This window comes from Nelumbo nucifera, chromosome 3, assembly GCF_055504915.1.
Source record: "Nelumbo nucifera cultivar China Antique chromosome 3, China Antique-T2T, whole genome shotgun sequence".
Taxonomy (NCBI): domain Eukaryota; kingdom Viridiplantae; phylum Streptophyta; class Magnoliopsida; order Proteales; family Nelumbonaceae; genus Nelumbo; species Nelumbo nucifera.
In genome coordinates, this window is record NC_142651.1 from 40634553 (window position 1) to 40778731 (window position 144179).

The 144179-nt window shown below is 39.3% G+C and overlaps 2 protein-coding genes across 2 annotated transcripts; one reads left to right on the forward strand and one right to left on the reverse strand.

Moving 5' to 3' along the window:
• Nucleotides 1–15769: 15769 nt before the first annotated feature.
• On the forward strand, nucleotides 15770–19811 carry LOC104603985 (abscisic acid receptor PYL8). Its single transcript, XM_010268178.3, has 3 exons — nucleotides 15770–16326; nucleotides 17044–17259; nucleotides 18980–19811. The coding sequence occupies exons 1-3, from the start codon at nucleotides 16204–16206 to the stop codon at nucleotides 19196–19198; spliced, it is 558 nt and encodes a 185-aa protein (XP_010266480.1). The 5' UTR covers nucleotides 15770–16203; the 3' UTR covers nucleotides 19199–19811.
• Nucleotides 19812–27526: 7715 nt separating this feature from the next.
• On the reverse strand, nucleotides 27527–116579 carry LOC104603984 (ATP-dependent zinc metalloprotease FTSH 11, chloroplastic/mitochondrial-like). The gene is given in 18 exon segments (XM_010268177.3): nucleotides 27527–28015; nucleotides 35313–35366; nucleotides 48937–49026; nucleotides 49402–49683; nucleotides 50954–51102; nucleotides 51492–51621; nucleotides 67456–67536; nucleotides 67610–67735; nucleotides 72314–72371; nucleotides 76846–76907; nucleotides 82522–82572; nucleotides 83113–83232; nucleotides 84836–84959; nucleotides 85762–85850; nucleotides 102997–103089; nucleotides 114938–115091; nucleotides 115652–116076; nucleotides 116078–116579. Coding segments are annotated over 18 exon segments (2436 nt in total). The 5' UTR covers nucleotides 116282–116579; the 3' UTR covers nucleotides 27527–27871.
• Nucleotides 116580–144179: the final 27600 nt, after the last annotated feature.

Here is a 144179-nt window from a genome sequence, read left to right on the forward strand (position 1 = left end):
TTCTAATATAGCAAATAACAATATTATAATTCCATTCCAACCCCTACAAATTGTCCGCTAATTTTTTTACAATTCCCTTCCAACCCCTGCAAATTGTCCGCTAATTTTTTATTGATCAAGGTAGAAGTCGAATAACCAATCAAGCTTATCCCAAAGTTTGAACTCAAATAAAACCTAATCAAATTTAAACCTAAATTATTGTTATTATTATTCTCTCGCTGACGGTGCCTTAGTGGAAGGTAAGGGTTTGGGGGGCCCTCCCGGGAGTGAGGACCTAATAGTGAGACGGTATCTATCTGGTGTGATGGCTTGCAGAATTACTGGAATTATCAAATGGGCGTTAATCAACATAAATCAGTGGGCGTCTGGGCGATGGAGGGGCCGAGTGAAAGAGAATTTAATTTGTGCGACAAATAAAATCTAAAAAGTCGGTAAGGTAAGGGTTTGGGGGGCCCTCCCGGGAGTGAGCACCTAGTGAGACGGTATCTATCTGGTGTGGTGGCTCGCAGAATTACTGGAATTATCAAATGTCGCGTTAATCAACATAAATCAGTGGGCGTCTGGGCGATGGAGGGGCCGAGTGAAAGAGAATTTAATTTGTGCAACAAATAAAATCTAAAAAGTGGGGGTTTTTTGAATAAAATAAAGAGATAGTACTACGTCTGTCTTTCTGATCGTGGAATCAACGACATATGATCTCGTCAAGTCAAATAACATTATGTACATGCGACGAGACCGGATATGCTCCTTACACCTGGCGTCTCACAAGCCCATCCTATCACGTATTGGGAACATCTTCCGTGTTTATTAATTATTATTCGCGTGAGATATTCTTAATGCACGGTGGATATGCATGTGAGGCGCCCATTTGTGAGGATCAGATCCGTGAATATATATTTTTATTATCTATATAAATATATTAAGCTGAAATGTGGACAAAGGAAAGTTTGAGATGTAAGAAATGTAGGAAGGGCAATGGGGCGGGGAACCCCTTCTGGTCCCCGCTCCATCCTTGGTGGTAGGGCGGGGCATTCATTCCCCATCGAGGACGGGTAATCTCCAAATTTTCTCTGTTCTAAGGCAACTTCTTAAAAATTATTTATTTTATGGATAATTTACACATATAATATAGGAATTTGGGGGTATTTTAGGAACTGAATTATATTACTCTGGGGTACTTCAAAAATGGAATTATGGGATTCTAGGATTTTAAAAATTTAGGAAAAAAATAGAGATATTTTAAATATCAATATTAAACTTAGAGATATTTTACCAATTTTACCTTCGGGTTCGGTGAATTAACCCATCCCTGCCTCGTCCCCGGTTTGGGGAAAATACTTTTTCCCCGTCCCTGCCCCATCCCTATTTAGGGTCGGGGGAAATTTCTATCCCTAAAGAAATGGAATCTAACAGTAATTTTTGCCTTTTTATCCTTAAAAATTACAATAATGCCACATAAAGACAAACCCCCTTATGTGATTGACTTGTAATTGCCCCATTATTCAAAAATTACATGAATATCACATATAAGACAAACCTTTCAACTTGTAATTACCTTTATGGTATTTGAAAATTAAAAGACTATCCTACAAAATTTACTCTCTTTATAGCAATGCCACATATAAGACAAATTTACTCTCTTTATAGCAATGCCTCTATATATTAAAAAATTACAACAATGCTATATATAATTATTTACAATTATGACATCCTACAAAATAAAATGTCATCCCTCTTCTCTCTAGCTCAATTCTCTCTTTCTCTCCTCCTATTCTTTATCTCAAATTTTATTTATTCATTTTATTATTATTATTATCTAAGCATTTATTTATTTAATAAAATTAAATAAATTATTTTAAATCAATAAAATAAAAGAGATTTGTCATTGAAAGAAAGAATTTAATAGAAAATTATTTATTTATTTTATTATTATCTAAGCATTTATTTACTTAATAAAAAGTAAATAAATTATTTATAAATTAGTAAAATAAAGGAGATTTGACATGAAGAAATATTTTAATAGACATTTGTTTATTTATTTGACTAAAGTATTTATTTTTTTATTATTATCTAAGCATTTTTATTTAATAAAATTAAATAAATTATTTATAAATCAATAAAACAAAAATAGATTTGACATTGAGAGAAAGATTTTAATAGAAATTTATTTATTTATTTCTATTATTATTATTATCTAAGCATTTATTTAGTTAATAAAACCAAATAAATTATTTATAAATCAGTAAAAGGAGATTTGACATTGAGAGAAAGATTTTAATAGACATTTATGTATTTATTTTACTAAATTATTTATTTATTTAGAAATAATTTACTAACAATTTATTCTCTCCCCTTGACCGAAATATTTAAGTAGGGTTGTCAATGGGTCGAGTTCGACCCAACGAACCCGAACCGATTGGGCCGATTCTAGTTTCGGGAATTGGAACCAATGAGTCGATTATGGGTCCTGATATAGGGTCCCAAATATTATCAGTTTAGAATATATATAATGTATAATATATTGAATAAATAAATTATATATATAATACATAATATATATAGAATATTTATAACAATTGAGTTTGTTGGGTTAAACCCGATTGTCTCGAGAACCGGCCAGTTTAGTTATGGTCCAAAAATTACAAACCTTATCAGGTCCAAGTCCAAATCCAAGTCCTCAAAATTTCATGTTGGGTTGGTTTCGGTTCCAACTAGTTCCGACCCAGACCCGACCTGTTGACAATCCTATATTTAGGGCTATTAATAGGTAGGTTTAAGTCCAATATTTATGTGGGGGGCCAAAATGTAAGTGGAATGGGGGGCCATGGCTTCCTTGGGTCCCCTTGGCTCCACCCTTGGGGTTGGGATTAAACATATTCATAGGTCATGTCAGGATGTGACCTTTTCCTTTATAGCAATCGAACATATTCAAGTCCAAGTTTGAGCTTGACTAGACCATCGGGCCTAGATCTTGAGCCCAAGCCTGACCCCCATATAAAGCCCGAAGCTCGACGAAGAAATTGAGAAAAAAGATTTGTATTATTTATTTAACAACAAAATTGATATATTTATATTAAATTGACTTAAAAGTGAAAATTTTAATTATTTAATTATTGTTTTATTTTATTAAATTATATTATTATCCATAATTTTTATTTATTTAATTCAACATGCACCCAATATTTAGGGTTGTCAATGGGTTGGGTTTGGTTCTAGATAAATTGGACCAGTCATGTCCCAACAATAAATGAATAGTTATTTATTTATTTTATTAAAATAAATAATTGATTTATTTATTTTACAAAATTAAGTAAATTATTATCCATAGATTTCTATTTATTTAATTTACTAAATTATTCAATTAGTTTATAATCTGTTTTACTAACAAATTATTTCTTTCTCCCCGAGCCTAATAATTTAGGGCTATCAATAGGTTAGGTCTGGGTTGGGCAGGGGCGGAGCTAAGAATTTTTTTATAAGGAGGGGCTAAAGTCTAAGTGGATTGGGGGTGGGGGTAATTTAGGGCTATCAATAGGTTAGGCTTGGATTGGGTAGGAGCAGAGCTATAAGTTTTTTATGAGGGGTGCCAAAATCTAAGTGTATTGGGGGTAGGAGGAATAAGTATGAATGGTCATTGGGGGAGGTGGGGAACCATTGGGGTGGGGAGTGGAGGAGTGGGAAAATAACCATGAAGAGTGGAGATTTGTTGGGCCATGGCTCCTTGGGGCCCCCTATATCTGCCCCAAGGTTGGGATTAAACCTATATATCAACAAAACATATTCGGACCCAAGCTTGAGCATGACCGAACCATTGGGCCTAGATCTTGAGCCCAAGCTCGACCCCCATATAAAGTCCAAAGCCCATCCAAGAAATTGAAAAAAAAATTGTATTCTTTATTTAACAATAAAATTTATTTATTTATATTAAATTGACTTCAAAATTGAAAATTTTATTTATTTATTTATTGTTTTATTTTATTAAATTAAATATATTATTATACATAAATTTCTAGTTATTTTAAGTAAATATTTTTTTTCCTAAAAACTATTAATTAAAAAATTTACCTTTTGCAAATTCATTTTTCCTATACAATAATTTAGCTTTTACAAGCCCCTGCAATGTAGGGGCCCTCCGCTAGTTTTATATTAAATAAAAAAAAGTAGGACAGGAGGAATCTATGATGTCCAATCTTACAACGGTGACTATTCACAAGACATTCAAATGGGTTTGAGCAAAAAAAAAAAAAATTGGGGCCTAAATTAAACTCATATTGGGCTTAGGTTAAGGCCTTAAGTACTGATACAATGCAATTTAAGTTTACCCAACATTTTATGATATATATATTATCAACCTATTCTATTTGGAAATGGAACTATAAAGCTCAATATGCCCAAGCCTAGCCCGAGCAGGGATGGCAACAAAGTGGGTTTGGGGAGGGTTTTGTAAATTATACTCTACCCACATAGTGGGTTGGATTTTGAGAATCCAAACCCTCCTCGCACATGAAAATGCAAAACCCTCCCCGTATTCAAGGGTAGTGGTGTGTTGGGATAAAACCCACATCTAATTTCCTATTATTTCTTGTTATATGAAAGCATTAGATAAGTAAAATAACATAAATAAACAACAAAATTTTCAATTATTTGATTAAGACGTAAATGAACACATAAACTATCAATTATTCTTTACATCTAATTCAAAATATTATTAAATTCAACATGTAGTACATAAAGTTTATATGCTTTCCAACAATATGTAAGTTGAGAGAGTCGGGTTTAGCCTAATACCGTACCCTACCCGTAACATAGGGGTTGTAGAATCCCAAAACCTAACTTGTCCCAAAACTCATCACTCAAACAGAAAAACCTGCTCCGTTGAGGAGGGTAGGGGTACATACCCACCAGGTAGGGTAGTAACTGCCATCTCTAAGTCCAAGATGTTTAGTTAAGGTTGAGTTGAGCCTAAGTTGGTAAACTCTAGATTAACCTTGAGTTGGACCAAGCTTGAGCTTGAGGTTTGAGACTTAGGATTGGATTGACCCTCAACCTGATTCAACCTACTCAAGTTGCACCTAGCAAGGACCTATGTAATTCATGGGCTTTGTTAAGCGAAAGCTAAACAAAAAAAAGCACATAAGTGGGAAAATTCCCATATTCCTTACTCTAAAAATATTTTATATTGTAAATTTAAACATTTTAATTTATTTTTCATTAATACCATTGTAATTTTTTAAGTTTAAATATTTTGAACCAACCGACCAAATTGAAAATTGACTCAAACCAATATAACCCAAGTTGGTTGGTGTAAACTCTGGGAATCTCATGGCTGGCCCAAAGAAATAGAGTCACACCCATTTTTTAGAGGAAATGGACCATCACTCCTCTTTCCAAGCTGTTGTAGCAGCCCATTACGGGAGTTGTCTAGATTCTATTTTATGCGAAAAACAATAGAAATGGTTATTGGAATTTTTGAAATATGAAAAAACATGCCCTCAACTTCTCCTAAGACCGATTTTGAGGTGATGCTATTGGGTCTTAGGTACTGACTCCCCTAGGACCCTCGCCTCTTTGCCTCTATTCTTAGTCTAGAAGAAGTTGAGAACAATGGTTCTCCAATGTCTTTGAACTTCATGCAACACAGGAAGGCACAAACTCGAGCTACGGATAGGGTGAGAGGCTTACCTCTCGTATGTAACCTTGACAGCTATATTCCAGTAATCAAACTAATCGAAAGAGTAGTTGAATGGGCTCAATAGAGGTTTGATATGGATGAATGCTTGGGGATTTTAGGAAAATTTCAGATCTGAAATGTAGATGGTGGTTTTGAAGTTTAAGGTTCAGATATCTGGGGGTTTTTCACAAATTGAAGTTTTAACGAGGTTTGGAGTGCTTCTAAGATCTCTCATCTTCAAATCCACATCCAAAATTCTCTTGAACGCCCCCCTCAGGATTTTTTTTTTCTCTCCAAAGCTTGAGTTAGGCCAGTATTTATAGAGGAAGGGAGAGGAAGAGGTATGGAACTCATTCAGCTATAGTTCTTGGGATTCAATAAAGATTTTTTACATAAATAAAAATAGGCATAGGTTTTTCAAAGAAAATGGTGCCCAGTTAAGCCTTCCTCTTTGGTGAAAGATTTTATTCGATTTGGGGGTGGATTTTGTGTGTCCAATGGGAGCTTGGGGCATGCCTGTCGTAATAGTCTTGTATTTGGGGCTGTCAGTGGCAAAAAATATAAATTTGATGAACTTTTAAAAGTGGTTGTCTTTTCTTAGTTTTAAGTGGGGGTATCTTTAGGTTTTTGGGCTTTCTGGTTCTATTAGGCAGACTCAATTTCATTGATCCAAGTGTTTGAACAGATCAAGAATGAGTTTTACATCAGCCATCAAACTTTTGAGGTTTCAGACTGGGACATATGAGGTGGTGATTCAATCTAGTGCGTCGAAATGGCATTTTCCTACTTTAACGGTGAAACGGGCAAATCGGGTCATGAAATTTGACATGCTGGTGTTTTTTGGGTCTCTTAACATAGTGGTGAGGTCTGATTGGCCAAATAGGGTCGGGATTATGGAGATCTATGACTGTCAAGTTTGGATCAATAGGATTTGCTAAAATAGAATCTTTGCTTGATGAAAGGTCAAACAGGGGAATTTTGGGATGAAATTTGGTGGGTAGTCATTTTTGAACGTCCTAAATCTGATGAGGGTGATGGATCTTTGATCATAAGTGTAGATTGACAGATTTGGTTTGGGTCTAGGTTTTAGCCAATGGTTTATCAATTAACGAGGAGGCTTGAAATGGAACCTCACTTTCTTAATGGTAAAATGGAAGAGTTTGGTCGTCAAATTTGACATGCTGGTTTTTTTTTTTGGATTTCTAAACACAGTAATGAGGTCTGATTGGTCAAACAAATTTGAGATGATGGATGATATTCTCTAATTGATGAGATTCACAAAAATAGGATCTAGGCTTGATGGTGGGTTAAATAGAGGAATTTTGGGATGAAATTTGGTGTGTATGCACAGATTACGGTGAGGAGTCAAGTGGATGGTTTTGATATGAGAAAGAAATGGTCAATCTTGGTAATTGTTCGGGGCCATCAAAATGGGATCTTGGTGTTTTTACAATTGATTGTTATGGATCTACAATAGGATTCACTAGTTGATTGTATCCTAGTAATCTTAAGGTGATGGATGTGTTGGATCAGGGCCATTAGAAAGGAAGTTGGCATGATGATGGTGGATGTGTGACTAACTTATAGTTTCCTAAGTCTATAGGCCATATTTGATTGGACGTTGATGTCGATCTTGAGGTTTTCATTTGTTTCTTGGATTGTGTCAAAATAGGAATTTTTGGCTTTGTGAAGTCTCAATTTGATCTAATTGTAATTCCAAGTTTTGGGGTTTAAAAGGAGGGTACGAAGAAGTAGGGTGAAGGGTTTGAGCAAAAATTGGGTGTTGACACCTGATTTTCACTAATGGTTGGTTGGTTTTGGGTGACCAACTCCCCAACCCGGATAGGTTAATTTGGTTGGCCAAACAACATACAATTGAATCGAACCAACTCGTGAACACTCCTAATTTAGCTAAACTAATAGTTTAATCTCTAATAAATAACAATAGTTTAATCTCTAATAATTATTGAAAATTTTCTATTAAATAACAAAACAAAAATATATTTATACATAATTATTGAAAATATATTTATCACAAAAATACAATAAATAATTACTAAAAATATAAATTTTAGTATATATAAATATATAATAAATATAGATTAAGATTTTAAAATTATTATTAATAAATATAAATTTTCTAAAAGTTACTTTCTAGAATTATTAATTGATATATGTTAAATAATGAGGGAGTAAGGAAGGCTAAAATGAAGAGGGGCTGAGAGTTATCGGTTGGGGTAAGGGAGAAAGCTCAGGCCATGACGTGGAATGTTTCTACTTTTGTGTGTGTGCGTGCGTGTATGTGTATGTGTATGTGTGTGTGTGCGTGTGTGTGTGTGTGTGTGTGTGTGTGTATGTTTCTACTTTAAAGTTTTAGGGTTTAAGGATTTAGAATTTAGGGTGCTGCTTAGTTTCATTGTTTATTAAATAAACGTTTTGCATTACATCTTATTTGAAAAATGAGAAGACTGGTTAAAAATGTTTTTTAGAGTTTTTTTGACAGCTAGGAACCATTAGGTGCCACATAAGCTTAAAAGTGAAAATTGTTGGGGGAAACATCAAACAAACATTTCCCCTGATAGATAACTTTCACATAACTTAAGAAAAACATTTATTTGATAAATGGTTTTAACTAAGGTGATGTTTGGCATTGATGCTGATTTCTTGAAAATCAATGCCATTTCGAAACCACCTCAACATTAGAGGAATTAGATCGATTTGATTAGCCAATTTTGGTGATTGATGAAGGGTGATTTGGCCATCCAATGACATCATGACAAGTGGCATGATAGGACCGCCGCATGACACCTCAACGCTACACGAACAATTGCGGATCCCACTAAGTCAAGGAGGCGCACCCTGAAACCAGTCCGAACACCTCATATACAGCTTGGGAACCTCGGGAAAGTGGCTAGCAGCACCTCATCTAGGGTCGACCTATGGTACCTCGTCAGTATTGGTCTGAGGGACCTCGGCAGGAAGAACGACCTCCCCCGAAGGACTTATCGACCTGACTGAGATCTAGGTGGTGACCTACGAGATGTGTTCGCCGACCTCCTATACATGTGTCTTATCACTCCCGAGTCCTCTGGAAGTCAACTCCCACACTGATTATTCCGAAGGCAACTGGATAAGGCACAAAAGCCTAGCCCGCGTGTGAAACTACCTCTGAGGACTTCAAACCGGTAAGTTACATCCTCCCAGGGATCTCAGACGCGACGCGTGAAGCTCATGCCAACAAAAGCCTATATAAAGCCACCCCCATTTTCTAAGAAAGGTATGCACGATTCAACACTAATAGCTCTCTTTCTCTCAAGCTTTCCAATTCTCACAACTCATCGCTAACTTAAGCATCAAAGTGCCCACCCTAGGAAAAGCAACCTGGACACTTTGATCTCTTTCTTTGCAGCTTAGCTAGGCAACCTACTTTGTTTGGCGTCCGAGCTATCTGCTAGCAAGGAGCTGTCAGGTCATGCACCATCAATTGGAGCCATCAATGGGAACACGCTACACAAAAGCTAAGTCCCACCCGTTCTCTAAGCCTCAAGTAATGGCATCCTCAAGTAACAACACCAACTGTATCAAATGAACCCCCACAGGGGGCAGAATCAGAATGACCAGCCTGGATGAGCCTCATCAGCCCTGATTGTGAGGTCGCCTCTACAAGTCGAGCCCTCAATGGCTCCCATGGGAGTCGATAGCCAATGGACTATGGAGTCACCATAGGTTGAGCCCTTTGTGGCTCTCGTAGGAATAGATGACTAGTGTCTCCGAGAGATGATGCGGTGTAGTCGTGGCACCAACTTGCAAACGCAACCATATAATAACACACCAACGCACAAGCTAGACTGTTAGGGGGAGAACCCACCAAAATGATGAAAAATAGAAGAGATGATCTACTTCAATTAAGATGATACGCGGGTGATCGATTACCCTCATAATGATGCCCTTGTAGTCAAGCTCTTGATCCATGATTACAAGGTAAAAAGGCTACTCGTTGATTCTAGCAGCTCGACAAACATCTTGTTCCTTAGAGCTTTTGAGCAAATGGGACTGCGGAGGGAAGACCTAACTCGAGCCGATGTCCCCTGGTTAGTTTTGGTGGTGGAGTAACCCGAGCTCTTGGACAAATCAACTTGTCCATGACAGCAGGAACCGCTTTGTACATGACAAGGTTCTAGCATGACTTTCTGGTGTTGGCAACAATGTCACCATACAATGCCATTCTAGGCCGACCAATACTGCATGCCCTTAGAGCAGTATCGACATACCACCTTGCCATGAAGTTCCCCAGCGACCACGGGATAGGAGTAATGTGCGGCGACCAGCTTGAATCGTGGAAGTGCTACATTGCAACATTGAAGCATAAAAGGAAGTGGGTCGATGTTGACCTAGAACTACCCCTGGAGAACAACGAGAAAGGAGCTCGCCCAATGGAAGACACTGTCTTGGTGCTGGTCTTAGGTACCAACTCCTCTGAGACGGTGCAGATCGATGCACGTTTCAAGGAATCACTACACTCCAAACTGATAAGCTTTTTAATTAATAATCTAGATGTTTTTGACTAGTCAGCCACCAACATGTCTGGCATAGACCCCTCTGTGATAACCCATAGACTGAATGTAAACCCTTTAGTCAAATCGGTAAAATAGAGGAAAATGAACTTTGCCTAGGAGAGGGGGAGAATAATAGATGAGAAGGTCGAGAAGCTCATCGTGGTAGACTTCGTGAGGGAGGTCGAATATCTGAGCTGGATTGCCAAAGCAGTTATCATAAAGAAGGCCAATGGGAAGTGACACATGTGCATCAACTATACTGACCACAATAAAGCTTGCCCAATGGATAGATTCCAACTCTCTAGGATATACCACCTAGTAGATGCGACCTCTGGGCTTGAGTTACTGAGCTTCATGGATGCATACTTTGGTTAAAAAGCAGATCCAGATGGATCCTACTAACCAAGAGAAAATGAACTTCGTGACTGAGACCAGCCTTTATTATTACAAGGTCATGCCCTTTGACTTAAAGAACACTGGGGCGACCTATCAATACCTTGTGAATAAAATTTTTGCCCCTTTGATTGGCGATAAAGTAGAGGTGGACGTAGAAGACATGGTCGCAAAGAAAAAATCTCATGGAACTCTGATTGTCGACCTGAATCGGTTTATGTCTAAGTTGGCTAGGCGGTGCCTTCCATTCTTTAAAGCCATTAAGAAGAACCAAGAGTTTGAATGGACTAAAGACTGTCAGCTCATGTTTGACAAGCTGAAAAGGTACCTAAGTTTGTCGCCCTTGTTAACCAGACCGGAACCTAGAGACGAGCTAAAACTCTACCTTTTCGCGAGTGACGAGGTAGTCAGTTTAGTCCTAATTTGCGAGGTGGACAGAGTGCAGTGACCTGTCTACTATGTAAGTAACGTCCTACACACTGCCGAGACCAGATATCCCAACATAGAAAAGTTGGCCTTCACCTTGGTATTGGCATACTAGAAGTTGTGCCCCTACTTTCAGGCCCATACCATGGTAGTCTTAACTGATCGACCTTTGAGGCAAGTTCTTTAGAAGCCCAAGGTCCCAGGAAAGATGACGAAATGGGCAATGGAGCTTTGTGAGTATGGCATCCAATTTGAACTGCGCCTAGCAATTAAGGCACAGTCTTGGCTGACTTCGTCACCAAGTGCACGTTAAGCTCGCTGACCCTTGAACTTGTCGAGCCTATGATCACCACAAAGGCATCAACCTGTGCGGCACTCGACCTAGGTTGGGATGAGGAGCCCTGGATCCTCCATGTGGACAACTCATCCAACCAGCGTGGAAGCAAAGCTGGACTAATCCTTTACGAACCTGGCAAAGTGAAACTAGAGTACACTCTCCGATTCACGTTTCGAGGCTCAAACAATGAAGAAGAGTATGCGATGCTTATAATCGGGTTGCCCCTAGCAAAGGAGGTCAACGCAAAACACCCTATCATTTGTAGCAACTCGAAGTTGGTTGTCAACCAAGTGAATAGACAACATGGGGCCCAAGAGCTCGCCATGTTGGCCTACCTGGCCAAGGTTGGAGAACTCCTTCCCAACTTCCACTCTTCGTACATCCAACAAATCCCGAAGTCCGAGAGCACCGAGGTCAATGCACTCTCGAAGTTGGCCGATGAAATGGATATCATGAAGAGAACTATCTACATTGAAGACCTGACACGACCAATCATTGAAAGAGTGGTAGAAGAGGTTGCTCCTACTTTGGCTCGTTGACTATCTACGCCACGAGACCCTATCTACAGAGTGCAATGCATCCTAGAGGGTAGAGTGATAGCCAGCTTGCTATGTAATTATTGATGAGCAACTGTGTCGTAGGTCGTTCAATCTCCACTACCTGCGCTGCTTGCACCAAATTGAAGTGAGCTAGGTGCTACGCAAGATCCACGGAGGTCTTTGCGGAGGATACCTTGGAGGTAGAGCGCTAGCCCAAAAAGCACTATGACAAGGATATTACTAGTCAATGATAAAGGCAGACACCACCTAGCTCTTGTAGAAATGTGATAGATGTCAGCGACATGCCAACATACCCCGGTAGCCCGCTGTCGACCTGAGGTACCTGACCAGCCTATGGTTGTTTATGTAGTGGGGGATTGACATACTCGTTCCCTTTCCTTCAACAACCGGGTAGAGAAGGTTCTTGATCATTGTGGTAGACTATTTCACCAAGTGGGTAGAGCCCGAATCGCTAGTCTTTATCACAGCTCAAAATGTGCAAAACTTCTTCTGGAGAAACGTTGTCTACCATTTTGGACTACCACATGTGTTGATTTCAGACAACAAAAAGAAGTTCTAAGACATCAAGTTCCATAATTGGTGTGTCGAGATGGGTATTCAACAAAATTTCACCTCAATAGCTCACCCTCAAGCCAACAGATAGGCCGAAGTGACCAATATAGCTATCTTGTAAGGCCTCAAAGCGCGACTTTCTCAAGCTAAGGGTCTATGAGATTCAACAAAATTTCACCTCAGTAGCTCACCCTCAAGCCAATAGATAGACTGAAGTTACCAATAGATCTATGCTATAAGCACCTTGGCTAGAAAAATTAAAATGGGGAAGCTAAACCGTTTTCAGCTTTATGGCCTCCTCAAGCCGACCTCGAGACACAGAGACCAATCTATGCAGGTCGGCCCCCATCTAACTAACTCGACAATGTTTTGACTTTTTTGCTACCCTAATTGGCCAGTCTGCTTTTTAGCACCACAACCTAAGTGTACTTCAGTTCGAAGGAAAAGCAGTTCACTTTCAACACCTTAACATACTTGTAAACTTGGCCGACTTCTTCACAGTTGTCCTCCACCTCGGTTTTAGGCTCCACATCCACCTTGTCGGCTACTCCTTTGAGGATTGGCTTGAGGGACATTACGTTGAAGTCTATGTAAGTGGAGCGACTTGAGGAGGCAATTGCACAATTTGAAGCCCCTCTTGAGGATGGCACGACAAACTCCACTCCTAGGGTGTGTTCATCCCAATTACATAAATCCTTGGCAGTTGCATCCCTGGCACGATAAATGTTCTCAGAGTGCTTACTCTATCTCTCATCGAGTAAATGAGTTTGCTCCTATGCCCCGATAATCAGGATTGCAAAGTCCTACGTAATGCAACATTCAACCCTTATACTCTTCTAACTTGGGGAGCAAATTGGATTGACATTTACGAGCTTATTGAACTAGTCATTCCGGGCTAGGGACCCACAACGAGCTACTCCATTTGCCGAAACAACCTCATCTCGGGAGTGGGGAGCAATTGGTGAAGGGTAACTTGGCCCTCCAATGATATCGTGATGTGTGGCACGATAGGACTGCCGCATGACAACTCAATGCCACACGAATAGTTGTGGATTCCACTAGGTCAAGGAGGTGCACCTTGGAACTAGTTTGAGCACCTCGTATATAGCTCAGGCACCTTAGGAGAGCGGCTAGCAACACATTGTCCAGGGCCGACCTGTGGTACCACGTTAGTATCGGTTTGAAGGACCTCAGTAGGAGGAGTGACCTTCCCTAAATGACTTACTGACCTGACTGAGGTCTAGGTGGCGACCTACGAGATATGCTCGCCGATCTCCTCTATGTGCATCTTATCGCTCCCGGGTCCTCTGGAAGTTAGCCCTGCATCGATCGTTCTGGAGGCAACTAGATAAGGCATAGAGGCCTAGTTCACGTGCGAAACTACCTTCGAGGATTTCAGACCGATAAGTCACGTCCTCCCGGGGATCTCGGACACGGTGCATGAAGCTTACTCCAACTGATGCCTATACAAAGGCACCCTCATTTTCTAAGAAAGGTACACGCGATTCAGCACTAATAGCTCTCTTGCTCTTAAGCTTTCCAATTCTCACAACTCATCGCTAATTTAAGCATTAGATTGCCTACCCCGAGAAAAGCAACTTGGACACTCTGATCTCTTTCTTTACAGCTTAGCTAGGTGACCTACTCAATTCGGCGTCCGAACTGTCTGCCAGTAAAGAGTTTTCAAATCGCACACCATCAGTGATTTTCAAGAAATTGATCAAAGATCAATTCTTGAAATTTTCCTTTTCAGGGATCACCTTTTTTTGGTGTTTTCTTGATTTCTGGCTGATTCTAGTTTTTTGAAGATGACATGGCATCCAACATGGCATTGAATAATAACTTTAATGCAAAAATAATTGGTCATTGAGAATCAGCACCAAATAGATTCAAAGCTGATATCTCAAAAATCGGCTTACATGGAAGAAATGATATCAAATAGCAAAATTCACCAATTTTTGAAAAAAAAAACACTGATTTTAAAAAGCACCAATTTTTGAAGAATCAGTAAGGATGAATAAGCATCGATGCCAAACATCACCTAAATAACATTTCAGATTCCATTGGAAAAATGTCTATATGATGCAATATTGGTGTTGTTTTCTCATATAAACAACAATGAAACCAATTATCATCTAGATTTTAGGATTTAGGGTTTAAGAATTTAAGGTTTAGATCTAAAAACCAAAAGGTGGTAGGATGTAGGTTCTCCAACTTAGGTAGGAGCAAGTAATGTCCGGAGTATTTGGATCGGGCCTAAAAGCCATAGTAGTATGCCCATTGTTGTCCCAACTGTAGTCTTCAGATGCATTTCCAAAGCTATATATACTAATATACAGTGGCTCCATCATGTTGAACTTGAAGAGACTTTGTCTTTCTTCTAGTCTTCCATTGACTAGAGTTCAGATATGCTCCTCACAAAGCATGCCTCACACTAATAATCTCTTTATGAGGAGTAGATCCGATCTCCATAGACCACGATTTCTTTTTCCTATTTTCTTTTCCTTTTCCTTTTGAAAAGAAATACATGGCATTTGTTTGATAGCACTAAAAAAAGGTTAAATTGCCTAAACCTCTCTTGAAGTTTCCGATAGTTGACGAAACCTCCCCTAAAATTTAGTAATTGTAATTAGTTCTCCTAAACTTCAAGTAGACCCTCTTTATAGAATCTTATAAAAAAGAACATGAAAATGTCCAAAATATACATACATTTCTATTGAGACTAGTTTCTGCAGGAAAAAGAACAATATAAATTTTATGAATAATAAAAGTAAATAGAATTTAAATTGCATGTTTACTTTTGAATGATTGATATAAAGGGCAAATATGAAAATAAATGAACTTTAGAAAAGGGATTGGAAGGGTTTGAGATAAGTGATGCATGCTAAGAAAATTTGGAAAATAACATTTTTGTTAAAAATAATTATATAGGTATTTTGAATATATTAATAATTTTTTTTAAAAAAATTCTATTAGAGGGTCTAATTACAACTATATAGAAGTCCAACGAATTATCAAAATTTAGGGGAGATTTCAGCAACAACCAAAAACTTCACGGAGGTAGTAATTTACCAAGAAAGACGTTTTTTTGGGTAATGAAGAAAAGTAGAGATACGCTGTCTACTATACTGCCTTTTACGGGACCGTCTTGATCATTTTGGCGGGAACGTTAACAAACAGACAACAACGGTGGTGCATGTGTAAATTATTGGAAAAACGAGGGTTTTTTCGTTGATCGGCCGGGATAATGTACCATAATATGTGCTGGGAGGGAAATGGATCATCCGTGTGAGAGAGAGAGAGAGAGAGGACTGGGAATTGGGGAAAGCGGTTTTCATTTTTTTCATTAAATAAAATAAAATATTTCAGACGATGAGAATCATGAGATGAAAGAGAGCGGTTTCGTTACTTGAAGGTCGCAATGGCGGTGGGGGTTTGGAGGTTTCCATGAGAGAGAGAGACTGGGCGAAGCGAAGCCAGGAGCCAAATCGATGAATTGTGAGGTGTGCAGTTTTTGTTTTCCATCTCATTGACTGCTTTGAGAGAGGAGAGAAGAGAAGAAAACCGGAGTGGTTTCAGGTAACTTCATTTTATGCGGTTTATCACCGAGAAGTTCCTGATTTTCCGGCGTTGGAACAGCAGTTCGGGGAGGAGTTGGTTGGTTCTTATTTCGGCTGAGTTGATGATTGCAGAGACAAGATTTTCACCATGAACGGTAATGGATATACCAGGATGGAGGGAGACTATATTATTAGACACCACCGACATGAGACAAGAGACAATCAGTGCAGCTCCGCTCTTGTTAAACACATCAAGGCTCCTGTTCATCTCGTAAGATTCCTCGATCGATCGATGCCTTCTCATCTCTGGTGTGCCTGTGTGTGTATTTTGTTTTACTTTTTTCTTTTAAAGTTATTTTCCTGTTTCAACTGTGTTTTCGAACCTTCAGGGAGGTCGATGTCCAGATCCTGAGATTTTCCATGATTTTTATCGGTTTTGCTTCAGATTTTTTTCTTTTTCATGGTGAGGAACCACGCGGCTATATCGATTCATCTCTGACGTTTTGTTTGCTCAATCCTATCTGTTTTCTCCGGCGGTATTTAGTGATCCTGTTGCGCTTTAGTCGCTATCGAACTAAAAAACTTTAAACCCGATGCAATCAGTGACGATAGTTGGTCAGATGAGTTGTAGGTTGCCTTAATTTCGATTTAAAGGTATTGATGCATATTTTCGTTCTGGATAGATCTTTCGAAGCATATTTGATTCTAGGAAATTGCTTGCGGTTTAGTGGATGTTTTTTTTCTGGTTTTGAGAAAAAGATCTTGTAATAAATATGAGTGAGTTAATCTGGCATGAATTAAATGCATGACTTGAATTCTAAAGACTAAAGAGTATGGGTGGGAGTTAAGATGAATTACTTCAAGTCTGTCCATTGCTGATAGTAATCAACTAGAATTATAGCTATATTTGTTGTCATCACGTTACATTGGATTATTTGTTTCAGAGAGTTGCTGAATCTTTTTTGGTTCGTTTTCTTTTTTTAACAAGGTCTGGTCGTTGGTGAGGAGGTTCGATCAACCTCAGAAGTACAAGCCCTTCATCAGTAGGTGTGTTGTGCAGGGGGACCTTGAGATTGGGAGTGTCAGAGAAGTGGATGTTAAATCAGGCCTTCCGGCCACTACCAGCACTGAAAGGTTGGAGCTTCTCGATGACGAGGAACATATCCTCGGCATCCGGATTGTTGGTGGTGATCACAGGCTAAGGGTCTGAACTCTTATCTTCCTCTTCTTTTGCCTATTCTTCAGTGTACCATATTGGTTTCTTTTGTTTAAGATTAATGGATTTGTCTAGGAATTGATTGAGAATCTACAGATCACATGGTTATTCCTTGGACCAATCCGGATGACATGATTTTATTTGTCTACTGCATGAGGGTCCTTTTTGTTTTCAATCAAAGTTCAGTTCTATTTGAACTTAAGTTGATACATGCTGCAGTTTGGGTAGTGCTTACTTTTGCGTGTTTTGGGCTCTTATTCCAGTGTGTTTGGTTTTGGTGATATAAATCTATAATTGTGCCTCCTACATAGTAAATGACACTTTTTGTTTTTAGTTTGGCCATATGAAGCCAAATCATCGAGCTTTGACACTTGACAGGGCAACTAGTCCATCGAATCATTCTCTCTTTTACATGTGTTCCTTAGTCTTCAGTGGAGCTGGCTATTTTTACCTTAATTAGGGCAGCCCCGTCCAGTTAGCATAGCTCTGAAGTCTGAATGTAAGAAAATGATCAGATCCATGATAACAACTTGTTCTTTTTACTTTCTTAAAGTTCGTAGAGGAGGCTAATGACATGTTCCAGAAACATTGAATTGGATGCTCCTAGAATGCCGTTTGGAACTTTATGTTTAAATCCACCTAATTTTCTTTCACAAACTGCTTTAAGTTTGTTCGGTTCTGATATTGTTGCTTATCTAAATCATGTTAGTTTGTCCCCTTCCCTTTCTTGGTCTACTAAACTTGTAGCTAGTGGTCTGTCTGCCTTAAGACTATGTTTGGTTTGAAGGAAAAAGTAGGGAAAGGAAAGTAAAGGTAAGGAAACCTTTACAAACCTTGTATAGGTTTTGATACCTTTCCCTTCCTTACCCTTACCCTACCTTTTCCTTCAAACCAAATATAGCCTAAATGTTTGAACCCAGGGAAAATTGCCAATCGTGTACCACACCCTATCTCCTCTCTCTGTTCTTTTTGGGCAAGGTGGAGGTGGAGTGGCAGGGCCGGGTAGTGTAGTTTTCACCATGACATGTATTTCCAGTAAGGAGGTATGCAAAGTCTAGCACGGAGACCTCTAGGCTATGGCCGTCAGGTGAGGTGATTATATACACCCTCCCACATGCCTGCTGAGATGATTTGGCATCATCTATAGCATGCTTTTTCTTGAAAATTCTACTGCCTGCTTGCCATTTGTGTATGTGAGTGGTACGTGCATTTCAAGAAAGACAAATGTATGGAGAAAATTCTGACATTTCAATAATACATCTCCTAACTTTCTTTGTATGTTGTGTGAATCCTTGATATAGTTTCTCCAAGGTTCTAAGTTCTATGAACAATTAAGGTTTGATTGAGGATGTGTGGCATTGTTTTGAATTATATGATACAAGATGAAATTAGATTCATTTTCCCTTTTGACAATCCCTACAACTTCCATAGTCTTGTAGACTAGGAGGTGGCTATAATTTCAGATTTCTGAGGGGGAGTACAATCTACTTATTAAGCAATTGGGGTTTTAACTGTTCACTTCACCCCTAGAAATCTTAGTTCCACCCTAGGGGTGGAATGAATTCTGACCGTGGATTGATGCCAAATCCATGGGCAGGATGCGGTTTATAGGGGGGCTACTAGTCGAGGTGGCTGTAATTTTAGATTTCTGAGGGGGAGTACATTCTATTTATTAAGCAATTTACATTTTTCCACCTTATTTGTGCAGAATTACTCTTCAGTCATTACGCTACATCCAGAAATTATTGATGGCAGACCAGGAACCCTAGTGATTGAGTCGTTCGTGGTGGACGTGCCTGATGGGAACACCAAGGATGAGACGTGCTATTTTGTCGAGGCCCTGATTAACTGCAATCTGAAGTCATTGGCAGACGTCTCCGAGCGGCTGGCTGTGCAAGACCGGACTGAACCCATTGGCCGAATCTGAGTAGGTAGCGGTCGGGGGAGATTGGTTGGAGGCTCTGATTGCCATGGATGAAGCTTCCGAGGCTTTCGGATCTCAGAAGCTTTGGAGACAGACTGGCACTAGATCTTCCATCTTCTAGAGACCATCTCATTTGCTATTTTTCTTTGCTTTTGTTATTTTCTCCCTTTTGGTTTTTGGAATCATGATGGAATTCCTATCTCTCCAGTACATCAAGAACCATGCTTTTTATATGGATTATCCTTTTCTAAACCTAACCAAGAATGAAAAAAAGGACCAGAGGGAATAAAAAGAAAAAAGCGGAAACACTGCCCTTTGTGATATTTCTGGGTTTTCGCTGTAGTACCCTGTCTTCATCCATGATTTATATTTATTTTCTGCAAGGAGTAGGTGCCTGTTTTTGGTGGGTTTTTCTTGTAGCTTCTGAACCTTCAATTTGCAAAAAGAGGAAAGGAGAAGTGATTTGTAGGCAGGTCTGCAGCTGAGAGAGAGAGAGAGAGAGAGAGAGAGGCAGGCTTGTATATACCATATGTATTCTTATTGTTGTAATTACTGTTATCATATGTTTTAGTACGTAAATTTTAGAAGACTTTGAGATGCGGAATCGATCTGAAAATGTCCTTATGGTTTTCTGGAAATGCTAAATACTATTTATTGTACGGTTTGTTTGAAAATCGCATTATTTAAAATTTTAGATTCAGATTTACACTTAATAAAAGACAATATTTTTATTGTAAGGGCAATTTTTTGTCCTGAATATCAATAAAAGATAATATTTTTATAAAATAGTTAAAACAAGGTAACTTTTTTTTTTAAAATATATATTGTTCATCGTCTTCCTCTGCCCTGTATTCTTTTGCTAGAAACCCTATATATAACTCATGTTAGCTCGAGTCTCAAAGAAGAAAAAAAGATATTAAAATAATCAATTTGCTTTTCCTCGTTCCTCCCTCCTCCGTCCGTCTCCCTCTACTGCCGAAATAGAGATCGACCCAGTGCCGATGGTGACATCAGAGAGAGACCCTACTTCCCATTTAGCATTGCCGCTGGGTTTCCGGTTTATTTTTATAGAGAAAAAACCATTTTCATGTTCCTATTTCGTGCTATTATGGAATTGCGGTATTGCGCGTCCATTGTATTTATTCATTGGAAATCAGGAAAAAAATGTTGAAGGCATGAAAGGCAATGAAACAATCATCTCTTCACTCGGCCAGTTTGGTTTGGCTCTTGCTTGGCTATTAGAATGGATAACTCCATTTATCAAAACCTTGATGGATGACTTTCTTTTTGGTGGGATCCTTTCTTGATATTTTTTATAAAAAAATATTTTATAAGAACGACAAAAAGTTGCCCTTACCTGTTGGAAACCCGTATTATTTTCCTTTAGGACCGGTACTTTTTTCTTGGGGTGGAGTCGATGGTCCCGAAGTTGGCATTTTCTAATTTCTAATTCATTAGATGGCTTCGTTTACTGTAGTAGGTTACCGCATCTAGAAAATTACCTTATCGCCTTATATCCATAATCCATTACGACTGCCCTATTACATATTATTACGTGCCGATGGACTATTCTGGTCAACGAGTTCATACTACTCCGAGATTTCGTTGTCCTACAACAAGATTTTGTGTGTGTTTAACTGTCCTACAACAATAAGGAAACCAGGAAAAGACAGCTTACTTTGTCCCGTTGGGAAGGTGTTTCGTGGTCGTTGTTTGCCACTTAGCCTAGAAAGAGGAAACCCTATAAGTAATATTGGGTAAAATAGAGTTCAGATCTCCTGCCCATCGTCTACTCACAGCACACTACCCATAGTGAATTGGGAACGTTTCCCCCTGCATAATACTGTAATAAATGTGGGCAGAATTTGTTTGGGTAGGAGATCCAGACTTATAAAATAATATGGAGAAGTAAAGTTTGTTAGCCGTTTAGACATGTCTCCATACAAGCCTCTTAACTCCTTGCTTATTATAATTCCTCCTCGTCCATTCATGGTCATTCTCGTTTTTTCCACTTATTTTCTGAAGGAGAGTATGTCGTCGTTAAATTTTGAAATGTATTAAAAGCTTGGTATGTCTTTCAGCAGGCACTCACATGTGATAAAACATTATTTACTTAGTTGGCATTCGGTAGTGTGTATATATCTTGGACGGGATAAAAAACAATATTGTCTATGGTAATATATGGTGTTTTGTTATGTGTGGATGGTCCCCGTCCACAAAATAGTGTGGACAGGAACGAACTACACTCTAATTTATCGTCCATAGTATTTTCTCATGAATGGTCTATACTATGGTCCTCCTCGTCCATACTATGGTCCATACCATAGTATTTACTCTAATTTTATTTAATTTTTTAATAAATTTTAAAATTTAATTTTTTAATATTTTATCAATAAAATAATAATTTTTAATGTTAATTCTAGCACAAGTCCGATGGTTCTCCTTCTCAACTCTTTTTATTATTTAAATATTAATTTTTTAATATTTTTATCAATAAAATAACATTTAAAATATTAATTTTTTATTTTTTAATATTTAAAATAATATTTTTAAGTATTTAAAAAATGCAATTGTTATCTACAAATTAATGCATTTTTTTTTTCAATTCATTTACCATATAAAATGCAAAAATTAGACACTTATGATGGACTGTGTAGATCTCCCATAAAATGTATGTGAGATACATGGAATCAAAAAATATGATCCACACCACACCTATGCCACTATAAGTGTGCACTGGTCTGATCCAAACAATCTATCTATAGTTTAGAACAACTATGGACTGTGGTGTTGTATAAATTAGTCCCTACCATAGGGTGTGGTGTGGACCAGTCCACACCTACCATTTTCTCATCCACACTACAAAACACTCTCTTAATTATGACTGTTGTATGTTCTTCCTAATTATAAAATAACATTTGAATAAACCAGCTTTTGTTAAAAAGATGCCTATGCGTTTAATAAGAGAGTTATCAGATACAATTCGTAATAAATAATCCCATGTTTGATGCTTTTTAATTTTTGTTTAAATTCAGAAAAAGGTTGAGAATCCAAGCAAAGTGGAGAAAGAATAAATTGACGTGGCCTAAGTCCTGACATTGTCTTTATATATAATGGTTGAATTCCAGGGAGGGGTCCCTAGCTCCCTGCTCCTCCCTTTGGGGAGGATGAGATGCTATGGGTGGTTTGTATTATCGGAGTCACTTGGTTTTGTAGTTTCACCCAGAGGTAAGTAAACTGTAAAAGTTGGGTGTGATTGAGCCGAGACGATTTGATACATTGCCTACTTAAGTTCGAGTCAACTCAAAATTCGCTACTTGAAGCTCGATTCAAATTTGATCCAGTTTTGTCTTTCTTACTCGAACCGAATAACATAATATTGAGAGTTATAAATTAAATATATTAAGAAATAATATTTTATTAAATAATTGATTAGGCTCGTGAACCATTCAAGTTGAGTGTTATGAAACTTGAAGCTCAACTTGATTAACTTGAACTTGATTATGTATCAAGCTTTTTTTTTTTATTTTTTTTTGAAAATCTAAAGTTAATTTCTTTAATTTTAGCATTTTCATATATATTTTTTTGAAAACTTCAGTTATTATTAGGTAACCCAAATTATCTACGGATCAACCCTCCTAACACTTACTGACTCAACCCAAATCAATCCAAACTGTCTTGATCCAACTTAATTAGCTACCTAGTAAAGTCTAAAACTTAAAATATAAATACCCCCTCCCTAAAGAAGTAAAAAAAAAAAAAAAACTTAAAAGTATTAACCACTTTTCAGTCCACCGTTGATCCGACAGGTTAGATCGGTGACAGATAAGTTCTACATGCATTGGAGAAGGTTCCCACTTCCCACGTCTACTCTAAAAGAAAGAAAAGCTCTCAATTTCCCCATCATATTTAATTTAAGCATTAATCTTTACAAGAAGTAATTTGAAGATTGTCCAGCTCTAAAAAAGAATTGTAGATTGTCCAGGAACCAGGATACAAACAAGATGTATGTTGACCACGACCGGTCTACTCGATTGGACGCTTTTTGTTTTTGGAATGATTTTATAAATTCCCAACTTTTTTATTCACTCTTAACTCTTAAGGAAACTCTATATTGGGACGGGGGAGAAATGGACAAAACAGGCAGGCCCAGGGGACACTAGAGTTTCAAGGACACGGAGACTGGAGAGTGGACAGTGCCTTAAATTTTCATGGATATAGTGCGCAGTATGAATAATGTTTTATGCGACTTTCGTTTTCATCACTTATCACTTCATCAGTACTCTCCCCCCAAAATTGCACCGACCAATGGCACAACTTCTATTATGGACCATGTGAATGGAAGAGATATGCATGCACCTGCCCACAAACCATGATGGTTCCATGCACGGAAGCGACAGTCCCCTCTTATTCTTTTGGTTCCACCAAAGACCTATTGCCAGGAAAGGGAAAAGAAGGGAAGAAAAGATGGAAAATAAAAAGTCAGTCCCCTGTTATTCTGATGATAGAGTACTTCTATAGGTCGGTGGGAAGGAATTCATATTTGTTCCTCACGGAGCGTGCTTCACACCAACCTCACGGTATGTTGCAGTCATGCATTGGGAATATCTCTCTATGAATGATAATATATAAACAAAGGAGATACTGTATAGCTACAAGTGCTGTGAAATTGGTGTGAGACACTCCCTGTGGAACAAAGCTAGACTCGGTGGGGAGTAAGCAACTAAGCATTCACTAAGATTCATAGTGTTTGGTCATTTCACTTTAGGTTAGTTTCAGCATATCGGCCAGTACCCTCATGGGCCTCAAAGCAACAAATTCCCATATTTTGAAAAATTCACATTAATTTCAAATATTTTCTTTTTGCAAAGCTCATGGTATCGACATGTTTGATACTGATTTTTATTTTTTCGGCCTTTTTTATTTTTCTTATAGTCCACTCCCCCTCAGAAATTTTTATTGATTCCCCAAATGTATTTATCCCCACTCTCCCTATAAACACCATCCCCCGTGAATTAGGAATCTTCCCCCTTGACACTGACCCAAACTGTGCGAACGCATTAGGATTTCTGAGGGGACTGAACCATGAAAACCCCTTTTTATTTGAGTGTCAAAACATCAATACTCCATGCAGTAAAACTGTAAAAGGTTTCATGTCAAGTAATTCATAAACCCCTTTTCATTTGGCGTATTTGCCAGATTATAGATGACTGCAGGGCTATGCTACCTCAATTCCCTCAATGTTCAGTGGCTTATGCTCTTAGATCAGATAACAAAGTGGCCCATTGCCTAGCACGTACTGCTTTATCTATTTCTCATTGCCATACTTGGTCTAGGCAGCCAGAATTTCTTACTGTTTGTATCCAGAATGATATATTACTGAGCATTTAATCGATTTGGCCTTGTTAGATTAGCCTTTGAAAATCTACATTAACCCCAATCATGGTTCAAACTTCAAACTACCAATAGTTCAATAGGTTCATATCATATCATACAATACATATTTAGTCACTGAAACGCTAAATATAAACAGTTAGGGGGTTCTACGAGTTTAAACGTTGCAAACCCTTCAAAAAATTGCATTCCTGAAATATGAAATATCAGGTTGAGCAAAGCACAAAAAGGAATATGGTACATCTTACACGCTCGATACGGTAGTATACTTTGAAGTTTGAATCTTTATTTTTTTGTATCTTCAAGTATACATATGATACCATTTTACTCAAAAATTAATAAGCATATAATACATATCATGCCTATACATAATTACATACATAGCCACGTGATGAATGATGTGGAACCCAATCTTCTAGATAAAGTGAGTTGTTGTTTATAAATAGAACCTGGCTTGATCTCATAAATCGAATAAAAAACATGATTTAAGCTCTTAATTCAAATAAAAAAGTTTATATATCAAAAAAATCAAATAAACTTGTATCTCTTAGATCAATTTTTTTAGATGGTGGATGGCTAAACAACTCGCAATAGTGGCCCCATACTTGGGTACGTGGTGATTCATTATCTAATTTATAAATTACGGTCGAAACTGAATAAAAAATAAAAAAACAGAGAGAGAGAGAAAAAGATGGTGCTAAATTGTCCTGAGCGCCAGCATTTGTAGCCAGTGCCTGGTATCTAAACCCAACTAAAGCAGAAGCAACACAATCCCATGGTACGCCCCCAACTGGACAACTAACTTAACTATCAAATACTATGTTCCAGTTTTTGAAACTCACAAAATGCCAAACCCCTTAGGCTTAGTTTGGAAAGAGTACAAATATAAATATGTCCAGTACAAATACATACAAAATACAAGGTTTTGCACTCTATATATTTTATATTTGCATTTATATCCTTCTAAACTAAGCCTTAGTAGATATGGATATTTTCATCACCATAGTTGGTAGGCTGTTTCTAAGATTTGAACCCTGGCAACCTAGGTGACCAGGGTTCAATTCTTGGTAACAGGTTCTCTGTATGTGCAGGGGTAAGGCTGCCTACATCTGTTACTCCCCGGACCCCACATTGGCAGGAGGGCTGGGCTGCCCTTTAATTGGTTGGCTGTCAGGAGACAGAGTGCCAAAAAAATGTTGGACGGCTGTCACTGAGGAGTCTGGATCTCCTGCCCACAAGAACTCTACCCACATAACATCACAATCATACATGGGGAACATCTCATCCTCCTACATATATTATGCATGGGAAGATGTTCCCAATGCACAGAGGTAGTGTGTTGTGGGTAGACGTGAGCAGGAGATCCGGAGTCACCACTGAGTGCCATTTTTAACGACATATGTGAAAGCATTACTCCATGAGGCATGGGCACTTTGGTTAATAAAATCCCTTCTGCTGTAGATGCCATTTTGGGCCCGTAATACTCATCGTTACCAGATGGTTGAAGGACGGGTTAGTAAAATCGAGCAAATCCATGTAAATGAAGAAATTATTGATAGGTAAGTTCATTACAACATGCAACCATAGGTGCCAACCTAATTGGAATGTAGGCCAAAAGATCTAGATGCAGTAATTTCCAATGAAGGGAAATTCCCTCTTTTTTAAGTATTGGAAGAGACATCTGATAAGTATTCCAACCTAATTGGAATGTAGACTTCACTAATGTTCAGCACACAGCCCTTGTGTGTTCGCCCTGGTTGTGGATGAATTGACTAAACATATTTATGAAGCCCCATGGTATCAGTTGTTTGTTGATGATAGTATCAATTGATGAAACTAGAGAGGGATTAAATATAAAATTAGATTTGTGGACAAATGCCCTAAAAACAAGATATTTTAAATGGGGCTAAAACAGAATATATGTAATGCAGATTTAATACTAATAGGAATGGAAATTAGGACACTGCAGATTGGAGACTGGGAGACATCTCAATGTGGCATCTTTCTTTGTCGTGGTTTGATAACCCATAGCAAGGGAAAGAATGAAAATTGTACCCAAGAATTAGAGCAAAATGAGCAAAATAAAGAGGTGCATTCAGAACCCAATGTGATGTGATGGGACAAGACAACTTAAGCTAAAAGGGAATTTACAAAATAGTTACAAGGCCAGTAATGTTGGAAGGTGCCAAGCGTTGGACAATAAACATATTATAAAAATGTGCAGCAAGAAATATTAATGTTGAGATGGATGAATTGGAAAACTAGAAAGAATAGGATAAAAAATAAACTTATTTTAAGAAACCTAGAAATAGATCGGTAGGTAATAAATATAGGGAAAGTAGATTAAAATAGTTGTGACATGAAGAGAAGACCATCTACAACAACACTAAGTGATCCATTACAGGTTGAAGAGTCTAAAAGAGTTAGGGGCAGACCAAAGAGTTATGGATTGACGTAGTGAGATGGGATTAAAGGCCCATAATTCAATAACGAGTATAGCACGGAAGAGAGGAATGGCAGAACAGGATTCATGTAGCCGATCCCATATAATTGGGGCAAGGCTTCATTGACTTGGGTATGCAAGAAACCTTTAAATGTCAAGACCTTGCACTCCTTGTCCTCAAAAAGAATGTCCCCAAATCTCAAACCCAACTATGAAGAACATTCAAAGAGAATCATGCATGCCGCTTTACTTACCTGCGTTTTCAATCCCTAATTGATCTTGATATTTCTAATTTGTAGTTGAGCACTTGATTGCCAGTCAACCCAAGATTAGGTGATCTCAGCCGTTCTCCATGGTGTGCAAACCCTCATGATCATTCAATTTAAAGTTCAGTGAGGCAATAGGTCATATAGACTGATTAGAATGCAGAGCTAACCATCGCTAAAAGGAGCATGGCAATAGCTCCTAAACATGATCAGTGGCAGTTAAAAAAATAGTGGATGAATATTACCAACTGACAATTTCCTATGAAACAGCACCTGAGTTAAAGTTGATCATTCTCGACTGCTCAGATAACATTAACAGTTTTTCATAGTTCACCAACAATTAATAGTCAGATTCACATTGTCTGTGTTGTGATCTCATTTGTGTTTTTTCCTTTCTCCTTATTTTGCTTCATGGGTGAAGGGGGGAGGCAGGGTGTTGCTTAAAGTTTAATATATAATAAAAAAGAAAGGACTTGCAGAGGAGAAAATCAAATTATGTAAATTACCTGTCATACTTTGAATACATTGAACATTGCTTCCCTTACAGTTGGTGGAGGCCTAGATTGTTGGATTCTAAGTCAATGCAAACTCTTCTGCCTGTTGTTGTTCAGAGAATCTCCCTTCCCGATAAGGTAGAAGTATATGTCTTATGTCTTCTGCACTGAGTGTCTCATACTCAAGAAGGGCATTTGCCAGTGCATGTAATGCCTTCTCATGCTGAAAATGCAGAATCATAATTTATTACTCCACAATCCTTCCTATCCTATCCAGGGAGAAAAAAAGACAACCATAATTTATTAGTGCCCCCTTCTCAGCAGCATGGGTAACCCCTAGGGGTGGTCATTTCAGCTTGTCTCGGGCCTGCATATATTTAAATATATGTATTTTATACATAAAGTATATATGTACATATGTACATATGTTATATTATATATTTTATATATAAATATTATAATATAACACATAATATATATTAGATGTAATATTCTATATTATATAATGTATAAAATAAATTTATATACATATTATATGCTATTCAATATAAAATATTATACCCGGAATCAAGCTCGGCCCAGCCTAGGCCCGGACTTATGGTTCAGGCCCAGGCCTAGGATATAGCCCTTATCATAGGTGCAAAGCTTGGCCCAACACAGCCCATGATCACCCCTAGTAACCCCTACTTGTTAGACAAAAGAACCTGTTTAAGAAAGAGAAAAGTATACCTATGTCTTAACTTCTACCATTATTAAATGGGTGCAAATCAGTAGCCCTAGTATTACCATGGTATGGTAGTACCTATGTCTTTTTAAACTAATACAAGAAATATTTAGACCTAATGTAGGAAGAGGTTTTGTCAAGAGTAATCGGTATGTTACTGTTCACACCAAGAAACCTTTCATTTAACATATTGAGCAAAATTACAAAGGGGCCCTTGAATAGGCGACCAAATACAAAAAACATAAAAGGACATAAATGCCCTTACACTCAACACTTCCCCTCAAGCTGAGCATAGATATTTGTCATGCCCAACTTGTTTAAATTGTTGTCAAGCTTTGATTTGGGGACATCTTTAGTAAGACAATCAGCCAACTGATCTTCAGACCCCACAAAAGGTAAACAAATCTCTCCACTGGTAACTCTTTCTCTAATGAAATATCAATCAACCTCTATATACTTTGTACGATCATGTTGAATAGGATTGTGGGCTATGTTTATGGCAACTTGATTGTCACAATATAATATCATTGGAATATCAATATGCACTCCCATTTCTGTCAATAAATCCTTCAGCCACAACAATTTAGAAACTCCATGAGCCATAGCTTTGTACTCTGCCTCTACACTAAATCGAGCCACGATTGATTGTTTCTTACTTCTCCAAGATACGTTACCACCCACCAAGGTACAATAACCAGAAGTAGACCGCCTATCATCAATAGAACCTGCCCAGTCAACATCAGAATAGGCCTCTCTACCTTCAGATGCCCATGATTAGAATACAACACCCCTTCAAATAGGCAAATATTCTATTCACTGCTTGCATATGAGATGATTAGGGATGGCAATTTTCCCCATTTCCTCGATCCCCGTGGGGATTCGCCCCGAATGGGGCAAGGACAGGGATGGGGAAATTTTCATCCCCATTAGCGGGAATGGGGAGAGCACTCCCCGCCCCGCGGGGACCCCGATCCCCGCTTCGTGGGATCCCCACTAATATATATATGTATGCATACGTTATGTATTTAAATATGTAAACATACATCTATATATTAATATTTTTAAAAATATAGTTGAATATGATTGAATATTTTCTAATACGATTGTAAATGTTAATTATTTTATTTTTATTTTTTAAATAAAATAAAAAACAAAAACAAAATGGTTAGCATTATAAAGAATCACGGGGAATGGGGATCCCCGCGGGGATAGGGATCCCCGTGGGGATGGGGATGGGGATGGGGACGGGGATGGGGATTTTCGTGGGGACAAGGATGGGGAGAGGCTCCCCATCCCCGCCCCGCCCCGTTGCCATTCCTAGAGATGATCTAGGCTTGTGCATATATTGGCTGGCCACATTCACAACATATGATCTGGTCTAGTCAGACACAAGTAAAGAAGGCGACCGACAAGTCTTTAATACACACCTTTGTCAGGAAGGAAATCTCCATCATCAACTTCCAACTAATGATTGGGATCAATTGAAGTTTCAGTTGGTTTACAATCCAATTTTCCTATCTCTTGAAGCATATCAAGGACATATTTCCTCTAAGAAATATAAATGCCCCTCTTTGACCTTGCGACCTCAATCCCTAGGAAATACTGGAGATTTCCAAGGTCCTTAATTTCAAATTTAGTAGCAAGAAAAGTCTTCAGTTCAGCAATTCTAGAGATATTATCCTCTTATTATAACAATATCATTGACATATACTATCTATGTAGTCACTTTTCCATTTGCTCTCTTGATAAACAAGGTATGGCTAGCTTGAGATTGTGAGAAGCCAACTTTCAAGGAAACTTTTCTGAGTCTATCAAACCAAGTTCTATGGGACTGTTTAAGGCCATAAAGGAATTTCTTCAAACGACAAATCTTTCCTTCATTCTCAGGGATGTTCACTCCTGGAGGAAGTTCTAAGTAAACTTCTTCTTGAAGGTTGCCATTAAGGAAGGCATTCTCAACATCCATTTGATACAGGGGCTAAGAATAGTGGGCAGCAAGAGACATGATAACTTATATTGAATTCATCTTAGCTATTGGAGCAAAGGTTTCCTGGTAATCAATGCCATAAAACTAAGTGTACCCTTTTGCCACAAGTCGATCTTTATACCTTTCAATTGAGCCATCAGCTTTATACTTCACTGTGTAAACCCACTTGCATCCAACAAGAACTTTTCCTTCTGGAATAGAAACAATTTCCCATGTCTGGTTTTTTTCAAGTGCCTCTATTTCTTGGTTCATAGCATTCTTCCAATGAGGGAACTGCACTGCCTCAGCAACATTGTGAGGGATAAAAACAAAAGCAACGAAAGAGATATAGGCATAATAAGCATAATAAGAGGGAGATAAGGTATTATAAGGGACATAAATCGAGATAGGATATTTAGCACATGTCCTTTTTGCTTTACGAACTGCAATAGGAAGGTTAAGGTCAAAATCCACACTAGGAGGCTTAGTAACAGATTCAACATAAGCATCAGAAATAGGGAGAGGTTTAGAATCCAAATTACCCGAATCCAGGAAGTTAGATTGTAATGGACATTCAATCTTTGGAGTCATCCTCTTTTTCCGTCTGACAAACCACTGATGCCAAGACCGAGGAATAGGAGGTATAGGAGGAGTACTATTGTCACCAAGGGAGGAAGAGGAGGAGAAGAAGGATTGACAACATCAATTGCAGTCGGAATAGGAATCGACATACAAAAAGGAGTCCAATCTTCACAAACATTTTCCCTATGAAGAGAAGGACGAGAGGAGGAGAAAAAGGGAGTATACTCAGAGAATGCGACATCTTTGGACACATACCTTTTTCCAAAACAAGGGTCATAACAACAGTACCCTTTTTGGACTAAAGATTATCCCAAGAAAACACACTTGATAGACTTTGGATCATATTTCAACCTAGAAGGACTCGTGTCATGGATGAAGTAGACACACCCAAAGACCTTAGGAGGAAGACAGAAGGTATCCTCATTAGTGAAAAGAAGCTGATGAGGAGACTAGAGATGAAGGGTCTGCAAGGGAAGTTTGTTAATAAGATATACAACTGTTTGTGCAACATCCCCCCAAAATCGAGTTGGGACATGCATCTAGAATAACAATACTCTAGCAACTTCAACCACATGTTTGTTTTTCCTCTCTGATACCCCATTTTGTTGGGGAGTATGAGGATAGGAACTCTGGTGAATTACTCATTTCTCTTCAAGGAAAGTTTGTAAGTGCTTCTCAAAGTATTCATTGGCATTGTCAAATTTGATAATCTTAATCTTCTTTTCAAACCGTGTTTTCCACCATACTGAAGAAGCTTTTACAATTGAAAGAACTTCATCTCGACTCTTCGTCAAATACAACCAGGTATACCGCGAGTGGTCATCGAGAAAGAGAATGAAATATTTATAGCCACCCCCATACATGGAATAGAATAAGGTCCCCAAGCATCAGTATGTATTACATGAAAAGCAACATTACTTCTCTTGTTACTTGCAAAATATATGGTTCTACATTGCTTTGATAGTTGACAAACTTTACACTGTAGACCAAAACTAGACAAAGACTCAAACAAACTAGGAAACAAAAACTTCAATGAACCAAAAGACACATGCCCAAGACAGTGATGCCACAATTCCAATTGACTTAGTTTCTCATCATGCTAGGAGTTAGACTGAACATTAACCCCAACTTTGGAGACTGATCAGGAAGATAAACTCCATTGGCTTTATGTCCATTGCCAATCGTCTTCTCCGTACTCAGATCATGAAAGACAAAATGGGATGGAAAGAAGGTTATAGAACAATTATGAGACTTTGTAAGTGAGCTAACATATAAGATATTTCTATGCAGTTGTGAGACATGGATAACAAATTTTAGAGAAAGGTTGTTGGTAAATTTAACTTCACTCAAACCCGACTTTGGGGTCTGAGACCCATTAGCAATAGTAATCTTACCTTTCCCTGAAAAAAGTTTGTAAGTGGTAAAGTAAGAAGGCATACTAATCATATGATCACTAGCTCCTATGTCAATTATCCAAGAGCTAGAGGATCAGGCATGACACATAAGTGTAGTACTTGATTTTGCCAAGGCACTAGAAGGTGTATGTGAACCAACAAATGTAGGCAACCCGCTCTTTTCAGCATGAAGTAAGATGCCTCTCAATTTTTACATCACATCAGAGGTGTCATTAGTAGATGCCTGAGCAGAAGAATTTCCCTTAAGCATGTGAGTCTAAGAATCATGACTAGCTGTAGCAACATGAATATTTACCTTCTTTCTAATTTTAAAATTCTTAGGCTTTAGGTGGGGATTTAGTTTTCGGCACCCATCCTTGGTGTGCTTTGGCTTCTCGCAATATTCACAAACTACCTCTTCAGGTTTACCAAAACTCTGTTTGGGTTTTATGGACACAAGAGCTGTGTACTCACCTACAGGTACTTGCATCATAGCATTCCTCCTCTCTTCATTCTGCACCAGAAAATATGTTGTGGAGAGTGACAAAATATCAACACCAAGGATATGTTGCCTGGTGAAGTCATAATCATCATTCAATCCAACAAGAAAATAAAAAATTCAGTTTTTCTCAATGTACTTCCTGTATTGTTCAGCATCAATAGGATCCTTCCACTCCAAAGCCTCTAAATGATCCATTTCTTCCCAAACTGATTGTAAGGAAGAGAAATACATGGCCACTGATTTCTCCCCCTGTCACATATTACATGTTTCTCTTCGCAACTAATAGATTCTAGTAGTGTTCTTCACTTGAGAATAAGTTCCAGTTAACCTGTCCCAAATGTCCTTTGTTGTTGGAAGGAACATATAGTTGCAAGCAATATGAGACTGCATAGAGCATACAAGCCATGACATAACCAACATATTATCCTGTTCCCATTTGGAATAATTTGGATCTTTAGGTTTCGGCTAAGCTTCCTTACCGATAATAAACCCAAGCTTACCTCTTCCTCCGATTGTAAGCTTAGCTGATTGAGACCATTCAAGAAAATTTGTTCCATCAAGTTTTACATTAGTAATCTGCCCTCTCGCTGTAAGTGGTGTGGTAAGGCTAAGTGTGGTGGTCTCCTTGAAGGATGAAGGAAGGCTAGGAGCAAGGGTAGACTACAAACTTCTATCGATAGAGTCGTGTGTTTGTTGTGATTCACACCCCCTTTTATAAGGAGAGATCCTGAGGTCCTAAAGCGAAGGAGCCAAAAGGGATTCCTATTTGAAAAGGTGATCTTTGATTTGGTGTTGGTCATTAGGGGGACACTGCTAGGGGTTCGCCGTGTGTCTCATGAGATCTCTCCAAGACGAAATTTCCTTTCATCTAAGGATTCTCATAGTACATGTGTGCTACTTCCTTTCACGGGTCTCCTATATTGACGTGACGTGGGTAGCGTTAGAACTAGTTTGGCGTGTCCTACTTAATCCTACTGGATGTCCTGTTACAAGTAGCTTTGGTTGATGGTATTTTCGTTTATCGCCAGCCTGTGGTGGCTTTGAGCTCATCGCAGGTTCATGACGAGTTGTGAACTCGCCGCAGGTCCTCGTTGGCTTGTGTGTCGCCGTGAGTGTTTCTTCGGTTTTAGTTTGGTGCCTTCATTGCCATCGCAGTCATGGTGAACAACATGTACTTACACCCACATTGTCATTACTTCTTGGGAGGAGATAGGTAGGTATGAGAACATCTTTGTGTGAGTCCATCGATCACTATCCTTCTAAAAACACCTTCCTCACCAGCACCACAGTATTCCAACACTAGCTGAACACCCAAACACCTTTCCCTCAAGGTTAAATGTGGGCTACAACAATAAAACAAGGAAAAATAGGGGAAGAAAAAAATTTCCCAAAAATGTTTTAGGGCTCCAAAAAATCTGGGACTACTTCCTGCAGTCTCAGAAATTTACCACGATTCAAACACAAGGTTTTAGTAGCAACCGACCCACCATATGAGCATGCAAGCCCTAAACTCTAGATCTGGATTTTTCGCCAATTTCCATCCAAAAAATCCAAGAAAAATATAAAACAACTTCAAACCTCCATGGAAGCTATATCAAAATTCCTCTAAAACAAGGCACATCAACGGGCATCACAAACACATACGAACGCCACTGACTGTATGGACTGCTGACGTCAGTAGGTTGGTTTGTGAGTCATGACCAACAGATGATGCTTTCCTTGATCTTACGATGCTTTGATACCAAGTTTAAGTATTCAAAGATGAAAGAAGAAGAAGAGGTTTTGTCAAGAATAATCGGTGTGTTACTGTTCACACCAAGAAACCTTTCATTTAACATATTGAGCAAAACTACAAAGGGGCCCTTGAATAGGCACCCAAATACGAAAAACATTAAAGGAAATAAATGCCCCTACACTCTCAACAACCCAATTGGAATGATTTTTAGTATTAAAAAACTGAACATTTTGGATTAGTGAAACAGTGGTATCTATATTATACTAGTCCAAGGATTATCCAATACATACACTCATTAAATAGGATACCTTTTGCCCTTTTACCAGGGCTGTCTTTATGTTCCACGACAAAGACAGTTGACAACCTAAGACTAATGACTTGACAGCTGTCAAGGCTGATTCACTATCACATAGAAATAGTCTAGGACTTTGTTTCCTCTGCCTATAATTTTACCATGTTCCAAGTTCAAACCCCCTCTAAAATGAAAAAAAATGATTGGGGCAGGTATGTTTCCATTTAAAATTTCAAATCCTGTTATGCCTTAACACATCCTTTTGAGTAGGACAGGACCTCAATTTTCTTTATGTAAAATAATGAAGAAAACTAATCTTACATACCTTCTTTAGGAGGGCTTTAACACGATAATATGCTTCTCTCAGGATTTTGATCACCTGCAATGTTTAAAATATATTATTTTAACTGCATTGTTTGTAGCTTTGGAAATGTAGTTCCAGATTCGTAGGATGTTTACCATAATCACATCAAGCATGGGATCAATGAAACTATCGAGTTGTAGAGCAATAATATGTTATTTATGTTGCTGTTAGCATGTTAGTTGTGTTGCTGTTAGCATGTTAGTAGTGTCAATAAGTTAGTTATTTCAGTTAGCTTTCAGCTGCTGTTTATTTATGTTAACAGTAGACAGTAGGGGCAATATTGTAAGTTTACTGTGTTTTAAACTATTAAGATAAATAGCTGAGTGGAGCGGCAATGTGTAATTGGCCCACACTCTTTTTCTGAATTCTCTTTCTCTTCGATTTCTCTTCTTCTTCTTCTTCTTCTCTCTCTCTCTCTCTCTCTCTCTCCTTTCTCTTCTATTCTCTGAATTTTTTTCTTACTGAATTTACATTACAGTCTCTACAAGACAAGTTGGTATCAGAACCAACTTAGAGTTTCTCATTTGAGTCTAATCAGGCCCATTGCATGAGAACTTCCTAGGGTTGGAAGTTTTAGCAACAATGGTCCATCAGCTGGTTCTTGGAGATTACTGGTAGAGTGCAGCAGTTTTCAAGGGATTGTAGAGCCCTGGAAAGTGTCCGGTGATCAGGAAGAATCAAAGGGAAGGAAAGAATTCAAGATTAGGGTTCAGACTGAGGATTGGAAGTGGCGGCCAGCCTGTTCTGGGTAAGTTTCAATTTTTCTTTGAGATCGACACCAATCAGAAACTGATTAGAGTGATCTGGAAGGAGCGGCTGGGTTCTTTCTGATTTCTCTGGATTTTTTTAGGGTTTTCCCAAACCCACGATCAGTTTTCTGACTGTTATTAGTTTCTGGGTAACAGTTAGATCTGTTTTAGCATTCCAGATTGATTGAAAATAATCTTTGGGAGATTATTAGGTCTGTTTCAACATTTCTGGGTGTTTGCTAAAGCTTTTTTTTTTAGAAAATGTTAAGTATAATTATATTAATCAACGGTCCTTTGTACAAAGAGAAACTGTACAAAACATAAGCAGGACCTCAAAAAAAGGCCACCTTAAAAAAATTACAGTCAAATGTATCTTCTTTAAAACCTGTATGTATAGACAACCAGATCCTAAGCAGCTCAATAGTCTTGTTAATGACCTCAGCTTCAGTAGAAGCTGTGTGATCAAAAGTCCTACTGTTCCTTTCAGTCCATGCTGCCCACAAAACAGCCAGAGGTAAAAAGGACCAGCACAACTTCCCCTTCTTTGTCATCCCCGGTATGTGCCAAGCCTCCAAGCATTCTTTAACTGAGGCAGGCATACTCCAGCTGACCTCTAAGCACTTTAGGAAATAGTTCCATATCTCTCCTATGAACTCGCAATGTAAAAACAGATGATTAACTGATTCCATCTCCCCACTGCACAGGTTGCAGTTCAAGTCATTGCATGGAAAACCTTTCTTCAACAACATTTCTTTTGTTAGGCATTTGTCTAAAACTGTCACCCAAGCAAAAAATTTAACTTTCATGGGTGCCACTGTCCCCCAAATGACCTGGCTAGGAAAACATGTACCATTTACACCTACTAAAAATCTGTAGAAGGATTTAACTGAGAATACTCCCAATTTCTCCCATTTCCACACTCTTGAATTCAGTGTTTTAAAAGCGCAAGGGCCAATTTGTGCCTGAGGTGCAAGGCGCAAGGTGAGGTGCATGCCTTTTTAAGAAAGGCACAAAATTACAAAAAAAAGCTAAAAAATAAAAAAAGTCAGAAAATTCAAAAAAGCCAAAAATTTTATAAAAATGCAAAAGAATTCAAAAAATATTAAACATAATGTTAATAAAAAATATAAACTTAAATTTTAAAATAAATGTTTTAAAAACCTATTATCTAAAATTAAAATACATAAACATAAAATTAAAAAATAAAAGCAAACATATAAAGCATTTTCAAGCATCTAAAACCCACAATCTCTTTTCTTCCTTAATTGCATTGCTTCAAGTAGCTAATGTGATATAAAACATATTGCATTCTTGATTCTATGAGTCGCCTTTGTAGCACGCCCCTCGAGGCAAGCCCGAACGAGTCTATGTTAGGGTCTGAAATTCTTATTTCTCACATAAAAAATAATGATTTTATAACTTCCATTGCCTTTTAAGAAGATATTTTATTGCAATGAATGAATGAACAACATCAGGCGCATGCCTAGGCGCATCAGGTGTGCGCCTTTTGAAAGGGGTGTGCCTAGGACCTAGGCGAGGTACATATCTTAAAATGCACCTTCCCTGTACACCTAGGTGCACCTTTTAAATCACTGCTTGAATCCTGGCTTTGCAAGTTCAGAGTCTGATCTTGAAGCAAAGCTAGAAGATCCCCTGTCTGTTGAATCTCCTAATCATTGAAGTCCCTTCTGAAGGAGGGTTCCAGCAAATGTTTTCTCCCCTCTGAACAAAAGAATCGGCTACCAGCACCTCTTTGTTAGCCGCCAAGTTGAACAAAGTAGGAAACAACTCTTTAAGGGACCTCTCCCCAGTCCAAGGGTCTAGCCAAGTTGGCTAAACCTTTTTTCAACTTTCCAAGTTGGCTGTTAGCAATTTCTGGGTGATAATTTCTTCATTTTCAGCATTAAAAAAGAGTTATTTTTCATAAATTACTTAATAGAGATGGCAGGACCTGAGTTAAAGGCTCAAGGGGAAGGTGTTTGGGGGATGGAAACATGACTGGAAATACTTTTCAGATTACCACTGTCAAATTTGATGGATCAAATTACTTGGAATGGGCTTAGTCAACTATGATGGTTATTAGGCTGTGATTGGGGATGTAAAGAAACCATCCAAGGAAGACCCATTATATGCCAAATGGGTTTAGGAGAACTATTTGGTCATGACTTGGTTGTGTAATTCCATGCTGCCTCATATTAGCCGAAATTACTCGTGGGCCAAAACTACTAAGGAAATTTGGGACATCATGAGAGAAACCTACTCCCAGCCACTTAATGTTGCTAGGGCCAATGAGCTGAAATGTGAAGTCAATAATCTTAAGCAAGGAGAGAAACTAGCCTCAATTTACTTTTCTACTTTGAAATCTTTGTGGCATGAAATTGATCACCTAGAGACAATTGAATGGGAAAGTCAGAAGGATGCACAAACATACAGAAAACAAGTTGAAACCAATAAGATTTTTGAATTCCTAGCTGGTTTGAATTCAAAATATGATATTGTGAGGCAACAACTGCTCATCAGAGAGAGTGAGACCTTGTCTCAGGCCTATTCCTTAGTGCACATTGAAGAAAGTAGGAGAAAGGTTATGTTACAATATCAACCTACGGAATCAGCCCTAACAGTAGTGAAACCGAAGTATGCAGGTGACAAGGAAAGGGATATGAAGAAAGAAGACAAGAGGGAGTTAGTTTGTGATCATTGCAAGAAACCGAAGCATACCAGGGACACTTGTTGGAAGCTGTATCCACATCTAATTCTAGAAAAGCTCAGAATAAAAAAGGGGAATGCCAATGTGGCAATTACTACTGATGGTGTATCACCCTTTAGCACAAGAGCCACATCCTTAGACACTTTAGCTTCTGTCTGAGCTGCTCTGACTCAGTTGGAAAGTGAAGTCGGCACTTCAACCTCCTCATCTCAGTTACTAGCTACAACATCTGCGACTCCCACTTTAGGATTTGCTCATTCAGGTACAAGGGCTTCAATATATCATGCTTCAGCCCCAAGTAACAATGAACCTTGTTGGGTTATAGATTTAGGTGCATTTGACCATATGACTAGTTTATCCTCATTGTTTACTACTTATTGCTTATCCTCTGGCAGAGACAAAGTGTTTATTGCTGATGTCTCCCTTGTTCCCATTTCTGGCAAGGGAGGCATTAGATTGTTTGATCCCATTTCCTTGTTTTTAGTTTTGCATGTTCCTAAACTTAGTACTAATATGCTTTTGGTTAGTAGCATCACTAAAAAATCAAAATTGTTTAGTGACTTCTTTCCTGATCGATGTGTTTTTCAGGATTTGGAGACCAGGAAGGTGATTAGGATTGGTCGTGAGATGAATGAAATCTACCTACTTAGAGGACATTCACATGGGGAAGATAAAGAAGTGAGGAGGTCATTAGTTTCTCACTCTATGAGCCAGGTTATGCTTTGGCATAATTGGTTAGGTCATTTGTCATTTAGGTCTTTGAAGAGTTTGTTTGAGTCAGTTCAAATGTCTAGTTTAAAATGTAGAAGTTGTGAACTTGCAAAGCATTGTAGAACAACCTATTATTTAAGCAATAAAAGTAGTATTCCTTTTGAAATTGTGCATACTGATGTTTGGGGACCATATCACATTACTACTATGGGGGGATACAGATACTTTTTGTTGTTTGTTGATGACTATACTCGTTTTTCATGGGTTTGTCTTATGAGCTCTCGAGATGAGGTCCTTACTCCTTACCCTGACTCAGATTTTCCATCAAATGGTTTTGACCCAAGTTGGAGTCAAAATCAAAATTTTCAGATCCGAAAATGCTAAAGAGTATTTTCCAAAACCATTGGCTTCATATTTCCTTGATCATGGGGTTATTCATCAGAGCACCTGTCCCCATACACCTTAGCAAAATGGGGTTGCTAAAAGGAAAAATAGGCATATATTGGAGGTGGCTAGAAGCATTATGCTGAACTCTAATGTTCCCACATGTTTTTGGGGGGATGCTATCCATACCGCTGTGTACCTCATCAACTGAGTTCCTCCACAGGTCCTAGACATGAAAATTCCATTTAGCCTATTATATCCCGATAAGGACTTGTTTACTATTCCTCTTAAGACCTTTGGATGTACTTGCTTTGTTCAAATTCTTGGGCCTCATCGCTCAAAATTTGATCCTAAAGCCTCAAAATGTATTTTTCTTGGGTATGCACAAAATCAAAAAAGATATTGTTGCTATGGACCTATTTCTGGGAAACGGTTTGTTTCTATAGATGTTATTGTTAGATTGAAGTGTTTTATTTCTGTTGTTAGATTGCTGTCAACATGTTCTTTTCTTTTATTTAAGTTTTATTTTTAGGGTGGGCCGCCAGGGACCTACTTGTAATTTCTTTTTTTTATTTGTTACATCATATTATTATAAAAGAGAAGCTGGGCACTACCAGCCTAACTTTTTGACTCTCACACATCTTCCTTCCCCTTCTCTTCTCTTCTCTCTCTCTATTCTTGTGAGAAAACATGGTATCAAAGCACAAATCTGGGCAATAGGAGTCATTTTTTCTTCTGAATCATATCCATTCAACCCAGATTTCTGATTTCCTGAACAGTAAGGACAAGAAACCCTAATTGTTTGATCAGAACTACTTCTTGTCGTTTTTTATCTGGGTTCTTCCTTGATTGTAGCACCAAGGTAACCCTAGTAGGAGGCTGATGCTGTGAAACTTCTTTTCTCCTTTTCGGTTGATGCTGTGAAGGCTTAGTCGTGGTTTTACATCTTCGTACAGGTGCTGTACAGGGTGTGTGATCCCCTTTATCATAGGTATGTGCTATGATTGATTGGTGTGTGAAGTGTGTAGTCCAATGGTGACTATTTTTCAATTTTTCTGAACTGGTAGTAGATTGGTTCTGGACTGTTTACTTTCTGCCAGTAGACCTCAGCAGTGTGCACTTTATTTCAGAAGTAATTTGTGGGGTTTTATGCCCTAAGTGTGACTGTGAGAAGTAGTACTTGTGTAAGGACTGGTCTGTACACCTGCAGCCTTTGATTTTGACTTGTAGACCTGCTTTTGCCAATGGCGAATGATGATTCTGCCTCATCTGGGGTTACAACAACACATAGTATAGCTGGTATGGGGGCTAAAAGTATGGTATTTCCAATGCCAATTACTCCTTTAAACGGCCTGAAGGCCCTGAACTACCTGGAGTGAGCTAAAGGTGTAAAACTTTATGTAACAACAAGGGGAAAAACTGGTTACATAAATGGAAGAGTGAAGAACCCAAGAGTGGGACTGCTGAACATGATCAGTGGGACCAAGAAAACAATATGGTGACGTCTTGGCTTCTTGCAGCCATGGAATCTGTCTGATGTGAAGAAGAACTTTATGTGGGCAGACACTGCGAGTGAGATATGGGAACAAGCCAAAACCACCTATTGAACAAAGGCACTATGCCAAAATCTACTAGTTACAAGTTGAATCCTCAACCTGTAAACAGGGGAACCGTAGCTTGTCAACCTATTATTCAGCCCTTACCTCAATATGGAAGGAATTGGACCATTAACAGGCTATAGAATGGAAATGTGATGATGATGCTAGAGCCAATAAGAAGTTGGTTTCTCAGCAACGGGTTTTTGCCTTTTTGTTGGGACTAAACCCCGTATATGAACCACTTAGAGTTCAGATCTTAGGAAGTAAAGAGTTGCCTTCAGTCCAAGAGGTGTATGCCCTTGTTCAGCCCGAGGAAAGTAGGCGGAGTGTGATGGTTACAACTGAGGGGGAGCAACAGGTAGTATTAGCTGCAATGGGTGGTAATAATATGGGAAAGAAAAATGACTCAAAGAAAGTTGATGATAAGGACCAGGTATTGTGTACCCACTGCCGGCGTTCAAGACATTCACGTGACACATGCTGGGAGATCCATGGGAGGCCAAAGTGGGTTCTAAGAACCAAGACCAGGGTAAGGCACAGGGTCAGAAGAAGCCTAATATATCACACAATACAACAAATGTGGCAACCCAAGAAACTCAGTCTACTGGGGTGTCAACAGATACTACTCGAGAGCACTTCATTGGTTCTGACCCCAAGGAAGATATCATTAACTCCTTCCGTAGTCATTTGGAATCATATGGTAGGGCCTTGTGCCAAATGGACAGTTTAGCTACTGGGTAACCCTTCTACTTCATTTGCGTCTACATTAGGTAATGCAGCCTCTGCCTTTCATGTCTCCACTGCCACTGACTCCCCCTAGATCATTGACTTAGGGGCATCTAATCACATGACCGGTAAGCCAAACCTATTCCAGTCTTATAACCTTTTGTCAAGAAGGGATAAGGTGAGACTTGCAGATGGATCATTCTCCTCCATTGCAAGCCAAGGATCAATATCCCTCCCTCATGGACTTAACCTAAATAACGTTTTGCATGTTCCTCAACTTCCCATAAATCTTCTTTCTGTTAGTAGCATCACAAACTCATTAAACTGCAATGTAACCTTTTTTCCTGATTCATGTGTTTTCCAGGATCTAACTTCTAGGAGGACAATTGGTAGAGGAAGTTTAGTGGATGGTCTCTACACTCTCAACAACAAGGCTGGTTTCTCAATGTCATCCTCAGAGTCGCATAGCCAGTCAAATAAGAGTCAATTTTTTTTGTGGCATAATCGGTTAGGTCATGTGTCTTTTGAAATAGTGAAGTCTTTGTTTCCATTTTTATTTAAGTCCTGTTCAGTGTAAGATTTCCATTGTCAAACATGTCAGTTGAGTAAGCAATGTAGAGCAGTATTTCATTCAAGTAAATAAAAGATTTGGTTTTCCTTTCCATATTGTGTATTCTGATGTGTGGGGGCCTACTATAATAATTTCAGAGGGCGGTTATAAATACTTTATCAGATTGATTGATGATTTCTCCCGTTATACATGGGTATTTCCCATGCATAGCAGAGACAGTTTCAAAGATTGTGAGAGATTTCTAGAGGATGGTGCTTAAACAGTTTTATGTTGAAATTCAAATCTTTCAATCAGACAATGCGAAGGAATATTTCCATGGGGAGCTCAATGAGTTCTTTGCTTCTCACGGATCCATTCATAGGAGCTCATGTGCCAAAACACCGCAATAAAACGGTGTTGCAAAAAGAAAGAATAGACACCTCCTTGAGGTAGCTTGAGGGGTGATGCTGCATATGAATGTTCCCAAACGTTTTTGGGTTGAGACTGTACTTGATGCTGCTTATGTCATAAACTGCATGCCCTCTAGAGTATTAAACCATAAGACCCCTCATCAGTTATTGTTCCCTCAGTCTCCTTTATTTTCCATTCCCATGAGGGTGTTTGGTTGTCATGCTTTTGTCCATGATTTATCTTCGTCCCATGGTAAGTTGGATCCTCGGTCTATTCCTTGTATCTTTCTGGGGTATCCCTCCTTACAAAAGGGTTACTAGTGCTTTGATCCTATGGGTCATAAGTTCTTTGTCTCCATGGATGTCTCGTTCTTTGAGTCTGAACTGTTCTTCCCTGCTTCTCCTCAAGGGGAGAGTAATGTGGAAGAGAAGCAGGTCTATGTCCAGGTCCGTCAAGTCTCTTGGCCTTCTATTTCTTAGGAGTGAGCAAAAAAACCGAAAAGTCGAATCGACCGAAACCGAACCGGTCAGTTCGGTGTTTTTGAAAAACCTAAGGTACCGATATACACATATTTCTATATATTTTATATATATTTATGTATATTAAATATATTTTTTATATTATAAATTAAAAAATATGCATTATATATAAATATATATATATTTATAATATATTATACATTATTTATTATATATTTATATATATTTTTATAATATATCTTGTAAAAACTAAAAAACCAAAAAACCGATGAACCGAACCGGCCAACCATTAATCGACTGGCTTTGGTTATCGGTTTTCCAAAAACCGGTAATACTGGTTCGGTTCCAAAAAATGCCCACTGAATCGTGAGCACCCCCTACTATTTCTGGATCCTACTCCTTTTCGTGTCTTCCAACGTAAACACCATAGAGATCAGCAATGTGACAAAGATGTGAAGCCACCAAACACTGAGCAACCAACACCATCAAATTCCCAGGAGGTAAGTCCAACACCTTTTATTTCACCTGTTGATACCCTAGCTCCTATTTCGGTTGTGGATGACCTTGACATTCCTATTGCTCACAGAAAGGGAGTCAGGTCATGCACTACCAAGCACCCCATTACCCAGTATGTTTCCTATGACCACATTTCCCCCTCTCACTGTGCCTTCCTATCTACAGTTGATAGCACCCCCATACCCAGAAATGTGGAAAAAGCTTTAAAATATCCTAAATGGATAGATGCTATGAAGGAGGAGATTAATGCCCTCCATAAGAATCAAACATGGGAGTTGGTGGATCTTCCAAAAGGAAAAGACCTAGTGGGGTGTAAGTGGGTGTTTACAATGAAACACAAGGCAGATGGGACAGTTGAAAGGTACAAAGCAACGCTGGTAGCTAAAGGATACACTCAAGTCTATGGTGTTGACTATGATGAGACGTTTGCTCCAGTAGCTAAGATGAATTCAATTCGAGTTCTTTTATCATAAGCTACAAACCTTGACTGGGAATTGCATCAACTAGATATAAAGAATGCCTTTTTAAATGGTGATTTGGAGGAGGAGGTGTACATGGTTCAACTCCCAGGTTTCTGTGCCAAAGGAAGTGAAAATAAAGTGTGCAAGCTAAGAAAGTCCCTCTATCGCTTAAAACAATCTCCTAGAGCATGGTTCAGTAAATTTCATATGGTGGTTCAGAAAGTAGGGTTCAAACAATGTCAGTTTGATCACACTCTCTTTGTAAAGAGATGTCAGGAACAAGTGGTTGTATTGATAGTGTATGTGGATGATATCATCATTACAGGAAACTGGAGCACAAAAATACAAAAGTTGAAGGAATTCCTTGCTTCTCAATTTGAAGTGAAAGATCTGGGACCCCTAAAGTACTTTCTAGGAATTGAAGTTGCCCGCTCAAAAAGGGGCATCTTCATTTCTCAGAGGAATTATATCCTAAACCTGTTACAAGACACAAGCAAGTTAGGTGTAAAACCAGCAGATACCCCTATGGATGTTGGTCATAAATAGGGAGATTGTGATGGTGTTATGGACGCATTCGTGGGGGAGAAGTACCGCCGCCGGCAGCAGCAGTAACGTGGTACCCTCATCAGATTATCTAGCTAGCCACAGTTCATCTTACCTTATCCTTATCTTATCTGCTTTCTTACTCTTATCTTATCTGTTCCAATAAGGATTAGTATAGAGTCAATCTTAGGGAGTTTTTATCCTTCTTGAGTAGGGAGTCTTATCTAGGAGTCTTATCTATCTTATCTGTAAGCAGTTTAGTTAGTCTTATCTAGGAGTCTTATCTATCTTATCTGTAAGCAGTTTAGTTATCAAGGAGTCTTCCTACAAGGAGGACTCTTACCTCTTGTAATCTCCTATTTAAGGAGCTGAAATTATTGAATAAAGATATCAGATTTCCAGTCAAGAAAGAGAGTAAAAGGAGAGTTCGGTGATCTCTTGGACAAATCACCCTCTAGGACGCCAAGATAGGTTCAGCTAGGAAGGGGAGGAACAAGGGAAAACAGGAGCTTTTCCCCGTGGACCGACCCGTGACGAGATCCTACGCCCGGGCCCATAACAGATGGTGAACCACCGAAAGATGTGAAACAATTTCAAAGGTTAGTGGGAAGGTTGCTTTATTTGTCCATGACACGTCCAGACATTGCTTATTTAGTTGGGGTCCTGAGCTAATTCACGCATTCCCCTAAGAGACCACACATGGAGGCAACAAAAAGGATTCTTAGGTATTTGAAGAAGTATCAGGGAATAGGTTGCTATTTAGCAAACATAATCATCTGAGAGTGGAAGTCTATACAGATGTTGACTAGGCAGGTGCTGTGGATGATAGAAAGTCCACAAGTGGGAACTGTACTTTTGTAGGAGGAAATCTAATGACATGGAGAAGTAAGAAACAAAGTGTAGTTGCAAGCACATTGAAGTGGACAAGCACTTCATAAGAGAAAAATTGGAAAAGGGAGAAATTTGTACTCCTTATGTTAAATCTAAGGAGCAACTTGCTGATGTTCTCACAAAAGGGCTCCCATACTTGCAACACAATGAACTGCATGACAAATTGGGCATGATAGATATATTCAACCCAACTTGAGGGGGAGTGTTGTTGGATTGAAGTGTTTTATTTTTGTTGTTAGATTGCTATCAGCCTAGATTGTTGCCAACATGTTCTTTTCTTTTATTTAAGTTTTGTTTTTAGGGTGGGCCGCCAGGGACCTACTTGTAATTTCTTTTTTATTTGTTACATCATATTATTATAAAAGAGAAGCTGGGCGCCGTCGGCCTAACTTTTTGACTCTCATACATCTTTCTTCCCCTTCTCTTCTCCTCTCTTCTCTCTCTCTATTCTTGTGAGAAAACAGATGTCACATTCTTTGAGGATGTACCCTATTATCATAGAGTTTCTTCTCAGGGGGAGAATAGTGAGATTGGGTCTCATTCATCAGAAATTCCATTACCCGTCCTAATCACCAAAGGGGAGTGTAGTGAGGAGGGTTATAAAAAATGTCAGGATTTGAGGGTGTATCACAGGTGGTGAAGGCAAGGTTGATTTCGGTCATCAACAGTCCATGCCAACTCCAATTTCCTTTGCGGCTCCAGATCCAAGTACCACTGTTCCTTTATCTCCCACTACAGATGAAATACCTCCTATACTTCCCATTGTTGAGCCTTCTCCTCCTCCTTTGGATGATCTTGATCTCCCAATTGTAGTCTGTAAAGGGAAGCACCACTGTGCCTCATCTAAAGCTCATTGCATCTCCTAGTTTCTGTCTTACGATCATTTGTTTCCATCCTATAAGTCTTTTTGGCATCTATTGTTGCTATTTCCATTCCTAGAACAGTGCAAGAAGCCTTGTCAATACTTGAGTGGAAGGATGCAATGAAGGTAGAGATGGATGCTCTTCTAAAGAATAATACATGGGAGTTAGTTGATTAACCTAAAGGGAAGAAACCGGTTGGGTGTAGATGGGTGTTTAGAGTGAAACATAACACTGATGGCTCCGCTAAAAGATATAAGGCTAGATTAGTTGCAAAGGGGTTTATACAGACATATGGCATAGACTATTTGGAGACTTTTGCATCAGTAGCCAAGATGAATACTATCAAAGTTTCACTATCCATTGCAGCAAATTTCTCATGGCCATTGTTTCAGATGGATGTAAAGAATTCCTTCCTCGATGGTGATTTGCAAGAGGAGGTGTATATGGAGTTACCTCCTGGATTCTATAGTACAGAAGTGGGGAAGAAGGTTTGCTAGCTAAATAAAACCTTATATGGACTGGAACAGTCTCTAAGAGCATGGTTTGATAGATTTAGATAGGCCCTTGAAAAATTCGGCTATGTACAAGCCCAATCATATCACACTCTTTTCATTAAGAGAATGGATTCCTCCTTAACTTTACTTGCTTTATATGTGGATGATATTGTGGTGACGGGAAGTGATGCCCATGAGATTGACTCTCTTAAGCAATTTTTTCACCAAAAATTTGAGGTCAAAGATTTGGGAGAACTACGGTATCTCTTGGGAATTGAGGTAGCACGGTCTAAACATGAGATTTTTGTCTCCTAAAGGAAGTATGTTCTCGATCTTTTGGAAGAAACTAGGAAGCTAGGTGTTAAACCTGCTGACACACCTATTGAACAAAATCACAAGTGTAGAAGGTGGAGAGCCCCATGAAGACAAGGTTATGTTTCAACTATTGGTTGGGAAACTTCTTTATCTTTGCCTCCACGACCGGACATTTCTTATGCGGTCAGTGTTGTTAGCCAGTATATGCATTCTCCCCGAACTACTCACCTTCTTGCAGTTAAGAGGATCCTTGCTTATCTGAAGAGATGTCCAGGCAAAGGAATACTCTTCAAAGATAATGGTCACATGAAAATAGAAGTTTACATAGGTGCTAATTGGGCAGGGTGTGTTGATGACAGGAGATCCACCTCTAGATATTGTGCTTTTGTAGGAGGAAATCTTTTCTCTTGAAGAAGCAAGAAACAAAATGTTGTTGCTTGTTCCAGTGATGAAGCTGAATACAGATCTATGACAAATGGTGTGGCTGAAGTATTATGGTTAAGATCTCTATTTGAGGAACTAGGCATTGCTTATGAGAAGCCCCTGATGTTGTATTGTGATAATCAAGCAGCTATTAACATTGCTCATAATCTGGTTCAACATGATAGAACTAAGCATATTGAAGTGGATTGACACTTTATCAGAGAGAGAGAGAGAGAGAGTTGCTTTTCAAGAAGTGGGTCTTCCATATATTACCCCTAACATGCAACTTGTTGATCTCTTCACCAAGGTAGTCCCAAAGACCAAGTTGGAAACAGATTTATGTAAGTTGGGAATGATTGATATCTACTCCCAACTTGAGGGGGAGTGTAGAGTTGTGGAGCAATAATATGTTATTTATGTTGCTGTTAGCATATTAGTTGTGTTTCTGTTAGCATGTTAGTAGTGTCAATAAGTTAGTTATTTCAGTTAGTTTTAAGGTGCTGTTTATTTATGTTAAATTGTTAACAGTAGATAGTAGGGGCAATATTGTAAGTTTATTATGTTTTAAACTATTAATATAAATAGCTGAGTGGGGCGGCAATGTGTAATTGACCCACATTCTTTTTCTGAATTCTCTTCTCTCTCTCTCTCTCTCTCTCTCTCTCTCTCTCTTCTTTCTCTGAATTATTTCTTACTGAATTTACATCTCTGGATTACAGTCTCTACAAGACAAGTGAAACAACTAAAGATTCAAAGAGAGATACCTCCCCATCAATGCGAGATTGCATCTCTGAACCTGGTCGCTCTTTGATATAAACTGGTCCAATTGTACCACTCATCGCACAAGTCATTACCTGGCATACAAAATGGTAGCCATAGAATTTTTTTATCAATATGATAGAACTTACAAAATTAACATTGAGACAGGAGTACCATTAGTTAAATGAGCGTAGAGATTTAATAACAGCTCAGGCTAAGGATTTTATTTAGAAATTTAGTTCTAAAAGATAACATACATCAATCAAAAAGATTACATGTTTAACCACTAATGAATTAATAAGGCATGACCATCAAAACCTAAATGTATTATTAGGATAAAGTTTAATGAAAAAAATATTTGACTTAAAGTAATACAATTAAAGATTCTAATATTTCCAAAATACTTGGAAGTTGGAAGAATGGTAAATTATTAAAATTGCAGAAAATTGTGATAGAGCTTTGAGAATTACCATATACTGTGCAAGCTCAGTAGCTGAATGCAGGTCATTACTTGCTCTGGTTGTAATATGTTTTTGACCAAAGATAAGTTCTTCGGCAACTCTCCCTCCCATACAGACATCAAGACGTGCTAATAATTGCTTCTTGCTAATTGATGTTTCATCATTTGAAGGAAGTTGGGTAACCATACCAAGTGTAGAACCTCGTGGAATTATTGTCACCTTGTGAATAGGGTGTGCGCCATCAGTATTAAATGCAACAATTGCATGACCACTCTCATGATATGCGGTGAGCTGGAAAAAGGAACAATTCTTTCAGTGTAACTATCCTTTTCTGATTTCTAAAAACAGGAAATCATGAGATAGTTGCACATGGTGCATGCCAAGGGAAAGAAGTACCATACAAGGATTCATGAGACCCCAACCTAGGAGATACAAAGGGCATGCTTGCTTCTGTTTCTTGCCATTTCTTGCCATAAAGAAATTCTATTTTTGGCTAGAAATAGAATGGCCAGAAATGGCGGGAAGGAAATAGAGAATAGCATTTGTTTCATTTTTCCAAATAATAGAGTTATTTATCAAAGAAACAAAAAGAATGAGAAATATGTTTGGTTTAAGAAAAATTATATATCTCCACCTTGCCAGAAGGTTCTCTTCCAAATCTTTTTCCAAGGGTTTGATTGCAAGTGAGCAAAACATTTCCTTTCCCTCCAAGAAGATTTGGTGTACTCACATCACATCTCTCTGAGTTTTTTTTTTTTTTGAAGCTTGTCTGAAGAGAATAAACACTTGTGACCTTGTCCAGAAGAAGAAGAGTACCTGAAGATTATGTCTTTCCCCTCATACTTACATTTGATGCCTCCATGATGGTGAATCTGCTGATCATTTACTCCTCCATTGCCAGGAAACCAGAAAAATTTGGTGTCATTTCCTCAACCTCATAGGAGCTGGGTTGCCTCAGAACATATTTTGGATTTCTTTTGGAAGTGGAAAGGTAGAGGCCTCAGTAGGAGAGGCAAGGTTTATTCGCAAACAATTGTTCATGCAGTAATGTGGGATTTTTGGGAAGAAAGGAATAATTGGATCTTTGACAACAACAGCAGAATTCAGGAAGACTTGATCTCTCATGTTACTCATAGCTACAATTTGTGGGTCACTAGTTCTGAGTTGTTTAAAGAATGGTTCAAGTACTGATACACCCGATACACACGAACATGTGTATTGGGTGTTTCGGTACTACAAAAACCTTTTCTTTTATTCTTTTACTTTCATATTTTGATCAAGGGCCGATTTAAATATTGTTTAACATTTAAAAATGAGAGATTTTGGAAAAGCCTTAAAAAAGGCATATCAGCCACCTGTCAATATGATACAATATGCCCTATAAAGGGAATATCATGTCAAAATTTTGAATTTTGGTTTAAAGGTGTTCCTGCTAGTGATCTGAATAGAAACATTGAAAACTTTCTGTTTTGAACCCATGATCTTATAATTAGAATTATTTAACTAGTTGAGCTACAAGTCATCTCCCTAGTCTGTAATTCATAATGAACAGTATGCCTACCTTCTTTGATTCTTCTGATATAAACATTGTTTTCCTCTCTGTACCCATAATTATTCTGTCCTTTGCAAACTCCAGCTGTGCAGCAGTCAACTTCTCAACACCTTCAACAGCAGCCTTAATAGCTGCGATGTTCACCAGATTTGCCAGATCTGTTGTAATGAAGAAGGCAAAGAGAAAATAAACGTTCGGGATTCTAACATATATTCAAAAGACATTCTTCTTAAAAGTATTCCTATTCAAAAGACTTGCTTGCAACACCTATCAGGTTCACTAGGTCTATTACCCTATTTGAATGCAAAAAAATAAAATAGAAGTAGATGCAATTTCTACCACTTTTTTTTCGAAGAAGAAAGGATAAGTGCACTTTTTCTATCACATACTTTTTTGAAGAAGAAAAGGAGAAGTAAATGCACTTCACCATATATACATCTCAAAGTCACGTGCTCTTGGGGGACTATCCTTGGGACTTTTTACATAAAATAGAAAATTTTCCCATTAACTGAAAGAAAACATGTCTAACAGATAGGAGAGGGCAGACCTGCACCATTAAAGCCAGGGGTACCACGAGCAAGTGCTTTGGCATCTACATCATCAGCCAGAGGTTTGTCCTGTAAATAAAGCTCCAGTATCTCTTGACGACCCTGCATATCAGGACTAGGAACAACAATCTGGAAGATAATTTTATCAAACTTAATTCATCAATCGTGTTTGGATCACAAAGATGGCTGAAATACTAAATATTTGAAGAGTGAAAATTTTTAAATCCAATCAAGTTATTAGGTATTATGTGCTTCAACATCAATTCCATCTAGGGATGAAGTGATGAACATTGGGCTTGGTTAGCCCAAGATGGCCCAATGTAAGACAGAGACAGGCCTAGACCAAAATATAGTATGAAAGTGAGTTCAGGCAGGGCTGTGGTTGGTCTTGGTGATGTGGACAGAAAGACAAATTACATGCAGTACCTCAAGTATAGAGCAATAAGCACAAGAAATACCAAGCTGAAAACAGCAAAATAAGTTGGATTTTTAGGGATTCCAGACCTGAACCTGAAGTAAAACTCCTCCTGGAACAGTTCTGCTACAGTAACAATGGCAGCAAGCTGGCCTCCCGCGCAGACGGCGTGGAGGGATTGGCAGGTGCCAAAATGGGTCGACTCCTCAAAACCCAAGCTCCCAATGCTTGAAAACCCTAGCTGAGGCTGAGCTATAGCTCAAACAAGAGAGAAAGAACCAAAAGAAACCCCTACAGAAACAGCCCCCTTCTCTTTTATAAGACTCGCTAGCTTGCTGGCAAGGTTCAAAGTATCGATACGATACGCCCCATATCGGGCGTATCGTATTGTATCTTTTGAAAAAGATACGGTTCGAAACGCCTATTTCCAGGGGTTTCGGACCCCCAATTTTTTTTAATAATAAAAAGCATGCTAAAAGCTTCCCAAAAAACCAAAATGTGAAAAAAAAATAAAGTTTCGGCCGTTTCTAAGTACAAATACGATACGACCGAAACTCATATCGTATCGATACTTTGAACCTTGCTTGCTGAACAAGCTAGTTAAAATATTTACACATAAGCCCCTAGAATGTTTCCCTCTCACCAACAACTCCTTAAGAACAAGACTATCTTCAAATGAACCCCCAAGAGATAACTTTTGTTACAAAAAGACCCAAGAGACCAAAACCCAACAGAAATGCACCCAACTGCCCCTGACCAAAAATCTGACTTATAAAATGACGAAAATAACCCTGGTCCCCAAACTGTCAACAAAGCTACCCAAAACACCAATTTGGGAACCCACTACAAAAAGCATGCAAAACAGAATACATTCACAATTTTTTTTAGCCTCATCACTTGGCCTGGTATGAGAGGGCACTAAATGCATGTTAATACAAGAAGGTAATTAAAAGAGAAACCCAGCATACCTTTTTATTTTTACAGAAGAAAAACAAACTTCTGAAATAAGCAGACTGTTTAAAATAGTTCAGAAAAGTGATAGAGAACAGCAGAAACAGAGAATCAAGAAGAGAGAAGAGGAAGAAGAAGGTGGCGGCAATAAGGGTTCAGAGAGAGATTTTCAAAATCTAATCCTCTCTTACACCCTAATCCCTTTTCATTAACTTAATTTCAGTAATTACAGAGAGGCCCTTAATTGGGCGAATAATTTAAAATAGACATAACATAAGTAAGGCCCATGTTGAGGCCCATTACAGCAAAGAACATAAAGAAAAGTTATAAAAAAACAGTCTAATGGGCCATTCGGCCCATCTTCTCTACACTCCCCCTCGAGCTTAGCATAGATGTCAATCATGCCAAACTTGCCAGTATCATGCTGAAGTTTTGGCCTTGGGGATGCCCTTGGTAAGGAAATCAGCTAGCTGTCCTTCGACAAACTTCTCCAAAAGCCACTCTTTCTCGGATAAAATGTTTGTCAACGTCAATATGTTTGGTCCTGTCATGTTGCATCGGATTGTGAACAATGTTGACGGCAGCCTGATTATCACAATATAACATTAATGGCTTATCATACTCAATACCCAGTTCCTCCATCAAGGATCGAAGCCAAAGTAGCTCAGAAACTCCATGAGCCATGGCTCTATATTCAGCTTCAGCTGAAGATCTGGCAACAACTGATTGTTTCTTGCTTCTCCAAGAAACAATATCACTTGCCACCAAGCTACAGTACCTAGAAGTTGACCTTCTATTATCAATGTTTCAGACCCAATCAGCATCTATGTAAGCCTCCAGCTTCATATGGCCATGCTTAGCAAATAGAATTCCCTTTCCAGGAGAATCCTTTAAATAACACCGAATTCATTCTACTACTACCATGTGAGTGTCCCTGGGAGCATGCATGAACTGACTAATGCAGCTGACAGCATATTCAATGTCTGGCCGAGTCATGCACAGATAGAGCAGCTTCCCAAGTAAACTCTGGAAGACTCCCTTATCTTTTAACAATACCCCTTCTGAGGCAGAAAGTTTATGACTCATATCAATAGGAGTAGCAACTGGTCTAGCATCCATCTTCCCTGTTTTAGTGAGCAAGTCAAGCACATACTTTCGTTGAGAGATAAGAATCCCATCCTTAGACCGAACAACTTCTATGCCAAGAAAATACCTCAATTCCCCTAGATCTTTGATCTCAAGCTTTGTATGAAGGAAAGATTTCAGATCATTAATCCCTATTACATCATTACCGGTCACAACTATATCATCAACATAGACAATAAGATATATTGCCAAAGAGCCTCTCCTCTTCACAAAGAGGGTATGATCAGATTGAGTCTGTATATAGCCAAAGTTAACAAGGGCAGCCCTAAACCTTTCAAGCCATTCCCTAGGTGACTATTTAAGTCCATAAAGAGATTTCTTCAACTTGCATACTTTTTCCTCCATATATGTGTCATACATCCCTAGAGGAAGAGACATATAGACCTCCTCATGTAACTCTCCATTCAAGAATGCATTTTTCACATCCAACCGGTAAAGTGGACAATCTAAATGTGCAGCTAGAGATAGCAGAACCCTCATAGAGGTCATCTTTGCAACAGGAGCAAAGGTCTCCAGATACTCAACCCCATATGTCTGTGTATAACCTTTTGCAACCAGCCTAGCTTTGTGCCTTTCACTTGTGCCATCAACATGATATTTGATGGTGAAAACCCACTTACAGTCCACCGGTTCCTTCCCTTCAGGCAAATCAACCACTTCTCAAGTGTCATTCTTATGTAGGGCACCAATTTCTGTTCTCATAGCATCCCTCCATTCTGGAATAGTAAGAGCTTCTGACACTGACCTGGGTATTGGGTTAGAAGCAATAGAAGAAAGATAGCCAAAATATGAAGGAGAGAGCAAATTATAAGAAAGGTGTTTGGAAATGCAATGTACAGTACACTTCCTTTAAACTTTCCTGATAGCAATAGGGATATCAAGGTCTGGGAAGGTGATATGACCCAGAAATTTGACACGCAGTTCACAGACTTACAGCAGTGTTCACACACTCGAACATCAACAAAAGAAACTAGTATTCATTCAGCAGAAAACATTAACAGTTGGTCGGTTCTTCGAGAGACCGCCGGCTCTCCCAAACACTCACAATATTCTTTACTCAAAGAAAACATACCACCCCTATCCCCCAAAGCCCCTTCTTATACTCTACTGATAGCATAACTGACTCCCTCTATAAATGCCCAGCCGGCCTAGTTATAAATGCCCAAAAACTCTTCTTATTCATAACTGACATAGCTATAAATGCCCCAAGACTCTCCTTATTCCCTCCAGCTATAATTGCCCCCATGTGATTAATTGTTCAATTATTTCCCCCCCTTAGCTGATTGTTGACCTTTCCTCTTCCTGGCATTAATTGGGGCCTATCATTACCCGCCACCCAAAGTCTAACCTTGTCCTCAAGGTTAAAATGAGGAAACTGGTCTCGAAGTAAGTCAAAAGGCTCCCAAGAATCTTCAAAATCAGGCAGGCCCAGCCAATGAATAAGAACTCCCAAACCAGTAGCTCCAGGCATAGTGGATGGACGCACACCGCATACTGATATGTCCCTGCACAGGCCAAGCAGCAGCATCGCCCAATGCACAGATGGTGTGTCTGCTTTGTCACCTCTTGAAGCATGTCTATTTCCTCTAGCTTCGCGTTTCCAACCTTCAGCCCTCTCCATGATCCTCCACAGCCATCCTGTCCCCTCCCTACATGGTGTGTACTGCCCCCAACTTTCAAGCTTGTAGAAGTAAGAGAGCCTAGCAATCGCATCCACAATATCAGCTGACTCGTCCATCATAATTACAGCAGCTGCCCCTAAACCCGTTTGGACAGCCTGGAGTGCATCAAAATCCATCAACACATCATCACATATATGCTTTGGAATCAGTGGAACAGAAAAACCCCCTGGTATCACTGCGAGCAAATTATCCCATCCACCTCTAACTCCTCCACAGTGCCTCTCTATCAGCTCCTTCAATGGAATACTCATCTCCTCTTCATTTGTACAAGACTTATTCACGTGGCCTGAGACACAGAATAGCTTTGTCCCAGAATTGTTCTTCCTGCCAAAACTAGCAAACCATTCAGGACCACACCTTAACATGGTGGGGGAAACAACCACAGTTTCAACATTTGTAACAGTTGTTGGACATCCATATAGCCCTGCCTTAGCTGGAAAAGGAGGCTTCAACCTTGGTTTTCCTTGTTTTCCTTCAAGGCTTTCCAACAATGCCGTCTCTTCTCCACAAATGTAAGCATCAGCCCCATAGTGGATATGAACATCAAAATCATATCCAGGTGGAAAACCCATGTTATGTCCCTCATGTTGTAAGTTATGTATCATAGCATGCAAAGATACCTGAGAAGAACAGAGAGAAGGATCGCCCTGTAATTTCACCCAGACACCTCCCAAATTGAGCTTCATAGACATGTTGCCCCAATTCATCACTGAGTCCCCGAGGGATGCTAACCAAGGAAAACCAAGAATGACATCCATAGAGCCCAACTTTAAAGGAAAGAAATCAGCAATGACATCCAATTCAGGTAAGTTGAGGCAAACCTTCCTGAGTCGATCGAAAACGTTCAAGGAGTTCCTTGAATTCTGCCCAACTCCGAAAAGGTCGCCGACCATCCTCCCAATAATACCACGCCAAAGCATCACCCTCTAAACAGACCACGGCCGCCCGCAGTCGTTCCGTCGGAAGCAAGCCATTAATCTCAAAATAGCGCTTCGCGCGAAAAAGCCAGCCGTCTGGATTTTCCCCATAAAAAATAGGCAACTCCAACTTTCGAGGAAGTGGATCAGAAGTATGTTCCGGCACTGACATTGAAGAAGACGTCGGGAAAGCTGCACTCTTCCCTTTGTCAGTCGCACGACTTGATGTGGCTACAGGAGGAGCAATGTCAGTTGTAGACAAAGGAGCTGAAAAGGTCTGTTGCTGAAGCAACAGATCAAAACGTCTTACCAGGTCTTGAACGCCTCCTTCCAGGGATGAGATCTTCGAAAGTCCTGCTGCTATCTTTTCTGGATCGAGTCGCTGAATCTCATCACGTAAGCCATCCACTTCAGAATGCAGAGAAGTCAAGCGTTCTTCGAAACCCTCCACCTGCGATGCCACTTCCTTAGCTGTCACCATGGCCGAGGAAAGACGCGCTCTGATACCACTGATATGACCCAGAAATTTGACACGCAGTTCACAGACTTACAGCAGCGTTCACACACTCGAACATCAACAAAAGAAACTAGTATTCATTCAGCAGAAAACATTAACAGTTGGTCGGTTCTTCGAGAGACCGCCGGCTCTCCCAAACACTCACAATATTCTTTACTCAAAGAAAACATACCACCCCCATCCCCCAAAGCCCCTTCTTATACTCTACTGATAGCATAACTGACTCCCTCTATAAATGCCCAGCTGGCCTAGTTATAAATGCCCAAAAACTCTTCTAATTCATAACTGACATAGCTATAAATGCCCCAAGACTCTCCTTATTCCCTCCAGCTATAATTGCCCTCGTGTGATTAATTGTTCAATTATTTCCCCCCCTTAGCTGATTGTTGACCTTTCCTCTTCCTGGCATTAATTGGGGCCTATCAGAAGGATGGATCCAAAGGTACTGTATCAGTACCTGTTATCTCTTCAGTGACTGGAAGTGTAGGAGGCTCATGTGGTGTAGAGGAAACAATTTGTCCATTTCTAGTTCTCTATTGTTGGTACAACCTGGGATTAAAAAGAGGACGAGGAGGTAACGAAGGAGGAATAGGAATATTGGAAGGAGAATAAGATGACTATTCCTCCCTTGACTCATTTTAATTAGAAAGAGGCTTAAAAGAAGACTCAACTAGGACAGGAAGGGGGAGAACAAACAACTGGGACAAATTCTCCCCCTTTGGACAATGCTTCTCCAGAGAAGGATCATAGAAAGAAGAAGACTCATCAAAGGGGACATCCATTGAGACAAACCGAGTTCTAGACTTTGGATCAAAACAACAATAACCCTTTTGTGTGGAGGCATAACCAAGGAAAATGCACTTGTGGGCCTTTGGTTCAAATTTGTCTCTGGGTACTTGGAATGTGTACATAACAAGTACAGCCAAAGACACGGAGTGGAATAGGAAAAAAGTCCTTGCCTGGCTGAAGGAGACTAAAAGGAGACTTAAAACCCAACACTCTAGATGGCATACGGTTGATTAGGTAGGTTGCAATGAGGACAACATCCACCCAAAATCTTGTAGGGACATGTGAGGCAAACAAGATACTTCTTGCACCTTCAACAATGTGCTGGTTTTTTCTTTCAGCAACTCCATTCTATTCTGGAGTCCTAATACAACAACTTTGGTGAATAACCCCCAAATCAATGAGATAACAGGTTAGGTTTTTCTCAAAATATTCTTTTGCATCGTCGGATCTAAAAATTTTGATTCTAGTATCAAATTGAGTTAGAACAAATTCATGGAACTGCCTCACAAGTCTAGGAACTTCATCACAGGACTCCATAAAAAATATCCAAGTATATCGTGAAAAATCATCAATGAACAAGATAAAATATTTATAGCCACTCATAGAGGGCAAATGGTAAGGCCCCACACATCAGAGTGCACAATATAGAATGGAGAAAAAGATCTTTTATTACTCAAAGGGTAATTGCTTCTACAATGTTTTGACAACTCATAAGACTCACAATGAAGACTGGGCAAATTAATTCCCTTAAATAGTTCTGGAAATAAATGGCTCAATGCAGAAAAAGAGAGATTACCCAAACGAAAATGATATAACATGACATGACTGACAGACTCTGAAGATGTAGATCCAAAGGCAGCTTTCCCAGGTTGCCCTTGGATCTGTCCAGGAGTATCCAACAGATATATTCCATTCACCTCATGGCCACTCCCAATCACTTTCTGAGACTCCAGATCCTGAAAAACACAGTAAGAGGGAAAAAATGTTACACTACAATTCAAAGACTTAGTTAGGCTACTTACAGATAACAAATTTGTATTTAATTTGGGCACATGAAGAGCAGGAGGAAGTAACAGAGAGAGTCTGTAGCCTTGATGGTTCCCTTGCCAGAGATAAGAGCAAGAGAGCCATCGGCTAGGGTGATTTTATCACGGCCAGGAAGCAAATCATAATAAATAAACAAGGTGGAAAGGCTGGTCATATGGTCAAAAGCACCAGAATCAATAATCCAAGGGATCCTACGATTACCTAAGATAGTTGCATGATTGGCAGAAGCCCGTATACCTGAATGAGCAAATGCAGAGGAAGTTGAATTTCCCGGAGAGTTGGAAGAAGAGGCAGCACTCTGTAGGTGACTGATCATGCTTTCGTACTTTTCATATTCTGCCTTCATAACTGCTAACTGTTTACTAGCAGTCCTCTCTTCGGTTAGGCATCTGTCATTATTTGGACCAACAGCAATATTGGCACTTCCTGTCTTCATATTATTAGTCTTCTTTTGGAAACGAAGGGGAAGAAGCTCTGAATGCAGTTCCCAGCAATTGTCTTTTGTGTGCTTTGGTTTCTTACAGTACTCACAAATAACTTCCTTCTTACCTGAACCACCTGGACTTCTTGTAGTTCCCTTAGGTTTCAGCCCCATGTTAGCAAAGTGGTCATTTAGACCAACCCCTTGAACCTGGACTAGTCTCCTGCTTTCTTCACTACTCACCAAGGCATAGGCCTAAGACAATGAAACACTATCCTTGGATAAGATGTTCTGTTTTGTGGTGTCATACTCGGGATTCAGCTCCGTCAAGAATTCAAAAACCCTGTTTCTCTCAACTAATTTTCTGTAGGTTTCAGCATCATTAGTACTTTCCTAGGCAACAGTTTCCATCAAGTCAATTTCTTGCCAAAGATATTTCAGCATTGAGAAATAAACAGCCAAAGGTTTCAACAACATTGTCCCATATTTCCTTTGCTAAATTCATCCATGAATAGTGTTGACTGATTTGAGGTTGCATTGAATTTACTAACCATCCGATTACAGTGTAATTTTCTTGCATCTGTTTTTCATAGGATGGATCATCTTCCGAAGGAGCCTTTTGCTCCTGGAGATATACCCCCACTTGCCTCTACTGTAGACATGAATTTTTACTGATTGTGACCATGCCAAATAATTGGTTCCATCTAGTTTTACGGTGGTCACAGCCAGTAGAGAGTCAACAGAGGCCCCAAGAACCTGTCCAAATTCAGCAACATGCTTGTTTTCAACTTCCGAAGGATCCATCTTCTTAAAACACTCCAAAAATAACTTCTAACAACTTCAATTAACAATCAATGAAGATAGGAAAAAAATGTGTTGTGAATCAACCTCTATGCAGTCGTACTTGTTAACTGCGTAGCACCTAGAACCCAAGAGAAACAGAAAAAAAACTAGCCGCACCTTGTAGAATTCACAGAACACAGAGCTACTTGAATCGATCTTCAAGATGAATTACAAGGAGTCTTTCAATCACTAAGCGCCAAGGTCAAACTCCCTATGGGGCCCGCAAGCAGATTTCTCTAGTTAATTAGGGTTTTGGGCAACACACTTGATACTGTCAAAGTGACAACAAGGATAGCCTCCTCTCCAAAAACCACTAACAACTAGGCTGGAAAAAATTTTTCTTTAACTATTCATTCGATTCAGTTCTCCATACACACTGCATATGGGAAGAAAGAGGAGAAAAGGAGAGCCCGCTCTGATACCAAGAAGAAAAACAAACTTCTAAAATAAACGGACTGTTTAAAATAGTTCAGAAAAGTGATAGAGAACAGCAGAAACAGAGAATCAAGAAGAGAGAAGAGGAAGAAGAAGGTGGCGGCAATAAGGGTTCAGAGAGAGATTTTCAAAATCTAATCCTCTCTTACACCCTAATCCCTTTTCATTAACTTAATTTCAGAAATTACAGAGAGGCCCTTAACTGGGAAAATAATTTAAAATAGACATAACATAAGTAAGGCCCATGTTGAGGCCCATTACAGCAAAGAACATAAAGAAAAGAAATAAGAAAAGAGTCTATGGGCCATTCGGCCTATCTTCTCTACATTTACATTTATTATACTTGAAGATAACTGAAGAGAGGAGAGCTTGAGAGTTCAGCAATGAGGGTCTGAGAATGAAAGTTTCGAACCTACATTCTCTTAGCACCCTAACATTCTTTTATTAAGATATATTTGAATAATTACAAGGAGGCCCTTAGGTGGGCAAGAATTTACAACGAACTTAATATAGACAGGATGGGCCCAGAATAAGGCCCATTACAGAAAAGAAACATAAATAACAAGAAAGAATAAACAACCTATGGGCCATTCGGCCCATCTTCTCTACACTCCCCCTCAAGCTGAGCATAGATGTCAATCATGCCAAGCTTGCTGGTATCATGCTGAAGTTTTGCCTTGGGAATGCCTTTGGTGAGAAAATCTGCCAACTGTCCTTCAGATGTGATGAAAGGAAGACACACTTCACCCGAAGAGATCCTTTCCCTAATGAAGTGTCGATCAACTTCAATATGCTTGGTTCTATCATGTTGCAATGGGTTGTGAGCAATGTTGATGGTAGCCTGATTATCACAGTACAACATCATTGGCTTGTCATATTCAACTCCAAGTTCTTCCATCAATGATTTTAGCCATAATAATTCAGAAACTCCATGTGCCATGGCCCTGTATTCTGCTTCAGCAGAGGACTGAGCAACAACCGATTGTTTCTTGCTTCTCCAAGAAACAACATTACCAGCCACCAAGCTGCAATACCCAGAAGTAGATCTTCTGTCATCAATGTTTCCGGCCCAGTCAGCATCGGTGTAGGATTCAAGTTTCATATGACATTGCTTGGAAAACAGAATACCTTTTCCTGGGGAGCCCTTCAAATAACATAGGATTCTCTCTGCTGCTGCCATATGAGTGTCTCGGGGAGCATGCATGAATTGGCTAATGCAACTGACTGCATATGCAATATCTGGCCGAGTCATGCATAGATACAAAAGTTTCCCAAGAAGTCTCTGAAAGATTCCTTTGTCTTCTAACAATGTCCCTTCTGAGGCTGAGAGTTTATGACTCATATCAATAGAAGTAGCAACTGGTCTAGCACCCATCTTTCCAATCTCGGAGAGCAAGTCAAGAACATACTTCCTTTGGGAGATAAGAATCCCATCCTTGGATCGAGCCACTTCTATACCAAGAAAGTATCTCAAGTCCCCCAAATCTTTAATCTCAAACTCTGTATGGAGAAAAGATTTTAGATCATGAATTCCTGAAACATCATTACCAATCACTACAATATCATCTACATACACAATGAGGTATACTGCCAGAGGTCCACTCTTCACAAAAAGAGTATGATCGGACTATGTCTGCACATAACCAAAGTTAACAAGTGTTGTTCTAAATCTCTCAAACCATGCTTTAAGGGACTGTTTTAGTCCATAAAGAGATTTCTTCAGCCTACATACCTTCCCTTTCATATCAGTTCCATACATCCCTGGAGGAAGAGACATATAAACCTCCTCATGTAATTCACCATTCAGAAATGCATTCTTCACATCCAATTGATAAAGGGGCCAATCAAAGTGAGCAGCTAAAGATAGAAGAACCCTCACAGATGTCATCTTGGCAACAGGTGCAAAGGTCTCTAAATAATCAATCCCATATGTCTGTGTATAGCCTTTTGCAACCAGCCTGGCCTTGTACCTTTCAATAGTGCCATCATCTTGGTATTTGATAGTAAAGACCCACTTGCAACTGACTGGATCCTTCCCTTCAGGCAAATCCACCACTTCCCATGTGTCATTCTTGTATAGGGCATCGATTTCAGATCTCATAGCATCCCTCCACTCTGGAATCTTAAGAGCTTCTGACACAAACCTGGGAATAGGATGAGAAGCAATAGAAGAGAGATAGGCAAAGTATGGAGGTGAAAGCAAACTGTAAGAAAGGTGCTTGGAAATGCAGTGTGCAGTGCACTTCCGTTTTCCTTTCCTAACAGCAATGGAAATATCAAGGTCAGGGAAGGATGAATCCAAAGATGCTGAAACAGTACCTGTTGTCTCTTCTGTGACTGGAAGTGTATGAGGCCCATGTGTTGTAGGAGAAACAACCTGCACATTTCTGGATCTTTGCCTTTGATACACCTTGGGATTGAGGGTAGGACGAGGAGGTAGAGTACTAGGACAAGGAGAAAGGAATGACTGATCCACCCTTGATGCATTTGAGGGGGAAGCAGACACATCAAGAGACTCAACAGGGACAGGAAGAGGAAGAGCAAACACTTGTGACAAATCCTCCCCTTGTGGACAATGTCCTTCTGGAGAGGAACCATAAAAGGGGGAAAGCTCATCAAAGGTGACATCCATTGAGACATACCGATTGCCAGACTTTGGATCAAAACAACAATAACCCTTCTGTGTGGGGGAATAACCAAGGAAGATACACTTTTGAGCTTTGGGTTCAAATTTATGCCTTTGGACACTTGGAACATGTACATAACAGGTGCAGTCAAAGACACGAATAGGAACAGGAAAAAGGTCCTTGTCTGGATGAAGAAGATTGAAGGGAGACTTAAATCCCAAAACCCTGGATGGCATACGGTTTATAAGATAGGTAGCAGTAAGAACAGCATCACCCCAAAACCTGGTAGGAACATGTGAGGCAAATAAGATACTTCTTGCAACTTCGACAATATGCCTATTTTTCCTCTCAACAACCCCATTCTGTTCTGGGGTCCTAGCACATGAGCTTTGATGAATAACCCCCATGTCAGAGAGATAGCAGGATAGGTTTTTCTCAAAGTATTCTTTTGCATTGTCAGATCTGAAGATTTTAATCCTGGTATCAAATTGGGTTAAAATAAATTCATGGAATTGTCTTACAAGTCTTGGAACTTCATCACGGGATTTCATCAGGAATATCCAAGGGAACCGAGAAAAATCATCAATAAACAGGATAAAATATTTATAGCCACCCATGTGGTAAGGCCCCCACACATCAGAGTGCACAATATTAAAAGGAAAAGAAGATCTTTTATTACTCAAAGGATAATTGTTTCTACAATGCTTTGACAATTCACAAGACTCACAATGAAGACTAGACAAACTAATTCCCTTAAACAGTTTAGGGAAAAGATGACTAAGGCAGAAAAAGACAGATGACCAAAACGACGATGATACAACATAATCCGACTAACAGACTCTGAAGAAACAGATCCAAGAGCAGCATTCCCAAGATGATCAGTGCATTGTTCTGGGGTATCAAGCAGGTATATTCCGTTCGCCTCATGGCCACTCCCAATCACCTTCTGAGACTCCAGATCCTGAAAAACACAGTAGGAAGGAAAGAAGGTTACACAACAGTTTAATGACTTGGTTAAACTGCTTACATACAACAAATTTGTATTTAGTTTAGGTACATGAAGGGCAGAAGGTAGGAACAAGGAATTCGTAGCCTTGATGGTTCCCTTACCAGAGATAGGGGCAAGTGAACCATCTGCTAAAGTGATTTTATCACGTCCAGGGAGCAAGTCATATGAAACAAATAGGGTAGAAAGATTGGTCATATGGTCAGAAGCACCTGAGTCAATAATCCAAGGGATCTTGAGATTACCTGAAGTGGTAGCATGATTGGCAGAAGCCCTTATACCTGAATGAGCAAATGCTGAAGCAGTAGAAGAATTGCCTGAAGGGTTGGAAGAAGAGGTCACATCACTCAGCTGACTGATCATCTTCCCAAACTTTTCATATTCTGCTCTCATGGCTGCCAACTGTGCAGAAGCAGACATTTCTTCACTATCTAGCCCGGCAGCTACATTTGCACTTCTTGATCTTTTACTATCATACTTTTTCTGAAACCGACTGGGAACAAGATTAGGATGTAGTTTCCAGCACTTATCTTTGGTGTGCTTTGACTTCTTGCAGTACTCACATATAACTTCTTTCTTTCCTATGCCACCAGAAGTTCCAGCATTCCCTTTGGGTTTAATCCCCATATTGGCAAAGTGATCATTCATATCAGCCCCTTGAACCTGAACAACCCTTCTGCTCTCTTCACTACTCACCAATGCATAGGCTTGTGACAAAGAAACACACTCCTTGGAAAGAATATTCTGTTTTGTGATGTCATATTCTGGGTTTAGTCCAGTTAAGAACTCAAATACCCTATTCCTTTCAACCAATTTTCTATAGGTCTCTGCATCATTGGTGGTGTCCCAAGGTACAACTTCTATTAGGTCAATCTCTTGCCATAAGGACTTTAGGGTTGAGAAATATACAGCAAGAGGTTTCTCCCCTTGTCTTAAATTCTTTACATCACTTCTCAATTTATATGCCCGGGCCACATTGAGTTTTTGTGAATAGGTTTCCGCAACACTGTCCCAAATTTCTTTTGCTGAATTCATCCATAGGTAGTGTTGGCTGATTTGCGGCTGCATTGAGTTCACAAGCACCCAATGACAGTGTAATTTTCTTGCATCCACTTCTCGTAGGATGGATCATCTTCTGGGGGAGCCTTCTTACTCTCGGAAATGAATCCCCACTTTCCTCTACTACAAACATGAATCTTTACTGATTGTGACCATGCCAAATAATTAGTTCCATCTAGTTTAACTGTGGTCACAGTCAATAAGGAATCATTTGGAGTTCCCTGAACCAGTCCATATTCAGCACTACTTTTGTTTTCAAACTCTGAGGAGTACATCATGTAAACACTCTAAACAGAGTTCAGCCGATCACAAGAAGACAATATACTGAGTTCAGCCTTCAAGAAGTAATCAGAAACTCCTAGGCACTGTGCACTCAGCCGAAGTACCTTTTCAAGGCTGTGCACTCAGCCAAGAAGAGTAAATACCAATCGGTATTGCTGAACAAGCCTTTTCACAAACACAGTGTGGGCAATAGAGACAGCCCCACTGTCAAGGAAGAGAAAAGACCCCAAGAAACAGTTCGTACAGCCCCTTAAAACAGCCAAAATATGAGTAACAATACACAACCTTGTTACAAGGATGTTTCGGCAGGTTTTAACAGTCCAAGAAGAAGAGAAAAAACAGCCCATAAATTTTTGGGTTAAACCAGATTTAATGCAGTCGAAGGTAGTACAGAACAGCTAGGGTTTTCGGACACTTCAACAGTCCAAACACAATCGAAGATAATATAGAACAACCAGAAACTGAGCACAACTTACAGTTCGAGCTTCAACAGTCCAAATACAATCGAGCTTCAAAAACAGAACAACCAGTCCAAACACAGTCGAGATTCAATAGTCCAAACACAGTCGAACTTCAGAGTAGAAAACCGAACACAACTTACAGTTCGAGCTTCAACAGTCCAAACACAGTCGAGCTTCAAAAACAGAACCGAGCTGTTCCCCTTCTTCTTCCCCCCTTTTTTTTTCTCTGATTCTTCCTGGCCACCGAACCCCTTCCCCAAGAGTTTCTAGTCTTGGGCTCGTCCACTGACCTCCAAGAATCAAGCAGTATGTGACTAAGCTTCCAGCCCTATGATATTCAGGTTCAGATATGCTCTGATACCATGAAGGAAACTGAAGAGAGGAGAGCTTGAGAGTTCAGCAATGAGGGTCTGAGAATGAGAGTTTCGAACCTACACTCTCTCAGCACCTTAACATTCTTTTATTAAGATATATTTGAATAATTACAAGGAGGCCCTTAGGTGGGCAAGAATTTACAAAGAACTTAATATAGACAGGATGGACCCAGAATAAGGCCCATTACAGAAAAGAAACATAAATAACAAGAAAGAATAAACAACCTATGGGCCATTCGGCCCATCTTCTCTACAATACTTATGATGCTATTTATAACATAAAGAAGAGATGGCACCATCATGAGGCTGCTTGCTAGAGGCAAGTTTTGACATTATGTAGTATTAGGCCCCACCAAATAAGAATTAGATAGAAAAAACTGCAAACACAATGCACGTAATCTTGAACAAACCCTTCACATTTTAATTTTCCCTTCTTTCTAAATCTAATAAATCCATCTCTCTCTTTGATTAACAATTATACACTTAAAGAATAATATTTATTAACTAAACAAATCTAACAAGATCTTAATATCAAGTATCAGAAATATTTGATTGCTTTTCATTTTGACTAAAAGTCTTTGAAGCAGAACATAAAATTATTATTTTTTGAAAGGCAAGCAAAGTAATTGTATTGCTGAAATAAAGGGAGAACCAATGGAGAATTAAATTCTTTCATGTTTCCCTTTATTAACAGATGCATTGCACAGTCCTTATAATTATACTTTAGTTATATAAACATATAAGCATATAGTATATAAAAAATACCTGTGAAAAATATATCTAATGCATGCTGCCAGCTTAGTCCACACCCACCCAATGCTCATCCCTAGTTCCAATGAAACTCTTAAGTGGCTGTTTTATCTCTAATCCAAGCTAACAGAATTCTTCAGCTATTTGAGCATGTATGGTGAACAGTTCATTTAAACAAAAAATCAAATAGTGAATTCTGAAAATATTATAATATTTGTCAAGAGGTGCTTAAAGAACTTACATGTCTGTCAAATCTACCAGGCCTTGTTAAAGCTGGATCAAGAATATCTGGCAAGTTTGTTGCAGCCATTAATATTATGCCCTACCAAAAGAAATCTATTCAGAAAATACAAAATTAAAATATTAAAACAACAAAGATAGCTTTCAAAATATACTTCATTATGTTCAAAACCATCCATCTCAACTAGCAGCTGATGCAATGTTTTCTTTGTATGGCCTTCCCATTGCTTTCTGGTGGAACCAATAGCATTTATTTCATCAATGAAAATGATGCAGGGTGCCTGTGAACAGTTTGAATTATAAAAAGATGCAATCAGTAGAAAATACCAAAAGATATACAATCAACTGGATGAATGGAAGATAAAATAACAAAATGAATAAATGGATGATTGGGACATTGAACTCAGAAAGTAAAGAAGAGTTTGAGAAAAATGAAAGAGGTTTTTCTCAATAATATATCAATAATAGTCAAAGAGATAAAGATACCAAAGCAATTACCTTGTTTTGGAAGAAAAAAAAATTAAGATATTAAGTTGGTTGCACATAAAAATGAACCAAGACAATCACTGCTTTCATATGAATCATCATTTTATGCCATTTGGTGGCATATGATCAATGAGAAAAAGGGAAAGTGAATTTCTCAAAAAGGAGATGAACATACATATCACAACAGTAAGTAGAATACCTCCCTTTACAGAACTCAGACTTTGATCAGATTCAGGTTATCAATTTTACAAAGGTTATAGCAGTCTATTAGACCTTAGCATTTGGAACCGTCCACAAAGATCAGTAGTCCCACTCTAAACCACAATTCAAAGGTTTCAGTGTGGAGTCAACCCCAAATTGGAATAGAAGATATTTGGGAGTTTGGAGGACACTCCCAATCACCTTCTGAGATTCCACGTCCTGAAAAACACAATATGAAGGAAAAAATGTCACACTGCAATTCAAGGATTTAGTCAAATTACTAACTGAAAGCAAATTGGTATTAAGTTTAGGTACATGAAGAACAAATGATAAGGTCAGGGCATTAGAGGTCTTAATTTCTCCCTTTCCCATGAGAGGGGCTAGGGAGCCATCAACAAGGGATATCTTGCCCCAACCAGAAAGAAGTCAGTAAGAGGTGAATAACTGTGAAACACTAGTCATATGGTTAGAAGCACCAGAATCAATTACCCAAGGGGTTTTATGAGTACCTGAGACAGAAGCATGATGTGTAGTGTCACAAATACCTGAGTGAGCATATGCAGATGAAGGAACAGTCTTTGAAGGAGCTACAACAGTGGTCTCCAAGTGACTAATGATTCGGCCATACTTCTCATATTCAGCCCTGGCGGCTGCAAGCTGTTATCCCACTGACAACTCTCCACCCTGTCCTTGTTCACCTTGTGAAGAGGTGGCTACATTTGCATTTCCACCTTTTCCAGTTTTAACCCTTTTTCCACCATTTTCTTTCTTGAATATGGCAGGAACGAGCTCTAGATGCATTTTCCAACATGTGTCTTTAGTGTGTTTAGGCTTCTTGCAATATTCACAGATAACATCTTTCTTCCTAGTGCTAACCTTTGGCTTCATCCTAGCATTAGCATAGTGATCAACCTGTGGCTCAACAGACTGAACCTGTCTTCTGCTCTCCTCACTACTCACCATAGAATATGCTTGAGACAAAGTCACCTCATCCTTTGCTAAAACATTATGCCTCACAATATCATACTCCGATTTGAGTCCGGTGAGGAACTCAAAAACCCGATTCCTCTCCACCAACCTCCTATATGTTTCTGCATCCTTTGTGCAACCCCAAACAACAGGCTCCATCAGATCAATCTCTTGCCAAAGAGATTTCAGCATAGAGAAGTAGACTACTAAGGGTTTCTCCCCCTGTCTAAGATTATTCATATCATGCTTCAATTTGTAGGCCCGAGCAACATTAAGCTTTTGGGAATAGGTATTTGTGACACTATCCCACACTTCTTTTGCAGTTTCCACCCACATGTAATGTTGACTAGTGTGTGGTTGGATAGAATTCACTAACCAACCCACTACTATGTAGTTTTCTTGCGTCCACATTTCATAGGTAAGATCATCCTCCTCCAGTTTCTTCTTGCTCCCAGTAATATAACCTCATTTTCCTATACTATACACATGTATCTTAATAGACTGAGACCAAGCTAAATAATTGGTCCCATCTAGTTTCATAGTAGTCACTGCCCCAAAAAGATTCTCCACTGACCCCCCATGTCTAGACCCAAAATCTGTGGAATATTTCGTCTCTCCTCCAGTTTGCTCCGTTGAGTAAATTGATGCAAATGAAAACCAAATTAGGGATTTACTAGGCTAGATTTACTGATCTAAGCAAATAACAACCTTTCAACCCCCCAAAATTAGGGTTTCATAGGGTCCTATTGGTTGGGGAGAAAGAGAGAAACTTCAACCACCCCTTCCAGAAGTTCTAGAATTCAATCCATCCAAAACCGCCGCTAATAGAAATCAAAAGGCTTACCTCTGATCCCCAAGCGCCTGGTTCAAACTATCTCTGCGACCTGTAACAAGGTTTCTCCAATTGTTTAGGGTTTTTGAGAAAAATCTCCAAGAACATGCCTTGGGCATCAACCAAGGATGAAAAACATCCACAAAACTCTCAAAAACCTTCATAACTGGGCAACATAAGTAGCTGATTAATCAACTGATTAGTTCTCCATACACACTATGTATGGGCAAAGAAAGGAGAAAAAAGTCAAAAGTGAGAACCCGCTATGATACCAAGTTGAAAATTACACCTACAGTAATTCAGATAATGCAAGAAAAGAAGAGAGAGAAAGAGAAAGAAGAAAAAGAAGTTTCAGCAATAGGTCGTGGAAGAAGAAAAGAAGGGAAGAGAGAAAAGATGAATTCAAACTTCTCTCTCTAGCCCCCTTTCATCACTTTTATTAATAATTCTAAGTCTAAATACAATTACTTGGATGCCCTTAATGGGGCAGCCAGCACTAAAGAAATAATTAAAGAAAATAAAAGAAGGCCCATAACTAAGAAACAAAACTTTTAAATACTACTTAAATGAAATAAAGAACATTAAGGCCCATTCGACCCATTCTCACTACAGGGTGCAAATGGGTGTTCACTGTGAAGCATAATGCAGATGGATCAGTTGAAAGATATAAAGCCCGCCTTGTTGCAAAGAGGTACACACAGACCTATGGCATTGATTACTCTAAGACCTTTGCACCAGTTGCTAAAATGAATACTATCCGTGTTCTATTATCTCTGGCTGCAAACTTTTCATGGCCCTTGTTCCAAATGGATGTCAAGAATGCTTTCCTCAATGGTGAATTACAGGAGGAAGTGTATATAGAGTTGCCCCTTGGTTTCTATGATGCAGAGGCAGGCAAGAAAGTTTGTAGACTCAAGAAGGCATTGTATGGTTTAAAGCAATCTCTAAGGGCTTGGTTTGACAGGTTTAGATTTGCTCTGGAGAAATTTGGGTATATGTAGGCTCACTCAGACCACACACTTTCATCAAGAGGGGTGGTTCCTCTCTAACACACTCCTTGTTGTATATGTAAATGATATTGTGGTAACAGGTAGTGATGTTGATGAGATTAATTCCCTTAAGCAATTACTTCACAAGAGTTTGAGGTGAAAGATTTGGGCCATCTCCGATATTCTCTAGGAATTGAGGTGTTTAGATCTAAACATGGTATTTTCATTTCTCAGAGGAAATATGTCCTCGACCTTTTGGAGGAGACAGGAAAATTGGGAGTTAAACCTGTAGATGCTCCCATTGAATTGCATCATAAGATAAGTGCAGAAGAAGTTGAACCCCTTGATGACAAGACCATGTATCAACGGCTAGTTGCGAAACTTCTGTATCTTTGTCTGACTCGGCCTAACATTTCTTATGCCGTTAGTGTTGTTAGTTAGTGCATGCACTCCCCAAGAACCACTTATTTGTTGGAAGTTGAGCGGATCCTTGCATATCTCAAGAAGTGTCCAAGTCATGGAATACTCTTCAAGAATAATGGTCATATGAAGATTGAGGTGTACACTGATGTGGATTGGGCTAGATGTGTAGATGACAGGAAGTCTACCTCTGGGTATTGTGCCTTTGTTAGAGGAAATCTGGTTTCATGGCGAAGTAAGAAACAAAATGTAGTAGCTCATTCAAGTGTTGAAGCAGAATAAAGATCTATGGCTCATGGAGTGGCAGAAGTTCTATGGATGAGATCCTTACTTGAAGAACTTGGAATTGAGCATGAGAAGCCTTTAATGTTGTATTGTGATAATCAAACTGCTATTAATATTGCCCATAACCCAATATAGCATGACAGGACAAAATACATTGAGGTGGATCGACACTATATTAGGGAGAGAGAAGTGTGCTTGCCATATATTGCCTCTGATATGCAGCTTGCTGATATCTTCACCAAGGCAGTCCCTAAAGTCAAGATGGAAATAGATTTACGCAAGTTGGGAATGCTCAACATCTATTCCCAACTTGAGGGGGAGTGTAGATATGTTGACAAGGATACCTAGCTGTCTTGTTTCAGACTTCTGTACTTATTTTTTATCTCTGCCACAGTTGATAGGGGTATTTTTGTCATTGTACCTTTTTTTCTCAAGTAATATAAAAGTCAATGAAGGGGGTGGCAGAACCTATTCATTCTGCTCTCTCTTTCTCTCATTCCTTCTTCTCTTCTCCTTTTCTTCTTCTTCTCTTCTTCTTTCTTCTTCTTTTCTTCTCTTGAATAGAACTTGAACTAACCTAAGACTGCTGCAGCTGTGTTTCAAGTAGAATATTCAAACATTATTATTAGCTAAAGCCATGTCAAAAATGAGTTCAGAAATCAGAAAGCAACCACCACCTTCTTCTTAGCAGCTTGGAATAAGGACCGTACACGTCGAGCACCAACACCCACGAACCTGGCATACAGAAGCAGTATATAAAATTCTATTTTAAGGATAATCTCAATAAGACCTAAAAATGCACAATCCAAGTGCTTCTTAAATCTACCTTGCTGTTCCGAAGCACAACACAGACCAGACAAAACCTAACTATCCAGATCATTAAATAAGAAAACATGCAGAAAGATACAAAAGGATTGATGATGTTAGATGGGACAATTGACCTCAATATGAAATCCAAATCCATGTTTCTCTACATGTAACCCAAAAAAAGTTCCAGGACCACAAACTGCTAAGATATGTCTGTATGAAGCAGTTTAATTTAGAAAATAGATATTAACATACCATCAGAGAACCTAAACTAACTTGTGAGAACATTTCTATGTAAAAAACATATCCATTTTTTACCAATACAGAACAACATATCCACGTCCTTGTTGCAAACTATTATGCAAAATATATGTCTAGTACCTATGGGGTTTGGTTTCATGAAGGTGGATATCCATGTAATTATAGAATTGGTCAGAATTTTTATTTAATTTGTTGATGGTTCAAGTGTATTAGTATTCACATAGTTCTGTCAATTGTCATTTCCTTTTCTGTTTAGGTTTGCACCTTTCAGTCTAGAATTCAACTTGCAAACCTGATCCAATATGGAAGATGCAATTCATCCTTCATTATTTGCTTTAATAGGTCCTCTTGAGTGTTACTATGCCAACTCAAAACTAAGAGAATTAGAAGTGCCAACACTTCAACATTGTACCTCACTTTGCACTTGGAAAATACCACTTTGACATGCCGGTGGTGCTTCCCAGACAATATCAGTAAAACACATAAAGTGCTTGTTAAATAGGTGAAGTGTCCAAGGACATAACACATCTAATACGGTGCCAACTTTTTCTATCTACTTTCCTTTCCTGCATTAAAGTTCTAATGTAAATTTTATTATATGGGCAGGCATACTTATTGCAATTTCTAGGTTTGATCTGCTGAGACCTGTGATCACTTGGACATTTACACCCATAACATGGGCTGACATAACTTGTTGCTTGCATTGCTTATGGCTCATGCATTAAACCATTCCACTGTGCCACCATATAGGAATGCTGATAGCTCAGATTCAGTATTCGTCGGGCTTAACTTGAAACTGAATTGACCTGACAACACCTCAACCTGAACTGACCCACCTCATGAATAGTGACTGGATGGTACAGACGCATGTAATGGGCTGGGGGGTGTGGTTATAAAACAAAAAGAATACGCAAAAAATAGTGGGGTAAAAGATAAAAATATTTGAAATATATCTCACCTGGGAACATAGGCATGGTATATACCATGGCCCAAACCCGATAAAAACCTGCCACAGCTTGACATCCCACAACCTGAACCTGAACCCAATCAGGGGTATTCCAAACCCATCGCCATAGGGGTGGGATGGAGAAAGGCAGGTAAGATTACCGAATTAAGCAACCCTCTTGACATCCCCTTTATCATCTGGAATCTTATCTTATTAAAGCATATGTCAATTCTTCTTCCACAACCCATCTCCTTTTTAGCATTCTCCTCATTATTTTGGAGCCTTCAAGATGCCCCAAGGCATCTCTAACTGGCATCATAAATGGTCTTCATTGTACATTACCAAAGCCCTTTATGTTATCAAGTAACGGGGATAATCATAGACTCTCTTGGATGACATCTTCCCAAGTTTCTATCCCCTAGTTTTGAGTCATCCATCTCAATGTTCATATTCCACCCAGGCCTTTTTTTATAGGTAAAAATAAAATTTCATTAAAAAAAAAAAGAGAGAAAAAGCACACTCTGAGAGGGTGAAGAGGCAACACTCAGAAGAAGAAAAGCAACAACAATAACATGAGCAAAGGCTAATTAGCACCAGATGAACAGATTACATCTTTGAAAACCCCCATCTTCCAAAGATCAACCCCCAGGACTTCCTTCCCAATTTATACAGCATCCGGCAACATAAACGAGATCAATTTCTTCTGATCTATCTCTTACAGATGCATCTATCTGGACTGGATTCCTCGCCACACTCCATTTTAAATCCTTTCTTCTTCCCAATCTCAGGCCCTTATTCATTCCAGTTCACATTTCCAAATTCAAACTCAGCCACCCATCCACTCTCTTACATCTAACAGCACCTTCATTCTTCATCTACCAAATCCTCTTCCCCCCCCCCTCGCCCCAAAAAACATTTTTCTTGTTATTTTCTTCTCTCCTGCTCCTTTCCAACTGTTCAATTGCCTTCCTGAACACTTTCTCCCCTCCTAAAAAAATAAACCAAGAGATTTTCACACCTCCCACCAGTCTCTCCAGGCCCAATTATAATTTTCCCCCTTTCTCTTTATCAAATTTTATTCTATGTTACGTCTCCTGATTTTTCAACCCCTAGTCTGGTGAAAGAAAATGTGCAATAGAGCAACATCACCCCAAGAAAAATAAAAATAAAAAATAAAAACTAATATGATATCCTCACAGATCCCAAGTTCCATAGATATAAATGAACTTCAAGAAATGCTAGGCTGTCAGTCTTTGTTTCTTTGTTGTTTGTATATGGTCTAAAACAACATGCTTTATATATTTTTAAATATATTAGCATAGAAGTTCTATATATTTGCCTAAACATCAGCAGAACCAACACTCATACCCTTTTGCTCAGCACATGGGCACAGGTTTTCTAGTCAGGTCATCTAGTGAGCTTTACTAAGGCTATGTTTGGTTTGAAAGAAATATGAGAGAAATAGAAAGTTGAGAGAGAGTTCTTAAGAAACTTCACAAGATTACTTAACATCTTTCCATCAACTTTTTATCTCTCTCTTATTTTCTATCAACCAAACACAGCCTAAATGACCCGGGAATCTTCTACAAGAAAGGAGGAAAATTAATTTTGACTATGGAGCTCAAAAGGAGTCTATGAACTCCTCACCACCCTTCATTCATATAAAATATTTGACCCAAATAAACTTGACATGTTTCAGGATAATCCCTCAGAATGAATTAAAATTTTGAACAACTAAACTAACAAAAATAAACAACTCAGAATGAATAATATTAGTTGTAAAAAACACCAATACAAAACAGGTATATACCTAACATGGATTATGGGATTCAATATGTGTCTAATTCAGTAGGTCCCCTATTTGCTAGGTGGTCTGTACTGGCCACAATGATCCCTCCACATGACAGAAGTAGGTGGGTTCATATAGAGAAACTCCCTGCTTGACCCAATTAGAAAAAGCCTTTCCCCTCATATCTACTCCCTTTGCTTTGCTTGTGGTGAGACTACTGAGCACCTGTTAATCTCCTACACCTTTGCCTCTTTTATTTGGGATTGGTTTTCTTCTCTCCTTGGTTGCAAGTGGATTCCTCCCCCCAATGTGGCAGGCCTTTTGAAGCAAGCTTCTTTAGGCAACCGAAAAAGGGGAAAAGATGTTGTGGAGAGACACAAGAGTTGCGGTCTTATGGGCAGTATGGGAGGAAAGAAATAATAGGATCTTTCAAGGAAAAAGAAAATCAAGGGAGGCTTTGATTGATTGCATCACTATTAAGGTAGTTCAGGTAAAACCAGTTGAGTTGTTTAAGGAGTTCTCGGTGGATGATATGATTAGGGGCTGGAATTCAGTAGCAAACTCTTCAAGATCCAGTCCAGCATTTCAAGAGAGTTGGGCAGTGTCTACATAACAAAGAAATTAGTTGAATTTCGATGGCAGCTCTTTTGGTAAACCAGGGCCTTTGGGTGTAGGAGTCTTTAGAGATGGGGAAGGAAAAATTTTGGCTCTTTTTCTGGGGCCTATAGGATTGGGTGATTCGTTAAGAGCTAACTTTGCTGCAAAGACTGAGGTTGGCTAAACAGATGGGACTACACCAGATTGAAGTGGAAAGGGATTCAAGGTTAGTAATAGACTGGATGAAAGCTGGAAACTTGGGAATGTGGAATCACAGACAAGCTATGAGAGAAGTTTGGTGTCTTACAAAGGAAATTTAAGCAAACTTCAAATGGGTTAGAAGAACAGAAAATGGCCTGGCTGATGCTTTAGCCAACAAGGATCAAACAGGAGAGAACTTTTCTGGGCTGTATTGTAACAGTGGATCTGTTTTTGGTATCAGCATTTCAGCTATGGAATGTCTGATATGTAATGTTATGATTTTAAAATTTAATGATTGAAAGATACATTTCCAATTACATATATATATATATATATTAATTGTATGTATATATATGTATAATTGTTATCTTTGGTGTTTACCACAAACTAGATAAAGGTAGGCAAAATATTAAATATGTACATTTCTATCTTATTTCTGGAAACAAAAAAGTTCCATTTTTCAATAAATGTTTGAAACTTCTACGGAATTTCAAGATTGATTGACAACTATCAGTACTTATTTCTTGAAACAAAAAAGTTCCTTTTTTCAATAAATGTTTGAAACTTCTACAGAATTTCAAGATTGATTGACAACTATCGGTACTTACATTTCCTCAAACTCTGACCCTGCTCTATAAAAAAATGGTACACCAGCCTCTCCAGCAATAGCCTTCAAGAATCCAAATGCAACAGTCATATTCAGGAATATATATATATATATATATATATATATATCTAGAGAGAGAGAGAGAGAGAGAGAGAGTTATAGTTATGAACCAAAAATAAAGTGATAAACCTTTACAATCAAGCAGTTGACTGAATTCTATCCATATGCACATGAAGGTTGATAAACAGTGATTTTAAGTCAACCAAAGGAAATGCAATTAATTTCATGATATCCAATTTAGAGATGCAAATGGGTTAAGGGGATGGGGATTCCCAATACTTTAACTCTTTGGTGAATGGGAGAGAGAAGAAGAATTTTATTGCAAGATTGGCCATGATTGGGGAATCATCATAGAAGAGGAGATATCAAAATTCTTAATGGACCACTTCAAATCAATATTTTGTCTTTTCCCTCCAAAGATTAAAGGTGGAAAGTTTGGGATGGCCAACCTTGGATAAGGCTTTAGTGGAGAAATTGGAGAAATCTTACGAGCTAGAAGAAATTAAAAAGGTAACTTTCTCCATAAAAGGGTCCAAGGCACTAGGCCCAAATACTTTCAATATGGCCTTCTGTAAGTGTTGAGAGGTATTGATGTTGGACTTGTTTGAAGTATTCAGAGAATTTTATGAGAAGGGGATTCATTAACATAAGTACAAATGCAACTTTCATAGCATTGGTGACTAAAACGCTAAAACATAGCATGCAAACCATCCCAAATATTTCAGACCAATCAGTTTGGTGGGAAGCCTCTATAAAATCACTGTTTGAGTGCTTTCTCTAGGGTTGAAGGAGGTACTTCCCTCAATAATTGCCTAGTTCCAATAGACCTTTTTTAAGATAGAAAGATAATCTATTAGAGCCCAATTACTAATGAGTGTCTTCAAAAAGACAAGGTCACAAGGACAAGAAAGAAGGGTTGGGAATGCAAATTAGACTTGGAGAAGGTTTATGACTAATGTTGATTAATCATTTCTAGGGCAGGTATTAGAAAGATGTAGTTTTAGGGTTAGATGGAGGAAGTGGCTCAAAGGATATCTCCAATCGGTACTGTTTTGTGCTAATAAATAGAGGTGTCAAGTATTTCAAAAAAATAAATAAATAAAGCTGTCAAGGATTTCTTTCCAGCTAAGAGGGGTTCGAGGCAAGGAGATCCCCTCTCTCCCTTTTTACCCTTAGAGCAAATGCCTTTAATTCACCTAATTTTAAATGCATACAACTTTTGGTTTAACCAAACATTGCAGGGTTGGAAAAAGAGATAGTTTGCAATTCACAAACATTATATTGTTTGGTGAGAACATGAGGGAAATGGGGATCAGGAATATACAACTTTTAATAAAGTGTTCTGAGAAAATTTCAAACCTGAAGGTAAATATTATATATAATATGTATTATAGGTGTCATATTATAATATTTATATATAAATTTTAAAATATAAAATGAAATAACATATATAAATATGTATAAATAATATATATGTAATATGTGCGGGCTGGTCCAGAGGGTATTGGGCCGAGGCCCAGTCCTGAAATTTCTGAGCTTGATGCAAGCCCGGGCCCAGGCCGAGCTGAAAATGATCATCTCTATCTTATACATGTCCATTTTTCAGATCCCAACTATGATTGCTAATAGGTTAGAGAAAATACTGAGAGATTTTTTTGTGCAAAACAAGGACAAAAGAGATTACCTAATGAACTAGGTTATGGTTTGTAAAAGGAAAGAAATTGGAGGAACTGGGGCTGAGCAATCTAAGACTAAAAAAATTAGCACTTTTGATTCCATTTAAAATCCAAGGTCATCTGGAACTTTGGATTCACAAGAGGGTTAAGGGATTTTGAAATGCCAGTTGCCATGAGTTTGGTATCAATCCTCTAAATCCCAATAAGCTTTTCATCTAAAAAATTAACACTTGTGAAACTCTTCAGAGGAAAAGATCAGATTGGTCTTTATTTCCACACATTTGTCTCCTTTCTAAAGCAAGCAAAGAAGCTACTCACCACTTCTTAATCTTTTTCCCTTTTTGTCAGCATAGTTTTCAAGGCGCCAAGGCAAGGCTAGGTGACAGGGGGGCACCTTGTCGCCTAGGCGATGGATTTTTTTTAAGTAAAAACATGTATCCTAGGGTAGTTCCCTAGGTTCCATAATTATATTTCCTTATAAATATCCATAATTTTCATAAGAAAAGTATAAACTTCATTTTAAAGTATAGAAAATCAACATATTCCAACATAATCATGAGAAGAAAAAGAAGAAAGAAGAGAAAATTCAAAAAATATAGGGGCTGAACCCCTATTTCTGTTATAGGAAAAGAAGAAAAGAAAAGGTGGAAGAAGAAGAAATTAGTATATAAACACACAAAATTAGTAAAGAAAAAGAAGAAAATGTGTTGATTGGACACATTTTTTGTTCTTCCTTAATTATTGGTTCAGGTTTTGAAGTCTTTGAGGGTTCAATACAGCATTTAGCAATGTTTGTGTTGACTAAACCCTAACAAATAAGAAAATAATAACAAGAAATTAGTATATAAACACACAAAATGAATATTTTAGTTTAAAAATGTCTATTTTATAATTATAACCTAAAAAAATTAAGAATATAAAAGTTTTTTTATAACACGCTATAGAGAACTGCTTGGTGATTAGGCGAGGCGAGCCTCCAAGGGCGCCTTGCCACCTATGCGTCACCTTGAGAACTATGTTTGTCAGCAGAATTTAGGAATGGTTTTGTGCTCTTTTTGGATGCAGGTGGAGTCCCCCAACTGAATTGGTAGGCATTTTTAATTCTTCCGATCTTATTCCACCAAGGAAAGGAGGGAATATGAACAAGGACAGAAGTACTATAGACTATATGGGAAGAGAGAAATGGCAAACTCTTCAATGACAAGGCACAGTCTATAAGTGCAACTATTAAGTGCATCACAATTAAACTGGCTCATTGGATAAAAATGGTGAGGCTCTTTGTTCCATTCTCATCTAAAGACATCTTAAGAGGACCGCATTGGGTGGCAGGCTCTTCTTCAGCCAGATCCATAGTCCTTTCTAGGTGGAGGCCACTTGATTTGAATATGATAAAACTAAACTTTGATGGCCGAAGTAGGGGTAATCCAGGTCCATCTAGCACTGTAGGGATCTTTAGGGACTGCAAAGGGGCAATCATTGCCTTATATTCAGGTACTATAGGTCAAGAAAACTCCACAAGGGCAGAACTAACTATGATGCTACAAGATTTGAGATTGGCAAGCTCTTTCAAATATAGAAAATTGGTAGTGGAAGGAGACTCAAAAGTGGTAGTGGGCTGGCTTGGAAATGGTGGTCTGGTTCATGGTAGTACCAAAATACTATGAGAGAGATAAGAGCGATGGAAAGAGAATATAGTTACCAATTTTAATTGGATTTACAGATCAGACAATGAGTTGACTGATGCAATTGAAAACAAGGGTTAATAGATCACATCTATTTTGGGAGCAGGTGGGGAATATGTAATGTAAAAGGAATTGTTTAATATAAAAGGAATCATATCCCTGTTACCTGTACCTGTGTCACTATCCTATCTGGGCATCACTGCTCATGTATCTTTATTTTTTTGTAACATAATGACTTTTTATTGGTAACTAGAAACTTTATTAACTTATAAAAAGAATGAAGTATAAACAAATTAAAAATGTGCCAAGGATTGCTATTATAGCATTAGGCTAGTCCTAGCTACCCAACCCCAAAATCTAACCATTACTTGCATTACTATATTCAATCCCTATGGAGAATGATCCCCCAATACAAGCATATTAAATACAATACCTATACCCATATTTGTGTTTGGGATCTTAGATTAGGAAATGGGGAATCATGTCCTCATTTCCTGTATCTGTGTCAGTATTCTTATCTGGACATCAAAGCTGCTCATGTACCTTTATGTTTCCCTAACATAACAATTTTTTATTGGTAACCAGAAACTTCATTAACTTGTTAAAAAATGAAGTATAAATAATGCCCAAGCACCACTTTTATAACGCTAGGCTAGCCTAACTTCTCCACTCTGAAATCCTCCTGCAACTCCTTCCATGGAGACTGCCATTGTATTTTCCACTCTCACCTTTGTTGCAGAGACCCATAGATCCACAATCTCCACCAGCAAGAGCCTTTCGATCCCCTTGCAGCGGTGTCACTAACTCCAACCTTCAGAGTTCAATACACCATTGACATCCCATTGCCTTACAGGGGGTGTACAGAAATCAGAAGTAGGTGTTTCAGAGAGCTGAAGCCTGGAAGGTTCTCAAGAAAGTTGAGAGGGTGTGGATCATTGAAGTCTGGTGGACGAATCAGATATGTTATTTTGTGTTATTATGTCCTTGGCCAGGTGTGCTGCCACCCTTTTATAGGAGTCCGTCATGTAACTCATGCTTGATGTGATTTCAGAATATTCTTTTGTCAGAAAAGCACTTTAATTAGTTATGTCAGCTTAGTACAAACAGCTATTAGAGGGATATGAGTAAACTCGGTACCAAACAAGGTGCTTTTCTGAGTCCTCACATGTCATTCTGCCACGTGTCCCCACTTTGCGCTCTGTTTTACTTAATAAAATGCTTATTAAGTTTGTGTTTTGCAATGTTTCAGAGGTCCAGGCACCTGTGGGGTTCTTCTGTCAACTTATAGTGTGGGGCATGTCCATGCCCTTACACCCCCTACCTAGCTAACTCATTAACTAGTCTATTAGCTGATCTTTGTGTCCAAATAAATGTCGCCCAATTCCTTTCCCAAATGTAGAGTTTCTCTCATCTTGTATCGGTATTGCCAAGAACCAGTACTGCCATTTTTTAGCCAGTCATTCTTAGACAATGCCACACTGCCAGTAACTCAGCCCTTAAAGAATCTCCACAACTAAAGGATACTAAGAAAAACTTGTTTTGCAATGAATTACAAGGTTGTGTCTGCATCACAGGAGTGGAAATGGAATAGAATTCCACTGACCTAATTCCACATAATTGAAATAACATCTCCTTGTAGGAATTTTAACGCTGCCAATATCACAGAAATGAAAGCCTAGAACTTGGTGGCTTCCAAATTCCACTCTGACATGGAACTGAACCAAAACAATCAAATCCAGAATACTGTGGAATTGGTACTATCAACTCCACACTATATTTCCATTTCTACCCTGATCTAAGCACATCTGAAGTCTGAGAAGCAAATATTTCTCTTGGGATCCATTAGACAAAATTTTCATGTCCGGAAGTGCCTCAATACTTGATGTTTGTATCACTAGGATCAAGCACAAGATAGGTCAGGAATGATTTGAAAAGGCTGAGGACAAATTACTGAAAGCTTACAAGTCAATGATGTGATTTCTATTTTTTAGTCTTTCTGTGTCTTCATTTGCATCTACTTTGAGCCATTTATTGGTGATTGAACATTATGTTAGAAGTCTACTCAAAACTAACATGGTTCATGTTCATGCCTTAAATTTTACATTCAAGATATAACAGAATGCAGTTGAAAAAAAAAAGAAAAAAAAAGTAAAATTTAGAGTCTAAGGTATTGGACATGCATAAAGGTATGACATCCTGACATAAGATAGTGTTTCTGCCATGGTAAACTCCCAAATCTAGTAATAAAGTGGAGTATACCTTAGCAAGCAAAGTCTTTCCTGTCCCAGGTGCTCCTGTCAAAAGAATTCCCTGCAAATGACTATTTATAAGACTAAAACAACAACCGACCATAATTAGCAGATGTGAAGGTACAAAAACACAAAGAAGGAATGATCCAAAAAGAGACTGTTGTCTTGAACCATTATTCTTTGTTTTTAAATTAGAAATTAGGTGATCTATGAAGCCTTCCGGCCCTAATATCATATGAAAATTATTACACTGCCAAAACAAAGAAAACAAACGTCGTGATTTTGTTTAAGAATGAGAAGTATATAATACCACCTCAAGTTTAATGAATTTGGACCTGATGCCTTAACATCAACTTCAACCATACCACAAGATAAACATCCACATTTACATAAAACACAAAGCACCCCTCCCAACAGGAAGGAAAGAAGAAAGAAAAGAAAGAGGTAAAGATAAGTTCCATCTATAGTTTTTTCTAAGCAATAAAAGATTCACAAGAGGATCTTCACATTGAATAAGATGTACATATCCATTCATTCAGGGAATATATTTAGTAACAGCAATACAACAAGGAAGATAAATAGTTTGAAGATGCGCACAAACCTTGGGCAGCTTCCCCGCTAGGCGAGTGAACTTTTCTGGGTTCTTGACGTACTCTACTACTTCCTCAAGTTCTTGTTTTGCATCGTCACAACCTTTTACATCCTTAAAGGTTTTCACATTCTGTGACAAGTCAAGTAGTTAGGGAAAATGAAAATGTATATGTGTGTGTATGTAGTATGTATGTATGTATATATATATATATAGGAAACATAATAGGACAGGTTTCGATTTATTCATCCACATCTACTTGGATAAACAAAGAAATATAGAAGTAAAAGAAAGCATTTATCTTGCTTCATACACACAACATGCAGGACTGATAATTAAACAAGTACATTTTCTACCACAGATAGATCTACATGGTCAATGAAAGACTTAATACCCCTGAAAAAAAATAAAAAACTACCTTTAGATTTTGAGCCATTAATTTGACCAGGAGGTTAAGAAGGTGAATCAATTTATTCTCAGTTGTTATCAAGTTAGACTGAAGTTGCTTGAGTAATGTTTATGCCAATGAGGCTGTCGACCCTTCTCCATAGGCAACATAAGTCTGGACTGGCTCTTTCTACAGGTAAGAGAGCTGGCAGTTCAATTGGTACAGGTGGTCTACCACCTCATCCTTGCTGGATGTGACTTAAGTTTCAGCACAAAAGGTCCATCATGAGGATTTATAGCATATAAGATGAAACTTTCAAGGACAACTAGGCTTGTGGAACATATAACAGGAATCTTCCATCGGACATGTTATACAGCCCAGATGTCATTCTTGCTCCTCCCCCTACAAGAGCTTCCCATGCTCTTTAAACCATCAGTTCTTTGATTCCATTAGACCATATTTAACTAAACCAAATTGACATTGCCTAAACTTTTTATTTTTCCTTTTTGGGAAATGAGACACCAGTAAAGCTCTAGGATTCTAACCCTCGCATATGATTAATTGATTATGATTAAATTCAGTTTGAAGTTTTGGTTTTTGGTGGAATATATTAAATATTGCATTAGCATGGTTTTTCTTTTTTTAATCAATTTTGGCACAGATTTTTCTTAGCTAATATCACTTCCAAAGAAGTTGCCACTTGTCCTTTCTGCAATTACAATCCTCCTACTCCCAGTAACCACCAAATTCCATACAGAAAGGTGCCATTAATTGGTAAAAAATAATTTTCTCCAGTTCATCACTCATCTACCAGAGGTAGTACATGTATCACCCTTTGTTTTCATGGGAAATTGGCATATAGTTGCAGTTCAAACTTGACCTAGGTTGCTCAATGAACCAAGGAATCATCCCCAACAGTGCACGAGCAAACAATTTGACAAGAATGTGAAAAAGAATGATCATAGGTAATTTGAGTTATCAAACTTTTCAAAGATCCTACATTCAGCTTTGCTTTTTAATTGATCCTTCATCACATGCAAAAGTCATTGTATTTACAATTAAATGATCATAGCCTCATAGGTGATTTGAGTTATCCCCTGAAAAAGTTGTATAAAATAATTTAATTCAATTCTTTCTTGATCCATGATATTCAAAATGGAATGCAAAACCAGATATTAACCTATTGTAAATAAAACAGCAATTAAATAAAAAAATAAAAGACGTGAAAAAAAAATCAAAAAATAAAAGACAGGCTCTTTTTAAGATCTAATGACCAAAAGATAATCAATACAATGCAGGAATATTGAAAGCTGAAAAGAAATAATCCAAACATCAACTACCAACCACCTTCTCTGGCATAATTTCTTTGTTCAACTCCTTTGGAGCATATGAAGAACTTGAGCCAACGCCAGAAGTGCCTATACCACCTAAGCTGCCAACATATTTCTGAAGTGCAGCAGCACCCATTACCCTGGAAACATATTCCAACTTTAAAATAATGAGCAACTCAAGATTCCATCTAAAGAAATAAGCTCATTCTTGATAGGAGCTCAAATATGCATTTTTTGGGCTCAGTTGTACTCATAAAGGGACAAGTGGGATTGGCTCTGATTGAGAGCTGTGTATTGTAATATAGATACTTTTTCTCTAAATAAATATAATATATCAGTTACCAATGAAAAAAAAAAAACTTCATTAATAATCCAAAAAGATAAGAGTATAATTGTCCAGCCTGGTTAGAGAGAACAAAACGAGGCAAGAAACCACATCCAAGATGAGGCAAACCACAAGCTTACCAAAGACACATAACAGAAAACAAAGAAAATCTATCCTAGGAGGGAAGGCACCAATACAACTCAGATCTCCACATGCTACTGTAGAAAATGCATGCATGTCAAGACAACGTAACAAATTCATTTCAGGGGGAAAATGAACTGACTGAAAAAGGCAAGTTACCAACAAAAAAATCCTTCTAAACTTGGATAAGATAATCAATTCTTTAAAAATTCAAACAGTGGGCAAAGTATGCAATATGGTCAAAGACAAATTAGCAGAAAAACGGGCATTATTTGTTGTAATGGTATAATCCGGGCAGAACACAGGTTCAAGTCTGAGGGCGGCTACTTTGTTTGAAAAAATGCCAAAGGGTAGGACCATTCCCAGTCTACCCCTCCTGAGACCCCAGATAGTTGGGACCAACATTGGGCAATGGCTTTTTTTAGTTTTTTTATAAAATAGTAGAAAACAATAATACAGATACGTAAATGTCATACCACATCAAACCAACAACAATTGTAAACAAGATAGTTGAGATTAGCTCTTGCACCAAACGTGTTGACCTGTTCGATGCTTTAGGATCAACCTAATACAGGAAAAAGAATCAAAATAAGTAGCAAGAAAGAAATGTTGGGTGCAAATAAAACACATCAGTTTTTTATCAGAAATTGGTCATTTTTATTAATAAGATAAAAGAATAGTTTATGTAGATGAGTGTGCCACCTCCCTTTTTTCAGTTAAAAAATTTCTTTGTGGATTACAAGTTTTTTTTGAAGATAAAATAAAATAAACTTTATTAAATCAAAAAAGCAATTACAAGGAAGGTGATAAGCAATCATCCGAGAGGAAGCAAAATCCAAAGAACCACACAAATAAACCCCAATCCCAAAAAGGAAAACCACCCCAAACAAGAATAATCCTTTCGACCCAGCTAAAAGAAAAAACCACACCGCAACACTAAGGCAAGACCCAGACCCTACAAACCAATATCAACACCCTCCAGAAACCCATCCCCACTTCCCACTCCCACTCAAAAACTCTTCTTATCAGATTTTTGAGAACAATCTTCTAGTCGCCTTTTCTCTGATCTTTTGTGTTTCTTGATGAGTTTATTAGGCCCAATACCATATAAGCCTCCTTTTGTCCATGCAAAGACTTTTGAAACTGGAACTTGCTACTGACTTTTTACGTTCTTTTGAGCTCTGAATCTTCTACTTGTATTAAGTGTTTTCACAGCCTCTTCCAAACTCCCATCTGGCTTTTGACCCCCATCTGAAACCAACATCCTCTCAGGTAAATCTTCCTGCTTCTTGAAAGCATCCCCGCCATCTCCAACAATCACTTGTTTTTCAGAATTGTCGGATTTTCCATCACGCACTGGAACGATACAGTAGAAAGGTTTGGACAACCTGTTTTGATATAAAAACTGTAAAAGAAAGAAGAAAAGAAAGAGGAGAAAAGCTTCCAGCTAAGAAAGAGAGAGAAGAGAGATAGAAGAGAATGGGAGAAGCTCAGAATAAGGTCTGGCCGCCCCTTTCATTAGATTGTATACTCATAAATAAAAGAGAGTACAAAGACAAGTAAGCCCTTAGTAAGTCAGCTACTTGTGAGAAATTAAAAACACTCTTAACTTAAAACATAAACTAATGGGCCTAAGGCCCAATAACTCCCTAACTATGCTATGTAAACAAAAACATGTTATATCAGCCCAAAACTCAACACTCCCCCTCAAGTTGGGAATAAATGCCACACATTCCCAACTTGTGTAGATCATGCTCCAGCTTGTTTCTTGCAACTCTTTTGTAAGAACATCAGCAAGCTGCAAATCAGATGCAACATATGGCAAACAAACTTCTCCAGGTGTCACCCTTTCCCTTATAAAGTGTCTATCCACTTCTATATGCTTCGTCCTATCATGCTAAACTGGGTTGTGGGCAATGTTAATTGCTGCCTGATTGTCACAATATAGCATCATAGGTTCTTCAGCCTCAACTCCAATCTCCCCTAACAAGGAACGGATCTAGAGGAGTTCTAAAACACCATGTGCCATGGCTCTGTATTCAGCTTCTGCACTTGACCTTGCCACAACTGTCTGTTTTTTACTCTTCCATGAAACTAAATTACCTCCAACAAGAGTACAAACTCCTAAAATAGATCTCCTATCATCTAGGCACCCTGCCCAATCAACATTATGTGTAAGCCTCTAACTTCATCTGTCCATGGTCAACAAACAATATGCCTCTACCTGGGTGTCCCTTTAAATAGGAAAGCATCCTGTCAATAGCCTCCCAATGCTGAACTTGTGGGGCATGCATGTATTGACTCACTACACTCACTGCATAAGAGATGTCTACTCGTGTCATACATAAGTATAGCAACCGCCCCACTAACCTCTAATATCTTCCAACATCCTTCACTAGTTCACCCTTTGAAGCATTTATCTTGTGGTTTTGATCAATAGGTGTACCAACTGCCTTTGCCCCAAGCTTTCCTGTCTCTTGTAGTAAATCTAGAACACACTTCCTCTGTGAGATGAAGATCCCATGCTTGAACCACTTCAATGCCCAGAAAGTACTTCAGCTCCCCAAGATCCTTAATCTCAAATTCTTTGTGCAGATTCTTCCTCAAGGTATCAATCTCACTCAAATCATTTCCTGTAACTACAATGCCATCCACATACACAATAAAAATTGACACCAGAGACCCCCTTCTCTTCACAAAGAGTAATCAGATTGAGTTTGAGTATAACCAAATACAACCAATGCATTTCTAAACCTATTAAACCAAGCTTTGGGTGATAGTTTTAAACCATATAGGGACTTCTACAACCTGCATACCTTTCCTTTTTCCACATTATTGTAGAAGCCAGCTGGAAGGTCTATATACACCTCCTCCTGTGTGTCCCTATTGAGAAGGCATTCTTCACATCAAGTTGGAAGAGTGGCCAAGAGTATGTAGTTGTTAGTGATAGAAGAATCCGAACTGAACTCGTCTTTGCCACTGGTGCAAAAGTTTCCAAGTAATCTATGCCATAAATTTGAGTATACCCTTTTGCAATTAGCCTCGCCTTGTACCCTTCTATACTTCCATCAGCGTTGTACTTCACTGTATAAACCCATCTGCGTCCAACAGTCTCCTTGCCATTAGGCAAATCCACAAACCCCCATGTCTGATTTTTAATCAATGCTTTCGTTTCCTCCTACATAGTTGTCTTCCACTCAGGTTTGGAGAGAGCCTCACTAACACTCCTGTGTATAGACACAGAGCCGAGGGAGGAAAGAAAGGCCCAGTAGGAAGGGGATAGTCCACTTTAGGAAAGATAGTGTGAGATGCAATGAGTGATACACTTCCTCTTCCCTTTTCTAAGGGCAATAGAGAGATCAAGGTCATCTGCAATGGCGTTAGGAGCAGGGGTAGTAGTATCAATCGGAACTAAACCATCAGGGGGAACAAGAGGCATACCTGGGTCTATGTCAGTCGAACCTGGAATCCCCGATAAGCCGATAGGGAGTGATGTGGGTTCCTTTACTGTGGAATCAACTTCCCTATGCTGTCGTAGGTGCTATTATGTAGAGCACTAAGAGACAGGATGCAACGGAGGTGGAAAAGTGGGTGAGATGGGTAGGTCAGACACTAGAGTAAACAAAGGAGCTGGAATAGGAAGTGGTATAGATTGCTCACTTCTCCAAAACACTCCCCTTGAGAAGAACCCCCGAGAAAAAAGGTGTGAATTCAAGAAAGGTGACATCCATAGTAACATACCAACTCCCAGAGACTGGATTATAACAACAATACCCCTTCTGATTTCCTGCATGCTCAAGGAAGTCACACTTCTTCGCCTTAGGATTCAACTTTGAGCGGTGAGGACCAAGAACATGGACAAAGCATACACATCCAAACACCCTTAGAGGAATATGGAATGTCTCCCCCTTAGGAAAAAAAAGGCTGAACGGAGTGCTATATCCAAGAACACGAGAAGGCACCCGATTAATCAAGAACACTGTTGTAAGAATTACATCACCCCAAAAACAAACTGGAACTGTAGAGCTCAACATCATGCTTGTTGCTACTTCCACAATATGTTTGTTCTTCCTTTCTGCTACACCATTCTATTGTGGAGTGTATGTACAACTGCTTTGATGGATAACTCCATGCTCCAATAGGTATGATGGCAGGTTTTTTTCAAAGTATTCCCTGGCATTGTCTGATTTAAACACTTTCACTCGTACCCCAAACTGTGTCAGCACTATCTAATGGAATTGTTGAACCAAAGACGGTACCTCATCACAGGATCTCATCAAATATATCCAAGAGTACTGAGATAATCATCCACAAACAGAAGAAAATACCGATAGCCACCCATAAAGGAAACATGGTATGGCCCCCACACATCAGCATGAACAATATCAAAAACAGAAGAACATCTTTTATTACTTGCTTTAAAGGAATGTCTACAATAGTACAATGATTTCCAAGTTGACAGCCCTCACACTCCAAACTGGACAAACTGACAGACTCAAACAATTTAGGAAACAAAAGGCCCAAAGAAGCAAAAAACAAATGTCCTAACTGGTTATGCCAAAACATAATTTGATCCACTGACTCTGACTCAATACTCCTGCTGACACAACGACTCTGATGACTGAGAAGCGCATCAAGAAGATGGATTTCATTCACCTCATGACCACTCCAAATCGTCCTCTTTGATTCCAAATCCTGCAAAACAGAATGACCAGGGGAAAAAATCTCAAAACAGTTCAAATTCTTTGTCAAGCTACTAACAGATAAAAGATTAGTGCTTCGTCTAGGAACATGAAGAACAGAAGGTAGGGTAATGGTATCAATTATCCTGACAGACCCTTTCCTAGCAATGGGAACATGTGATCCATCAACTGTGGAAACTCTATCTCTGCCAGAGCAGAGGTGGTATGAGGTGAAAATGATGGAAATGTTGATCAAATGTTCTAAGGCTCCTGAGTCTATAATCTAGGGAGGTCCCCCTTTACCTGTAGCATATACATAATTTGCAGTGGCATGTGAACTACCTGTGTGTGCAAACAAGGTAGAATGACTACTTCCTGATCCACCTACACCTTGCTATCTACCTGATAATGAGTTGGAACTGGTTGTATCCTTCTGATTCAGGAACTGCCCATATCTCTCCAATTCAGCCCTCACTGCAACTGCTACAACAAACTCTAGAAAAGATGTAGTAGGTGGCCCTAATAAATCACCTATGTGTGCAAACAAGGTAGAATGACTACCTCTTGATCCACCTACACCTTGCTATCTACCTGATAATGAGTTGGAACTAGTTGTATCCTTCTGATTCAGGAACTGCCCATATCTCTCCAATTCAGCCCTCATTGCAACTGCTACAACAAACTCTAGAAAAGTTGTAGTAGGTGGCCCTAATAAATCACCAGTCACTGCCATATTCACATTTCCTTTCTTATTTCTGAACTGGCTCGGTACAAGGTGTGAGTAAAGCTTCCAACAGGTATCTCTGGTATGTTTGGGTTTCTTACAGTAGTCACAAATCAGATCCCTTTTGTCCTCCTTCCTCGGTTCATTTCCACCCTTGTCCCCACTCAGCTTAGGCTTCACTGTGCTAACCATAGTTGATTGCTCAAGGCATGGGATCCTCATCATCACATTTCTCCTACTCTCCTCTCCAAACACAAAGGCATATGCTTGAGAGAGAGTTACACTATCTTGGGAAAGAATATGTTGCCGTGCAATATCAAACTCAGGGTTAAATCTAGCTAAAAAACTCAAAAACCCTATTCTTTTCTACCAGCTTCTGATAAGTTGTTGCATCTTTGCTACTTTCCCAAACCACAGTCTCCAAATGATCTATCTCCCGCCATAAGGTTTTGAGGGTTGAAAAATAAATAGCAACAGACTTATCTCCCTACCTAGTAGCAATCACCTAGTTTTTCAACCGATAGGCTCTAGCAACATTTTCATTTTGTGAATAGGTTTCTGCTACTCCACCCCAAATCTCCTTAGTTGTGTTAGCCCATAAAAAGTTCTTATTTATATGGGTCAACATGGAATTACACAGCCAAGTCATCACCATGTAGTTCTCCTATACCCATCGGGAATGGTTAGTTTCAGGTTTCTTTTCCTCACCCATGACATATCCCAATCTCCTACGAGCACCAATGGCCACCTTTGCAGATTGTGACAATTCTAAGTAGTTTGTACCATCCAACTAAGCTGTAGTGATGGTTCCGGCCCCGAAGAGGTCTCCAACACCTCATCCCCCAAATCTCATTTCTCCTGTAAATTCGTTTTGAACTCCACAGCCCTCCATAACTCTCAGAATAGGTTAGGAAATCAATTTGAGAAGAAAAAGAAAGTATTTATCTCCTTTAGAAACCTCAAACACCCTCTTGGAACCCTAGAAGACCCTCCCTCCAAAGATTCCTTTTTTTGTGGAAGCGGAAGAAGAGAGAGGAGGTTGTCGCTCCCTCCAGAGACCTCCAAAAAGGCTGGGACTTCAACCGCCCCCTTTAGAAAACCTCAAGCAACCCTAGAAAACTAGAGCACCACTTCCTAGGTCAAAATTGAAGAGTCCTACTAAAACAAGACTTTCCCCTTTCTCCAGTTCATCCTGATTTTAGTGTAAAGCCCTAAACCAGCTACAAGGGATTGCAATTCCACCAAAAAATCCAAAACCTAGGCTTACCTGAAGTCTTCGATCAGCCCTTTACCTTATCATGTAGTCAGCCGATCTAGGGCTGCATGATGGAGCAGCTCAAGAAATCTTTAAACTTGCTCTGATACCAAGTAGAAAGGTTTGGACAACCTGTTTTGATATAAAAACTGTAAAAAGAAAGAAGAAAAGAAAGAGGAGAAAAGGTTTCAGCTAAGAAAGAAAGAGGAGAGAGATAGAAGAGAATGGGAAAGCTCAGAATTAAGTTTGGCCGCCCCTTTCATTAGATTATATACTCAAAAATAAAAGAGAGTATAAAGACAAGTATGCCCTTAGTAAGTCAGCTACTTGTGAGAACTTAAAAACACTCTTAACTTAAAACATAAACTAATGGGCCTAAGGCCCAATAACTCCCTAATTATGCTATGTAAATAAAAACATGTTATATTAGCCCAAAACTCAACAACACTACTCTCTTTTTCCCCGTTTTTCTCCTCTACCGATCTGAATGCTTCCTTGGCAAACCCTCCCCTCCTAAGAAAAACAGCCCCAGAATTTTGCTGACTTCCACTTCCTTGTTTATCACTTTCTCTAAATCACAATTCTTCTCTACCTCATGGGCCTCAGCCATCATAAATTCCTCTTCATCAGCCTTCCCTGAATTTACTTCTCTACTTCCTTATAAAGGGAAAGTTCTATACTTCTTCCTTTTGTAAATTCAAACTCCATCTCCAATCTTATCTCCTCCCTCCTCCCTTCCCTTCAACCCCTAATTCCTGCTCCCCTCTTTTCTTCTCAATTAAGTCATTTTCCACTTCTCCTGCTCCCTTGTCCATTAATTCTTCCACAGCTCTCATTTCCTTTACTACTATTAACAGCCGAACAGAGGAGAAGAGAAGAGGAAGAGAAGAGAGGAGAGAAGAGAGGGAGTCTGCTACAGTGCGGGCGGCGCCAGCTTATATTAATATATATAGGACGACCATAATTAGAAGGGAAAGGACCCTTATGCCCCTACTTAAGTTATAGCATAAAAAACAAAAGAAAAAACTGCTTTAATTTGTCCAAACGGACCCTAACTCAGCAGAATACAAACACAATAAATAAAGCCAACATTCCAACACTCCCCCTCAAGTTGGGACATGGATGTCAATCATGCCCAACTTGTCACACAAATTATTATGACGCACGTGTTGAAGGCCCTTGGGGAAGATGTCTGCAAGTTGTTCCTCTGAACTAACATAAGGAGTGCACATTTCTCCACTCACAAGTTTTTCTCTAATAAAATGCTTGTCCACTTCAATATGATTTGTTCTATCATGGAGGACTGGGTTATAAACAATGTTGATAGCAGCCTTGTTGTCGCAGTAGAGTGACATAGGTTTGTTAACTACAAAACCCAACTTTCCTAATACATTTTTTATCCACATCATTTCAGCAACTCCATGAGACATGGCTCTGTATTCTGCCTCAGCACTGGATCTAGCCACCACACATTGCTTCTTACTTCTCCAGATGACTAGGTTTCCTCCCACAAAGGTACAATACCCATTGGTAGATTTTTTTTCATTGATTGCCCCTACCCAATCAGCATTTGTATACACCTCCACTTTCAAATGCCCATGTTTCTAGAAAAGCAAACCAACTCCTGGGAACTTCTTGAGGTATCTAAGGATTCTTTCTGCAACTTCAAAGTGAATTGTCTTAGGATTATGCATGAACGGACTAAGAACACCCACTGCATAGGCAATATTAGGTCTGGTCATAGACAAATATAAGAGTCTCCCTACAAGTCTTTGGAACTTCTTTACATCTTTCAAACACTCCCCCTGACTGTCTCCTAGCTGATGGTTAGGTTCAATGGGTGAATCAATTGGTTTCACTCCCAACTTGCTTGTATCCTCTAATAGATCTAGTACATATTTTCTTTGGAAAATAAAGATGACCCTTTTTGAGCGGGCAATTTCAATTCCAAGAAAATAACGTAAGGGACCTAGATCTTTCACCTCAAATTGAGTGGCTAGGAATTTCTTCAGCTTCTGTATTTCAGTCTTCCAGTCTCCTGTGATTACTATGTCATCAACATAGACAATTAAAGCTGAAATTTTCCCTTCACCTTTTTTCACAAATAAAGTATGATTTGGCTGGCATTGTTTGAATCCCATCTATTGCACTGCTGAATTAAACCTACTAAACCAGGCCCGAGGTGATTGCTTCAACCCATATAAAGATTTTTTTAACTTGCACACCTTCTGCTCACTACCTTTGGCACAGAAACCTGGAGGTTGAGTCATGTAAACCTCTTCCTCTAGGTCACCATTCAAGAATGCATTCTTGATATCCAACTGATGAAGTTCCCAATCAAGGTTAGTTGCCAATGAGAGGAGGATTCTGATTGAATTCATCTTGGCTACTGGAGCAAAGGTCTCTACATAGTCTATTCCATACACTTGTGTAAACCCTTTGGCCACCAATCTAGCTTTGTATCTTTCTACTGAACCATCAGCTCTATGCTTTACTATGAATACCCACTTGCAACCCACCGGTTCCTTCCCTTCATGTAGATCCACCAACTCCCAGGTGCCATTTTTGTGTAAGGCATTAATTTCTTCCTTCATTGCATCTGTCCATTCAGGTTTGGATAAAGCTTCTACCACATTCTTAGGAACAAAGACACTGTCAATTGAGGAAAGGAATGCACGGTATGAAGGTGAAATATGAAAATAGGACACAAAGTGAGAGATAGGATGATTAGCAGTACAAGACCTAACACCCTTTCTCTTAGCAATAGGAACATCAATATCATTAACAACAAGAGGATCAATGTTAAGAGATTCAGGCATATCAATGGGAACAAGTGTACTTGGCTAATGAGGAGGATCTACCTCTGGAGAGTGCGATGATATTGGTTGCATAGTTTCAGGTTCCACGGCTCTTTGAACTCTGGTGGCTCTTATGGCGGCGAAGAAAGACCCGAAATGGAGAAGGGTCGGGAAGAGGAGGTAGTTGAACCTGAGTGTGTTTCTCCTCAATCCTACTCTCCCCCTGAGGAGAAACCGAGAAGAAAGGTCGACTCCAAAGAATGATACATCCATGGAGACATAGTACTTGCGTGAAGCAGGATCATAGCAGTGGTAACCCTTTTGAGATAACGGATAACCAAGAAAAACACAAGGAGTGGCACGGGGGTCGAATTTACCGCGAATAGGAGACAAGTCATGAACGAAGCAACGACACCCAAAAACACGCATTGGAATGGGGGACAACGGAGCTGTAGGAAACAAGAGTTGATGTGGGGCCTTATACTCTAGTAACCAAGATGGCATACGATTGATGATATATGCAGCACACATAACAGCATCCATCCAAAAACATTTCAGAACATTCATATGAAGTAATAAACCACGAGCTACCTCAAGTAGATGACGATTTTTCCTTTCAGCAACACCGTTTTGTTGAGGTGTCCTAGCACAAGAGCATCAATGAAGAGATCCATACGAAGAAAAGAACTCCGTGAGATCACTATGGAAGTACTCTTTTGCATTGTCCGACTGGAAAATGTGAATTTCAGTTTGAAATTGAGTGAAAACCATTCGTTGAAAGTCTTTCACAATCTTTGGCACTTCATCTCTAGATCGCATAGAATACACCCAAGTATATCTAGAGTAGTCATCGATCAAAGTAATGAAATATTTATATCCAGTCTCAGTAGGTAGAGAAATAGGGCCTCAAACATCAGAATAGACAATATGAAAAGGAAATTCGGATCTTTTATTTCTTAAAGGAAAGGAATTTCTACAATGTTTACTCAATTGACACGTATGACACTGCAATTTACTAACTAACAAAGACTTAAACAACTCAGGAAACATAAGTTTTAAAGACTCAAACGAAAGGTGATCAGGACACTTATGCCACAAGTAGGCATGACTCTCATTAGAAGAACTTAAAGACTCTATAGCCACAAGACCAGCTTTATTCTCCAACACGTAGAGGCCATCCACCATGCTTCCTCTACCAATCGTCTCCCCCGAGGTCAAATCCTGAAACACACACGAAGAAGGAAAGAAGGTCACTGAACAATTCAAGGAATGAGTAATACTGCTAATGAAAAGTAAATTGATAGGTAATTTAGGAACATGCAACACATTAGAGAGGGTAAGACCAAGAGGAAGGGAGATGGCTCCTCGACCAGCTATGGTGGAATAAGACCCATCAGCCAGTCTCACCTTATCTCTCCCAAAGAGGAGGTTATATGCCTGAAATAAATTTGACTTACCAGTCATGTGGTTTGAGGCTCCAGAGTCAATTATCCAAGGGGAATCAGATGTATGGGATGACACATGGAAGGCAGTGGCAGTGTTACCTGATGTAGACGCAAAGGAGGTAGGAGTAGGGCCAGAATCCATCTGGCGAAGTGTCCTACCATATAATTCCAAGTGGTCACGAAAGGAGTTGATGATCTCTTCCTTGGGGTCAGAACCAAAGTGTCACTCTTGGGGTACCATGGGACTAGTCCTTTGAGATGCCACATTTGCTGAGTTATATTTCTTCTGACTCTGCTAGGTTGGCTTCTTACTCAGGTCAGACTTCTTACTCAATTCCTAAGCCCATTTTGGCTTGCCATGAAGATCCCAACATGTGTCTCTAGTGTGCCTGGACTTTTGACAGTGAGTGCACCAAAGTTTGTCTTTGTCATCCACTCTCTTCTGTGAATCTCCCTTTTTAAAAGAACCTCCAACATTTGAACTTGTACCCCCTCGGACAGCTAGTGCAATCGGTTCCCCTTCTGCACAATTCATCACACTTCTTTTACTCTCTTCAGACTGAACTAGGGCATAAACTTCTTGGACTGAAGGTAGGTCCTTACTTCCTAAGATTTGTACCCTCATGGATTCATATGTAGGATTCGGTCTCAAAAGAAAGGCAAATACCCATTGCTGGGAAACAAGTGATTTGTAGGCCTTTGCATCCTCATCGCACTTCCAATTCACATTTTGATAATGATCCAGTTCCTTCCAAATTGATGTCAAGTCTGAATAGTACGCCGAGAAACTCCTCTCCCCTTGCTTGCAAGTGGAGGATTCTACTTGTAATTGATATATCTTTGCATAGTGTCTCTGTTCTGAATAGGTAGATTTTACTTGTTCCCATATTTCACAAGCTGTTTCAGCCCACATAAAGGTCTTCCCTACTTGTGGCATCATGGAAACCAAGAGCCATGACATCACCATGCTATTTTCTTGGTCCCATCTGTCATGTTCAGCACTACCAATCTTTGGTTCCTTGATTTTACCATTAATATACCCAATTTTTCCTCTAGCAATGATAGAAAGTTTAATTCCCCTAGACCATTCAAGATAGTTCAGTCCATCAAAGGGGATTACAGCCATGGGGAAACTCATATCCATCCCCCCACTCATTCCATTTTGACCTCCTGAAATTCTTGAAGTTGCAGAATTCTCAGAGGACATGATTCAAACACCTTTCAGACCTTACACACACCTTATGATCCCTCCTATCACCAAACAAACAGTCCTAGAAACACCAAGGATGAAGCCCACATGCACACACTGCAATCTGGACACAATCTGACCACAAAGCAGCCTAGATTGTCCAGAAAAGGCAAGATTTTAGGGTGATCTCAGAGCTTATCTGACCTAGCAGTCACACTCCACCAACTTCCAGACACCCCAAACACATCGACTGCTAGGAGGGGTCATAAACCAGTATGGTTACACCACAAGGGTTAAAAGATCAGGTGATCCATGACCTACAGATCTGAATTCTCAGACATAGGATCACACGATCCACAAAAAAAAGAGGTTCGAACCTCACAGCTTCTCAGAAAACATTCAACAGTCTGGAGTCGACCAAGGAAAAGGAAAAAAGCACCAAAAAAAAATCTGTACCAGTCGTAGGTCTGCACTTTTTTTATCTCAGTTGAAGAAGACAGCAGGTTGAAGCTTGTTCAATCTGCTCACAGGCCTAGCAGAACCGCTCTGATACCATATTAACAGCCGAACAAAGGAGAAGAGAAGAGGAAGAGAGGAGAGAAGAGAGGAAAGAAGAGAAGAGAGATTTGGAGTCTGCTACAGTGCTGGCGGCGCCAGCTTATATTAATATATATAGGGCAACCATAAGTAGAAGGGAAAGGACCCTTGTGCCCCTACTTAAGTTACAGCATAAAAAACAAAAGAAAAAACTGCTTTAATTTGTCCAAACGGACCCTAACTCAGCAGAATAAAAACATAATAAATAAAGCTAACATTCCAACAACTACTATAGACCCAATCACCTCACCTCCTTGATTGATTTTCCCCTCATCTTCTGCTCTATTTTCATCCCTCTTCAGTAAAACCTTAATCGTCTTTCTGCCATTCTCTTTTTTAACTACCATCTTTTTCTCTCCCCAGTCATCCTTTTCAACTCTTTCCTGAACTCCTCCCTCAACATCAGTGACGGGCAATATGTCTTCGTCATCCTCCCCTTCCTCTTGATGCATATGATTGTCTTCACAGTCCACCTGAATCTCCCCCTTCTCTTCCGCTCTTCTTTTTCCATCCCCTTCATCCTCCTGTACCATCGTTGCAACCTTATTTTTAGGGAAGAACACTGCTGTTCTTCAAACAAATCCTTTGGCATCATAATCGGCCTTTCTGTCACCACTTTTTCTATCACCTCTTTAAACTGCTCACCCCCAACATACTCTTGGGCCAAACCTCCATCGTAGCTGGGCCTACTCTTCAACTCCAAGCTAAGTTTACCCCTTCTGGTCCCACTATTAAATTTCTGCTTTAAGTCCACCTGTTTCCAGCCCAGCTCGTCCCCTTTTTTAAGTCTGCATGCTCCTTAATAAGATCACGTGTTGTTCCACTAAAACCCGGCCCAGCTCGCTGTCATTGTTCATCTCTCTCGAAACACCTGTTTGTCTTCCTCTTCTCCCTTCTTTAAATCAGCATTACAGAATTACAGCAGGCCTTTTTTGAAAAAGCACCAGAGTATTCAATAAGTCTCGATCTTCCAGCACATAGCATCTCTTCATTCTCTCCCTTCCCCCTCAAACCTTCCAGTCTGTTTGTGCCACGTGTACTCCACCAAACCCTACCTGCCTCATCTTCAACCTCTCGCCTTCCATACCACAGGGACATTTCAGCTTCTGATGCCACCCAGAGTTTCCACCATCTCCCTTCAGCGAAGAAGTCAGTCGTGTGGGGAATCCTCTCAGGTTTAGCGCCTGCAACTATAATCTTCACTGCATGAAGGTCAACAGTGCAAACATCTTTCATTACTCCACCACATGCACCTGCTAGCTTATTGAAGACTTCATATATCCACAAGTTAAAAGGAAGACCAAAAATCTTCAAGATCACGCTTCCTCCAGGTATTGAAATTTCATTGCAAGAAGGTGTCCAGTTCGCCACCGTCACCGAACCTTATGAAGTTTCAACAGTCATGAGCTCTGCCTTTGAATTTCCAATATTCAGAACTGCTTTACTATCATCGAAAGGAATAATCACAGCCAAATCCACATTTGGAATTCTAATCATGACATCATTAAGAATCCTCTTCCAATCTCTAACCTTCTTTGCTGTCACTGTCATCATTTTGCTCCAATCTTCCTTACCTCCTCCCATAGCAAACTTTGGGACACCGTCTGCTCCTTCAATCGTCACCTCCTGAATCCCCTTACGTTCCTCTGACTCCTGAAACTTCTTCTCCACCCCCAAACCTTTTAACTTTTCTTTTTTCAGCCAGCACCTTTCCTCGTACTCCTGCAGCACCTCAGCAACTGCAACCCATCCCTGTCTATTTCTTCCTTCTGGCAAACAGATAATTTGTCTCCTGCCATCTTCCATCTTTTCATCTATCCTCATAAAACGTCCTTTGTCATTAACTTTTTTCTCAATTGAGAAGAACTTCCGTTCCTTACTCAACTCACTCCTCCAGCCAGGTCTGGTCTCTGTATGGATTGCTCCCTCAACAAATCCTTTAATCAAACCTGCAACAGCCTCAGACATGAAAATCATGGCCCTCCCTTCCTTTCAAACATCAAAACTTCTCCCTCCTTAGATTCCTCAACCAGAAATCTCTTCTTCTCCACCGCAAATCTTTTCCTCCAAATCATCTCAATATGTGTTGTAGTCAAAGAACTTTGAATTGATGCAAATATTTGATATCATTGATGAGGTAGCTGCAAGGGGTGATATAAAGCCCAGCAGCATCATCTCTGCAGAATGAGAAATAGAACAAAATATTCATGCCCCAATATAGAGCCTCTCTATTTTCTCCTTGTCTTGCCAACCTGTAAGCCAAACCATTTTCTGACCTATGTATCCATGTGAAAATTACATTCATCTTCTCTCTCAAAATTTTTATCTCCTATATACCCAAGGGCCTAACTGTATTGGTTCTTCCATCACACCACTACTTTAGAGTCACCTTCCACCACTATATTTCTGTAATGTAAGGATTTCCTTAATCTTCATCTTTGCACCATAACCATCAATTCTACCTTCATGGATTTTATGTGAGCTAACTGCTGATTTGTCATGGCCGGCAAATTTTACAACCATTGACAGCAGAAGGTGACCTCTCTGAGGAAGCCTTCGACAATGTACAAGAGATTTAGTTTGGGAAGAAGGGTTGCTTAGGGAAGGGAAAGGCTCGTAGATGGGGGAGGGAGTTTCAGGACTGTTGCCTGGCTGGTAAAAAGGAGAGACAGGTGCAGTTGGAGGCTGGAGAACTCTCGCAAGTACTCTTAGGCAGAAGAAGGGAGGTCCTCTTATGGTGAGAAGGCACAGCTCCTATCTTGGTCAAAGGAGGGGAAAGTGAACCTGAAAGTTGACTCGGAATACGGAGAAGAAGAATCTGAAGAATGAAGTTTCTGGAGGCTTGCACCGTAGGTGTAGTGGAGACAAATTTCTCAGTGGAGGATTTAAAACGTTGGGCTGTTAATTATTGGAATGTGTCTCTAGGGGTAACGGTGAGGCGAATGGCCAAAATTAAGTTCATTTTTATTTTGCCGCCACCGGAGGAAGCAAGAAGAGTGCTAAGGTTGGGTGCTACAAATGTGGGAGGAGCGTTGCTTCACTTGTTTCCTTAGGAGAAATCGGAAGGTTGTTGGCAGAGGTAGTCTGGTTTCCCCGACTCTTTCTGGTTCAGAATCTTTGTCCTGCCACTTCACTTGTGGAGTGAGGGATTGGTGAAGAAAACCGGGAATTTATGCGGAGGTTACCTGGAAGTAGACAACTTAGTAGAAGCGAAAGAAACGACGGGATGGATTAAGGTGAAAGCATCCTGGAAAGGCTTCCCACCATCAGCAGTAAATGTGGTCAATGGGGAAAAGGTTTTTGTGATAACAAATTGGCCTGAAATCCCTCCAAAGATAGTGGCTCTGGCTGCGGATTTTGGGGAAGCGATAGAGGCGGAGGATTGTTGGATTCACAAATTTTTAGCAAGGGAAAGCATTTCGGCAGAAGTAAAAAAGCGAATCAAGGGCAATGAGGTGGTAACGACGAACCCCTCCTTGGTTGAGAAAGCTGCAGTCCTGGCACCGGCATCTGTAGCAATCTCTAGAGAAGACAAAAGAGTGATGGGGACGCAGAAAAGAGCAGATGGCCACGTGGCAAGTGGGAGAGAGGCGGGGGTAGAAGCTGCAAATCTGGGCAGAAAAACCTGCGCTACGGATCGTCGATCATCTGAGAACAACCTGAATAGTTCTGACATCAGGGGGCAGAAAAGCAATGTGATTCAAATTTCAAATATGGAAAATGAAAAGGTGATCAATATCGTGGTGGAAAAGTGTCTAGACATGCAAGAAAGGCTGGGGGGCTTTATGTGGGGCTGCTTCAGAAAATGCAGAACATCTATTCATTCATTGTAAACTTGCCAGTTGGATTTGGGGAAAAGCCTTGGGGCTGTTTGAAGTTGAATTAAAGATTTGATTTCTTTGTTGGAGTGCTGGCAACTTGAGGGTCTGTCCAAGAGAGGGAAAGTTTTATGGGAAGTGGTCCCAGAAGCAGTAGTTTGGTCTATTTGGATGGAAAGAAACAGGAGAATCTTTGAAAACAAGTGCAATTCGGGGGATACAATCCTAAAAAGCATATGGGGAAGAATCTATTCTTGGTCTGCAATGCATAGACAGCTAAAAGATGTTCCTTTTAGTTCTTTTTTTTATCATAGAAATCCTTTTGTATCTAGTTCGGACATGTAATCAGCTTTTGCTTTTCTCTTCCCTGCTTCAATTTCTTTTTGAGCAGGATTTGTAAATCTTTTGCTTCTCTAATACATTACCCTTTTCTCAAAAAAAACTTCTACCTTCATGGAATTATCCACTTCAATAGGAACCTGAATTTCTTTTATGAGCAAAAAGTTAATTTTATTAAATTAATTGTATATGTGAATAGTACAACTTGATGACCAGAAATGTCATCCCCAAAATAACCAAGGGTAGTTTACAATGAAGCCCAGTATAGTTGCTGTCTTGTAGTCCCTTGTTTAGCAAGGGAATCAGCTAACCCATTTGCACTCCTCACCCACTTGAATTCAGCATTTAAATCCTTCACAATCATTTCCACCTCCCTGAAAACATGTTTGAGAGTCCATGGGGTATGTCTATTACAACTTGCCCATGAGATAATTACTTTTGAGTCCCCTTCCACCTCCAACTGTCTAAAGCCCAATGGCTTTGTTAAGCGTAGTCCTTGCAGCAATGCCAACAATTCAGCCTTCAGAGAATTAGCAATACCAAGTGGCCCTGAATATAAGGCCAAATCCTGCTCTCAGAGTTTTTTATTACACCACCTATGCCTGCCACACCCAGGTTACCCAAGGAGCTCCCACCAAAGTTCAATTTTACTTTGTTGCCTTCTAGGGTCTGAAATTATTGCTAAGATACTGCCTTCCATGCACCTAAACAGACCACCTATCCTAGATAAACCTTAGATATATGAGTTGCAAATTAACCAATCATCCCCTTTTTTTGTGATTGTATTAATAATAAGAGCCAGCATGAGCCAACTTCACTGCAAAAACAAGAGAACCAAAGTTGTACTTATGTTTTATTTATTACCATAATTACATGCAATGGCTGCTTCTCAGATATGCCAGGGGTAAGAAAGAGCTCATCCATGTTTCCTGCAGCACGCTGCTTCAATTCTTGCAACTAATTGTAAATGATCAACAATCAGCATCTGCAGATTAGTGGATACATTGAAAGAATATAGAAAAATAAACATAGCAGAAATAGCAAGTAAAAAATATGAAGTTCCAAACTTAATGTACCATGGTTAAGAAAAGCAAATTAATTAGAAAATAACAAAACCAATATTATGAACTCAACAAAGCCATTGACCAACTAATAGAGTAGAGAACAGTAAATCCAATCTCAACTCAACAAAGACTTGCCCCAACTATGTAGGATCAGCTAGCAAATCCCGTTTTAACATTTCACTCTGTCAAAGGCTACATTCTCTATCAATTATCAATTTGTTAGTCTTCATTTTTTTATTTTCTTTTCTTCTTCTTCTTCTTCTTTGTTGAAAATTAATCAGTTTTATGTTGTTTTTCTGAGTAGATGTTTTATGTTAGTTGCTAGATAAGAGGTGGGGACCATAGTAGTTATGTGAGTCCAAATTTTATTATGTTTTTGAGTCTTATATATGCTGTTTTATGTTTTTCCGCCCTATAAGGGCATAGTTGTCTTTGTACTGCTCTATTATTTTTAGTATAAATAATAAGTGAAGGGGGAGGCCAGATTTTTGCTCTCTTTTCTTTCAATATCTCTTCTTCTCCTCTCTTCCTTCTCTCTTCAAGAAACCACTTTCTGTTCATATTTTTTGAGTTCAGCAGATTTATACTTGGTATCAAAGCACCAGCTAGGGTTCTTGAAGTATTCTCATGCAGCCCTAGATCGGTCGACTGCATGAAGTAACAAAGGGCTGATCGATCTGCTATATATTGCCCAGTTCTTGGATTTTTTGGTGGGATCTAGTCATCAGAAAGGTGATCTACTGTTTGGCATCAAAATCAGGAAGAACTGGAGTACGGGGAAGAGTCCCAAAAAAGTTGGGACTTTTTGTCTTTTATCTAATCTTGGGCGCCCAGGTATTGTTAATTTTCTTTTGATATTCTAAAGAGGGCGATTAAGTTTCTAGAATTTTCTAAGCCTCCTGGAGTGATCGATTCACTCTTCTCTCTGTTGGGAGGTGTGGGGAGGAGAGAGATTTCTCTCCGGATAAGGTTTTCTTCTTCCAAAAGGGTTGGTTTCTGTGTGTGTGATATTAAATTGTTTTTGGAAGGTCTCCAATCTATTTTTTCTTACTGTTGAATTGTTTGAAGAAAGATGGAGAGTTGGAATACCGAGGTGAAATCCATCGGTACTGTGGGAATGGGTGTTGGAGGTAGTAGTGATATTTTTTTGTTTGGAATCATTACTACAGTAAAAGTTGATGGCACAAATTATTTAGAATGGACACAATTAGTCAAGATGGCTATTGGTGCCTATGGAAAATTAGGGTACATCACTGGGGAGGAGAAGAAACCTGAAACAGACTCTTCCCAATGGGTGCAGGAGAATTACATGGTAATGTCCAGGTTGTGTAATTCTATGTTACCTCATATTGCAAAAAAATTCCTATGGGCTAATACTGCCAAGGAGATTTGGGATGGAGTGACTAAAACCTACTCTCAGAAGCAAAATGAAGCCAGAGCCTATCAGTTAAGGAATCAGGTGATAAGTATGAAACAGGGAGAAAAACCCCTTGTTGTGTATTTCTCCATGCTAAAAATCCTTTGGCAAGAAATAGATCACCTAGAAACTGTGGTATGGGAAAATGTAAATGATGCAACAACCTATCACAGACTGGTAGAAAGGAATATGGTTTTTGAGTTCTTGGCAAGGCTGAACCCTGAATTTGACATTGCTAGGCAACATATTCTTTCTAGGGAGGGTGTGACACTCTCTCAAGCCTATGCCTTTGTCTCTGGAGAGGAGAGTAGGAGGAATGTAATGCTGAGACAGCCTGGGATTGACCAGTCGGCTATGGTTAGTACAACCAAACCTAAGCCGAATGGAGACAGGGGGAGTAGTGAGACTAGAAGGGAAGATAAGAAGGACTTGGTGTGTGATTATTGTAAGAAGCCTAAGCATACCAAGGACACTTGTTGGAAGCTTCATCCAAATCTGATGCTTGCCCGGATAAGAAACAAGAAGGGAAATGCAAATGTGGCCACTACAGGAGACTCTTCGGCCCCTCTTTCCCAAACTGATTGGGAATCCACTGCAGTAGCAGCAATGAGAACAGAATTGGAGAGGTTTGGACAACTTATGAGTAAAAAAGATTCACCTAGCTCTGGCCTTCCAGATGGACAGCAGAATACAGGAGCCAACTACACTACTTCTTTTGCACATACAGGTAGCTCATATGCAACTGCAAATCTTGCATCCACTTCAGGTAAGGAGGGATCTCACTGGATTATAGACTCAAGAGCAACTGAGCACATGACTAATGCCCCTATCCTTTTCAGTTCCTATCAGTTGTGCTCTGGTAGAGACAGAGTCTCTTTAGTAGATGGTTCACATATTCCCATTGCCGGGAAGGGGACAGTTAGAGTGACCAATGATATAACTTTATCTTTTGTTTTACATGTCCCTAGACTTCATACCAACCTACTTTCTGTTAGTTCTTTGACAAAAAATTTGAATTGTTCCGTGACCTTTCTTCCTGGTAATTGTGTTTTGCAGGATCTGGAGTCAAAAAGATGATTGGGAGTGGTTGTGAGGTGAATGGAGCTTACCTTCTGGTTGAGATTCTGAGACATCAGGGCCATCATGTTAGCAGCAATAGTAGTAGCGGGTCAGAGTCAGTGAACCAGATTATGCTTTGGCACAATCGCTTGGGACATCTTTCTTTTAGTTCTTTGAAATTTCTTTTCCCAAAGTTGTTTGAGTCTGTTCAATTATCTACCTTGGAGTGTGAGAGTTGTTAGTTAGGAAAGCATTGTAGACAGTCTTTTAAACCAAATAATAAAAGAAGTACTTTTGCTTTTAATATTGTTCACACTGATGTATAGGGGCCATATCATATCGCTTCCATGGGAGGATACCGTTACTTTCTCTTGTTTGTGGATGATTATACACGATATTCTTGGATATATTTGATGAGATCACAAGATGAGGTTCCTAACTTGGTAAGACAATTCCACCAGATGGTTCTCACACAATTTGGAGTGAGAACTAAGCATGGTTTCAAATGACGCCAAATGTCGCTAATGTTGCCCGACATATGTCGATGTCGAGGCTCATCAACATGAAAATGGATGGTAATATAAAAATTACATTATTTCGGTAAAAAAAAATGCAGTTTTTCCTATTATGTCAACTAATGTCGATAGGATATCAACTAATTTCGACAAGATGTCGACTAATGTACATTAATAATATTCCCATTAATAATTTCTATTTAATATTTCAAACAAAATATTTAAATAAAAGAATTAACAAAATATAAAAACAAAAGAATAAATTAATTACTTTATAACATAAAACATAAAATATTTTTCAAGTAATAAAATATTAACTAGTTAGTATTTTTTTAAATATTTATTAAAATCAGAAATGTTTGTTAAATTTTATAATAAATCATATTCTAAATTTAATATAAAAAATCAGAATAAATCTAATAAATTTTATACTAAATCATAATTTATTATAAATTTAGTACTAAAAATCATAATAAATTCATTAAGTTTTATAAGAAATCAGAATTTATCATAATCTTAATACTACAAAAAAGGAGAATCAGTTTATTAAATGTATAGTAAAACATAATGTATTATAACTTTAATATTTAAAAAATCAGAATAAATGTATTTCTATTTACTAGTGTGAAATAAATATAATAGAATTTATAATAAATCAGAATTAAAAATAAGAAAAGAAAATATCAAATAACCTTGTAAAAACATCAAAATGCATAATAAATCAGTAAATTGTCATTTACTAATTTGTTATTGATCTTAGTTTCTTAGCTTTATATAATGGTTGGGAATAAGATAATAGTCTAGAAATATGTATTCATGCTTCTTTTATCATTTTACAAAATATCTTTGCATATTTCCACATATTTCATAATACTTCCACAATGTCTCTAATTTTTACAATATTTTCCCTCGACATTTCCGACATATGTCCTATATTTTGGTAAGCGACATTCTCATCGACATCGACATTTTAAACCTTGGAACTAAGGCCTTTAGATCAGATAATGCCAGAGAGTACTTTGAGAAGGACCTAACCACGTATTTCTTAGAACATGGTGTAATTCATCAAAGTAGTTGTGCATATACACCGCAACAGAATGGAGTAGTTGAGAGGAAGAACAAACACATTGTGGAGGTGGCAAGGAGTCTTATGGTGTGTGCTTCAGTTCCTTCTTTTTCCAGATGGGGAGATATTTCACATACCTCTAAGGGTTTTTGGTTGAGTTTCCTTTGTTCACATTCTTGGCCCCCATCGCAAGGAATTGGATCCTAAGGCCAAGAAATGTGTTTTTCTTGGGTATGCTCAGAACCAAAAGGGGTATTGCTGTTATGGCCTAGTGTCAAGGAGCAGATTTGTGACTATGGATGTTACCATTTTTGAATCCACCTTCTTCTTCTCGAGTGGTTCTCCTTAGGGGGAGAGTTTCAGGGAAGAGACTTATAATCTGTTCCTCTTCCTATTTCTTTTGTGCCTCCATCAATTCCATCATCAGTTCAACCAGCACCTCCATCAGTTTCATTGCCTGAGCCACTACGGGCAGCCTCACAGAAATATCAGCGCCGGCAGACGATGGTTGACTCCACACATCCTCAACCCACACCACTCTCTATCAGTCCTTCTGAAACTCCGGATTCAATAGATACAGTTCCGGGTATTCTTCTTGAGCCTGCTATGTTTTCTAATGATAATGTTCCTGTACCTAACACCATTGTTGCAGCTAATCCCACTAACCTTGATCTTTCCATTGCACTTCGTAAAGAGAAGAGAAAGTGTACAGCCCATTGCATTTCACACCATCTTTCCTATATTGCCTTATCACCCTCCTACCGTGCTTTCTTTTCTTCCTTGGATTCTGTGTCTATACCCAGGAATGTTACTGAGGCTCTCTCCAAACCTGAGTGGAAAATAGCCATGCAAGAAGAGATGGAAGCCTTGGTTAAAAAACAAACTTGAGAAATAGTTGATCTCCCCCTAGACAAGGAGATAGTCAGATGTAGATGGGTATTCACAGTGAAGTATAGGGCCGATGGCAAGATAGAGAGGTACAAGGCAAGGTTAGTAGCAAAAGGGTATACTCAAACTTATGGTGTTGATTATCTGGAAACCTTTGCACCGGTAGTTAAGATGAGGTCAGTTCGTATCATTTTATCTCTCACCTATTCATGGCCCCTAGTTCATCTTAATGTCAAAAATTATTTCCTTAATGGTGATTTATAGGAGGCATAAATGGACATTCCAGCAAGCTCTTATGAAAATGTTGGTAAAGGAAAAGGTGTGCAAACTCAGAAAATCTCTATATGGCTTGAAACAGTCACCTAGGGCTTGGTTTGACAGGTTCAGAGGGGCACTTAACCTTCACATAGCTCTTTTACAATCCTCAACTTACATCAAATCACAATAGATGGTCTTCTATTTACATATCCAAGCCATCTTAGTGTACTTTACCTTGTTCTGTCACTTTTACAGGCTACTCTTAGATTCCTACAATGTGCCTTTTCTAGTCTTGCCACTCATTCATACAAGCATCCTTACCTCCATCAAATCCATTCTAGGGAATATTGTTCTTGAACACCAACAACTCCACACAACATTATTTGACTTATAACCTATATAATAAAAATTTTCTTCAGTCTGATTGGTATTAGTTGATCAAACAGCATCCATGTGCTCCCATCCACTCCATCAAATGAACTCTAAGTCCATGGATCTGTTTAATTAAGGTATAACTTGTCATTTAAATGAACCTTCTTTTCCTGTGTGAAATACATTAAAACTCTACTTCTTTTTTATTACAACTGTCTAACTTTATTATTTATAAAGCAATAAAGCCCATTTTTTTGTGAATAAAGCAATAAAACCCACATACAAGTGCTCTTCTTAGAGATAAGGACTCTTATCTCTACCTGATTTTCTTTTTTTTTTCTTACAATTGTGCCAAATTTGCTCCTTATCCCTTGCTTTTCTAAAGCATCAACCATACCATTCACGGCCCTTGGAACCAACTGAACCCTCACCTCCATATCTCTAGTCAACTACCTAAACTTTTTTACTTCATTACTATAGGACCAAAAAGAAGCCTCTCTTCTCTGCAGCCACCCTACCACAAATTTTGAGTCTCCTTCAATAATCAGTTTTTCCACATTCATTTCCCTTGCCCTCTTGTTCACCTTCCATTACAGCCAAACCCTTAAGGAGTCTCCGACTCTAATCGAACAAAGCAACAAAATGACCTTCCTCATTTATGAAGATTCCCCCCACTCCTGAAGTCCCTAGGTTTCCCTTACTACTTCTATCAAAGTTGAGTTGTAGGAACCATCTTTCTGGTGGCTCCAGCTCCTGTAGACTACATTCTTTTTAGAAGATGTGCACACCACTTCTCTCCACTTCTTAATAATATCATTAGTTGAGAAAGATGAGAAGATCTCCTTCGATTTTACCCAAGGAGGCTGTAATGTACTCAATTATTGCCTCCTGACTCCTTTCCATATCGTTGAAAATTCTTGCATTTTTTTCTTCCCATACTATCTAAATGATTTCTATCTTGGTGCTTATCCACATAATTCTTCTCCTCTTCCTGGGCCAGCTAAAGCTCGTGAAAGAGAATAGGCTAGACATATTAAAAGGGAAATTCCACCTGCACCCAAACAAAGAAAGAAACCATTTCCAAATGCAAGTAACAAACAGACAGGAGATTAGTAAGTGATAGCAGGTTTCACCATCTACTTTGTAAAGGACACATCAATGAGGGGATAAATAGCTGGTGGGTCTCCTTTGAAGTAAACAAACAAGTGTTTATTTTCTCATGGAAAACCTCCTAGCTAAAAGCTACAATTCTAGGTAGTATAGGCCTACACCAAACCTCTGGAAAGCGCTGCAAGGGAGGGGGTTGAGTTAGACCCTAAAAAAAGAAGCACATGAGAAAGAACCAGAGGGGGCAGGAGTCCATACCCATCTATCAAAACTCTAACTTTCATAATTCCGTTCTGATTCTATGTTGATTATGTCTCATATTTGCAGTATGCCTCTAAATTTGTTCCATTTGTCTCTAAGCATACAGTTTCTGCATCTCGTATTGGAGCTCAAATGAGAAACGTGTCACTTTTCAATTGCAAATGCAAAGGGCATGGCATTTAGCAGCACATCCAATCACTCTAAGTCACCAGCATAGTGTAAATTAACACTTTCAGATATACCTTTATCACCAAGAGTGAACAATGTCACTTTTGAGCCATCTCTTCAATCTCCCCCATATGGATCCCCTATACAAAATTTACAATAATAAAAAGAAAGAAATAACCCCCAACTCAGCAATGAGATGCCACAACACAGATCACTCCTCAAGATCTCCTCTCTCACTAAGCCATCAATGGTCGAATTAGCCAATCTTGAAACACAGTGGAATGAAGGTTAACTATGGATATCAAAGATCTTGCTTATCTAATCAAATAGTACAATCTCCATGGACCTCTTAGTATGTCCCTCATACAACCAGTTATAATAAAAGAGCCTCCTCCAATGACTATCCTATGATAAGCAATAAATACTAAAAACCAAAATCCTTAGAGGAGAGAACAGCCTTGCACTCACTGGGACAACTTTTAGAAACCAATCCATAATATGTTAGAATAATCACATCCATGACCCATCACCATCTTCAAGTACTCCACTAGTAGTAGATATGTCAACTAACATAAAATAGACTAGCAAATCAAGAAGAAAATAAGAAGAAATAGAGAGAACACCAACATTTAACGTGGTTCGGCTTGGTAGCCTATATCCACGGGAAGAGAGGAAAAATATCCACTATGAGGAGATACAACTCTCTCTCTCTCTCTCTCTCTCTCTCTCTCTCTCTCATACACACACACGCACAACCCTAATCCCACACAACCATGAGATTAAACAAGCAAAAGACCGAATTATATCAAAATTATACATAAGCCCCTTTTCTCCCATAAATACATATAGGTCCCCATAATTTATCAATATTACAAATATACCCCTATAACCTCCAACAATCCAAATAGAATATATCTCTCAACACGCCCCCTAAACTCAAGGTGGGAAAACCAGGTTGAGTTTGCAAGTAAGGATGTTGCAGCAACCTCCATGGAAATAAGTTTACTATTGAAGCAGCAGTCATGAACCTTGAGATGTTGAAGGGACCTCAGAAGCAACACTTCACCAATACACCACAAACTATCATGTCACTACACTTTTCTCAAACACCAAGGGAGTTTCACACGTTCACCAACAATCCACCATTACACCACATCACTACACTGTTTTCGAATACCATGGGAGCTTCACACACTCACCAACAAAGTAATCACCACACCACGAACCATCACCAACTCACAAGCATCCACAACTTGAGGCATCAAAGCCTCTTTTCCAACTCACAAAACCATCACCAACTCACAAACAGCCACAACTTGAGGCATCAAAGCCCCTTTTCCAACTCACAAAATACTGCAACCTGAGGCATTGATATTTATATTTCAAAGTTGTTAACAATACCTTGTTGCTAGTAGTCAACTACTACACGAAGAGATTTCGTAGTAGTCAACTACTACCTCAACTGAACATGAAATAGCAGAAACCTGAACACCTTCACAGCTCACAAAATCACTCATCATACCACTATTAAACTCTTCACAGCATCAATCACTAACCCAGAAATATTTGTCACAGCATTCCCTCATGGATTCGATCCACTAAAGGGATACACACCTCACTGTTTACTTGTCACGATAGTTGTGATGGTCAAAAACCATCACTAATCGCGAAGAAAGCAAGCTAAAACTGGTCCGATCCCCTGTAGCAGTGAGTATCAACCTTCCACAAAGAAAACCTAGATAGATCGACTATAAGAGGAAACCCTACTAGACCTTCTTCACTTCTCCTACACCCAAAAAATCAGCAGGCCTTGAGAGATTCATGGGTGAGCATGGAGAAAACACAAATTAGAGAACAACCCGCTCTGATCCCATGTCAACTAACATAAAATAGAATAGCAAATCAAGGAGAAAATGAGAAGAAGAAATGGAGAGAACACCAAGATTTAATATGGTTCAGCTTGGTAACCTACATCCACAGGAGGAAAGGAAAAATATCCACTATGAGAACAAAAGATACAACTCTCTCTCTCTCTCTCATACACACACACACACAACCCTAATCCCACACAACCACTAGATTAAATAAACAAAAGACCGAATTATATCAAAATTACACATAAGCCCCTTTTCTCCCATAAATACATATAGGTCCCCATAATTTATCAATATTACAAATATACCCCTATAACCTCCAACAATCCAAATAGAATATATCTCTCAACACGCCCCCTAAACTCAAGGTGGGAAAACCAGGTTGAGTTTGCAAGTAAGGATGTTGCAGCAACCTCCATGGAAATAAGTTTACTATTGAAGCAGCAGTCATGAACCTTGAGATGTTGAAGGGACCTCAGAAGCAACACTTCACCAATACACCACAAACTATCATGTCACTACACTTTTCTCAAACACCAAGGGAGTTTCACACGTTCACCAACAATCCACCATTACACCACATCACTACACTGTTTTCGAATACCATGGGAGCTTCACACACTCACCAACAAAGTAATCACCACACCACGAACCATCACCAACTCACAAGCATCCACAACTTGAGGCATCAAAGCCTCTTTTCCAACTCACAAAACCATCACCAACTCACAAACAGCCACAACTTGAGGCATCAAAGCCCCTTTTCCAACTCACAAAATACTGCAACCTGAGGCATTGATATTTATATTTCAAAGTTGTTAACAATACCTTGTTGCTAGTAGTCAACTACTACACGAAGAGATTTCGTAGTAGTCAACTACTACCTCAACTGAACATGAAATAGCAGAAACCTGAACACCTTCACAGCTCACAAAATCACTCATCATACCACTATTAAACTCTTCACAGCATCAATCACTAACCCAGAAATATTTGTCACAGCATTCCCTCATGGATTCGATCCACTAAAGGGATACACACCTCACTGTTTACTTGTCACGATAGTTGTGATGGTCAAAAACCATCACTAATCGCGAAGAAAGCAAGCTAAAACTGGTCCGATCCCCTGTAGCAGTGAGTATCAACCTTCCACAAAGGAAACCTAGATAGATCGACTATAAGAGGAAACCCTACTAGACCTTCTTCACTTCTCCTACACCCAAAAAATCAGCAGGCCTTGAGAGATTCATGGGTGAGCATGGAGAAAACACAAATTATAGAACAACCCGCTCTGATACCATGTCAACTAACATAAAATAGAATAGCAAATCAAGGAGAAAATAAGAAGAAGAAATGGAGAGAACACCAAGATTTAACATGGTTCAGCTTGGTAACCTACATCCATAGGAGGAAAGGAAAAATATCCACTATAAGAACAAAAGATACAACTTTCTCTCTCTCTCTCTCTCTACACAACCACTAGCTTAAATAAGCAAAAGACCAAATTATATCAAAATTACACATAAGCCCCTTTTTTCTCCCATAAGTACATACAAGTCCCCATAATTTATCAATATTACAAGATACCCCTATGACCTCCAACAACCCAAATACAATATATCTCTCAACAAGATAACCTTTGGTTGCTTAAGGAGCATCCATCAAAAATTCAGCTTGGTAGAGAGTTCTCAAGAGAGGGAGACCTCAATGAGCTCTATGAGGTAAGGATATAACCAGACCACCAAAACCAACTCTCTTAGCATAGAATTAGGGCCTGTTTGGGAGCACTTCTGCGTTGACTGAGCTGCATTGACTGAGCCGAATAGCTTCACCGAAAAATCGATTTTACAGCTTCTATAAGCCTAATTCCAACTTTCTGGGTTTTTACCAAATACAGCTTCATGATGTTCTGGGTTTTCTCAGCTCATGTAATGCCAGAAGTCGCTGCATGAAAGACATCCCAAACGAGCACTTAGCTGTAATTCCTCTCCAAGGTCTAAAGCCAATGGATTTCTGTAATGATAACCAAATTAGTCACCCTCAGAAGACCTTTTTATATTCTAGAAAATATCAGCACCCTTTGTTCTCATATGCTCCAAAATACTTCATACAATAAAATGCTTAAGTCCTATTCTGAATTACATTACTTCAAGCATGACTACTAACTACAAATTGGGGGGAAATAGATTTAGAGACATCCACAAAAATAGTAAATAACTAAATATGAACTGAGGTTTTTTGGGAATTTAAAACAAGAAATAGCAGTGTGCTGACATATTTAGAATTTTGTTGTTGGAAACCTATAATATCAGTTAATGTGATCATTTTTCTTGTGAGTTGTGACTACATATGTATGACAAGGATTTTTGCTATAGTAGTTGAAAACAAAAGAAAAAGAGCTAAGTTCAAAACCAAATGCAGAAAATGGAATTGGAAATCAAGGGAAAAAAGCATTTAAATGCAAACTTTTGAACTCCCAGCCAACTGATGCCAACGTTGATAAAGCAGAGATAAAATGTTATTGACAATGATGAAAGGCAAAATAACCAGATGTTTGGATATTCAAGCAAATGTTACAGTGCATAAGGGGTGATGTGAAGCAACAAGTGAGATCCTACCATCTTTGGCATCTCCATCATATAACCCCACAATGTTGGTCCCAGTTATATGGGGTCTTGGCATTTCCATCATATATGAACTAAAAATGGAACCAAAACAAAATTATAAAATCATATTGAAATCTGAGTTAATATTACCAGGGCAGGAAGACTAGAAGGTTTTCCAGATCCCTCATCTGGAAGGTATTCTGCAATAGCATTGGTAACCACAAGAGCTCGCAGATATTCTGCCACTCCTTTGCTATCTACTGCATGATCCCTTTGTTGGAAACGTCTGATGACAGACTCAGGACTGCCAAAATATAATAAGTTACTAAAGCCACAAACTTTTAAATTTTTAGCATCTGGCAAAAGCAATCCACAAAGTTATACTTGCATGCTAACTTACGATAATCTTAACAGAAACTTTGACATACGGTATACCATCTTAATATTCAAATGATCTTTAGATAATCTTCGAAATAATCAACCGGAAACAAGTAGAAAAGGGGAAAAATAAAACAAGCAAGCAATGCACATGGATGAAATGCTAAATTCGTTTTTAACCGTAGAGTTTAGTAGCTAAAGTATAAAGAAAATACGAAGCTTGACGCCATTAAATATATTACTGGGTGCAGCCAACACAACAGACACCAATAAAGAAATCAGAGAACGCTAAAAACAATGAAACTCAGGATCCTGCTTATGAACTACTGCGAGTCTGCGACTGACATTATAATCGCCCAAGAGTGCTACTATTCTGTTGTGTACATAACATCACGAACTAAAACATGGACCTCCAACATTCTATAAACAATAATTCCTTTTTTTAAGTGGCAGAACTGATTTTGAGTAAACAGAGTAGCATCCAACCTGTGCTTGTTGAGCTCAGCCAACAGAGCGCTCTGCTTTGCAGCATCATTAGGACTGGCATCAGCTTCAGAAATTAGACGTTCCAATCGCTTTTCCTGCCGCCAAAATGGCCACCAATTCAACCACTCTGAGAAGGCAAGCCTTTCGAATCCTCTCCTTGCCGAAGCCAGGATTCCAACTAAAAAGACCAATAGCGGAAATCTGTTCTCTGTTCTTCCTTTCTCAACTGAAGTTTCAGATTCGGTCACAACCTCCACTTTAGAACTAACTTCTCTAACTGCGTTAGCATCCGTAACTGAAGCTTCCGACCCCGGTCTCAAATTTTCACTGTCAAGTTCCATAGAAAAGTCTTCGTTCTGCAGTTTCGCGAAATACGGACTTGAACCATTACCAGAGAAATTCGATTCTGAAATCGAATTCGCGCTTTTCTGGCAGCAATGCATGGAGAATCAAGGAAGAGTGCTGATAAAATCGGGATTTCGATAAACGAACTCTGAATGAAGAAAAAAAGACGGACGAAGTGAATGAATTACAGCCGTGGATATTGCCGATAGAGGCTTGAGGATTTTTTGAAAAATATGTGCCATGCAAGGAAGGTCTGCATAGAAGTGAAGCTTGAAGAGCAGTCATGGCGGATAATTACGGCTTGTTTTCTCTTGAAATCACTAAATAACTAGGGTTAAAGTAGCATTGATGAAGAACGTAAACTTCTCTCTTTCTCTCCTTCACTGTTTGATAGAAGCAACGGTTTCAACTTATTGGCCAATAGTAGCACGGGAGGGAGAAACGACGAATAGAGGAAAAACCTTATATAGTTGGAAATTGAGAATTGGCGCCGGGTTGAGGCGTTTTACTTCTTCGTTGACTCGTACCGAGTAAGAAACAGCATGACAACGTGTATGCTACTGAGTTTTGAACGTCAAGAACCGAGTGACTCATATGACAACCCTCTTCCGATAACGGAAAACCAATCAAATAGCAAGCGAGCCCGGATCTCCTGCCCACGTTTATCGCAGCCACGCATAATATTATGCAGGGGATAATTTTATTGGGACCGATTTTTAAGAAAAAACGTCCAATGTTTTTAAGACCTGTTTTTTTTTTTTTTGAAAAAGCGCTTTAATTTTATAGGTATTTGAAAGCGTTGGCGCTTTTTGGCAAAGTTTTTGAACCGCCGTTGACCCGGACGGTTGGACCATTCGGCCTAGGAACCGTCCAGGCAACTGGTTCCGTTTTACCCTAAACCCAGAATCTGGTCAAAAACCGCTGAAAAAGTCAACAAACCGTTGACCCGGGTGGTCAAACCGTTGACCCATTGACCCATTCAACGGTTTTTGACCATTTTTTTATTTTTTAACTTTGCTATCAGAATGGGCCGTCCGTTCGAACCGGATGGTCGGACCGTTGACCATAAATCGGTGCCCAAAACGGTTCCGTTTCTGGGTTATTTTTTAAAACATTGCTTTGGGACCGATTTTCAAGAAAAAACGCCCACGCTTTCCAAGAGTTGTTTTTCACCAAAAAAAAAAACGCTTCTGCCACGTAGGCAGCGAGTAACAATATGCTGTTTGGTAAGGTGATTTTCATCATTGTTTTTCATGTATGTGCTGACAGGTAAGCACCACATAGAATACACATCAGTCAACCGTTGGGGGAAACGGTTCACCGATGCATGAAACGCCAATCGGTGGGGTCCCGATTTACAAGGCATGCCCAATTTTTCAATAAATGCCTGAACCAAACAATGAAATATATGGGCGTTTGTTGAAACGCCTATGTGGATTGGACGTGGCACTGTTTTTTTGAAAAAACGATCACAGTTCCAAACATCCCCAAGACTACTCATTTTTACTCTTTTTCACATCACTCACCTATTCTTAAACCAATGATTTTGCTGCATACAAGCTTTAAGCGTTCGATTCATACCCTTTGACGATTGAAACCCATCTGGCTGTTGCTGTAATCATCATTCTAGATGGTGTTTGGAAGCATTGACGTTTTTTAGGACCGATTTTCAAGAAAAAAAAGCGCCCAAGCTTCCAATACCCGTTTTTCCCCAAAAAAAAAAAACCGCTTTGATTTTGTTTGGGTGTGTTTCTACCACACAGGAAGTGAACAATACTATGCTGTTTGGTAAGGTGATTTTCATCACCGTTTTTCATATATGTACTAACAGGTAAACACCACATAGGATACACGTAATCGCCAATCAATCAACCATTGGGGGCAATGGTTCGCCGATGCATGAAAACACCAAATTTGATGTTTCATACATCGGTGGAGTCCCAATTTACGAGGCATGCCCATGGTTCAAGCATTTTTTCAAAAAATGCATGAACCAAGGATCCAACGTGGCACCGTTTTTCCGAAGAACGGCCACAGTTTCAAACATCCCCCTAGCTAGCTTTATTCCTCATTTTTCTTACTGCTTTTGTCTCAACTACAATTGCGAAATGGGGTCCACCTCTCTCGCACATTGATCCCTCAACATGTTCTTGCACAACAAACCAAAGGATGCCTGTGTGAATTTGGCATGTGCGAGTGGGAATAATGGACGTTTTAAACGTCATCCAATTCTATTTTTAACATATATCAAATAAGGGTTTCTTCAAATTCTACTTTTAGCCTTCCTTTTGTTACTCGTGAAGCTACATCATCATTCCCTTCTCCCTCTCTCATATGGACACCTCAACATGCCCAGCCCAAGTCATGAAATTGCCATATCAACATGGCAATCTCCAAATTTTTGGCAAAAAAATAACAACTTATATATCATAATTCACCATAATGACAATAGTTAAACAGTAAGGGTATTAATAATTACCAAATAAACAGTAGGGGTACAGTTAAATAATTATCAAATTTATACTGTTAAATAATTAAATTATTAATTATCACTATTAATTAATTTAACATTGTTAATATTTAGTATTAATAAATATTGTTAATATATTAACAAATAAATATGGTTATTAATAATTATCAAATCTATTTTTATTAATAAGTACCATTAATTAAATACTATTAATATATTACCAAATACATTTTTACTAATAATTACCATTAATATTTATCAAATATTGTTAATAAGTAAAAATAGTGATAATAATTACTGTTATTAATAATTAGTATTATTTTTAATAATTACAGTTATTTCTATAATTTCTAGTTAATTATAGGTAAAAATTACGGAAATTTAACATTACTATTTATATTAAAAGTAATAATATGAGTTGCCAAAAATTAGTAGTAATAATTGAAAATTACGAAAAAGTTCAATTACTGTGTTAATTCTAATTATGTTTTAATTATTAATTTTTTCTTAATATTACCAGAAATTTTCAATAATCTAATGTTATTTTCCTTGAATTATTTACTAGTAAGAATACTTGAAATTCATAATATTATTAGTAATTGTTAATATTATCAGTGGTTACTAGAAATTACTGGTAAATATTCAAAATTACAAAAAAAAAGACTAGAAATTATTAGAAATTAGCAAAACTTAAAAAATAAATTATCAGTAATTACCATAAATTATTTTTCTTTTTAAATAGTTATTAATTTATTTTTATTTTCCCTTAATTGTTTATTTGTAAATTATCAATAATTATTCAAAATTACCAAAAATTAAGTGTAGCAATTCATAATTACCAGAAATTACCACCGAATTTTGATATACTAGAAAAATAATAAAATTACTAGAAATTACCAGTAATTCTTTGTTTATTGGGAAAAAACAAAAATTACTAGAAATTACCAAAAACTTATTACTAGTTTTTGAAAATTACTAGAAATTATCAATAAATTGTTAATTGAAAATTATTAGTAATTTTTTAAAATTACCATAAATTAAATTGTTAATATTATCAGTAATTGCCAAAATTACTAGAAATTGTTAAAAATCAATATTTAATAGAAATTATGGGTAATTAGCATTATTTGTCATTTTGAGTAGTTATTAATTTATTTTTATTTCCGTCGAATTATTTATTGGTAAATTATAAGTGATGGAGGACAATTTGACCCGACCTATGAAACAGTGACACGTGGACACTAACTCAGCACGAGCGATGGCTCAGCATTGAGGCCTAGTGCGACCAAGTGACGGGCCCATAAAGCAACTCGCTACGTTGTAGCTCACAAAAGGAGGAGCTCGCCACAACGCGAGCTACGGGTTCCCCGAGCTACCTTTGAAGGGATACTCCGAGGCAACTTTAGCTCGTGAGCTAGGGGAATAGCGCGCCCAAACTCCCAAGCAGACAAGTCATCCCACAGACCATTTCTATTAAGGGTAATCCTGAAGTGTTCCGAGCTCGCTACAAAATAGCCCACGAATGAACCGCATGAGTGTTCCTCAGGAAGCTTCTATCTGACAGGTCGTACCGGTCAAACTGCGCCACGTCCCTTACTGACGGCGCAGCCCCTGTCCTTTCGACAGTCTGCGTCCACGTCTCTTAGCAGGCGGAGGCGTGCCTGCCACTTTGGAGACGTGTCACTCACCTAGATGAAAGGTACGTCACAACGGCCACCTGCGCAGCCCTGGCAGGTAACGGTCGTGGCAGGAGCTTAGTGGCGGTTATGCCCAACCTGACATGAACGCCCCAATAAAAGCCCTCAGGGCAGAAGAGAAACTTCTTCTTGAGACTTCTAACCTCTCGAATATAGTGAGAACGCGCTATCTGCACTCTTAGCCCTCGTATTCTCTTTGCTTCTCCTACAGAGTACTAACTTAAGCATCGGAGTATTCCCGTCGAGCAAGCCCCCGGGGATTCTTCTTCTTCTTCTTCATCTCAGGTACCTTCCAGGAGCCACATGAGTGCCAGCTAGGAGTGATCGGATCGCGCTACATCATTTGGCGTCGTCTGTGGGAAAGGCTTCGAAAAGCCTTTCTCTAAACTTTCACAGCACTTTCTTCCTTGAAAACTAAACACTCATGGCTTCCTCAAGCAACATCGGACGAAGTATGGAGATGGATAACTCCAGGGAACAGCCCCAGCTTCCTACTTTCTACATCGGACAGTTCACCGTCCCCCTCTCAGCGGAGGAGATCCCTAGTTTGAATGTGCCTCTTACAGGGGCACCCGTCGTCGCTCCACTCCCTACTACAGTCGGAGCAACCTTCACTGAACCCTTGGTTGTGCCCCCGGTGGCCAACCCGAACCAACTAAAGGACTTGGTGTAGTGCATGCGGGCCATGCAGGCTCAAATGCAACAGTTTCAACAGTTCCAGCTCTATCAACAACAGGTGCTACACCAGGTCTCCCAGTACCAGTAGCAGCAGCAATTCCCTCAACTGCCTCAACCTCAGCTTGAGCAGTCGCAGCTCCCTCCTCGGCACCCAACCTCACAGCGAGCCAGGTCTCGTCGTCAGGAGGAGCACCTTTCTCGCTAGGGAGAGGCCCCCCAAAACCCTCCTAGGAGTCAGGCCTCCTTCCGCGGCAGGCAAGAAAGACCGGCCACTCCGATTTCACCGCGGGTAGTCAGGCCAGAAGGACCTCAGCTCGCCAAGTCCATGTCGCCTCAGCCCTTCAAGCCCGATACCCCGTTCCTAGAGAACCGGTTTGAGATTCTGGCCACAAGCTCTAAGCGAGATCCCTCTGTCCGCAGTCATCACCAGCGGCCTGAGCTACTTCCTGCACACGCCATCCCTGACAGCACAGAGGTGAGCAGCACGAACGCCGAGCCCATCAAGAAGCAAAGACGCCACCGCCGAGCTCGCCGATCTGCCACCCACGATTTGCCCGAGCACGGAGGCAAAGAAGAGGTAAGCTCGGCCAAAGTCAAGGCTCCCCTCCTTTCAGTTCAATCCCCCTTATCTCCCGAGCTCCTAGAAGTCTCAATGCCTAAAGATTTCAAGCTCCCCCCTCTTGACAAGTACGATGGGTCGTTCGACCCAAATGACCACGTGGATGCCTTCTACTCGTAGATGCATCTGGCAAGAGCCAGTGAGTCGTGCATGTGCGTGGCCTTCTCCACCACTTTTAGAGGAGTTGCCCGCACATGGTATCTGAATCTGGCGCCCGGATCAATAAGAAGTTGGACGCAATTCGCGCAAGCCTTCACATCCCACTTCGTTACCAGCAAGCGGTGCCCGCGGACTGAAGAAAGTCTCCTCAGCATAGTGCAGAGAGAGGGAGAGTCCATCCGGGGCTATATCAAGCGGTTCAACAATGCGTGCATGCAGATACCGTGCCTAGACCCCGTCGTGCGCCTCGCAGCAGCCAAGAAAGGCGTGACGCATAAAGAGTTCAAATGGCACATGATCGTCAACCAATCGGCGACCATAACCGAATTTCTCAAACTCGTGGACAGGTTTATAGCCACAGAAGAAGAGATCAACCAGAAGGGCGAGGGCACGCCCGAAAAGAGGAAAAGGGAAGGAGAGCCTCCCAACCAAGGGGACAGCCGAAAGAAAAAGGATGCAGCTCGGGGGCAAAGCCAGGTCAGTAGTTCCGAGCTCCTGTAGCGGACCGAACTGATTACATTCTGCTGAACGTGAAGCGGGCCAAAATCCTGACGGCAATCAAGGACGCCCCGTATGTGAAGTGGTCACCCCATTTGAGGGGAAATCCCAATGAGAGAAACAAGAATCTATACTGCAGTTTTCATAGAGATCACGGTCATAGTACCGAAAGTTGTAAAAACCACTGCAATGAGATCGAGGAGCTCATCCGTTGTAGATATATTTAAGGAACTTTGTACAAAATAATAGTAATAATAATAGTAATAATAATAATATTATTATTATTAATGATAAAATGATCAGCAAGGGGAGCACAGTAAGGATGCTCCCGAGTCCAGCAGGAGGCCAGCCAAACAGTCACAGAGGCAGCCTCCGGAAGAGAGGCCGGTTCGGGGGACCATCCACGTGATAGTGGGAGGTTCGCGGGTTGTACTTCAGCAGCAGCTCGGATGTCAATTCGTGAGGCCGCCCGGGAAGAACAGAATCCTCCGAAGCGGCCGAGGACAAAAGAGCCAATTTTCTTCACGGAAGATGATGCGCGAGGGGTCCACTACCCCCACAATGACGCACTTGTGGTAAAGCTGAGGATCAACGACTTCGAGGTCAGGCGTGTACTCATTGACTCGAGTAGTTCGACAGATATCCTCTTTAAAGCCGCGTTCGACCAGCTCCAATTGCAGAAAAGTGACTTGAAGTCCGCGAACACACCTTTGGTGGGCTTCAGCGGAGAAGAGGTCTGGCCCCTTGGGAAAATAACAATACCTGTGGAAATCGGCACATGGCTCTGCGTAGTCAGACTCAACCACAACTTCCTGGTGGTCGCGACCCCCTCCCCATACAATGCCATAATAGGTTGGCCGATCACCCATGTCCTACGGGCGGTGGTCTCCACCTATCATTTGGCCATGAAGTTCCCTACAGACTTCGGTGTGGGGGTAGCGTTGGGCGACCAACTCGAGTCCCGCAAGTGCTATGTCACCGCCCTGAAGGGAAAGACCAAGGTGGCCGATGACCTCGAACTGGAGCGGCCTACAGAACAAGGCGAAGACCAACAAGCCACGCCCACAGAAGAAACAGTCGCAGTCCTGACCTCAACAGCAGACCCAGCTCGGACGCTTCAGATCGGTGCTTCCGTCCAGGAACCTCTACGATCCGAACTGGTAAGTTTCTTACTTCTAAATTTAGATATTTTTGCATGGTCCGCAGCAGAGATGCCCGGTATAGACCCCGACCTTATAACTCACAAGCTGAATACTGACCCTGTAGTTAGGCCCGTTAGACAGAAGAAACGCAACGTAGCCTCGGAGCGGTCGACGAGGAGGTCGAGAAGCTCCTTGCAGCTGACTTCATAAGGGAAGTCCATTATCCGAGCTGGGTAGCCAACCCCGTATTGGTGAATAGGCCATCGGCAAGTGGCGCATGTGCGTCGACTACACCAACCTAAACCGTGCTTGCCCAAAAGACTGCTTCCCACTCCCCAGAATTGACTACTTGGTAGACACGACCTCAGGGCACGAGTTGCTAAGTTTCTTGGACGCCTATTCAGGCAACCTTTCAAAGGCTTGTAAATAAGTTGTTTGCGCCATTAATTGGCAGAAAAATAGAATGCTATGTAGACGACATGGTTGTCAAAACTCAGTTTTCGCATGAACTAATACAAGACTTTCATTCTGTTTTTGAAATTTTGCATAAGTTTAATATGAGATTAAACCCAAACAAGTGTGTATTCGGTGTGACCACGGGCAAGTTCCTAGGGTACATCGTCAACCGGCGTGGCATTGAGGCCAACCCGGATAAAATTAAGGCCATCTTAGATATGAGACCACCCCGGAAGTTGAAGGAGGTTCAGAGGTTGAACGGCCGCATAGGCGCCCTGAGCCGCTTCATGTCCAAGTCAGCGGACCGCTGTCAGCCGTTCTTTAAGGCAATTAAGAGCAAAGGGTTCGAGTGGACCCAAGATTGCTAGCTCACGTTTGACAAGCTCAAGAAGTACCTCGCTAACGTGTCGATCTTAACTCAACCCGAGGAGGGCGATGTTTTAGAAACTGTACCTCTCGGCAAGCGACGAAGTGGTCAGTTCGGTACTAATAAATGAAGTAGATTGGGTTCAATGACCCATCTATTATGTTACTAAAGTATTGCAGGGAGCAAAGACGAGATATCCAGAGATAGAAAAGCTAGCGTACGCACTAGTAATTTCAGCTCGGAAGCTCCGCCCGTACTTCTAGGCTCACACTGTTATCGTCCTCACCGATAAACCTTTGAGGCAAGTCTTATTTAAGCCCGAGGTCTCTGATCGGTTGACGAAATGAGCCGTTGAGCTTAGCGAGTACGACCTCCAGTACAAGCCGCGAACTGCCATTAAGGCCCAAGCCTTGGTAGATTTCATCGCCGAGTGCACATTCAGCTCCGAAGCTCCAGGCCAGTTGAGCACGAGGCTTCCAGCTCCGCCGAGTGCACATTCGGCCAAGCGCGAGTTGGGAGGAGCCCTGGATCCTTCACGTAGATGGCTCCTCGAATCAACAGGGCAGGGGAGCTGGAATAGTTCTGCACAACCCAAGTGACACGAAACTGGAGTACGCGCTACGCTTCGAGTTTGCGACATCTAACAATGAAGCGGAGTACGAGGCGTTGATAGCTGGACTAGATCTAGCCAGAGAAGTAAAAGCCAAGCACATCATTATCTGCAGCGACTCCCAGCTCGTGGTCAACCAGGTTGCTGGCGAGTACAAAGCTCACGAGCCAACCATGGTTGCCAACTTAGCCAAAGTCAAAGAGGCCCTGCTCAACTTCCAGTCACACTTCATCAGAAAATCCCTAGGTCGGAGAACGCTGAGGCCGACGCCTTGTCCAGGTTAGCCAGCACCAGCGACATCACCATGAGAACCGTATACATAGAGGACCTGCCTCGGCCTAGCATTCTCGGGGGGGCAGAGGAGGTCTCTCCCGTCGTTCAAGCAGAGCCGAGCTGGATTGACCCGCTCGCGAGCTTCTTGCTACACGGGACCCTCCCTGTAGATCGCAATGCAGCCAGAAGGGTGCAGCGCCAGGCAGACAAATACGTCATAATAGACGAACGACTATATCGGAGATCCTACACGCTCCCCTACCTACGTTGCTTGCGACCTACTGAGGCTGAGCTCGTACTCCGCGACACTCATGAGGGTCTGTGCGGCGGACACTTGGGGGGCAGGGCCCTCGTCCAAAAGGTACTTCGACAGGGGTATTATTGGCCAACAATGAAGGCAAATGCTATTGAGCTCGTTAGAAAATGTGACAAATGCCAGAGGCACGCCAATATTCACCACCAACCCGCTGCCGATCTCAAGTATCTCACCAGCCCATGGCCCTTCGCATAGTGGAGCATTGATCTACTCGGGCCATTCCCGCCAGCAATGGGTGGGAGGAAGTTCTTAGTAGTAGCAGGGGACTACTTCACAAAGTGGGGAGAAGCTGAGCCCCTTGTAATGATCACAACCCGGAATGTCCAAAACTTCTTTTGGAAGAACATCGTGTGCCGCTTCGGGTTACCTCGGGTATTGATTTCGGACAACGACAAGCAGTTCGAGGACATCAAATTCCAAGACTGGTGCCAAGACATGGGAATCCAATAGAATTTTACTTCAGTCGCACACCCTCAAGCAAACGGTCAGGCAGAAGTCACAAACAGAGCCATCCTTCGCGGACTGAAAGCACGACTGGACCGAGCTAAAGGGTTGTGGGCAGATGAGCTACCCAGTGTTCTATGTGCCTACCGAACCACAGAAAAGATCACCATGGGAGAAACGCCCTTCAACCTCACCTATGGCACCGAAGCAGTTATCCCCGTAGAGATCGAAGTCCCTACACTGCGACTAGATGCATACAGTGACCAGACGAATGAAGATGAGCTCCGTACCAACCTCGATCTACTCGACGAAGTAAGAGACCTCGTGTATATCAAGACCTCGATCTACTCGATCTACCAGGGTCAAGAAGTAGAACCTCCACGTCGGCGACCTGGTCCTTCGCAAAGTTATGGTACCTGAGCCCGGCGCTGGCAAGCTCGAGTCCAACTGGGAAGGACCTTACCGAGTGAAACGAGTGCTCGGGGAAGGAAGGTACGAGCTCGAGACTCTCGAAGGGAAACAAGTACCTCGGGCATGGAATATTGTCAACTTAAGACAATACCATCTGTAAGAACTGAGTAGGCCACGAGCCACTCCTAGAGCCTAAGGGCCAAAATGCCAAGCTAACATAACCTCGGCACAATAGGAACCAGTCGCCTTTATGGCATGGGTGAACTCCAAGAGTGGACTATAAGTCACTCCCAGTCGTCTCCATGACATGGGCGAACTTCAAGTGCCGAGCTGACCAACACCTCGGCATCAAGAAAGACTTAGCCATTTCGATGATGAAGGCAAAGTACGAGAAGTGTAAGCAGCTCGGGCTTAAACCCCACCAAGCATAGCTCGTTCTAGTATAATGATTGAACTAGAGAATAACCGATGAGCGTATAGTTCGGGCACACGTGGTAATCACTTTTCCATGCGCCATAGAGATGCCTTAAATGATTTAAGGGACAGTTCAAGATAACGATTATCGAGGAGTCCTACTTCGGGTATGTAGCTCTAATAGCTTGGGTGTTGAGATTGCCTTAGCAAAGATAAAGAGAGCACATCATACTTGAAAAAAAAAGGAGAACTTTCATTACCATTCCAAAAAAAAAAAAAAGAGGAAGAAAAATGACAATGCAATAACCGAGTTAAACAGCTCGGGAAAATTTGACCATCACAGGGCACAACCGCCCAACCAAAGACCTTTGAAAGACCGGGTTTATGGCACCCGGAAGGCACCAGAAGTCTAGAGAAACACCGTCTCAGGGATCCGCCTCCTCATCCTCATCCTCTGGGGAGTCAGGCTCCTCTTCCTCCGCTTGATCCGCCGTCTCGGGAGACAGGCCCTTCATAGTAATGCCGTCGAGGTTGAGCCCGGAGAACTTTTTCTGAACCAGCCATCGGCAGAGCTTAAACCCAGAATGGTACGAACTCGAGCCATATTCCACCTAGAAGTCGTGGTATTCCTGGGAGTCTCTGAAATCCTAGACCGCTTTCTCTCATTCAGCCTCCACCATCTGGTCAAAGTTTCGAGTCCGATCTAGAAGAGTGGACTCCAAGTCCCGCACCTGCTGCCGGAGGAGCTCCCTTTCTGCCACCACCCTCGACGACTCCTACCTGTAACGCGCGCTCTCTTCAGAAAGTCGGGCACTTTGAGCCTCCTGGTCGTGGACGAGCAGCTCTTGAGACTCACTCCCCTTGCGAGTATGATGTAGCTCGCCCCGGATCCGGTCGAGCTCGCCCTGGAGCTTCTTATTAGTAGCCCGCTGGTCGTGGGCGTCACCGCGGTGGATGCACGTCTGGAGAGACATGGCATGGATGGCGAGAATTCACCTACCAATAGAAGAAAATATCAGAGAACAGTGAAAGGAAGCAAAATGAGAAAAGAAAAAGGGAAGGAATCACTCACCACCATGCAACGCGGCGAGGTCCCCGAGCTCCATATTCCCCCAGTGAGTGACCTCGTCGTTACTTATCGCCTTCCCGCTCCTCCGGTGAGCCACAAGGTAGTCGTTCACCCCTTCCCAGTTCCCCACTGGGAACGGAGGGTAAGGGCGTGGCTGGAGGGGGTTACAGGGAGCCGCCCCCTGCTGAGGGAGCTCGTCCCCTCCGAGACCAGCCCCGCTAGTTCCCTCGGATGGAGGTGCCAGGATCTCAGGCGGAGGGGAGGATAAAATTGGCTCGGCAGATCCAAACTTAGTGCCCCCCGAGGGAGGAGTCTGGTCAGGGCGCGACCTCTTCACTTGGCGCCTCTGGTTGCTTGAGAGAAGGCAGCGCGAGTCAATACCAGACATGATGGCTGTTAAAAAGAAATCAGTGTTAGTCCGATAAGAATGAAATATATATATATATATATATGCATGTGAACAGTGTTGTGACAAAAACCATGCGACCTAAAGGACAACCTACCCGGGCTCAGGCCGGCCTACAGGAGCTTCTCCTCGGCCAAGTAGTCCGAACAGAGGAAGCCTACTGATGCCCAGGACAACATCGTTTTCCGAGTTTCGGGGTCCAGCTCGGCCCCGGGGTCCTGGATGGCGCCCCTCCAAGAAGTTGGGAAGGGCCACCCCTCGGGGTTACGAACCATAAAGTAATCCCGCTTTCAGGCGGGAATCTTATTCGGTAGCTCGTACAAGAGCTTATAGCCGTGGCGGGGAGAGAGGTAGTAAAAGCGCCTCTCTGGAGGAACCCTAGGAGCAGCATTTTTTATACAAAGAATAGAGGCGAAAATGTCAAGGTTCAAGGGAAGACAGTACTCATGACACAAAGATATAGTCCTAACCATGTTCCGAATGGCGTTGGGATGAATCCGAAGACAACAAGATGGCGTGAGAGAAAATGAGGCCCAGAGGGCCCTCCTATTTATAGTCTCCACCCCTCCAAATCTACGGTCCATATCAAAGCAGATCCAATGGCTCACAGGCGCACTGACCGCACGCCGTCTTCCACGATTAAGGTAATGACGGCCGCACGACGTCCGGAGTTAAGAGCCACTTCTATATGTTTTTGAAATCCGAAAAGTCAGGGAAGTCAGAAAATCTCTTGATTCCCGCGAATGCATTTAACGTGAGTAGTCAATCAAGTTTGAATTTCGGTCAAATCAGTCCATCATGCTTCAAACTCCTCGTGCTAAGACAACAGTCTTAGCTTAAGGAGTGGGGGGCAATTGATGGAGGACAATTTGACCCGACCTATGAAACAGTGACGCGTGGACACTGACTCAGCACGAGCGACGGCTCAGCATTGAGGCCTAGTGCGACCAAGTGACGGGCCCATAAAGTAGCTCGCTACGTTGTAGCTCACAAAAAGAGGAGCTCGCCACAGCGCGAGCTTCGGGTTCCCCGAGCTACCTTTGAAGGGATACTCCGAGGCAACATTAGCTCGCGAGCTAGAGGAACTAGCTTGCGAGCTAGGGGAACTAGCTCGCCCAAACTCCCAAGCAGACAAGTCATCCCACGGATCATTTCTATTAAGGGTAATCCTAAAGTGTTCCGAGCTCGCTACAAAGTAGCCCGCAAATGAACCGCATGAGTGTTCCTCAGGAAGCTTCTATCTGACAGGCCGTACCGGTCAGACTGCGCCACGTCCGTTACTGACGACGCAGCCCCTGTCCTTTCGATAGTCTGCGTCCACGTCTCTCAGCAGGCAGAGGCGTGCCTTCCACTTTGGAGACGTGTCACTCACCCAGACGAAAGGTACGTCACAACGGTCACCTGCACAGCCCTGGCAGGTAACGGCCGTGGCAGGAGCCTAGTGGCGGTTATGCCCGACCTGACATGAACGCCCCAATAAAAGCCCTCAGGGCAGAAGAAAAACTTCTTCTTGAGACTTCTAACCTCTCGAATATAGTGAGAACGCGCTATCTGCACTCTTAGCCCTCGTATTCTCTTTGCTTCTCCTACAGAGTACTAACTTAAGCCTCGGAGTATTCCCGTCGGGCAGGCTCCCAGGGATTCTTCTTCTTCTTCATCCCAGGTACCTTCCAGGAGCCACACGAGTGCCAGGTAGGAGTGACCGGATTGCGCTACATCAATAAGTAATTATTCAAAGTTACCAGAAATCAAGTGTACCTATTCAAAATTACTAGAAATTACCACTAACTCTCAATTTTCCAGGAAAATAACACAATTACTAGAAATTACCAGTAAGGCCTTGGTAGCCTAAGCTTAACCTATTGAACCTGCCCAACATTTTTTTTATATACATATCTGCATGTTATCAGAACATTCTACATGGAAATTGGGCTACAAAACTCAACACTCCTAATCCCATGCCTAACCCAAGATGTTGGGTTAAGCTCGGGTTGGGCCTAGGTTAGTAAATTCAAGCTTAAGCTTGGGTTGGTAAACTTGGGCCTTGGTTAGTAAATTATTCATAATTATTGTCATTCTACTTTTGTTATTAGTAAGTTATCACTAATTATTGAAAAATACCAATAATTTTTCTCTTACCAACCTAGGCCCAACCTGAGCTTAATCCAACATCTCAAGTTGGGCTTGGGCTAGGGTGTGTTTAGTTTTATAGCCCAATTTCCAAATAGAATAGATTGATAAAATGTTAGGTAGGCTCAAATTGGGTAAGGTCGGGTTGAGTTGGGCTACTCGATACCTCAATCCAAGCCCAACCTAGGTTTAGGTTAGGCTTGAGTTTTCTGGCTCAAGCCCAGTTTAAAGTTCAAAAACTCAAACCCAACCCGTAAAAAAAATGCTTCGGTCAAGCCAAATTCGGTTCAGGTTGGGCCCACTCAAATTGCACCCCTAGCTCCTTTTACCTCGAATTCTTTTAACAAAACTCGTGCATCACACGAGTCCCCATTAATATATATTAAATTAATGTTATGTGAGGTTAGGTGGCCTCTTTGTGTTTCATTACCCCAAGGGAGCAATTCTAGAGAGGGTGCAAGATTCCTTCTAAAAGCCCATAGAATTGCCATCTGGCATGGCAATCTTTTATTTTTGGCCCCAAGTAATTAGACCTATAATATATAACAATTCTAGAAAACCAATCCCTATATATACTTAATCTTGTAGGTTGTACTCTCGTAAAAAAAAAATTGGGGCAATTTATGTTATTCTCTTTCTAAGTTAAGGACTCAAAAGCTTTTACTTTAGCCATTCGTAGCAAGAAATTTCATCCGAGATCCTAGATACGCATTTCTTCAGTAGTCAGAAATACATAACTTAGAACCTTGGAATATATAACCATATTAACTAGATCTATTTCAAATTTTATAACTTTTCTCCATGAAAGATTTATTTCTGCCCCAAAAAATTTCCTTTATTTTTTGAATGAGATGAGAGTTCATCCATGTGAGCCAACCTATTGGGGTTACATGAATTATGTTGGCCATTTGTCTTGATAGTCATACAGACCTCACCAATCTAGAGCAAGTATAACATAACCACCATTTTTTTTTCTAAAGTTGTTTAATTTATTCCCCTTAAAAGCCTTTATGTCATTGGCTATTAGTATTAGTGGCTATTCTAATTATCAAATAGTAATTTTAAGTCAATATGAAAACTGGAAAGGTTGTTATGAATAAATTACTGCAAGAATGAGAGGAAACGAAATGATTTCTAAAAATCCTTTTATCTATTTAGCATCTTTAAAAGCTGAAGCTAATAATGATATATGGACAATTTCTACTGCAACTGCAGTGATCTGAAGAAAAAGGAAATTGTGAATATCTGATCTTCAAAAGGAAAAAAATAGAAGAATAGATAAATTCTCATAAAGCTAAGGTTAACAAAAACCAATTGATCGGAATAGGAATGCAGATATCACCTTTAAAGTCTACTTCAAAAGAACGTAATAAAAGAACCCAAAAATTTGAAACTTAAAATAGAACAAGAAAACAAAATCATTAAAAAGAAGCAAGCCTATATAATTTTACGTTGAGGTCAAGTGATTCCAAGAAAACAGAGAGTCCAACGTCCACCTAACCTGGAAATGAACGGAAAAATTAGAGAAAGCGAAAAAATTTGGGTTTAGCGAATATTTCCAAGAGAATTCCCCCCTGCAAAACAAAGGGGAAAATGAAAAAAAAATAAATAAAAATAAGTTACCTTAACTCAAATCGTAATCAGAGAAGGGGGTTGAACACTGGTTGCAATTAAGGCTGCAACTTGGGCCGGGATGGCCCGAACCCAACCCTAACCCTAATTGCAATTAAGGCTGCAATTAGGGTTAGGGTTGAAATTAATGAACCCGATTTTATTTTGGATTGAGTTAGGGTTGACCCCTCGGGCAACCTGATCCAATCTGAACCAGACTCTATAGTACATATCATACAAACAAATCATACACTGATTTGTTTGTATGCATGATAGTTGTATAGCCCCTTCTACATATTATCATTTATTTCTTTTAATAAAATTACTTCACTTAATCCTAATTGAAAATACCAAAACCTTAATAATATTTTTTATGTTTTTTGAATATTTTATTCATCTTTTCTTTGTTGTTTGCCACCCATAGCTTATTCCCATAAAAGATCTATTATAAGTTATAACTCATAATAAACTATAATCATTTAAAACACTTTTCTTTTTGAATTTTGTACTTCAAGAATCAATAAAAACATCAACAAACAAATACTAATAAAACACAGGATTAATATATATAGTGAAAGTTAAGTTAAGATCTGAGACTAACAAGTTCTACGAGATTTTAAGGGATGAGAAGAATGTTAGGTTGGGCCCAACCCGAGCCCAGCCCAACCCGAAATTGACTTCGGATTGGATTGGGTTAGGGTTGAAAGAATTTAGTTGGAGTCAGGATTGGATAGGTCATGTTGAAGGTCGGGTTGAGAGTTTAGAACTTAAGATTGGACTAGGGTTGGCCTCAACCCGACCTAACCCAACCCAACTTACAGCCCTAGTTGCAATAGTAGCCCAAAGCAGCGCTAAAGAGATTTATAGCGGATGAGGAGTGGGTTCGGTAGGGACCTTTTGATTCCTCTCTCGAATCGAACAGATTGAGTGATCTACACCTGGTTTTACCTTTGCCAAATAAAATAGGTGAGCAGGTTGAACTGAAGCGGGTGAAGCGGGAGGGAGAGAGAAGAGAGAGCGAGGGAAGGAGAAGAACTAAACTGAGGCAAGCAGGAAGTGGAAACAAGATGAATGAAGTGGGAATCGGAAATTTTTAGTGGATGGATTTGGGTGGGTTAAGAGTTTTAGGTTTCTTTTTTTAATGTTAAAAATCAAGCTTTGGGTTGTAATTTTGTCCCGAGTCCTGACTAATAATTGGTTCGGGATAAGGTAGGGTTGTAATGGATCGGGTCTATTAGATGGAGCCAAGCCAATTGAATCTATATAATGGTTTTTGTTTCATGATATTGTCCTGATTAATGATTGGGTCGTAGGGTTGTCAATGGATCGGGTTTGGGCCAAAATTAGCTAGAACTGAAACCAATTCAACATGAAATTTTGAAGACCTGGACCCAGAACCAGACACGGTGGTGTCTATAATTTTTAGACCTGAAACCGAACTGATCGGTTCTCAAGACAATTGAGTCTAACCCGACAAACCTGATTATAATAAATAATAAATAAATATTTATGTTTAAGCAAACTGTATTTGATTGTCCAATTTTGAATTAAAATTTGATCCATTTATAATTGGATTGGACCATTTTCTGATTCAATTCGATATATACACAAAAAATTTATATTGTATCTATTAGTAAAGTTGATGATGAATGTTATTTTTTAATAAACTTTCCTAAGTTCAAGTTTTATATGAGTAATTTTCAATTCATTTTATCCATAAAATATGATATCAAAGTCATTTGTAGTACGTTTTATTAATATCATATAATATTTTGGTTATTTTAATTTAATTTATTTATACTATCCAATATTCATTTGCCATCCAAGTTTAATTTGAACCCAATAAAGATCTGATGAATAGGATTCAATTAGATTTAAAATATAAACAAGTTAAATTTGGATCTATTTACATCTGATTTTTTTTTTCCAATCCATATACAACCCTAGTCAAACATGATTATTATCAATTGATGATGGCAGATTTGGCCCTCCAATGATATTGTGACACATGGCACCTCGGAACAACTAGGTGACACCCGGAACCACTTTGGCAACAACTTGCCTTAGCCAAGTTGATGGTGTCCCACTTGGCGGCCCAGGCGCGGCCTGGTGGCCTGGCACGACTTGGCGGCCTGGCCCAAGCGCGACTTGGAAGCCTGGCCCAAGCGTGACTTGGAAGCCTGGCACAGGCGCAACCTGGCGGCCTGGCACAGGCACCGACCTGGCGGTCTGGCCCAGGCGCGACCTGGCAACTTGCAAGACGTCCTCGCCGACGAATTCGGCATGCATATCCAAACACTCCTATGATCCTTGGAAATTGGCCCACGTGCCGAACGATCTGGAGGGTGGTCAACGTGCATGGCGGTTTCCTCCAAGAATCTCGGACCAGTTAAACACGACCTCCCGGAGATCTCAGGGGCGGTACATGAACAAGGCTTATATAAAGGCACCAACCCCAATGACAAGAAGCAAGTAAGCAAGCAAGCAACCACCACGGGTCCTCTGACATTTGGTTCCTTGTAGGTCTCTAAAGAGCAACGAAGCTCATCAATTCAGCTTGGCACCTCATAGGCAGCCCTGCACCTGGTCAGCCCGGTGCCTAACAAGTAGCTCACCACCTTGTCAGCCCAACACCTCACAGGCAGCTTGGCACCTCACAGACAATTCGGCACCTAAGCAGCTCGGCACCTTACAGACAGCACGGCACCTAGGCAGCTCCACTTCGACTTTTGAATCATCGATCACTTGAAAACAAACCAAATGACGAGGTATTTAACACAAAAAAGTGACGCTTGCCAACCACTTTTCTTTGGGCCAATGTATAAGCCCAATGCCCAATCAGTCATTCTCTTGTCGCTAACTATTAGCTGGAATGAATATGGATTTCCATCACGGACAAGAGACTCCAAATGGGAGTACCCCATGTTGCCACCATTTACAAGCCTTTGCTGGCATTTGAGGTGTGACATGACATTCCATAATTGATCAAAGTGAAATTATTAATTCATGGACCAAACGAAGTAAAGAAGTTCAAGTAAAAGCCAATTAGGCATTCCTATGGAGTCCGGATCGGCTGACCACCGCATGAGAAAGATAATACCTGTCCATACACACACAAAACATTTGGTATGTGTGGGGAATTAACACGGGTGTTGAGACCGGATCTGCTATTCACATAGGGCGCCTTACACCAATCCCATATGCACATTTTACTATACATTGGCAACATCTCTCGTATTTATAAGTTATTATCCAAGGAAGATGTTCCCAATGCATGATGGATGCGCCTGTGAGGCGCCCAAGTATGAGGAGCAAATCCCGTCCCAAGGATGTTAAGCCCCGCTCCCCAAAAAAAAATCAAATTCAATTTCAGAAAAAGTATTTTCTCTTCTTCATCTCGAACCCTGTCTTTGTCCCTAAATACTGTTCATCTCTAAAATCTTAATCATCATCTCCTCATTTCTCCCTCATTCTCTCTCTCTCTCTTTGAACTTTTCTCTCTTTTATCTCTGAACACTGTTTACCGTTTAAAAATTTGAAACCTTGATTACTTCTGAACTTTATCTTCCCAACTTGTAATATGATTTTCTCAACTTATTGGAATCCAATTAAATTATCCCTGTCATTTGCAAATACCGTCCTTTTACTCTCGTTGGTGCTACTACAGGCGAATCTTTCAAAACTTCTCTAAGTTCTCTATTTAATATATATTTTTACCTTATCCCCCCTCTTAGTTTATGGTTGAAGGCATAGGATACTGGTAAGCCAATTTCCCTAATTAGTTTCTTTATTGGATTTTAGATTTCTCTTCTTGTTATTTCTTTAATGAATAACGTCCATTTCATTTATTTCTTCTTTTTTAATTATGAATAGAAATTAATTGGATGGCTGACAAACCAACCAATGCCAATATCTAGGTTGAAACATACCACATATGTGCCCAAGAGGCCAAGATTATTTACATTAATCTCAACCCTGAGAACAACAAATCCACTAGTTAGGTGTATATTTCCAAACGATTGAGAGCTGTCGTATAATAACTTTATTTACACAAGTGCTCTGAGAAACATTGCTCTAGAAAAGGAGGTAGGGACTTTTAATCATAGTGCTCTGAGAAACATTTTTGCTTCTTATCCACCCAACATCATGTTTAGAAAGTTTTGTGCCAAGAAGAAAATAATGTATAAGTGTATAATATAGGCAAAACTAATGTTTATTAGTTACTAGATCTGTTAGTATACCCATGGTTGTTTTATCTAATGCAATTGAAACTTGAGCAGTTGAACTGGAAATAAACAACAATGCATATGCCAGTCTAATATGCGGCATTTATAGAAGATATTCATATTTAAAATTTAAGTTGTATCTTATTTTTTATTTTTTGCATAACAGGTAAGAATATTTGCTAAGTAGTGCCTACAAATCAGATTTCTTCGAGTTCTAGAGCATGTGTGCTTAAATTTGTGAACTATCATTGCAAATGTCCACACAAGCCAAATGCTACACCAAAGATATCCAGTCAAGATGATGATAAAAGACAAGATGTATTTCATCTGTGAAAGTAAAAAATGTAACTAATTTGGATGGGGTATCCCTTATAATTTTGTTGAGGTATTTGAATTGGCACATGCATCAAATAGATGGACAAATGAACCAGTAGAAGAAAGTGGATTGAAGAGAAAGACGTTCTAGAACAATTTGAGAATGAAATATTAGTATTAGATGGCAACTTTATGAAAGCATTTTAGGAAGCATATACCAATGTAGTTATTGATAGTAGTTTTAAAATAGTAGAACTTCAAATGTATGCTCATAAAGTATGACACTTAATTTATGTTACCAATGTAGTTAGTGTGACTTTAGATCACTAAGTTGGATTGGAATCATATTGACTATCATTTTGTGATCTTTGATTTGATTGATATAGTATACTCACTTATTACAAGTTTCTTTAATTGTGAAAAACTCCAAAATTATGCTAAAAACAAACTACAAATTGCTTTTATTGCTCTAATGGAATGAATGCTTCGAGTGGTTGTTCTTTTTCAACACTAATACTTTTACCAAGCCACCACTCCAAATTCATCCTAATATATGTTCTCAATGAGAATATATTTTATTCCGATTTCCAGATCTAAATTGCAACTCTTATTCCTTAGATACAATAGTGGTTTCAAAAATTAAAATTAACCATTGTAAGAGCACCTGGAAAGTTGATTCATTCATCGCCCTAGGCTAACCCACTATGTGGCTAATTGTGCAAAGTAACATACTATACCATTCCTTCCAAAATTATGTAATTTCTCATAGAATTAATCAAGTTCCTACTTGTTCAAAATTCCAAATAAATGACTATAATGCTACTAAAAATAATAAATCGAAGTAGGAGCTAGAACACCCCTTAGCGGTATTCCATAAAGAAGAATTACTACATTCCCACAATTTAAATACAAAAGTGGATCAATTAATTTGAGAAATAACCTTTTTGTTTTGATAATAAAAATTAAAGGATTATATTTTGGGATTCAAGGTACAAAATAATATGGTAGAAGGTTCCAATAAAATCTTGGCATCTTTAATAGGGGAGTAAATAGACTTGATGTGCCATCTTCAAGGTTCAAAATATCGGTACGCCCGATACGCCGGTAGGGACGTATTGGGCATTTCAATACTTGTTTTTTTACTTTTTTTTCTTTTTTTTTCAAAACTGGTTCAGGGGAACCGGTCTAGGACCCCTCCATCCCCTGAACCGGTCAGACCCCCGATACACCCACTGTAGGGGCATATCGGAAGGGTCCCGAAACGATACGTATCAGCCTATATAGGCCGATATGTAATGATACTTTGAACCTTGGCCATCTTTGAAGAAGCCCCACATGTTAAAATGGCAGTTAAGTCGTAAAAATTAACCTTTTCTCTTTAATCATTCACTTTACTACTTAAAATATTGCCATCTCTTGAGTTTATAAGCCAAAATGCATCAGATGCTTAAAGTGATTCAATTATTGTGGCTTTGTTTGTGAACAAAAAACCCCCAAAGTCCAAATTTGTCTAAAAAAAATAAGAAAGAAATGCGAGAAGAAGCCAATAAAAACTATGAAGAAGACAAATAAAATATATCAAACAAGGATACTAACATAGTTGAAAATATACCCCTATAAATTTGTTACTCATTTTTTATCTTGTTCTTCTAAACTGTAATGGCACATGGGTATCTATTGGTATGGCAATGTGGTTATATAGGTTTTGTCCCATTTGTTTAAGTCGTGACTAAAGAGTGATAAAAAAATCTTGAAAAGTCTAAGCTCGTTCAAACTTTGGAGGGAGAAGATTCTAAATAGTAGACTGGTGGTCCAAATGTTTGGTGGTAAAAAAGCTTGAAAAGTAGTGAAAACAAAACATTCCAAAATGCAGAGTTAGAGAGCAGTTCAATGAAATCAATACGAAACCCCCAAGTGATATAAAATATTAACTTAAAAAACAAAACATTTTTTAGAGAGCAGAAAACCTTTTTCATTAAAAGACTTACATGTAGTAGTTTCAATGAGAGCAATACGATGGTAGTTGTGAATGCTGGGAATAATCGGATTACAAGTTGAGAAGATAAGGTTCAGAGAAGTGATTAGGGTTTTGAATTTTTTAAATGGTGAACAATGTTTAGAGATAAAGAGAGAAAAGTTCAGAGGCGTAGAAAGAGAATGAGGAGATGGTGATTAAGATTTCAGAAATGAACAATATTTGGAGACAAAGACGGGGTTCAGGAACGAAGAAGAGAGAAAACATTTTCTGAAATTGAGTTTGAAATTTTTTTGGGAGCTAATGGTGGGGCTTAACACCCCTCCGTTAGTTCCCCACACATGCCAAAGTGTTTAACGTGTGTATGGGCAGGTGTTGTCTTCTCATGCGGTGGTCAGCTATGTGGTCATACAAGCGTGGTCGGCACTGTTGGCTTTTTTTTTTTCTTTTTCTTTTTGTTAAAAGAGTTAAGGGTCCGTTTGATTTGCAATTGGAATCGGAACCGAAATTCTTTGGAATTGGAATCAAAATTCTTTGGAATCAGAATTGAAATGGTTTATTCCAGTTTGTTTGGTTCAAATAGGAATTAGAAATGGAATAAGCATGAATGAGATTTCATTCCCAAGGGATCAGAAGGGCAAAGAATGCCTATTACCTCAAATGGGGGAATGCCATTCCAACAGGAATGGGAATGGGATTCCGATTCCACCCAACCAAACAGTTGGAGTTGGAACAACCCATTCCAATTCCAATTCCAGACCACTATTCCCGTTAACCAAACAGGGCCTAAATATACCTCATGAACTCAGTTTTTCTAATAGATTTAAATATACCTTATGACTCGTTTATTCCTCATTTTCTTTCAAAATTTCAAAAAGAAGTACATGAATAAATATTAATTAAACTTGGATAAAAATATAGTTAAATGCTACTATGGTCTACCCTTGCCATACATATGACTTCCTTTCCCTCGCATCTCCGATCCCTACTTTATTCTTTATTTTAATTTGGAGCATTCAAATTAAATAAAAAGGAAATTAATGAAAGCAAGAATAATGTATCACTACAAATTATTGAAACAAATTCTTTCTTTTAAGTTAAGGCTCAGTTTGGAAGAAATACAAATACAAATATGTAGAGTGCAAAATCTTATATTTTTTATTATTTTGTATTTATTTACATTGTACATATTTGTATTTGTACTCTTTAATCTCAGTTTGGAAGGAGTACAAATACAAATATGTAGAGTGCAAAATCTTGTATTTTGTATGTATTTGCACTGTACATATTTGTGTTTGTACTCTTTCCAAACTAAGGCTAAAGTGTAAAAAAATATTAGCAAAAACTTACATTTTTGTAATTTTTGGTAATCGCTTCAGCTCTCTCTAGAATCAACCAAATCTTTGCCATATTTATCCATGGTTGTAATTACATATCATTAGCTAATAAATAACCTGTGCCATTCAAGGGTAGATGGGAGATGACTAGGTAAGGGCTTTTCATAGAGGAAGATGAAGGCACTCTGTATTTGGAGAAATGGTGTATTTGAGACACCAACACATCACGCACAAGTTCTCATCACTATCGTTCATCACAACCATTATCAAATCAAATATTTGAACTTGGGCAGCTATCCATCTCCTTATTGCATTTAATGATATTAAGACTAGAAGCATAACCCTGTATACTCCATTAGAAAAAGAAGAGATGTGAATGTTAAATTTACAATCTCATGTGTTAAAAAGGCATAGAAGGGCAAATTAGGATTTTAAATTTTTTAAATAAGTTTACATGTGAGGTTTCACAAATAGAGGGTACGTTTAAGTCCAATGACTTAAACCCGTAAAGTATATTTTAGTCTATTTGAAAAACTTAGGTACCTTAAGTCAATTAATAAAGTCCCATCCATGGTATGTTTAAGTCTTTTACCCTTTTTTTATCATCATTATCACTCATGCCTTATTACAATTATATAGGGTAAGATATATGTATTTCCTCTCGCCAGTCTATATTATTCAAAGTCTTGTCCACTTAATACTTAAATCATTTTTTACTACTTCTATTCATGCCCTTTGTTGGTCAACCCTAAACTCTTTTAGCCCTTTTAATGTGTAACAAATCATTTATTCTAATTATCAGAGTCGATGAGATTCTGCCCACGTGATTAATTGAACCATCTTAGTCTACTCTCTTTCTCATCTATCACCTATTGGAACTACTCTTAGGTTCCTTCATATAATTTCATTCCCAATCCTAGCAATTCTAGTTTTTTCACTCATCCATCTTAGAATTCAAATTTATGCTACAATTTATTTTTTAGATATGTTTTTTGATTGCCCAACACTCTACTCCATATAATATAGTTGGCCTTACAAATTTTTTATAGAATTTCATTTTAATATAAGTGGTATTCACCCATCACATAAAAGTTCAAATGCATCCCTCCATTTTTTCCTATCATACTCAAATTCTTTTGATGATGTCCTCCTAAATCTCTCCCTTGTTATAAATTATTAAACCAAAGTACTGGAAATGATCACATTGAATTATCTCTTGGTCTCTAATCTTAAGTGTATATCGATTTACACTCCTACTATTACTAAACTTACATGTCATATACTCTATTTAGTCCTACTTATTTAAAACCTCTCGTTTCCGAGGCATTTGACCATAATTTTAATTTTGCATTTAATCATTCATTAACTTCATCAATTAAAATAACGCCATCCACAAACAACATGTACCATTGAGCTTCCTCTTGAATATGTTTAATCAATTTGTTTATGATCAATACAAATAGATAAGGGATTTTTTTTTAAATTAAAAAAATCAATTAAAAATATATTAGAATTAAACTTTCATTAAGAGCAATAGATTTTAGAGATTCAACTATTATTCATTTTTTTCTTAAATTAATTTAGTATTAATTCAATGTTTGTTTGTTGTATTAGAATTTTTATTTAATGTGAAAACTAAATGCCAAAAAATGAATATAAATATTAGATGTTAGACAAAATTAAAAATAAATGAATAAATCAATTAATTTGGCCATTTCACTCTTAAGCAAAATATTTTATTAATTCTCTCTAGTTTTAATCTTATATTAATGAAAATTCTATGTATATATCAGATTAAAAATTTAATTTAATACAAAAATAATATAGTAATTAAAAAGAAAGGATTCATGGATATGTGTGTAGAGAATTATTAATTATTGGAAAAGTATCTTTTTCAAAGCTAATATTACATGCACTAAGACAATCACTATGTACAATCATCGAGGCCGATGACATTACGAGTTGTAAAATAAAAATATAAGAAATTGATAGAATGCAAAGTATAAAAATTGCAGAAAAATTGACCATGTTTCTATATTATATGTTTATCATATTAAAAAAGTATGGTAAATAAGGATTATTGTTATTAATGATAAAAAGGTGTAAAATACAAAAAAAAAAAGTATCTAACATGTGGCCTAGTAATCAAGTCAAATAGTTGAATAGTTGAACTAGATGGATTATTATGTTGTTGGTAGAGTAAATGTTTCTCAGTAAGTAAATAGCTCATGTGCTAAATGGAACAATTGGTTGGAAGCACGGATACTTGGTAAGATTTTAGCTATAAAAGCAATTTAGTAAAAGTGGACAATTTATATATATTTGTGTTTAACCCATATATGCATTTTGGGGATTAGTGTAAGAGCATGTGTTATTTACTTGTGCAAATTTGAATTTAATTTTTTTGACTTCAAAAAGCCTAAGGCAAATATTCATTTTATATAGTACTAGTGTAAAAGTATGCGAATAAATGACAAAGATATAAAGACATTATATAATCACATTTAAATTTTATGATGTTCGCCAAAACTAATGCAAGTATACGTTTTATAATAGATAGATAAAAAAGGGTTGGATTTTATGATGTTCGCCAAAACTAATGCAAGTATACGTTTTTAATATAGATAGATAAAAAAGAGTTGTGTATCACAACTCCTCTATGATGTTTGAAAAAAAAAAAATCAAATACAAAACTACTTAAACTTGTCGACCAATTTAATGACTTATTTATTGGGCTTCTCCCCACCACCCCACACCCACACGCACACAAAACTAAAAAAACTAATCATGTGGAACATTTTGATACCAGTAGGCTCTCAGCATTGCACAAGCCACTTGTTTTCCTTTTTAATTTTATGACCATTAAACGCAGACCTTGATTATAATAAGAGTAAAAGTGTTTTTATATTATTTCTCTTTAGTTAAAATTCAAATTCAGTCTTACAAATTTTGTTATCCAAAACAAATGAAAAATTGTTTAACTTATAAAAAGCTCAAAACAAATAAAAAATTAAAGAAAAAACTTTCATTTTTACTGATGTTATTCTAAATAGGGAAATTTTCCGATTAGTACCTTATACTTTGAGTCTAGTGTCACTTTGGTCCCCAAACTTTAAAATGCGATAATTCAATACTCGAACTTTCAAAATGTGATAATCCAGTACCTGTCGTTAACTAGCTGTTAACCAGCCATTAAGTGGCATTTGAAAAAGACACAAATGCCATTTGAGTGTCATCTAATTTTCTTTATCAACCATCCAAACATTGATAAAAAAATTAACAGTCCCAAATCCTTGCATCTTTTATTCAATAAAGTTGGGACCAGAATGCCCACACAAACATGACCCCAACTTGTTTGAATGGAACAAACAAGGATTTGGGACTATTAATTTTTTGTCAATGTTTGGATGGTTGATAAAGAAAATTATATAACATTCAAAGGGCATTTATGTCTTTTTCAAATGCCACTTAACGGCTGGTTAACAACTAGTTAACGACAGGTACTGGATTGTCACGTTTTGAAAGTTCGAGTACTGAATTATTGCATTTTAGAGTTTGGGGAGCAAAGTGGCACTAGACTCAAAGTACAGGGTACTAATCGGGAAATTTCCCTTCTAAATAATAATAGGGATTAATTATGATAGGGAAAGGCATTATATTGAAACCCCAAAAATTTACAGCCATTCAATCGGTAACATAAAAAAATGACCAATTAGGGGATATTCATCAAAATTCAGTATCATAGATTTCCTAAGGGTTAATAGCAGATACGGGCAACTTTTTGAATGAGTGAGAGATCCATCGTATGGACGCCCGAATCTTGCAGAATAGAATGGTGAATTTCAAAAATTTCTCTCCATCCTACTCGTATTCCCTATTTTAGAAAATTCATATTTTTCAATGATCAATGTTGAACCAAGAACCAAACCAAATCTAAACAAAAGCAGTAGAAGAGGGATATACCTGATACGGAGAAATAGTATCTCCCAATGGAGGTGTTCACGCCCAAGGAAAGAACCAAAGATTGCTCCCACTGAAGATGGCGCAGTGCAGGATGGAGCAGAATCAGCAGCATTCTTCAAAAGAACCAGATCCTTCGCAATAATCAGCTGGACGAAACGTGAGCACTACTTCCAATCAGCCCTTTCACAAAGGACTGATATTAAGATCCAATCTTGACCACTCATACTGACAAGAGGAGATCGAACTGGCAGATATGGCGGCGGCAAGAAGGAGGCGGCAAGAGAGATTTAGCACAGTAATGCTGAATTCTCTCTTCTGTGATTTCAGCTCTGAAGACAGAATGTGAATATGAATCATCTAAAGGCTGCCGCCCCTTCCTCCTTTTATAACCTTAAAGGGATAAGCTCCTAATCCCATTAGGAATTATTGATCTAAATCATAATTGGATCATAATTCCCTTTAAGTGATAAGGGTAAACCCTCATCTTATCTGCATATTAGATCAGCCCCCTCCTAATCCTATTAGGAGGTTTCCAAATTTGAATCACATTCAGATCTGGACTCTCTGAGTGGATAGGGTTAAGACCCAATCCTATAT

Excerpts from the sequence above, each read along its gene's own strand:
- LOC104603985 (XM_010268178.3), top strand. The coding sequence starts at position 16,204 with ATGAACGGTAATGGATATACCAGGATGGAGGGAGACTATATTATTAGA. Across the intron at positions 16,327-17,043 it reads TCAAGGCTCCTGTTCATCTC|GTCTGGTCGTTGGTGAGGAG; the intron begins GTAAGATTCCTC and ends TTTTTTAACAAG. Across the intron at positions 17,260-18,979 it reads GTGGTGATCACAGGCTAAGG|AATTACTCTTCAGTCATTAC; the intron begins GTCTGAACTCTT and ends TTATTTGTGCAG.